Source organism: Amphibalanus amphitrite, unplaced genomic scaffold (assembly GCF_019059575.1).
Source record: "Amphibalanus amphitrite isolate SeventyFive unplaced genomic scaffold, NRLGWU_Aamphi_draft 000130F_arrow, whole genome shotgun sequence".
In the NCBI taxonomy this organism is placed as follows: domain Eukaryota; kingdom Metazoa; phylum Arthropoda; class Thecostraca; order Balanomorpha; family Balanidae; genus Amphibalanus; species Amphibalanus amphitrite.
The window spans coordinates 220384-363491 of NW_024881625.1; the positions used below are offsets into that span (position 1 = coordinate 220384).

Here is a 143108-nt window from a genome sequence, read left to right on the forward strand (position 1 = left end):
GGGGTCAAGTGAAGTTTATCAGGTCTGACAATGGGACGAATTTCACAGGCGCTGAGAGAGAGCTGAGAGAAGAAGTCCGTAAGCTGCGAGAGAAAAGCGTTCATGACTGCTTACTGAAGGAGGGGATCACGTGGAAGTTCACCCCTCCAGGTGCCTCATCGCAAGGAGGTATATGGGAGAGACAAGTTCGGAGCATCAGGAAAGTCCTGAATGCGCTCCTCAGGGAGCAGACGATGACTGACGAGTCGCTCCGCACGCTGCTATGCGAAGTGGAGGCTGTGCTCAACAGTAGACCTCTAACGACGGTATCAAGTGACCCAGCTGATCTGCAGCCTCTCACCCCCAACGACCTGCTACTACTGCGTGGTGGTCCGGTGCCAGACGGCATCTTCAGCGAGAGGGACAGCTGCTTTGGTCGAAGGTGGAAGCAGGTGCAATATCTCGCCGACCTGTTTTGGAAGCGTTGGGTAAAGGAATACCTGCCACTTCTTCAGCAGCGCCAGAAGTGGGTCAGAACACGGAAGAACCTCTCTGTTGGTGACGTTGTTTTGGTCGTTGACGTGAACAGCCCGCGATGTCGATGGCCTCTCGGACGCGTATTGGAGGTGTTTCCGGACGGCGAGGGTCTTGTGCGTTCCGCTATGGTGAAAACGGCAAGCAGCGTCTTGAAGAGGCCGATCTCGAAGTTAGTGTTTCTCATGTAGAATAAGTAATGTGACGCACATGGTGCGCACATGGGGGCGGGTGTAGGCGGCGCCGCTGCGGCGCGCGGTGGAACGGGGGTGCTTGCTCCCAGTCGTGCGCCGCTCCGCTCAAGCCGGCTCGCTCTTCCCTCTGCCCCGGTTGCCTCCCCGCTCTGCCTGCCTGGAGAGCCGGGACGGCCGGGACTACCTCCCCTCGGTTTGCGAGTAGCATCGCCCATGGTCCTAGAGGTGGACATTTTCGTATGGCTTTTACTCTGTTTGTACTTGATTTTGCTGTACTTTGCGTTTTTCCGTTGTATCATTTGTACTATGTTGATTGTCGTAAACGACCAATTTGAAATGTATCGCGTGATTATTTGCTAGTTTGAATATTCGATGGCTCATTGTTCGTTGGCGTATTGTTAGAAGGCAATTTCTGCAATACTTCTCAGTACTCGTTTGCTGTGTGACGTGCCACCCGGCTCTATGCCCGGCCATGATTCTGGATCATTCGCGCTGATGGCGGCAGAGGCGGTCGTGTCGTGTCTGTGTTTGCGCGAGCGATGGTAAGTGGCTGAGCAGTTGTATTTCACTATGATGCGTTAAAATGTGTGATCTGTTAGCTCGTATAGATATTCTGTTGTCAATTTCATATAAGACGTTTCAGCGCCAATATGATTAAAACCGAGACTATGATATTTTGCACTGAGGTAAACGACAATGGACCTGACTGGTGTCTGGATTCGTAGATATGGCGTCGGAGATGTGAGGCTGGCTTGGGAGGATGCCTCTGGATGTATGGACGTTAGCCGCGAAGCGACCCAGAAGGCACATTTGTCGGTAGGTCACGAAATGTCACGAATGTTAGGAAAGGTCACGAAATGTCACGAATGTTAAGAAAGGTCACGATTAATTTGATGTCAGTACGCAGGGATGCTGTGTTATCTGTGGTAGGGCCCCTCACGGCCTGTTATGGTGTATCATTTATTGGTACGTTTAAGCCCTCTTTGTTTGCCCACCCCTTTCGTTTATTTATTGTACGTTTGGTGACGCTTATTTATACGTCTTTTGATTTGTGTATTGTGTTTCGTTCCCAGCAACGACTGTTACTCTCGAGATCGTGTGGGCTATCCACTCAGCTCACTCGGTCCAATAAACGGTCCGTTAAGACATACTGGATTTCGACACGCTGGGTCTGGAGATGCGGCTACAGATTGTTTCAGTGACCCTGAAAGGCTACATGCTGTGCAGCTGCGGATCAATAAAAAACAGAGAGCAGCTGCGCAAACATATTTTCTACACCAAGACCGAACACGAGACGGCCCACACCTCCTACGCCGTCGCCCTCCGGGACCATTTCCCGGATGTCCTGGTGCTCCGTGAGGGGCCTAACAACGAGACGTAAGAATGCTTACATATACTCTGAGATCCAATAAACAAACGACGTGCACAGAAACCTAAAAAATGAAGTAGGTAAATCTGAAGCAGAGATGTCAGTATTAGGCACATGATGGCGTTACGAAACACATGTTTCTTTCGTAGCATGAATTTGTCTCCGCCCAGGGTTTGACCAGAGCTTTAACCCCCGCCGTGCTGGGGCGTTTTTACCTTCTCCCCCTCCTCTTTCAGAATATACGCGGATGTCACAAAAACGGCGACGCGATTCTCCACATTTTTGGCACATCTTATCATGCATCTTTTCTCCATAGGTAGGCGAAATTTTAAGTCCAGGTCATCAAAGTTCAGGTCACCAGGTCGAGTTAAGTAACCCAACCTAAAACCATTGCATTAAAATCATCTCAAGCAGCAAAAACACAAAAAGTGGTGTTCACTAGTTATTTGCAACGAGCACCTCTACAATGAGCACTGGAGGTCGCGTGGCGTCATTATGGGTCACCAACAAGCAACAACTCTTCTCGATAACTCTCGCAATAACTTGCCTACTCCATGTCGCTAAGACGCTCAGAGGCCGGGTTTGAAAGGAGGTAAGCGCAAAAACGCTCCTAGCACTCCATGAAAAACGCCGACCACCAGCACGGCGCGGGTTAAGATCACCAGTTTGTCCTGACCTCTCCAATAAGTATGTTTTGGGAACACATATTTCTTATTCTTATTTAATTGCGTCATTACAGAACAGATAAGTCCGGCGCCCGCCTGCGATTACAAGGCTCGCTCAGACACCTGGCGGAAAGCGAACGCCGCGCTGGGCGCACATGTAAAGCGCCGTCATCCGGGCCTACCGAGGGACTACCTGAATCGTAGAAAAAACACGAGCGTGGTAAGTGACGTGTCCTGCACGGCTAATCAGTTAAGCACGTAATGCAAACCTTTCCATTTTTCACACAGCGCGCGCTTGGTTATGTGTTGATTAGATGTCAATCGGATACCAACTTTTTGGTATACCGATACCAAACCGATACAAACTTGGTATTTGGTATTTCAATACTTATGTTTTTGGTATTTTGTTGGTATTATGAATCCTTGGTAATGTCTAAGAGGCTGTGAATTTGGTTAAAGGTTGGTATTTCCCTCATGATCCAAAGATGGTTCCGTTTCGGTATTTCCTCACGGTTTTGGTTGGTATTTGGTTTGGTATCGGTATTCCGATTTTTTTGTATTTGACATCACAATCCTACCTACTGCTACACCACTATTTTGGCGCAATGCTAGAAAGCTATTATGCTATTAAAAGGCAACCAAATTGAAATTGAAGTTATATAATTGCTTGTAAATGTAATGAGTAAATAATGTAATGAGTAAATGAGATAATAAAGAAGATGATTTAAATATTTTTTTAAAATATATAACCTTGGAAACTATATTCTGGTAGGTTAAGTAGAAAATGGTCCGTGCAACCTTGTTTTTAGGGTCTTGTTCTAGCTATTGTCGATGTCGTCGAACGATGCTGGTTGGATCTAATCGAATGGCCTTAGCATCAGAAATGGATACGGTCTCTATGGTCAGCACGGTTGAAAGAATATTACCGACCACACAGAAGCGAGAATGGGTGTTAAGAATCGAAGCAAAAAAATGTGAATTCCAAGAAAATGTTAATGGAGCTCTTCGATTTTTTGTTGGAAGAATGACGTGTCATTAATTACATGGACCACGATTTACGCACAATAGGAAAATCACGAAATGTTCATCATAGTCACTATCAGAACAAACTCCCTGATGACCACAACACCCTTTTAAATAAGGTAAGGGGATTTGAAGAAAGGCATGCAGTTTGCCAAAGAAACAGCAGCTGACCTAAGAAATTGAGTTAGTAATTGCCTCGGTCATCTGCTGAACTTCGAACATCGAACCCAAAACTAACGATCATCGAACGAATCATCCTCCCCATCATCAAGTAAATGGTGCTGGGTACAAGTGGTAGAAGTAACTTCTACCCAAGGCTCCACTCTAAGGCTTCTACCCGTGCCATCGAAAAATGCAGTGCCTTCATAAACATGGCGTTGGAGAAAATACAGGAAGCGGTTCGAAAAGCAGAGGCGTGCTTCAATTGCCTACAACAAACCGGTCGTCCCCGTTCGAGTCGAAATTTGTGGCAAAATGCACCATTCCCTTCTACATAAGACGAATACAGCACTTCCAGCTGCACTGCGGGCCACAGCAGCCAACAAGACACATGCGGCAGACCACCCCATTCTCTGAACGATAACCATGGCGATAACCATGGCGACATGCAACGACAAAGGTGTTACGACCTTATGGGATTCTGGATTAGTGAAACCTACAGATCAAGTCATAAATCGCAAAAACTAACAGTAAAAGAAAAATATGCACGAATGTGCAGCTGCAGCTAGGCAGTGCGTATACGAACCTGCCCCACAACGTTATTTGTAATATATTTCAAAATTTGTTGTTGAAAAAATGGCACTTCAACAAACAAGTTTGCAGCAGTTCCGTGAATAGAGTGAGCTTCTTGGTCACAATTTTGAATAGCTGAACCACATTTCCGAGTCAGGATCACGAAAATAGATGATAGGTATGAGCTAAGTTTGGAAAGCTCAGTCACAAATATTACCTACAAATTTGCGTTTTATAAAGCATGACAGCAAGTGCAGTGTTGTCTTCTACAGTGAACGAAGGGCAGCAATGATAAGACATATTTCCATAATTTATCTTGAGCTCGTGCAGTGTTCCCATAAACTGCTGTAAGCGAATGTGCCCTATCAGGTGGGTGACTGCACGTGATCGTCTGAGGCGTTGGGGGGGGGGGGGGGTAAAAATATTTCCTAGTATATACTAGAATTTAACTGTCATCTAGAAATAAAAACAACTAGAACTGAGAGGTTATAACTATATACCGAAAATTATCCCAGAATATGGCTGTGCTCAAGCGCGGCGCAGCAGGCGCTAGCGTTTCGATACATTGCGCTTAAAGGTAGTGTGCCAGCTTTCCTGGACCGTATGGAGTTAATGGCCCAGATAAGGAGAACCGGATTTTTAGAACTTATCCATACCTTCAAAACTCATGGAAACGTCTTAAATTCTTCAAATTTTGAGTACCCCAGTGCGAAATTCGCCCCGACGGGTTGTCGGTCGTACCCCAACCACATTTCACACCACTATGAACAATAAATGCACACACTGAAATCGCTATTACCGATATGCTCATCCAGTCAAGTTTCGATAAACCCGTTCATCATCAGCTCCTGCGGTTTCGAACACGCCTGTTAGGTGGTGCGGTAGACCGCGCCCAAAGCCAGGGCCCCGGTAACGTGAGGTAGCCGAGTCAGGGCAGCGTGCGCTGACCCAAGCCGGAGCCGCGCGTCCTCCCGGTGTCATGTGATAGCCCGGGGCTGCCCGCGGGGATGCGGTAGACCGCGCCCAAAGCTGCGGCCCCGGCTTGGGTCAGCGCACGCTGCCCCGACTCGGCTACCTCACGTTACCGGGGCGCGTATTCGCCAATTGTATTACACGAATCGGCCAACCAATAGCTTGCCTCCTGAGTGACGTCAGCGTGGCGTCATACTTTCGGTCCTCGCCCTGGTGGCGTCTATTGAAGCTAGGTTTTAACTTATTGACATTTAAGCTACATGGGGTACATTATCGCCGTGGCGAAGTGGTTAGAGTATCGGATTGGTGATTCAGAGGTAGGTGGTTCGAATCCACTCGGCGACTTCGATTTTCGTGTCATCTGTCATTGTGCGTTTTTTTATACATTTGTAACGGCGTGCACCTAAGAAATCAGACGTAGGCATTCTTCTAATGAATATGTTGCATAAGATAGATATTTGCAGTCCAACCGATTGGTTCGGTTTCGGTATTTTCCAATGGTCTTTGTTTGTATTTGGTTTGGTAGCGGTGTTCTGATTTTCTGTGATTGACATCACTAATGCATAGTGCATACTATGCGAACGTAGCCAATGGAAAGACAAATGGTGCTCGGCGATGGCCATTCATTGATCAATATTTCTCACTGCCAATGGGTGATAGCACGCAGCATTGACAGGGGCGGCGCTGACCTTTTGAAAGTAGGTGGGCACTTGGCAAGGTAAAGTACCTAAAAGTAGCGAAACCTAAGATGAAAAGTAAAAATCGCACGCTGGTAAGCAGGCTATTAGATAGCTTTTCGTGTAAGAATCACCATGCACAAAAAAGTTCGGCATAGCTGTTAGCGTAATCACGGGACGAGATAATCAGTTTCCAGCCGTCAGAGCGTCATCTATAGGAGCTATGCCCTAACTATAACTTTTACATTTCAGCCGCCAGGGGGATACCTAAGTCCTCTTACTTGGAATCTAGTTAAAGTCAAAAGATTTATATTAGACGTTTATGAAGATAACTTGGGACTGGTTGTTAAGTTGCATGCTCACGGCGGGCTGTCATCAATTTATCTCTATACATGTCTTATCTGATCGATGAAATAATACAGGAATCCGTTGTCATTCGAGTGTGTTTCATAATAGCTCTTCCGACTTTGACGAATATCCACAGTGCCGTAACAAAATTGGTAGTTCAGGTATAGACTGCAACTGCAGTTCTTTTGCAACTTATTCCTTAATCAGATGAACACTTGTCAGAGATTTATTGGGCGTACGATATTGGCGTGCGAACGTAGGAGCCAAAAAAGCGCGTCTACGACCGACTTCTTTTTAAGAGAAAAGAACCGCTGAAGCAAGAATCGATCCACCGACCTGTCGTCCATCACACTGAGACTCTAACCACTCGGCTACGGCGACACATACATGTCTGATAGCCATATACAATGCAAAAATAGTCTCAACTCAAATCTAGCCTCAATGCATGAATTGTCGCGGCGGATGGCTATGACGTCGCACTAGAGATGTCGCTAGTTGATGGGCCGATTCGTGTAATACAATTGGCGAATACGCTACCGGGGCCCTGGCTTTGGGCGCGGCTTCTGCTCATACTTTGTTGTACGGTGGTGGTGCGTCGGGCTGCGCGCTCTGACTTCGGCCAAGAAAAATGCGTCAGCTGATCATTGTCATTTCTGCCACTTGCGTGTGGTGAAATGGGGTCATCACTTATGAGACAGCTTTTTCATATCAATTAGTTATTTTACATAAAATCATATTTCAAACCATAAATAATGTTCGACAGCCAAATAAAAGAAACAATACCAATACAGGCTTACAGTTTAAGGCTTGACATTGTGTTGTCTACGATTAGACAGCTGATAACTCATTCCCGTACGTCGTATGGTCGTAACACTATAATGACCTTTGCTTATTGTCACATGTGCGCCGCATTCGCGATTGTTGCCGACGCCTGTGTTGCGTCGTCGCGTCACTCACACACACAGCGAAGACGGCACTGCGTTCGGAGCTGTATTGACGGTCCGCTCTGTAACACGTCCGGGGAGCGACTACCCCGTCCTCCCCGCCCGGCCGGCTGGCCCCGGCCCGCCGACCGGTCACCGCCGGAGGCGCCGAGCGGCACCGGTACGATACCTGAGAAGGGCGGCAGAGACTGTACACTACAGCCTGTTTGCAGGTGAGCCCACTACAGTTGTTATACATATCTAAAAACCGATAAACTTTTAGGCAAAAAAGACACTATTCCAGGCCCATTTTTGATTTTTTTTTGCGATATTAGGTAAAAACAGAAGCTTCTTATCCTAGGAAAAATAAAATGGGAAATCTTTCAAAGGTGGCACACTACCTTTAATATCTATTAACATGGCGGCCTGTGGTTTCGCGCGGGGTTCAGTGGTGTTCTCTTTTCATTTACGGACTTGAGAATTGTGCTGGCTAAGTATTTTATAACTATCGTATGCATATAAAATCCGCTCTTCATCATGCATGGAAAAGTCTATAGGGGCTTTCTGGGCAGTTGAGTGCAATTTTTTTTAACTGCTGAGCTTGAATTTGGGTGGTGGGCCAGCCTCATGCTTTCTCATTCTTTGACTGTTACTTAACATTGTGCTTAAAAAGAATAACAAAAAGACGTATATTGAGGCACAGAGCGGCATATTTTGGTATTAGTAAGCCTGGCGTCACACGAAGATGCCAGATGTCGACGGTTGAGAAATTCCCTAGATATCTAGAGATATTCCTCGGAACGCTGTGTACGCTAAAGTTACTGTCCGATTACCAAAGTTAAGGTCTCAAACGAATCTTCGATTCACGGACTACCTTCACTGAGGTTCATGACCTCCAAGGTCATGACCTTCCAGGTCAAAATAAAGGTCAAACGACGGAAACCGCTCTGCACGCCAAAGTTAGCGACCGATATCCAAAGTTAAGGACTCAAACGATTCCCCACGCCACGTCCTCCGGGTCCTCCTCCAGCTCCTCCGGGTCCTTCTTCTCCTTCTCACGGCCCACCCGGTAACCGGACAAAAAGTCAAAAGGAATAAAGTCAAAAGACAAATAGTCAAAAGACAAAAAGTCAGATGCAAAAAGTCAAACGGGATAAAAGTCAAAAAGATAAAAGTCAAAACGGATAAAAGTCAAAAGACAAAAAGTCAAAAGCAAAAAGTCAAAATGTGCAAAAGTCAAAAACGCAAAGTCAAATGACAAAAAGTTAAAAAGGTAAAAAGTCAAAAATGAAAGAGTCAAAAGGATAAAAGTCAAAACGGAAAAAAGTCAAAAGACAAAAAGTCAAAAGCAAAAAGTCAAAACGTGTAAAAGTCAAAAGACAAAAAGTCAAAAATGCAAAAAGTCAAAAGACAAAAAGTCAAAAATGCAAAAAGTCAAAAGGATAAAAGTCAAAACGGGAAAAAGTCAAAAGACAAAAAGTCAACGGAAAAAAGTCAAAAGAAAAGACAAAAAGTCAAAAAATGAAAAAGTATAAAATAGAAAAGTCGAAGTCAAAGTCTGAAATAAAAAGTCAAAAGGATAAAAGTCGAAGCATCGATCTTTTCATCTTTTGAAAAATATTATACAGCGCAACGTACCCTACCCACTGAAGTTGTAAGGAACATGTGAGTACAGTAGGTCTATTAAAAAAGTCCCCAGCACCAGTGGGCGCTGCATTCGCTGAGCCGAACCCCCGTCTGCCCGTCCCATATCGCGCCGGGCTCAGGTCAGGTAGGGTCAGCGGGACCGCTCGGTCCGGCCCGCGGGCGGTGGACGGGCGGCCGGTAACGCTTTCCGCCAGCCAGCCGTAGAATCCGGGACGACCACCGCTCAGCGCAGCGAAACCAGTGTTAAAGAATGGCAGTGGATGTTCATGGCCACAATGATTATGAGATAGTCATTGTTAGCCCGTGCCCCACAGGAATGCCTAGACTCGCACGCCCTGTTGGAGGGGAAACGGGGATTGAGCATCATTCTTATAACTCAGCTTTGGGCATTTAAGTGGTATTCGAAGTAGCGTCAAAAGTAGCAAAAAGCAGAAAAAATACTTCAGCCAATTTTAGATCGGGTCAGAGCAAAAGATCATGTCACCAGAGGTCATCGTTGGTAAAATTTTGCTTGGACAGGGTGCGTTGCGCGCACCGGTGCATTGGGTTTCCAATTTCCATGGAAACATCAACAGACTCGGAAGCTCGTAACGCTAGCGTGGAGCCGAATTCATATCAACCGCCGCAACAATGCATGGCAGCGCAGCGCAGCGTGCTGCAGAGCGGGGCCGTGAAACATCGCCCAGGGCTATCCATGTGTCAGGGCAATCCAACCCACGTGATGGGCTCGGCCCCAGCGGAGCATGAGGCCCAGAACTCCCGCCCAGGCCCCCTGTCTCCCCCTAATTCCTGTCATCCTTCCCACTCTGAAATCGACCGAAAGAGCCTAACCTAACACAACAAGCAGCTCGTTTACCGCTATGTCTGAATAATATTGTCAGATTTAATTAAGGTCAACGGCTTAGCACGTAAATAACAGCAACTGCCGTCTGCCGCCATCGGTATTATGAGAAAACCAATTGCTTTTCCACAAACACTAAAAGTTTTAAGCTAAACTTGCATGAAATTAATTTTACCAGCCTCGTGTTCCTCTTATCAAAACGCTTCGAATGAATCAAAAGTTGATCTTTAACCCGCGCGGGGCTGGGGGGGGGGGTAAATTTTACCCCCCCTCGCGAATTTTTGCGATATCTCAAAAACGGCGGCGCGCAGCGCCGCCAAACTTTCAGTACCTTTTCTTACATCAATTTGACACGTTCCCTGAAAATTTGAGCGAAATCCGTCGGAAAAATTTTTGAGAAATTGACGTTTTAGTGACGTCATGTTCGTCATTTTCGCCTCAAAAACGGCAAAAGTTCAAACGCCGCTAACATCTTCATTTTTAAAGGAATCAAGACGTAACAAAAAAAGGTTATACGTAATTTTACTTTGTCTATCAAATGGCTATCTCGGTTTTTTGAAAATTTTGGATTTTGGCCTAAATTTTTTCAAAAAACTGAATTTTTTGGGAAAATCATTATAAAATCCAAAATTTTGAGTCTATCGAAAAAACCGGAATATATGTCAGAGAAGTGGTCTATGTGCACCTACATACCAAATTTTAGAAGAATCGGTTCAAAAATGTGGGAGTTATTCAAAATTTTATGACGTCACGACACACAAAATTTTTGAAAAATGACTTTTTTGGAAGTTCTAGACCTCGTACGGAAACAAAAATAGCACCATTCGATTTGCCGTGAAAAACTGCATCAGATAGACACCTTTTTAGGCCTTAACAACTAACTTCAAAATTTGACCTCACTTGACCTGACCTTGACCTGACCTCGACCTGAAATTCATCCAGAGATGGTCCATATCACTTATTGAGTGTGCCTATTGAATTCTATGAGTAAAATGACCCATAAAACATGTGTCGCACATGCCCTTTTCTATATTTTGTTTTTTGGTGACCTGACCTGACCTGACCTGACCTTGACCTTGACCTCTGAATGATATTGTATGCAACGAATATTGTCTTGGTAGCCTTAGAACACGTTTTGGGCGATCAGTCTCAGTCCATGACTCCATTCTTCGGCAACTACGGTGCAAGGCCGATACTGTAGAAACTTGCAATTTGTACCCTTGACCTGACCTTGACCTTGACCTCAAACTTTAAATTAAGTACATGTTTTTAGTAGTTCGTGATGAGAGCTTTCGATTGGCGTTTGAATTTTCCAAATCGGACCATTAGTTCGGGAGATAACAGGGGGGGTAAAATTTACCCCCCCCCCCAGCCCCGCGCGTTCGGCTGGAGACCCCAGCCCCGCGCGGGTTAAAGGTCATTTGAAGAATTTGGCCTATGTTCAAAGACATGACCTGACTAGAAATGGTCATGATGCATAGCAGAATATTAGATCCGTATCGTGGAACTTTACAAACACTTTAGATGATTTCATAACTTAAGCATGTCTATCAAAATATTTATTACATGGCTCATCTGTAAGCTGGGTGTGCGATCATGCTTACGAGTATGTTGAACGCAACTGATAATGTTCTGTTGGCCACAATTTCTATATTTAGTTTATCCTCCCGGATTTCATATTTTTATTAATGACACCCTGAAGATGTCGAGAAAAAAACGCTTAGGAGATTTAACAGCCTGAGATACATTCAGTATAACTTATAAGGAAGGATCAAGTCTAGGGTTACTTTTACAGGAAAAGTCGAGAGGGGGAATTAAGTTCGGGGCAAGGGCGGATCCAGGGGCATCTGAAAGGGGGGCCCAATGCCATTAGGTTTTTGTTAGGATGGCACCTGCAGAACCTTACCTACCCCCAAATCCTACTCTCTCCCCGGATTCTGGCCACTTTATATTGTTAGGTTGCCGAAAAAATTAATAAGCTAAAAAATATACGTAAGTAACCTTGGCGGTAAGGGGCGGGGGAGGTCCCAACTTGACTGCGCCCTTGCAAATGTCAATCAGTAGTATCAACCTATTACCTTGGCCAAACATCAATTAGCGCCTTTCTAAATAGAGAGAGGTTAACACGTGACTATTTTTGCTAGGCCAAGACCGATTGAAGGACCCTGGTTCGAAGGAAGACCCCTGGTTCGCAGCGTGTTATGCGTGTTAATGTTAGAGGTCATGACCCCCGTCCCCCGCCAGTTTCTACGCCGACGCCTGTAGCGATATGTCAGTGATTGCGAAGAGACGGAAGAGACAAGACAAGAGACGGTCCCACCGACCATCCGATCGGTATCGGGTCAAATCTGTAGTTCCCGCTGCGCTGCACTGAACGTAAAATGGTTGGATGGAACCTCAAATTGAAAATTATCTTAGCGCCAGCAACGTTGATTGATGACTAGAGTCTGATCAACGATGATTATAGAATCTGAGTAGCGAATTGATTGAAAATGGGCTCAAAAATAAATTTGAAAGGGGGAAATTCCCCCTTCCCTCCCTAACCTTTCACGCACAATTTGAAAGGGGGAGCGGAATTTTCGAAGGGGGGAAATTCCCCTTTTTCCCCCTTTAAAAGTTACCCGGGGTCAAGGGTGCTTTCTGTCAGCAATGTCAAACTTGCAAAGTAAACGTTTCAAATACATATACTGTTGCCCATTGAAATCGTTGAAGGTTCTAAAGCGATCGGTTAGTCGATGTATTTAGATATGATGAGCACAAGAACTTTCCTTGAGGTAAGGTCACTTAACGTGACCTGGTGCTATGACCTTGAATGACTTGACTTGGGCGGGAAAAAATGGGTCATTTTAAATCTTAAAATGTTAGATTTTAACAATAATTGCAAGCACTATCCCGGCCAAATAGTGAGTGAGAAGGGAGCGATTCCCCAACCCCATGTTTAGCTCCTATAATTGAGCTAACTGCTAGAGCCTCGCGGAAAAAACGAGCGCTTGCTTCGTTACGTGACGCAGCGACTGTTACCCCATTTTAAAATATCAGTGACCTCTTAGGGCAGGTCAAGGGCTCCAAGGCATTGGATCGGTTTTTGGTGAATAACTTCGCCAAAAAATGGTCGCATTATCGTCATTTCGATACAATCGTGTTTTCTGTTCTCAGACGCGTCGATTTATATGCTTTTTTGCTTAGGTGAAGCAATTTAGGATGTTTAGGTCAATGTCATGTTAGGGCAACACAGGTCACGAAACTGTTGAAAGGAGGATATGTTGCATAACATTTGATTCGGCAAGTCTTGCAGAGTCCATTGATGGCTGTCCCGACTGGCTAGCTCATTTTGATCGGGAGTTATTGACGAAGCACTCCTATTGACGAGCACTCCGTCACGCAAGGTGAACAATGCAAAAGTGAAGCATCAAACCTTGCCAAGAATGTATGAAGTCACGATTTCATGTGCTTGAGGTATAGTTTTTAGGTCATTTCCGACGCCAAATTAACAGTTTCCATATTTTCCCATTATGCTTATATGACACTAAGTGCGTTACGGATTTGCATGATTTTATCGTGCATTTTATAACCGACAACCGTGCAGTCTGCAGAGGTTTACTTAAGACGTCATAGTTAAGTGACCTGACATGAAAACGTGGTTGATTTCAAATGATCCGGCTTGAATCAAATGTAAGGCATATGAAATGTCAGCCTTCTATCATCAGTGTGCTTTGAGCTACCGCAAAAAATACATGGTGGCGGCATCCATCCCCTCTCCTCGGCCGGCGAGGGTTAAACCTCGCTTCGAATTATTGCAGATAATGATGCGACCGAAAACAAAGCATTTATCTGTGTCTAGAACGGCCGCTGACTTGTTGGACAAGATCCCCAATCTTAATTTGCTACATGGGAATAAAATACTCGGCATATGATACATATATACCCCACGATTTGCCCTCGCGCTAAGTCAATTCTAATCATCACTGTCGCTTTTTTATCCGAGATGATGTCGCCGCTAAACGGGTTGTTTTGTTTGCTTGCTTGCGTTGAATGGTCATTACGGATTATTGAAGTATTATGATATAATAGGAATGGGGCAAGGGAGGATATGCACTGCAGTGCAGGTGTTTAATTTAGATCACAAAGGCATCATTTCCGGCATCGTGCAGAGTCACTATCTTCCCCTCCTCTGCACTGCGGCATCTCTGCGCCCCACACACGGCGTCCCCACTCCACGGCCGGCCGCCGCCAACTGACCCACTCGCCGGGCGCCGCGACCTGACCCGTGTCACTGCCGCGGCCTGCGCAATAGTCGGGGCTGGAAACCGGGGGTTCGGCCGGCCGGCCGCCTCTGGAACGGGGGACTTTTTTAGTAGACCTACTGTACATACGCGAGGGATTCTGACAGGTACCGGGGTCCGCAGCAGCGGGGCAGGGACGCTGGCTGCGGTGGTGGGGCCCACGCTCACATAATACGCGTTGAGCGCTTCCGGCGTGCACGCTGGCGCAGCAGCAGTGACACTCTTCCCCGCCCCGATCACCGGCCGCAGCACTGTCCACATCCTCGCCGGTCCTGCCTCACGCAGCTGGTCAGCATAGTATGCCGCCAGCCGCGTGGTCACGTCTGATGGCCGCTCGACACTGCCGGTTCACCACCGTATACTCGGCGCGCGGGCCGAGCAGTGCGCGCCGCCGCGCCAGCAGCGCTCGCGTGGCGTCCGTGGTGCGCGGAGCACCGGGTGGCGGCAGCCCCTCCCCCATGGGAGAGGGTGAAAAGCAGTGCCTCCTCTAAGCAGTTTTGACTGGGGGGGGCCCGATCACGGGCAGTGACTAAGGTAACCCCTACCAAAAACGTCTAAGACTAAAAAATGACTAAGGTACCCCTCAGTGACCAGTTTGGAGGATGACTGCGGGGGCTGCAGCTCCCGCAGTTAACATGTTAGAGGAGGCATGGGTGTCGTTTTGTATAGGCATGGTAGGGCCCGAGCCCTACCAATAATTTTGGAAATTTAACATTATGCCTATGCAGGGTTGTATACCAATCAAGTCGATTGAATTGATTGATTTGATTCAACGCGTATTTTGAGTTGATTGGATTGAGTCGATTGACTTTTCGAGATGACTGGTTGACTGACTCGTTTGACTTTAGCGACTGGTTGACTGATTTGATTCCCGAAAATTAGAGTGACTCGTATGATTGAGTCGATTGAATGGAAAGTTTAAATAAGTTTTAGTTGACGAAAAATAATGACACCAATTGATGACATCAAAGATCACAAAACTACACTGAAAACTGCTTGTCATCACAACTGCAATATGGGGTAGATGGCCAAATAAAGAACAGGGCCTAAACATGAACAGCCAACTTTGACTTTCAACTGCAATAACTGCTCCAATCCTGTGATAGAACCTGGCCATGGATGAGATAATACCTGGCGATGCACCTACCTACCTTTCTGCACTCAGCAGGAAACTTTTTTTTTTTTAATCCAGATGATAAAGTGCAAGGCCCTATATACTAATAAAGTGCGATTAATTAATAATTCACATCTCCACATCTCCTCAGAAACAACCCACTGAACTCTATAAATATCTGAAACCCCTACAAAAATAACTGAAACAAAAGCGTCGTTTTCGTCTCGCTAATTACGTTTACGTAAATTAATAGCTAATTTGCTGCATTGTTTAATTTGCAGCAGAACGTTTGTTGATCCTTTTCTCCTGAGAGCCTAAGCATAACATATTTAATATATTTCATTTTCCTTAAAATATTTTACCGAATATTGTTAAGTGGTTTTATTTCAAATGAAATAATAATTAAAACGAAATTGGTGTTGTACAACCGATTTATTTTATGATGATCTACCATACTACATGATAACCAATGACGTCATCTTACCAAAAAATCAAAAGACGTAGAATAAGGATTTATAAAAGCTTAGCATACTTATCGGCAAAACGTTTTCTTTGTTTTTTTTTTCGCAGTCGCACCGTGCCGTTTTCGCGTTTTAATTTTCCTTGTACCTACTTCCTTTGTCTTTAACTTATCCTGTGGTTCCAGAGTCCCTGTCCTTTCCATTTCCTTTTAAATATATTTTTAATGCTCATCCCTATCCCCCAGTCCTAACAGTTTCAAATTGTATTGCAATAAAATGTTTTGAATTCTTCACATATAACCTATCTACCTTCGTTGGTACTGTTGGTAGCCAGTGACACATCTAGGCAGGTAAGTAGGTACCTACCTGCTTTCCTGCTGTCTTCATAAAGCATACCTAATGAAGTTGTCAAATTTGTAGCACATTTTCAACACTTTCATATGGTGTCAGTGTGGCATGAAACCTAGCTAGGTTCATTATGTTCAGGGTTCAATTCAGAAGAGCTCCGCATAACTCACATAAGAGACAGACGGGGGCTTTACATGAGGTAGATGGCCTGATGACTTAGCTGGAATATGGCCAAAATTAAATTGACAACTTTTAGGTGAAAGGTGGTGATTTGGGTTAAGGGGCGTTTGTTGAAGTCAACTACTGGGTTATTTTGCACCTATTAAATGAAACTTCTGCTCCAATTCTACCCATTGAACCTCAATATCATGATCCACCTGTCCATCACTAGGTATCCTTCCTTATTACATAGAAACTTTGAATGGCATGGCAATTTATAATTTTAAATGACAATATTTTTATGTTTCTTCTGTAGGTAGGTAGGTAGGTAGGTAGGTAGGTAGGTACACCAGACTGCTATGGACACTTTTCCAAGTTGGTGGGGCAAAAAACCTAATGTATATCTTGGTTTGAGTCGTTTGATTGAGTTGATTGATTCCTTTCATTGTCGCGTTTGAGTCGATTGAATCAATTCCCGAAAACTGCTCTGACTTGATTGATTTGATTGGTTTCCCAAATTTGTCGTGATTGAATTGATTGCTATTGATTGAGTCATAGACCTCTGTACACCGGTGTACAGAGGTCTATGATTGAGTCGTATACAACCCTGTGCCTATGGCGTTGCGTGGAAAGAATCGCTTTGAATTGGCAAAAATTTACATTAGAGCCCTACCAATAATTTTCGGAAAGTGTCGCCCCTGAGAGGAGGCCCTGGTGAAAAGCCAAAACCTCAAAAAAAAATCATGTGATTAACGCTTAAATGACGTCAATGGACTTAAAGGTAGTGTGCCAGCTTTCTTGGACCATATGGAGTTAATGACCCGGATAAGGAGAACCGGATTTTTAGAACTTATCCATACCTTCAAAACTTATGGAAACGTCTTAAATTCTTCAAATTTTGAGTACCCCAGTGCGAAATTCGCCCCGACGGGTTGTCGGTCGTACCCCAACCACATTTCACACCACTATGAACAATAAATGCACACACTAAAATCGCTATTACCGATAGGCTCATCCAATCAAGTTTCGATAAACCCGTTCATCATCATCTCCTGCGGTTTCGAACACGCCTGTTAGGTGGCTTCTGATGCTCGTCGAGGTCGGAATTTCCAAATACGCGTGGTGCGTCGGGCCGCGCGCTCTGACTTCGGCCAAGAAAAATGCGTCAGCTGATCATTGTCATTTCTGCCACTTGCGTGTGGTGTAATGGGGTCATAACTTAAGAGACGGCTGTTTCATATCAATTATTTTACATAAAATCATATTTCAAACCACAAATTAATGTTCGACAGCCAAATTTAAGAAACAATACCAATACAGGCTTACAGTTTAAGGCTCGACATTGTGTTGTCTACGATTAGACAGCTGATAACTCATTCCCGTACGTCGTATGGTCGTAACACTATAATGACCTTTGCTTATTGTCACAAGTGCGCCGCATTCGCGATTGTTGCCCGACGCCTGTTTGCAGGTGAGCCCACTACAGTTGTTATACATATCTAAAAACCGATAAACTTTTAGGCGAAAAAGGCACTATTCCAGGCTCATTTTTGATTTTTTTTTTGCGATATTAGGTAAAAACAGAAGCTTCTTATCCTAGGAAAAATAAAACGGGAAATCTTTCAAAGGTGGCACACTACCTTTAAAGTAAAAAATATAAAAGACGAGATAATTTCAAAATTTTGAGTTGCAACTTTTGTCCCCTCAACTTTCAACCTACCCCATCAACTTTTCAAACGTTCCCGGGTCACAGTTTTATCTGAAAGTTTAAACGTGCCCGATAGACTGGACGCGGTCCCCTCCGTCCACTCACGCTCTCTGGTCTCTGTACGGTCATCGCTGACTGGTCCAGCATCCAACGCGCTGGGTTTATAGAAATTTGGTTAAAAGAAATGAACATATTTTAATGAACGAATCCATTAAGTAATAAAATTAAAATGATTCACAGGTTATTATTACATGTGGGAGCACTGGCGCTGGAACTTTCTCAATGTTGGAGGGACTCGAGGCAGTTTGAACTCATTTCTTTCCATGCAACGCCATAGGGTTAATTACGAGCGAGCGAGCGCAGCGAGCGAGCGAGTTCTTTCGTGTTTAAGGCAAAAATCTGAGTATGCGCGACCCGGCCCGACACGACCCGACCCGACACGACCCCATCACGCTCTTCAAACCCTTATAACTCAAGAACCGCATGCTGCATCGACAAGCGGTCTTCTTTGCTGAATACCACTTGGATGTAAAAGTTGTATGGCATGGACACCATGTTGTCTGAGTGTCGATCTTGGCACGTGGCGCGTGCTAAAACTTGGGGTACTTTGCACACACCCGAAAACTATTATCCTCAATAACCGCACAACGGCTGGACCGATTATTTGACTTTTTCCATTTGATTTTTATCATTTTGACTTTTTTGCCGTTTTTTCACCTTTTGTCTTTTTGACTTTTTGCATTTTTGACTTTTGGACGTTTTGACTTTTTGCCATTTGACTTTTTGACTTTTCGCGTTTTTTGACTTTTTGCCATTTGACTTTTTGCTTTTGACTTTTTGCGTTTTTTACTTTTCGCCATTTTGACTTTTTGCCATTTGACTTTTTTGCTTTTGACTTTTTTCGTTTTTGACTTTTCGCCATTTTGACTTTTTGCCATTTGACTTTTTGCTTTTGACTTTTTGCGTTTTTGACTTTTTGCCATTTTGACTTTTCGCCATTTGACTTTTTGCTTTTGACTTTTTGCGTTTTTGACTTTTCGCCATTTTGACTTTTTGCCATTTGACTTTGTCCTTTGACTTTTATCCGTTTTGACTTTTATCCATTTGACTTTTTTCCATTTGACTTTTATCCATTTCGACTTTTTGCATTTGACTTTTTGTCTTTTGACATTTTGTCTTTTGACTTTTTGTCCTGGAATCGGCCCACCCGCCGCAGGTACTCGAAGATGAGAGTCTCCGATCCGCCCAGCACACGCCCCAGGCTCGGCAGAGGTCCGCCCCACAGGCGGGACCTCATGCGGGCGTACGCTGGGCATTCGGTCAGCAAGTGTGCAACCGAGTCTTCCTCCTCGCAGTTCAGGCAGTCGGGGTTTGTGCAGTCGGGGTTTGTCGCAAGACCGATCTCGTGGAGAGTCTTCCTTGTGAGCACTGATCTTCCCACTCTCAGTTGAGACAGTGTCACCTGCTCCCATCTGGTCAGGTCCTCGTGTCCGGGCGTGGGTGGTAGGTGAGGATGAGCTTTGGCTCGGGCTGCGGTCCACTCGGCGGATCTGTGGCGTATCGCCGCTCGGGCGCCGGCCATGTCCAGCGGGACCGCTGCCTGGCTTAGCTCTGCCGCGGCCCGGTTGGCTAGCCTGTCGGCGTCCTCATTACCAAGGATGCCAGCATGCCCCGGTACCCACTGGAGGGTGACGTGCTTCCCGGAACACGTGAGGTCATGGAGAGAGGCCCAGATGCTCGCCGGTAGCTCCTCCTGTGACCTGTTGGGCTGCCTGCCCGCGCTGGAGCGTCTGTAGGCACGCCCTGGAGTCGGTGCAAAGGCGGATCTCCTTGATGGCGTCTAGGGAGTCGGCTGGCAGGCTCGCCAGGGACTTCAGTGCCTCCCGGACTGCCACCAGCTCCGCCCTGGTGCTGCTGCAGTGGGTGCCTGCAGCTGCCAGACACTCGATCCTGCGGTCGTTCTCCCGGTGCAGGATGATGGCCGCTCCTCCTCCTCCGTTGGACGTGCCTCCGGCCGCCGAGCCGTCACTCCATATGGAGCAGTCTGGCGCGGGCAGGGCGGCCAGGGCGCGCTCTGCCGCCTCTCTCCTCTTGTCAGGTGGGTCTGTCCGCCGCGTGGTGGTTGGTAAGTCCACGATGAAGGTCACTGACCCCTGCTGGGCCGACCACGGCGGCTCCGGTGACACCCTCAGGAAAGGCTCCGCTGGGCAGCCCGACACTCCCGCCTCCCTCAGAGTCCACTCACCACTGGCCCACTCTGCGTAGGCATGGCTTGTGGGGCAGCAGGGCGTCTTCATCCGGCAGGGCTGGCTCCGGTCGCCCCTCCTCGGCAGCTTGTGCGCAGGCCCGTTTCCAGGCCTCGTGCGCGCGGTACTTGAGGCGAGGTCGGGGGTCTCGTTCCAGCAGCTGCTTGGCTCGGTCTTCCGCTGGCAGGCGAGCGATGCGGCTGGCTTCGGTAGCTGCCAGTTCCTTGGCCCGTACTGTCAGGGCGGGGAGGTCCGCCTCCGCCAGCAGATCCTCCGGGTCCTCCTCCAGCTCCTTCTTCTTCTTCTACACGTCACGCCGTGGCCGCCGGGGCGGCCACGGCCGTGGCAGCGTCGACCGGGGGGTCGACACGGCCCACCCGCCGCAGGTACGGTGGGCCGTGGCAGCGTCGACCGGGGGGTCCTCCAGCTCCTCCTGGTCCTCCTCCAGGTCCTCCTCCAGCTCCTCCGGGTCCTCCTCCAGGTCCTCCGGGTTCTCCAGCTCCTCCTGGTCCTCCTCCAGCTCCTCCGGCTCCAACATTTCTCAGGAGCATCCGCCCACGGTTATACTTCCTCTTGCCTCGAAAAAGACTCTCGTCTATTTCGACGATGTCACCTGGGCCTCCCATAGGACCGGCCACGTCCAGTGCCGTCACGAACAGTTCGCGAACGTAATGCCGCCAGTCGATGATAGCGACTCTCGATATCGGCATCACTTGGCGAGAGTAGTGGGCCGTTTGGGTGACAGACATGCCGTTCGCCATCGCATTTACGTTCGGCCTGCCGGCCGCATCCAGGGAGGCGAACCAAGTGCCATGGTGAGCGGCTGGGTTCACTGCCCTAGCTCATGCCGTGCAATTGAGACAGTTGTTTTCAACATGTTACGCACCTGAACTGAGGCTTCTGCCCATTTCGAAAGTGCCGTATCGCGGTGGTGACCCTTCCGTCACACTGTGGCAGATTTGGGTTGAAGTTCAGCTCTCCACATATCCCCCAGAAGTCCTGAATGAGCCGCTGCGGTCGGGCCGGATCTCCAGGAACAGGTTGAGGAGCTGGAATGAGTCCTGCCCATCTGCAAAAGTTTATGGCATCATCCTCACTAGAGATATCCCGGATGAACTGGAACAGGTCGGGATCGGCCATACCCGCTACCCAGCGCGCAACTTGCACGCAACTAAGAAATGAGTCGGAGCGCGCCGGCTCTCTCTCTCTCTCTCTCTCTCTCTCTCTCTCTCTCTCTCTCTCTCTCTATCCCACCTTTAACATGGGGTTTGAGTTGAGATAGCCAAGTTTGCGGCGAGGTTCAGAAACCACTATCTATCTAGGTTGCAACCCCCGCGGCCTCTTGGTGTTGAAGGAATTCGTTCCCTTCATTTGAAAATGGGCCTTGTGCAAGGCCCTATCTTCAACATGGAGCGACCGTTAGTGTGACGTCACCTCGTTTATTCACTCTGATTTAAATGGGTTTGTTCGTTAAAAAATCGCTTAAAACTTGGTCTGAACTTTGTTGTGGTGCCTACAGAGTAAAAAGAATCAGCTTTATGACAGTAATGTGGCCTGGGGAAGGAGGTAATTTTGGACTGTGACGTCACATATTTGAAAGTTTGTGTTTGGAATATGGGAAGCCTAAGATGTTTAATGAAAAATAAATGCCAGAACCGTGTTCCTGGTCATCCAATCTATAAAGTCGGGCACAATTTAACTGGTTTTAACAACATTTTAGAAGGTGGGATAGTCCCTTTAAACCGACTCGGGCAACTTTTTAGCGGTAATACCGAGGGGCACGCATTAATGACGCATGCCCAATAAATGTGAATTATTATATCACATTGACGTTACGTTACCATATAGTTGTGGAGAAACAAAAAGTCTAGTTCAGACAGAATGGTGGTGGCCAATAGAAAACTTGTAGCAATTTCCGCTGATAGTTCGGCTCGATTTCCGGTGATATTTGTGCTCCCCGTACTTATTTGATATTAACGGATTTTTTATTTATGTGAGATAAGCACTTTTTTAGAAACGTGACAAACTTCCATTCATTATAGCTAAAAAGTGTGCTCCTGGTCTGGAAGAGCAGGGCGAAAAGCAAGAAGCAAGGTCATAAAAAATAAGTAGTTATTTTTATTTATAAAACGAGGGGGTGAGAGCAAAGAGGGCGAGGAATTTAACCCTCGCCCGCACATGGGGGGGGCCGAGGGTTGCCCCCCCCCCCAGGTAGTCTTTCTGCTCTGCACTCAACATTTTTAGAGCTAGAAGCCTGATTTGTGGTATAGTTGCTCCTCTATCCTTTCTTCATGTCCACTGAAAATTTCAAGTTTCTGTGGTTTTTGGTTTCGGAGATATGACCTTGTTTTTCAGGTCATGTGATGACCCAAATGACCAATTCTCAACATCTTGCGTTGGCTATTGGCATTGTGAGCTTTTGACACCTTGATTTCGGCCCTTTTTGCCAGTCTTACCTCCCACCTATCATGGAACATGTTGTTCGACGATGTACAGATGTCAAGGTCAAGGTCAACCTAGGTCATCTAAAATAATTGTGTTTTAGGCAAGCTGAATTTACTTTTCGTGAAGTTTTTTGACTGCATTTTTGGTAAAAGCTTCTCAGATCATGATTTCATGTAATATGGACACATAAACAATCGGTGCACACATCAGTATACACACAGACACACACAGACATACAAACGTCAAACACATATCATTGACCTTGACCTAACTTGACCTGAAATGACCTCAGCAGCAAAAATCTGGTCGGGTAGTGTGACAAAGAGGTTCTAGCTGGCTTGGCACCAGAAAAGGGCATCGTCATCGGTATATGATAAGCAGCGCACTTGATATCCAACGGTGACCCAAAACAGCAACATTTTTTAGTTTGACCTGACCTGGAAGGTCAATGACTGACCTGAGAAGGTAAAACTGGGTATCATTGGATTCGTCTCTCCCCAAAGAATCTTTTGGTTTATACCGCGAAGCTCTATCTCCAACAGGAACGAAATGGCGCGGGGGGTGGCAACTGGCAACCCCCCCCCCCCCATGTGCGTTCTAGGATGGGAAAATGGCATGCGCGGGCGAGGGTTAAGGACGATCCCAAACTATGTATCGGCACACCTTAAAACGCAGAAGCCTCTTTAATCGCATTCCAACAGAAGGGTCTTTCCCCGGCTGGTCGGCCATATAGTAATACACTGTTGCACCATGTCTGCGGCCTGCCTGGGTAGGGGCACGGCTATCTGCTAAGACCACCCGGGCCCGCTCCCCGCACACAGCCACTGTGATCAAAGAGCTTCAAACAAACCCAAAACTTCGCTTTGAATCCCGAGAAATAATCCCAATATACACACTGCCGTCTGCCGCACCAACTCCACGCGGACTGCGACCGCATGAATCGCTCACCTTCCCCGGCCTCCCTCCCCACTCGTTACGGAAACAGACGCATGGGTCATGTCATCCAGTGGCCCTCAAAACTCCCTGTGTGCACCGGCGGGCTTTGAGCAATTATCGGGCTGGTTATGCCTTCCGTGCGGCGGCTGACCCAAGTTCACCAGACAGCAGCTGACTACTGTGGACGTCAAACCGCGTGGGACGCGACTTTTTCGCAATAACTTTTGAATACGTTGCCTCTCAAGAACGAAACTTCGGCAATGGACATTTCAGACCCCGGCCTAATTTTTATTATTAAGGTTTTTTAATGTCAAATAAATATTTAGGGTACTTCCCGTTCACTCGTAATGCTAAGTGAAATATCAGCCCGGATGGCGGCTATCGTCAGGCTGCTGTTGTTGTTGTTGTTGTTGTTTCCCCGCGGGCCGGCCTACGGCCGGCCGTAGCCCGCAGGCTCTCGGTGGCGGAGGAAGCCGCGGGCCAGCGCCGCCACGGCCCCGCCGTCCCGCAGCCGAGTCGCATCGGGGTGTATGGTCCCGAACAGGCGTAGTCGCTTGCCCGCCAGGCAGGGGCAGTGCAGCAGCACGTGCTCCGGCGTGTCGGCCTCCTCTCGGCAGACCAGACACAGTGCCGCCGGGCACTTCAGGTCCTCGCACTGCTGGCAGGTCGGTGTTGGGCGACGGCCGATCCTGTGCAGGTAGCTCGTCGAGAGCCCCCAGTGGCCCGCTCGAAGCTGGTGCACATTCACCGCGTCTTCCCTCGTCTCGTTGAGGACAGGTGTCGGGAACCTGTCTCTCATAATCCGCCTGAAGAAGCTGTCGGGCCAGCGATCTCGCCAGGCCTTGGAGGCGGCGCGGCCGACTGCCTTAGTGAGGCTGCGGACGTCCACAGGCGCGGCTGCCTGTGGTAAGCTGGAGGCCTCCTTGGCCAGCTCGTCCGCCCGTTCGTTGCCTGGGAGGCCACAGTGGGCCGGGACCCACTGCAGCCATGTCGGTCTGTCCGGGGCCGCCAGGAGCAGGCGCCATATCTCGGCTCCCAGCGTCGTCCGCTGTTCTCCGGCGCCCGTCGCGAGCGTGGCGAGCGCAGCCTGGGAGTCGGTGCAGAGCACCAGCGGGGTCGCAGACGTTGCGTCCTCCAGCTGCTGCACCTCCTCCAGAGCGGCACGCATCGCCACCAGCTCGGCGCGGGTGCTACTGCAGACGGCGCCGGCCGGCGTCCGGGTCGTCCTCTCTTCTCCAGAGGGCAGGGTGATCAGGGCACCACTGCCCCCGGACGCGACACCGCCCTCTGCCGAGCCGTCGCTCCAGATCCAGGTCGCCTGGTCTGGCAGGGTCGCGAGGTGTTCTTCGGCCGCCGCCCGGCGGACCTCGTCGCGTGCCTCCCTGCTAATAGCCGCGCCGACGTCCAGCCGGATCGCCACCCCCGAACAGTCCGACCATGGAGGGAGGGTGATGTGAAGTCGCTCCTCCACGGGTGTCTCCTGAAGACCAAGCCGGGTGAGGGCCTCCCGTCCCACATCACGCCAGCCGGTGGTGGTCCGCAGTCGTCGGGGGGGCTGTCCTCGCTGCTACTTCACGGAGAGGGTCATCGGTCCTCTGCGACGCCGCAGTGGCGGTCAGCCTGACGGCCAACGCCTCCCTGCGCGCCCGGACCGGGACCATGCCGGCCTCCGCCATCAGCGGGTCTCTCGGCGTGCTGATCGGGCAGCCGGTCACGACGCGCGCTGTGGCACGCATCTCCCTCTCAAGCAGCTCCACGTGCGACTCCGACGCCGCCGGGAGCCATGCCGCCGCCGCGTACTCGAGTGCACCACGGACGTAACCGTTGGCGACGGTTCGCAGCTGCGGCTCTTGCAGGCCCCACGAGCGCGCCGTCAGCTTCCTCAGCTGGGCCACACGCGGCTTCACCTTGCGGCGGAGACGAGAGCAGTGCTCCCCGAAGTGGAGCAATCTGTCAAAGGTCACGCCGAGCAGATGGAGGTGTCGGGTGCCCTTGACTGCCGTGCCGTCCACCCTCAGCACGATGTCGCGGGCATCTTCGTGCCGTTGGGACAGTACCAGGACCTGCGTCTTGCTGCCCGCCAGCCGCATCTTCCACTTCCGCGCCCAGGCCGCCATCACGTCTGCAGCTCTCTGAGCGCGTACCTTCGCTTGCGCAATGGTCGCTCCGGAGCTGAGGGTGGCGGTGTCGTCGGCGTACATGTAGATCGATGTGCCGTCAACCTTCCGGAGCTCCTCCACCAAGTCCGCCGACCACAGGGTGAACAGGGTCGGGGCGAGCACGGAGCCCTGGGGGAGGCCCGCTCGGAAGGGACGGCTGCTGCTGCGGACGCCATTGACCTCCGCGCATGCACGTCGGTCTCGCAGGAAGTGGAAGATCCACGTTGCGTAACACCGTGGGAGTCGGTGCAGCATCTTCAGACGCAGCATCTGGTGGTCGATCACATCGTAGGCTCTGGAGAAGTCGTAGGCGGTGAGTACGAACCTGGCGGCTGTCTTGCCGTCGGATGGACGTCCCTTCGGGGCTGGCAGGTTCCATCCATCCTGGACTTCCTGGATGAGGCGTCCCAGGTTCTCCTCCGCCGATCGACCGCGCCTGAAGCCCACTTGCTCGGCCGGGATGACGTTGTCGCGGTCCAGCAGGTGCGTCACCCTCGCCGACACCATCCGCTCCATCAGCTTCGCGATGTGGCTGGTCAGCGAGATGGGCCGGTAGCTTGTGACGTCCTGTGGGTCTTTCCCGGCCTTGGGAATCGGTATGATGACCGCCCTTCTCCAGACGGACGGGACTTCAGCGGAGCGCCATGACAGGTTGAACAGGCGTAGCATCACCTCCTGGGCGAGTGGACCCAGGTGGCGCAGATGTTCGGTGCAGACACCGTCCATCCCCGGCGCTTTCTTGTTCTTCATTTTCCGCATCTGGTCCAGCATCTCTTGTCTAGAGAAGGGTCGGCAGGCGTCGCTCCGCTGTCCCTCGCAGATGCACGGGTCCGCGTGGGCTCTCTTCAGGTTGGCCTTCACGGCTCGGTCCCTCTTACGATGGCGGGTGTGGCGGCTGACGCTGGCGTAGGTGCGGACGAACGCCTCGGCCTTGGAGCGGTCCTCCGCGACCAGCTGGCCGCGGTCCCCGCTCACTGCCTGGCCAGGACAGGCGTCCATCACTGCACCCTCCATCTTCCTCAGCAGCTTCGTCACACGTCCGAGTGCCGCCGGTCGGTTGAGTTCTGTCGAGGCGAACTCGCGGAACGAGCGCTGCCTGGCCTCCACCTCAGCGTCCGCAGCTCTCCGCTTCTTCTCCTTCCAGAGAGCCTGGTTCTCCGGAGACGGGTCCACCTGGACGGCTGTCCTCGCTGCCCGGCGCTCTGCCACGGCTCGCACCAGCTCCTCGTCGAGAGCCCACGGCTGCGGGTCTGCGCGAGCGCCCCGCGGGATGTATTTCCCGCTCGCTCCGCTGATGGCACCGCTGAAGGCCGTGGCGAGCCGCTCCACAGAGTCCTCCCCGGACATGGCACCAGCCGCCACCTCACAGGCAGCGGCAAAGCCAGCCCAGTCGGCCTTGTGGAAGGCCCAGCGCTCCTTCCTGATTCGGCGAGGGCGAGAGCCGGAGATAGCAGCCGTGATGACCTGAGGCAGATGATCGCTGCCCAGGTCTGTTCCGGCTTGCCACGTGCAGCGCCGCGCCAGGTTGCTGTGTGCCAGCGCGACGTCCGGGGTGCTGTGCTGTGCCTCCTCTCCGTAGCCGCTCCTTGTCGATGCGCCGGTGTTGAGGACCTGCCAGTCCTTCTCGCTGACCCAGTCATAGACGCGTCGGCCGACCTCGTCTGGGTTATAACAATGAACATCCCAGGCGGGGTGGTGACCGTTAACGTCTCCCATGATGATGACGTTGTCCAGGGTCGGGAAGGCCTCCAGTGAGAAGAAGTCCACCCGCTCGTCAGTCGCGGACGTCCTGATGGGCGGGCGGTAGACGTTGTAGATGTCGAGGTGGTGTCTGAGTTGGGTGGTTGGTCTTGGTGCGCTCAAGATGACGCGTATGGCGCACCACTCGGTAGTGTCGTCCTGCGGCTGGAGAGGCGACTCCCGGATGGTCTGGAAGTTGAGGCCGTTCCTGACGAGGATAGCGACGTCTCCTCCTCGGAACGACCCCTGACCTCGCCTGCCACGGGCCCTCCGCGTTACCGCGGCCGTCTGGTATCCCGGCACTGCCAGCGCTCCGCCCGCCAACTGGGCCTCTTGAAGTGCCACCACGTCCACCTTCATGTCCGACAGCCAGCGGCTGAGCTCTCCGGTCTTGTTGAGGACTCCCTCCGCGTTCCAGCTGACCAGCAGCAGGCGGCTTCGGACTTGGCAGTTGTGGCGGTATCTCCGGTTCTTGGCGCGCCGGCTGTTGCCGCCCCGGGGCACCCTCGGGCCACGGTCTCGCAGACCCCCGCCGTCGGGCCTCACGACGGGGGTGTCTGGCCTCACTTATCTACGCGGGCCGGGCCACGCCGGTGCCACACGGCGCGCCCGAACCCGCGGAGATGTGTAGATGATGGTGGTCTGGTAGGATGACGACGGCACCAGAGGGCTGCCAGTCCCCCGGCGCCACCGGAACGGCTGCGAGACGGCGGGGCCGCAGGGCACCAGCACCACGGCACCCCGCACGTCGGGGGCAGTTCGGACTCCCTTTGGTTTGCTTGTGCAGCTTGCGGGCCGCACATGCCTGGGGTCGGCCATGGCTGGCCTTCCCCCCACCGTCCACCGCGGGGAGGCGGAGTCCTCTGGACGGCCGTCAGGCTGCTCGCGAAGCCCCGCCTACTAACTACGAATTCCCTGCCATCTACCGTTCAGACACGACTGCCATCTGTCGGTCGATCCTCACTCAGAACCGGTTCTGCATGCTGTGTGCGTCGGGTCTCAGATGGGCGGACATCTCGAAACCGATGTTGTTCAGCATGGCCTTTTACCAGGTTTTTTAATCCGAGAAAAAAGCCGAGATTGTTCAGTATGGCCCTTTACCAAATTAACTATACGAATTATTGACTTAGCAGCAGGGATGCAGAGCCTTGAACATTTGAGTCAGCTCCAGCTCCGGCTCCGGCTCCGAGTAAAATGGCAATACGGCTCCGGCTCCGGCTCCCACTCAGGGCAAAATATGACGGCTCCGGCGGATCCGGCTCCCCTCCGGCTATGCGTACCGGTGCATTACGGAAACATTTAAGTTAAACATTAAGGAAACATTAAGGGCTTGGCAGGATAACACGAAGTGTACTAACGTTCCTGGCGGTTTGATATCTACAAGAACCTACAATTAAAGTGTTAATTAAAAAAATAACTTGACTGTGTAAATATACTATATCATTATGTATCTCATTTACGTAATTACGTTGACAAACTTATTAAATAATCATTTAATTATTTTCTGTTATTCTTAAATCATCGTAATATTTGGCGTACGCGTATAGTCTTCCTATCTGGGTGACATTCTTAGCGAGTCGAAGAAAATATTTCATTGATAGAATTGATAGAATTTTCAGTTTATCGCGGCTTCATTCACGGTTAAATACCGACAAGAGGCGCATTGCAAATACATTCTTGTAGCCCTTAGGGCAAGCATGAATAACGTACGCCATGCGGCTGGGTGTACGTACCCCTAGTGAAAAAATCCTACAGGATTTGTACCAAAATCCTGTACGTCCCTACAGGGTCGTGCAGGGTTGCTGGAGTAGTCGTACAGGATTTCATGCAGGCAACTATGGCTGTACATGGAATCCTACAGGGTGCCCTGCACGACATCCAACAGGGGACCCTGTACTGAATCCTACAAGGAGCCCTGTACGGTATCTGATTGGGAGCCCTATAGGGAATCCTACAGGGCCCTGTAGGGAATCCTTCAGGGATCCCTGTATACAATGATACAGGGAGCCCTGTGCGCAGCCATACAGGGAGCCCTGTGCGCAGTCATACAGGGAGCCCTGTACGCAGTCATACAGGGAGCCCTGTACGCAGTCTATACAGGAAGCCATGTACGCACCCATGTGAAAAAGTCTTATAAGATTTTACCAGAATCTTCACTATTTTGCATGATCTTATAAGATTTTGAAGACAGTCTTGCAAGGCCTAACACAGCTTGTACAAGATTGGCCAACATCATACAGAGCTTATAAGAATCTGGCATAGGCAGATTCTCGCGAGAATGCTGATTCTGGTAAGATTGAAGAATCTTACAAGAATGTGCTGATCCCATGGAAGGCTACTCCCGCTAATCGTTTTTCGCATAAATCATAATTAAAGAGCTCGCTTAACTCTCAAGCAAATGCGATCATTTGCTCCACACGGACTACGTGGAGAACAGTTGTAAACGATGCACCTGTCAAGTAAAGTATGAGATTGAGGACTGAGGAGTACCTACCTACCTAGGGAGAAATGCCTCGCCCCGGTGCGTTGATATGTTGGACAATGGACATTTTTCTCAAACTGCAACCTACCGGGATTTATTCATCTCCTCAGGACGGTACTGCTCATTATTAGAACTGGCGGGGACATAAACATTCGAATGTTGTTGTCAACATTGTCCCGATATATAGGGAATTACGAATTGTGAATTGATCCCTATAAAAGAATCGATTCACTTCATAACTCCCTAATCCTTTCATAACATTATCATCTTAATTTGACGCGTCGCTGTACTGTATTATTCGGGGACTAAAGTGTGCATTTGTGCGCTGTGGTGATCTTTCAGAGACTGTACCGACTGGAATTTAGCGACCACTGTCCGTTTTAGAGACCGTACGGTCGGCGGCGGGCGTCCCGATCCTCGCCTGGGGCGGAGAGGGGAGCGCGCGTCCCCCTCCGCCGCATTCCGTCCGTCCCATTCACTGCCCGCTCGCGATGTGCGGAGAGCCGACGGGAGTGTCGAGTGTGTGCCGTGCGGTGTCATCTGCCGTCTCCTCTTCCGACCTGAAGGTAAGTTTCTGCCATGCTGTATTGATGTGTAACAATAAAAAATATTTTACTTTCGACGGCAGGGGTCCCTTCAATCAATATGTTATCATTGTAACATGTGAATATCCACCTTGTTACAGGAACGCAGGATGCGAGGATCGTCGGGCGACACCACCACTCGAGATTCGTAGATCGATGGACGGAGCGGCAGCCGCGACGCGACGACGTGTGTCGTAATGTGACGGGATGTGACCCGGAAATGGCTGTGTATTTATCCCAGAAATACATTTATTCCGAATATTGACTTTGTCGGTAACACGGGAACTCGTGGGTCTTTTTAGCATTCCTGGTCAACCGGCTCAAGATGCCCGAGTCGGAGATGCCCGAGTCGGAGGTGTGCTGAGCCGCTGTTTTCAACAGCGGCTCAGCACAATAACAAGATGCGGAATACTTATAGAATGGCGAGTGTGGTGCCCTGTACGAGATCCTTTACGATACCCTGTACGACACCGTGCACGGTACCCTGTACGACGCCGTGAACGGTATCCTGTACGAAACCGTGCACGGTACCCTGTACGAAACCATGCACGGTATCCTCTACGACACCGTGCACGGTACCCTGTACGGCACCGTGCACGGCACCCTGTACGACACCGTGCACGGCACCCTGTACGACACCGTGCACGGCACCGTGTACGGCACCCTGTACGACACCGTGTACGACACCGTGTACGGTACCCTGTACGACACCGTGCACGGTACCATGCACGACATCGTGCACGGTACCCTGTACGACACCCTGTAGGAACCCTGGTAACAATTTCGTCAAAAATCCTGTAGGGTCAACCATACAGGGCTACCCTGTAAGATTTTTTCACTAGGGCGTGTTGGCAGGAAGCACCGCGTACCAACCCCTACGGACCGCGACTGACCGGTCTCGGGTCAGGTAGCGCCTCAGGCAACGGCCAGCCGAGGCGGAGCTTAGCTCCAACGTCACACTATGGCTCCGCCCCTTGTGGAGTAGCCTCTGCTCACCGAGAGAGTTTCAGGAGCAAAATTTAACATTACGAGTGAACGGGAAGTGCCCTAAATATTGATCGGACATTGAAAAACCTCAGTAATAAAAATTAGGACGGGGTCTGAAACGTCCATTGCCGAAGTTTCGTTCTTGAGAGACAACGCATTCAAAAGTTATTGCGAAAAAGTCGCGTCCCACGCGGTTTGACGTCCACGTTCCGCATCACACTAATCGGTACACTATCTGACACACCAGGCCTGCCCCGCTTCGGTCCCGGGTATGAGCGCGGATTCTGCGCTCAAGCAATACATAGTACATAGTCCATTTCAACAATTTTGGAAACTGCCAACGGCTAACTCGGGAACCAATAGAGCTACAGCGCCGCGGAAAAGCGCATTCGATAGCCCTTTTACAGACCTTTCTAAGTAATGTTTTCCGATTTGACCTCAGGTCAACGTTTTAACCTCCAGAGGGCAAAAACTGTAAAAATAGCAGTTTTCACGAAAATGGTTTTTCGTCAATAACTTTTGACTCAAGAAAGCCACGACATTACTTTTGGTAGCAACGTGTTCCTGTCGTCGAGACGCGTCGAATGAACTTTTTTTTTAACCTTGAAAGATCATTTTGAAAGTTTGACCTCAGGTCAAGGTCGTGACCTGACCGGAAGGGGTCATGTTGCATATCAGTCGATCTGAATCCATCTGACCTGTTTTTATCGCTCTAGCACGTCTTTATCAAAAGTTGTAGCCAAAAAACTGCTGGTGACCGTTTATGACCTAAGATGACCTCAGGGGCACATAGAGGGGTCACAGGTGCCTTTTTCCGATTCAGTGTGTCATGTTTACCTATGAACCGATGCTTGAGAGGGTTTTGAACATCATTCGTCCAAAAGAGGCGCATTTCAATTTTCTCCCATTGACTAATAATGGAGAGGTCGCAAAATTGACCTGACCTTAGGTCACCGATATCAAAATTCCGAGAGATACATTTTGTACATACTGTTACTCTTATCAATCGCTGAAAGTTTCAAGGCGATCGTTCAGTCGGTGTAGCTGTGACGAGGATTGAAACTTTTTCTGAGGTTAGGTCACTTGACCTGACCTGCAGTAACCTAACCTTGAGAGCCCTGGGCCTGAAATTTTCACATGTGTAGAAAAGATGCATGAACAGCTGTGCCAAAAACGGCGGCGCAGATATCTTCAAAAACCGCAGGGTGGGGTGTTCAAACACCCGCCCCCCCCCCCCCCCCCCGGCCCGGCGCGGGTTAATCAACTCCCAGCGTGAAACATCAAACATCCCTTACCTACTGTGTGCAGGACACGAAAATAAATTCAGCGCTCCGTATCGTATCACCACGCCTCCCCTCACCCCACCACCCCACCCCCATGAACACCACCAGAGGCTTAGCGCCAACATTCTAACCCGTCCCATGGACAAGACTCGTAGTTGCGGCAGGTGTATCTTTCTCCCCCTACCCCTTCCACACATCAAGCAGCATCTGACTGTCCATCCGGCGCTCGGCGCATCCTTTCAACAACCGTGCGATGACACCGGGCGACGGGCGTCTCTGGCGCACGGGCGGGGTCAAAGTTCAGGTGTCGCGTACCCTGTCGGCCTGGTTTTGTTCTCCGCCGCCTTCGTTTAAAGCAGGTGCCTATGCACTTATGTTAGTACTTCCTTGATAGAAATTAATAGGTACATTGTTATGTTTTGTTTAACCCACAGAAAGCACGAATATGAAATCACGCTCATCGCTCGCGATTGCGAAAGGAATATTCGGCCATAAAGGAGAGAGTGGAGGGCCGGAGGCATGCGCCATGCACATTGCTCAAGTTCAGACAGTGAGACATGAACAGTAAACACCTTTAAAAGCGTTTGACTTAATGGCAATGCTCGAGAAGTTTCTGTCTGCTTCCAAATAACCGCCGAAATTGAATGAATATCGCCGAATTTGGTTGCTGCTGTTCTAAATATCGTGCGGCCGTCTCCAATTTCCAGCGGCATCGCCGAAATACAATGCGGACACGCCGAAACCGGGCGTCTTTTGCTGCTGCGCCGAAACTAAATGCTCTAATGCCGATCACCGCTATAAACGGCCGACATGCAATACTATACTGATACATAGCTTTGCGGTATGTCTACAAAGAATCCGCTAGGTCTAAAATGGACGCGTACGTACCGAAATAAACTGACAAAAGGTGTAGAGCGTAGTATATTGCGACATTTTCATGTCAATTGCCTGTTTTTTTTCATATTGCGCTATTTTTCATCGAAATACGTGCTCTTGATGGCTTTAGTTCTCTTGCGTGATCGATATGGGTGCTCTAGGTGCTAGCGCCCGGCAATATGACCGCGGCTGGCGCATAACGAAAACGTTGGATTACATAAGTCTACGTGAAACCACAAGTGCTTACTCCATCATTCGGCACTCCGAAATAAAACTTACATATTCCAACACAATAGTCTTGTATTGGCAATACCATAAGGATAGTATGTATTTCACGAATACATATGATAATCTTTCAGCGCCTTCTGTGCACAACAGGCCTACAAAATACATATATATTATTGCCTACACTTATTCATTATCACCTTGCGCTTTCAGACGCACTTAATGACATAGGTATATGTTTCGCACGCGAAGAAGGGGTTATTCAATAATCTGTGTGGCGCGTTTCGTTTAAAACTGACGCCATGGTACTTTCTGCCTGTGCTGAAGCAGTTCACAACTTTACTAGTGATACGAATTTCTAACAGGTCCTTGCTGTTGTCCACCACTGAACTTAGCATAACCTCTCGATACCTAATTCCCTCTTCCTTTCACTCTCGTCTGTTTCTCACGTTCGCCCACTCACGCACTCACACTCTTTCTCGCCCTCCTCCCCCACCCAGTTCCCCAGTTGAGACGCAGCTCTGCAGCCACAGACCACCATTCGTCCATGGTGACTCGCCGTCGGAGAGGGCCACCGGCGGTCTGCAGGGCGACGGTACGCCGCCCAGATCAGGTCAACTCGGCAGCTCCCCGGCCCAAGTCCGGTGCGCACACGGGATCGATCCGGGACCGCCTTCACCCGTCCATCGGCGCGCGGCCTAGTTCTTCAGAGGGTCGAGGTCGTCCAGAGAGAAGTCGTCGTTGCCAATGGACAGACCTCGGCTGAAGCCGTCCTAGAAAACATCAGTCACGTCAGTACTGCAGCATCGTCTCCCAAGTTTAGTGGCGAGCAACTTGATGGCAGATGCCACACTCTTGTTATCGAAATTATTGAATATATTATGAATTAAGCAGGAAAATTGTTGAAGTCATGAAAGACAGCAAGGCTAAGGTCATGGACATGGATACAGGATTGATGTCTTCGCAGTTTTAGGCGACATTGAGCTCAGGCGTGCCATCTAGCCGGAGAATTATCGTAAGTTAGGAGCAAGCCGAGTGAACGCCGTTGCTTCAAGCATTGTGACACACGTGAGTGTGGTGTAGTAGCAGGCTTGTTGTGCAATTAAAAAAAAAAAAACGTTGTCTTCATATGTCAGTAAAAGCGAAGAAATCCATAAATTTATATGCAGAGTCAATAATAAGATAAACGGTTCCCTATTATTTCCTCATTAAATCGCGAAACAGGGAGTTATTGGAGATTTCGCCAGTACGTGTCATTTTCGCTATTTCTCACATGTCTTTACTTGGCCTATAAATCAAACAAATTATCCGATGAACGAACAAAACGAACGTAAGTACCGTAGTTTCGTGCAACTTTGGCCCACTTTTTTGGTTAAGCCTCAATAATTCAGTCAGCTGTTTATGAACAATGTTAAGCAACAGGGCCTAGATAGAGGCGACCCTCGGCTTTTCAAAAATGACAACTTCGTGTGTACTGCAACACTGCATACATTTTTTTTAATGCAAGTGACCAATGTTGTATGCTAGTATGGCAACATTGGCCCAGCAAAAATATTCATTAAAAATTTATGGTTTACGCCTTTTTTTGCTCACTTTTGCAAAGCGTATGACAATATTAGCTACCTTAGCGAGATTAAAAAAAAAAACACCCAAAAGGCAGCGCGTATTTAAACCACACTAGGCCAAGTTTCCAACACTACCTTGACCTCTACACAAAAAAACATTCTGGTAGAATCCAAGCACAAAACCCTAAAAACGCGCTGACATCAGTACCTGCTACTCGGCACTCAGTGCTGTCAGTACCTACTACACCTTTTTGCACTCAAAATAGGCATCTTTTCATTCAATTTCGGCGAATTGCAATCAATTTTAGCGATCTCTCATTTGCTTCGAATAGAGAGATCGCTAAAATTGAATGCAATTCGCCGAAATTGAATGAAAAGATGCCTATTTTGAGTGCAAAAAGGTGTAGTATGTCAGTACTGCTTCTCAAATCGGGACCCGACAGGCATAAACCTCGAGACGGGGCGAAGCGCATTTCGTTTTTGCGATCAAAGGAAGGCGCTGTACGGATAACCCTCGCCCGTATTGGTGTTTTTCCAGCCGCAAACGTATAAGGGGGGGGGGGGGGTCTTGCCGTTTCGCCCCTGATCGAGCTAGAGCTTCGCGGAAAACGAGCGTGTTGCCCGTGACGAGAGGAATCCGATGATACCCAATTTTACGGTCCTAGGTCATTGGTTGACCTTCCAGGTCAAACAAAGGGTCTCCTGTTGAGGATCAATCAACTGCTGGAACAGAAGGGCAGGAACATCACGCATCTCCTTTGACCTTTTATCGTTTTCCTAACGACTCACCAATGTAAGTACTTATCAATGCAGTGCGAGCATCGATGTGACATTTGTGTACCAAGTTTGAGTTTTACCCGCCCAGCCGTTGTTGAGATATGGAAGCTGCACCCCGCACGTGCGCACGTGCAGTAGCACTCCCATGGTGTCACATGGAAATGCAGTGGCCACTGGGTGCCTAACTATTGACGAAGTTTTGCCGTAATGGGCCCAGCCATTGCGGAGTTATTTTATGTGGAACAATTTCGACACCCTTAAGTTGGCACATTAAGTAAGATGTAGAGAATGGGGCGAAATTCGGAGAAGAAGGAATAAGCCTACCAAATATGTATGACATTAGGGTGACCGGTTTTGCAAAAAGTTTCGAAAAGTTTTGCTCCCCAGGTCCAATCTAACGTATTTGGGGGTGCTGATCACGAATCCGGCGGAAAAAATATAAAATTCGATTTTTTTTTTGACCGCCCCGGCTCTTTGAATATTTCCGGTTTTCTCAATTTTTGCATGTTTTTGAATAATATGATGAATGTAATGAAAAAATTTTAACAATGTATCGCTAAATGCATGTACCAGTCGATTCGGCATACAGCGGCGTCGAAATCGGCACGCCGCCTGCTTCACCGGCCTCGCAGGAAAGCATAAGGCTCGGAAGGTTTGCGTTAGTTACCCGATTCTCTCCATAGATGGCGCTGGCGTAGCCGCCCGCCGGCCGGTCGTTGCCGTGCCGTTCACAGCCCCGGCGGTCACTTGCGACCGTCGTGGTCGTTATGCTACGTCTATCAAAGCACGACAGAAATGCTCACTTCATTTTTATGTTACTTCAGACACATTTTAGACCTAATGTTGAATTGGATAAATGACTATCGTGCATTGGCGAAATAGTGGAGTGCGCTCGGGAGCCATTTACAATAGCGAGGAACGTAGGTGGATTGATCTGAATAACACATGACACTGCGTTCACTGTTGATATTAAGTTTATTCACACTATGTAGTCGGGTGACATGAGAACAAAGTGACTAACATACCTTGTGTACGACACATGGATGAAGCTAATGCTACTTTTTCATTTTGTTTCGGTAGGCCCGTTTGTTCAGAGCGTAGCCGTCCTGTCGGTCTGCGCCTGTTACAGCTGTGACTGATTCGGTGGTCAGCTTTACAGCCCTTTCGGTGGATTGGGTATGGCAGGGGACCCCCGTTTTAAGGGGAGTCTGTAGAAAGTCGCGCAACTCATCCTCGCTCATGTGTCGTACACAAGGGGGCTCAATGTCTCGGCCCTCGTCAACCGCTCGCTGCACGTTAACCAGTTCCATATAGTTGTTCGCTTGAACGTTAATTTCCGGCAGCCGGAAGTGCCGAATGGGCTGCTGCTGTGGCGGTGGGGGTGGCAGCTTTGGCGGCGGTCGTGGCGGCGGTGCCGGCGGTGGTGGCGGTGGTGGTGGTGGTGGTGATGGCCGCCGCCGTTTCAGACGCCGCTGCTGCTGTTGTGGCGTCGGCGGCGGGGCGGCGCCGGTATTACATGTCGGTAGAGCAGCCCTCTGACGAGCTGTGCCTGCTGGCACGATACATAGTTTGTGTGTATGTGCCCGGTATAATTTGCATCAAACAGAAATCGGACGTGGTGTATGCACCCTCTCACGTGTGCCAGCAGCTGCGCCGCCAGCGGCTGAACTTCACTGGCGAGTCGCTGGCGTGCATGCAAAGTAGCGTCGAGAGGAATGCTTACATGGCTCATGAGGAAAATGTGCTGCTCGCCATGCTCGGCGATGAAAATCATGGCATTAGGGCAGATGCAGTCCGCATAATCCGGAGCATTCGTCAAAAAGGGCAGCGACAGGAGCAGCCGCCGTTCCCGCCCCCGCCACAGCAGAAGCAGCGGCGACAGAGGCGGCGGCCATCGCCACCACCACCACCGCCACCACCACCACCGCCACCGCCCCCGCCGCCGACGCCACAACAGCAGCAGCGGCGTCTGAAACGGCGGCGGCCACCACCAACACCGCCGGCACCGCCGCCACGACCGCCGCCAAAGCTGCCACCCCCACCGCCACAGCAGCAGCCCATTCGGCACTTCCGGCTGCCGGAAATTAACGTTCAAGCGAACAACTATATGGAACTGGTTAACGTGCAGCGAGCGGTTGACGAGGGCCGAGACATTGAGCCCCCTTGTGTACGGCACATGAGCGAGGATGAGTTGCGCGACTTTCTACAGACTCCCCTTAAAACGGGGGTCCCCTGCCATACCCAATCCACCGAAAGGGCTGTAAAGCTGACCACCGAATCAGTCACAGCTGTAACAGGCGCAGACCGACAGGACGGCTACGCTCTGAACAAACGGGCCTACCGAAACAAAATGAAAAAGTAGCATTAGCTTCATCCATGTGTCGCACACAAGGTATGTTAGTCACTTTGTTCTCATGTCACCCGACTACATAGTGTGAATAAACTTCATATCAACAGTGAACGCAGTGTCATGTGTTACTCAGATCAATCCACCTACGTTCCTCGCTATTGTAAATGGTTCCCGAGCGCACTTCACTATTTCGCCAATGCACGATAGTCATTTATCCAATTCAACATTAGGTCTAAAATGTGTCTGAAGTAACATAAAAATGAAGTGAGCATTTCTGTCGTGCTTTGATAGACGTAGCATAACGACCACGACGGTCGCAAGTGACCGCCGGGGCTGTGAACGGCACGGCAACGACCGGCCGGCGGGCGGCTACGCCAGCGCCATCTATGGAGAGAGTCGGGTAACTAACGCAAACCTTCCGAGCCTTATGCTTTCCTGCGAGGCCGGTGAAGCAGGCGGCGTGCCGATTTCGACGCCGCTGTATGCCGAATCGACTGGTACATGCATTTAGCGATACATTGTTAAATTTTTTTCATTACATTCATCATATTATTCAAAAACATGCAAAAATTGAGAAAACCGGAAATATTCAAAGAGCCGGGGCGGTCAAAAAAAATTCGAATTTTATATTTTTCCGCCGGATTCGTGATCAGCACCCTCAAATACGTTAGATTAGACCTGGGGAGCAAAACTTTTCGAAACTTTTTGCAAAACCGGTCACCCTAGTATGACATACTGTCAAATTGCTGTGCCATTGTGAGTAAATGACCATATAAATGGTCGTACAAGCCGATGGGACTGGGCGGTTCAATACACACCGTCTTACGTATTTTATTTTCGTCATTACCTAAAGGCTGCTTAACGTTTTTGGCTTTCAAGCATTTAAGACATTTTTTGTCGTCTCAGGCCCAGTAACATTACCTCCAACTCGTGGGAACCTGCACTTCAAGCCAAAAAACACACCACACCCACGTGTGTCATAATGCTGAGCGATGACGTTCACTCGGCTTGCTCTTATCTAACGATAATTTTCCCGCCAGGTGGCAGGCCTGATCCCAATGTCGCGGATCACAATGTAAATTTCCACGAGACACCAATCCAGTGTCATCTCATCCATGGCTAAGGTCATATACGACAAAGAAGATTCGGGCATTTTTCCATTAGGTGTAAGCGATTGGCAGCGCCACGTACCTTCATTTCGCTGAGCCGCCTGTCCAGCAGACCGATGGCGTTCTCAATCTCCCCCGGCGAGCCCTGGAAGCTGCCCATGCCGAACGGGTCGTCAGAGCTCTGGTCCTGGTCCTGCTGCTGCTGCTGCTGCTGCTGCGGTGGCGGTGGTGGTGGTGGTTGGCTGATCGGGGCGGAAGGCGCGAACGGCTCTGCTCCGAACAGGTCCTTGGATTCGGTCGGCTGCGAGGGCCGCGGCGGTGGCGCTGGTGACGGACGGAACAGGGTCACTGATACATCGAGAGGGATGAAAACAGGTGTACGGAATGAAACGAAGACGATACTGAATGAAACGAGGCCGAGATAGAATGACAAGTTAATGCGGTAAAAAGTGCGGTAATAATTACGTGCGGTAGAAAGAAAAACATCTCATTATAACAAACAGCCACTTTACTTTAGTAGCGATACGAAATTCTAACAGGTCATTGCTGTTGTCCACCACTGAACTTAAAGGGACTATCCCACCTTTAACATGGGGTTTGAGTTGAGATAGCCAAGTTTGCGGAGAGGTTCAGAAACCACTATCTATCTAGGTTGCAACCCCCGCGGCCTCTTGGTGTTGAAGAAATTCGTTCCCTTCATTTGAAAATGGGCCTTGTACAAGGCCCTATCTTCAACATGGAGCGACCGTTAGTGTGACGTCACCTCGTTTAGTCATTCTGATTTAAATGGGTTTGTTCGTTGAAAAATCGCTTAAAACTTGGTCTGAACTTTGTTGAGGTGCCTACAGAGTAAAAAGAATCAGCTTTATGACAGTAATGTGGCCTGGGGAAGGAGGTAATTTTGGGCTGTGACGTCACATATTTGAAAGTTTGTGTTTGGAATATGGGAAGCCCAAGATGTTTAATGAAAAATAAATGCCAGAACCGTGTTCCTGGTCATCCAATCTATAAAGTTGGGCACAATTTAAATGGTTTTAACAACATTTTAGAAGGTGGGATAGTCCCTTTAACATAATCCCTCGATGCCGATACTTTAGCATAACTTACCATAAGATTGCATACTTAACCCTCGCCCGTATGGTGTTTTGCTAGCCGCGAACGTATAAAGGGGGGGGGGCGTATAACGGTCCATTGGACCCCTCTTGCCGTTTCGCCCCTGATCGAGCTAGAGCTTCGCGGAGAAAAACGAGCGTATTGCCCGACACGAGAGGAAGCCGATGATGCCCAATTTTAAGGTCCTAGGTCATTGGTTGACCTTCCAGGTCAGATAAGTGACCCGAATGTCGGGCAAATCGAGCCATATAATCAAGTAAAGTAACCGTACTCCCATAATTTAGGAAAGCTCCTCGGAATTATCAGGCCTTTTTCTTCCGAATTTTGGATACCTATTAATATGAGCGTACTGTTACTTTATTTGATTATATGTTTAAGCATGTTTCTCAAAAATGTGCTAACAACAATTCAGAGTAAAATGGAGCCCTGTTAGAACGTCGTAAAGTGTGGCTGCTTCGGGGGTTTTCGGGGTGCTGATCACGAAAATCATGCCAGGTTTGATCACAGATGATGTCTTCATGCATTTAGGCCAGGTTGGGTCAGGTCAGGTCAAGTCAACCAATAGGGGTCCTGCCGGGTATTCGTAGTAAGTGTCAACCGCCTCTGACAGCTTCGTATCATATTACGAAGGCACTAAAACTACTTTGTCAATGTTCAAATAGTTGCTAAATTCGAATTCAGCTTCAAAAACTAGCTTAGAAACATGTAAAACTCGAAAAAGTGAACCAAGGTCATCAAAGGTGGCAATGACGTGACCTGGCCTTCAGTTGACCTTGACACCCACCCTCATGCATGGGATCAACATCATAACAAATGTTTGAACGCTTGAAACCACGAAAAGACTGCAAATACGCGGCTAATGCGAGCCGACATACACCGAATCCCGATTCCGGCCAAACATGGCCTCGAAACGTAGGTCACAGGTCAAAGGTCATTTGAGTCAGGGTCATGAAATTTTCAAGGTAGGTTGAAAATTAATTCACGCGAGAGCACTAAAAGTTTAAAGTTTCGTCGCGATCGGCCGCTTTTTACGCGAGTTATTCGCGAAAAACCGAGGAGGTCCGTTCGACCCCCCCCCCCCCCCATTTCCCTATACGGGCGAGGGTTAAGCAACTACGCCAACTATTCTTGTACCATGGTGGCACCGCTCAAATACTAACCGATGGCTGGCGGAGGCAGGGAGATGTCCGTGGCGGGTGTTGGCTCGACCAGATCTTCAAACAGCAGGCCCTCCAATTTGGTCCCAACCGCAGGAGTCGTTTCGTCCGAATCCCTGTAAGCACAATACAAGTAAAATATAACTACATTGGCCTTTCCTTCGAGCAAATGGGATAAGATACAATAGTGAAATACATATTTTTAGCCTTTAGGAATACTTAAATCATGTTGAGCTTTACCACGCTTGTAAAATCGGTGTCACAATACAAAAAGCAAACAAACAAACGAACAGTTGGTAATATACTACTCCAATGTTGTTTCTGTCTGGGGGGGGGGGGTGCGCCAGCCGCCACTACGACGTGCAATGAAATGGCCCACAGCTTATGCCATGTAGTGTAACAGGCAACGGGAGGGCGGGCTTCATCGCAAAGATGCCTCCTCCCTTAAGCAGATCACCGACATCACTTCCGTGAGATGAAGGGTGAGATGGCGGATACATGTCCCAGTCCGGCGGAGGATTGAGGGAACCGCAGTACAAAGGCGGAGCCAAGAGACGGGCGCAACAAGAGGACGCGCCGGGAGCAGCTAGCTACCAGACTGAGTTATCTTGCAGCGCTGCATATGAATGGCGACCAGTTGCGGCATCTGCCACACAGCCCCGCAAAACGTTCAACAGATGTTCGCCGAGAAGCTCCTGACCCCATGCGAGGCAGGGGATTGGCGGAAGAGGTGGACTCAGCGCAGCGAGCGTTGATTCTCACTAAGTCATGCGAAGAGCGCGAGCTTCGAGCAACAATGGGCAAAATTTGCAACAGTACCTGTATTGAGCTGTTGGCAATCCGCGAAGCTCTCCAGATCGTACTGCATCTGGAAGGGAACTCGGCAGGGAGCCCGGTGGCTGCTCTCAGGAGACACTAGCCATCCTGGCACTAGGCAGGTGGCGCCCAGGGTCAGACCATGGCGCGGCCGTGTGGCGATCGCCTTGGCGATTTTATAAGGAAGACGAAATGTAAGTACACCCGCAGTGGGTCTATGAAGCTGTGGCCTATCCGGCAACGAGAGAGCGGACGAATTACTTGACGAAGGCCTCCAGCTACTCTAAACAACACTTCGACCGAAGTCCGGTCGATCTTTACCGTCGGCTCTCCCCGTTTTCCCTTGTGATAGGTAGCCCGACAGCTAACTAGGCACGGAAGCCGGTGCCTAGGCCGCCGTCACGCAGTCTTCGGATACCATGCCACCTAACACACGCCCGCAACAGTGCAAAGGCCTGACCTGCCCAGCGGCCCGCTGCCTGGCGTTTCAAGAGGGCCTCTACGCACCAGTGACCAGAGAACATCCTGTTCGGGTGCCCAAACGTGGCAGACGCAACAATCCGCCACTTGGGCAACGTAAAGGCGAAAACTGTGAAGGTGCGGAACGACGGCCACCTTCAGTAACTAGGATTCGTGGAATACGGTCGGAAGCAATAGCCCATCCTGGGTGACGAGCAACAACCTAATCATCACACCACATCGATGATAGCAAACTTTCGGATTGAGAGCAGAAGTGGATCGCCGTCATCTTCTAGTCCCTCCACATCTGCACAGCTACACCTCAGTAAGTTAGAGAGGAAAGCGGCCGCTCACCTCGCCCTGCCGGAGCTGTCGGCGTTGCGCGGCGGTACGGCGGGCGGGGCCGGCGAGCCGCTGCCGCTGCTGTTGCCGCTGCTGCTGCCGTCGCTGCTGCCCGTGCTGCTGCTGCTGGTGGTGGTGCCGCCGCCGCCCGCGTCAGGACCGTGGTCGCCATTCCGTGCAGGGCTGGCCGGAGACGCGTCCAGCAGACTCAGAATCTGGGGGACGGAAGGAAGCATTTGTTGGCTGTTACGGGAGAAAGGTATGGAATACAGTTGGCCCAATAGACATCAAGTGTCACGCATCAGCGTAATATTACTTTTTCTAGATACAGACAGGCAGCCAGGATATAATGTATAGACTTAGGCACTAAGTTTACGCTAATTTCGCAGACACCCAAAATGAACAAGTCGCAGCGAAAGAAGCAATTTGGAACAAGAACGAAAATTAAGCATTTAGTTACGAACTACGGTTAGAAAAGAAAATGCTTAAAATTATTTTGCTTTCAAGAAGTGTGTAACAATCTACCAGCTATAGCTCAGGACAGGGCGCTCGACAAAAGCGTAGCAAATTAACTGTTTAACTTATGAATATACGTCTGCAGATGGGACACCGATTAAAGGGAGATAATGAGCTTTCTTTTTTCTTAAATAAAAATTACTCGACATCTATACTATTTCTACTGTAGTTTCTATAAAATATGAAAATTTCCTAGCACATTTTCGTATGTGAAAAAGGTTTTTATTTTTGCAAAAAAAGAAGCAGTACTTGCAGTACGTGTAACACCCACCGAAATGCGTTGTCCTTCTCTATAAAAAAGTCGCAGTATATGGCGCTTTTGTTTCAAACAGCGACGCTTGGGTTTTTGTTTATGTTATCGCCTTGTCGTTGCTTGGTTGTAAGCATTCTAATTTGAATTAGAGTTAATTCGGTTTAGAATTAATTAGATTCCAATTCGGGGGTACATAGTGCCTACCCTTCTTTGTTTCCAAGCATTATTTTGCGCCACAAATGAACGGCAAGCGCCAGAAACGCAGCCAAATCTTGCGATTGCGACTACGAAATTCATTATTTTGGCCTCAGAGCCTGAAGCGAAAAATACAAGCATATTTATTTCAAAAAGACTTCAGGTTTGTCGAACGGTGTTATGAGAATTTTGATAACAGTACTGCATAAGTTTTTCAGTGATGCCGCAAAAGTGTTGTATCTATCTTCTTTTATTGTGCAGTCGGCGGGACCGATTCAAAATTGAGTCGTTGCTACTAAAATAGCAGCATATGGCGACAGATGATGAACAGGAAAAATAGTTGCGTAAATTTAGACATAAACCACCCCCAAACCATGAATATCTTTTGAAGGCACTATAGACGACCATTAACTAACTAGATGTGATGAAGATCAAATGTAATGAATACGCTCATTTTACAAAATTACATGCAAGTACCAAAAAGTGATGTAAGTACTTATTCAACGGTCATTTTCAGCGCTCCCCGCTAACGTGACTTCAAGTTGAGATATTTGCGGCAAGGTACCGAATTGAGCAAAATGGTTTTAATTTACATTATAACTTATTGTGTTTTGTCAGAAAATGGTCCTAACTCAGATTTTGTGGAAAAAGGTCATAATCTCCCTTTAAAAGCAAAATGCATGGAACTGACCAGATTTTGGCGGCAGTAGTTGTGGACGGCGGCGGGCGGTGCCAGTTCGGCCACGTCGCGCAGCCGGCGGCGCAGCTCATCGGCCTCCGCCTTGGCCAGCGCCAGCCGCTTCTGCAGCATCATCATCTGCTTGCGGTTCTCCAGGTCACGGCCCGACGAGTCCAGGAACTGACGGTAAGCCAGGTCGAACGCCTGCCCGATGGTTAGCGTGATCTCTTCCGCCTGCCGGTAAAAAGATAGATTTGACACTAGCCCAAACCACTGGACATTTGTCTCTAAGCATTGGTTCAGTACGCTGACCAGCGTCATTACGGGGGTTCCGTGATACCTGAGCGAGCGTCATTTTAGCGAACGACATTTGAGCGTAATATTTTCACCGATTATTAATTTGAGCGTTTGACCCTTTGAGCGATAGTCAATTCGGCGAATTCAATAACAGCGATGATCACCTAACGCGAGGACCAGAATCAGCGAAGCCGGCTTGAGTGAATATATTGCGGTCAATGGGAGACTAATTGAGCGAATACAGTAACGGCGAAACCGAGCCCAACAAAAATGATTATTTGACACTTCCAGAGAATTCTTGCCCTTGGAATACAAACCTCTAAACATGAACCCATCTAATACGTATCATGCTTCAGTCTGCGCGCGGTAAACAATAAAAAATGAAAAAAAAAACGATAAACTTTGGTCCTCACACCGCAACTTCAATACATTGGGCCTACACCGCATCATTTTCACAACTTTCCATTCATAATTCATGGCCCCAGATTTAAATCAACCAGAGGTAAAAATAAAATTGGAAACAAAGGAAACAGCTAGCGTGTGGACAAAGATTGCACCACTAAATGAATCATTTCAAAAACTTTGAGAAATTTAGCGTTAAATTTGCGACTCAATGCAGGTATTGTATTAGCTTCGAACATGACATCCACCATACTGTTCCAGATAATGAGAAATTTCGGCGGCACTTCGTGTGTCATTTATACGTATGACTCGCAAACGTAAAGAAATGCACCGTGACGACTGACGGGAGAATAGTGTTTCGCTCAACCAACATGACAACCGCTCAAATAGAAGGCGGCGAAATGGATGTCGACGAAACATAGTTTCCGCTCACATTGATAATCGCTATATTTGATAATCACTTAAATTGATAATCGCTGAAATGCCAATCACTGAAAATGGTTGGCTCGAATGACACTTGCACAAGTCACTCGCACCGTCATTCAGGAGTTGATGCGTCACTGGCAAAGAATCACATTTCATGAGGTTAACCCGTGCCGGGCCGGGGGGTGTTTGAACACCCCCCTGCGGTTTTTCGCAGATATCTAAAAAACGGCGGCGCTTTTTGGCACACCTGTTTGTGCATCTTTTCCGCACATGTGAAAACTTCAGACCCTGACCCCATGCGAGGCAGGTCCCCTTAGGTCCTTAGGTCCTCAGGTCCCCTTAGGTCAGGTCACCAGGTCACGCCAAGTGACCTCACCCCACAAAAAAATATGAATGCTCGTCATAGCTACACCGACTGAACGGTTGCCTTGAAACTTTCAGCGATTGATAAGAGCAATATTATCTACAAAATGTATATCTTGGAATTTTGATATCGGTGATCTAAGGTCAGGTCAATTTTGCGGCCTCTCCATTATAAGTCAATGGGAAAAAAAACTAAAAAGCGTCTGTTTTGCACGAACGCTATTCTAGACACTCTCGAACATCGAGATGTAGGTTAAATTGACGCCCTGAACCGGAAATGGCAACTGTGACCCCTTGTTATGTCCCCGAGGTCATCTCAGGTCACGAACAGAATCTAACCGTTTTTCTCTAATAACTTCTGATAGAGGCATGCTAGAGCGCTGAAAACGCCTTAGATGTGTTCGGCTCGACGTTGCGGATCGACTGGTATGCAACATGACCTTTTCCGGCCAGGTAATGACCTTGACCTGAGGTCAAATTTTCAAGTTGACCTTTCAAGGTCAAATTATAGTTCATTCGACGCGTCTCGACGACAGGAACACGGTGCTGGCAAAAGTTATGTCATGGCTTCCCTGAGTCAAAAGTTATTGCCAAAAAAAAAAAACGCTTTCCGTAAAAACGGCTATTTTTGGAGTTTTTGCCCTCTGGAGGCTAAACCGTTGACCTGAGGTCAAATCTGAGGACATTATCCAGAAAGGTCTGTAAAAGGGCCATCGAATGCGCTTTTCCGTGGCGCTGTAGCTCTACCGGTTCCCGAGATAGCCGTCGGCAGTTTCCAAAATGTTGAAATAGTCAACATTGGTGACCTCTGGTGACCTCTGGTGACCTGACATTAGACCTGACCTAAAAAAGACCGAAGTATTTTCGTCATGATTTTTGACGCCTTTTCGAATGATCGCGTGTCGATAAGGGCCCCAGGAGCTGAGTTAGACAGGGGGTGCTCTTGAGACACCCCCCCCCCGGCCCGGCGCGGTTGGTGTCGAACACCGGTCCAGCGTGGGTTAACCCTCGCCCGTAAACGGCGATCTGCCACCTTCGCCCATGCAGGGGGGGGGGGTTGGTGCGACCCCCCCCCCTTGGCGTTTGAAAACGGAGCGTCGTAGAGCTTAGCGGAAAAGACCAACGGATTGCTCTCGCCGAGATCTCGCGATTGGTGGTATATTTTTTGGTCCTAGGTCAACATTTGACCTACTTTTGACCGGTCAAAGGTCACATTTTCGGAAAAATAGACTTTTTTCAACTTTCCGCGGCGATTGCGGCAAAACGGTGGGAGATATCGACTTGAAACTTTCACTATCGTGTTCCTTGATCAATTCTCTATCGTTTGGTATGTATTTCGTTTCCCTAGCTCTAAAAATGGCGCGTTGGGAGCGCCGGAAGTCGGCAAGGTCACAGTCGGCGGCAGAAATTCGAAAAATCAAAATTTAAATTTTTGAAATCTGATTGTATTTTTGGATTTGGGAGGTCCATTTACTCCCTATAGAAGCTAATATTGCTGCATATTCCCATTGAGGTGACAAGAATTAGCAAAATAGTGGTTCGGGCGCTTTTCAAAAATAGTACCGGACGCTGTTCCTCTTGTGACGTCATAGCTCCGTGACCTGACCTGACCCGGTCAAGTTTCTTATACCATATGATAGCCAATACTTGCCCCAACATGCATGGGAAGTTTCATCACGATCCATCAACCGATGTCCGTACCACCGGCAGGAAACCTCGGGCGTTGGCACTCAGTTTGTGAAAATCCGGCCGGAGGCTGTTCCCTTTGTGACGTCATAACTCCGTGACCTGACATGACCCGGTCAAATTTTTTTTTATCAAAAGATGCGCAAGGTTTGCCCCATAAGGTACCCAAAATTTGGCGGCGCTGCGCGCCGCCGTTTTTGCACTATTTCCGAAAAACCTCAGGGGGGGGGGGGTTGCACCAACCCCCCCCCTACATGGGCGAGGGTTAAAGAATGCGGAGCGATTGAATGAGTTAATTTAGAATTACATACAGTGATTTTGTGATCAGTTGCGCTTCACATTTCAGCTGTCTGACGCCGGAAACTGGCCGTACTAAATTGTACTCACGAGTTTGTCGCTGACGAACACGAAACATGAGTGCACTTCCTTGTCGGCCTCCTTTGCGATAAAGCTGAAGAACTTCTTTTCCCCCTTGTCGTCAGCACAGTAAGATATTCGGTGTAGCGGATACTGGTATAGAATTTCCTGTAAAATATATGCACGTAATTAGCATGCTTGCCAATCGCTTAAACGTCATTATAAAAAAAAAAAAAATCAGCATAGAACCGGACAGGTCATGCCCACGTGGCTTTTACACTTGGAAATTCTAGGGTTACTATCGTGTGCATGAATATGCGCAATTGTACTTTGTATAGCTGGAATGTGCTGTGCGCACTCCAGCATACACAAGTCAGGTTACGCATGATTCATACATGAACAAAAGAAAACCAATTAAACTCATTTTTCACGAAGTAGTTTTTATGTGCGAACAGGGCATATAAGCAATGATCATCGGGGATCCGCCAGCTGAAAGAAGGTAAATAGAAACAGATACGATGGATTTACAGGGGGCCGACATTTCCCCTAATTCGTCGACGGGTCAAGTCACCTTGGTTTTGGGGTCCTGTATCGCTACACCATTGATGGAGATGGTGAGCTCTCGCTTCGGGAGCTTGGAGCACTCCGACTTCTTGATCTCCTGGCCGAACTGTAGTTTCCGGATGCCTTCCTTGACAACCTCGATGCCTTTGGGCTGATCGACCTCAGTTCGGCCCAGAAACTGGCAAAAGACGGAGGGGTGGGGTATAATTAGCAGATATACCATGAAACAAACATCCACAGGGCAGTGGATATGGCAGTTTAACATTGCCATGGACCATGGTAATAAATGGACCAAACAAAAACAGCGGGAACAAAAACAGAGGCCGTTAACATCATCGTCAGAGGTCATGATGTAACGGAAGACAGTGCCACTCGTCATCTCTGCACCATACGGCTAAAGAATAGTGAAACCTAACAACGCTAGCTTGAATCTTTCATTAAACCCATTTATAATGTTGTCTAAAAAATGGCAAGCTTTATGATGGGCAGACTGGCAGAAGCTAGCCAAACCAGGAGCAGCACAATATACCGAACACAATTTGGCTAGACACCATCGGTGAAATCACAAGATAACCGGCAGCAGCGCAAACATTTGGCGCTGCCAGACCCTGTCCATAAACAGCAGATGGTACCGCTCTGCCATCGCACTGCGGTGTCACCATACGCTGGCACGGCCTGGCACGTCTCCTGCAGCCGAAACGTCGGACCTCTCCGGCACGGCCTGGCACGGTTCCGGCGGAAGGCGCACCGCGGCATCCGGCAGCTAGAGCGGCATCCAACCGCGGTCGGAAGGCCGCGCGTTGACGCCACCCTGGCTGATAGCACGCGGAGCGAGGATGCTCGGCCGGCCAAGGTCACGGCGGCTGCGTCTCTGTGGTGTCGGCACGCGCGCGGATGGCACGGCCGCGTGCCGGGGCAGGGCCGCACCAGTCACCGCCACCGCCCACAGGCCAAACAAACGGCCCGGACACGGCCGCAGCCGGCGTGACGTAACGCTGCGGCCTGCGAGCTGACGCGGCCGGCCGGTGAAAGCTGCGGCACCGTCACACGGCACTCACCCGGGGCCGACGCACGGCACTCACCCCGCGCTGAACACGGCCCTCACCCAGGGCCGACACGGCACTCACCCGGTGCCGACACACGGCACCCCCCCCCCCCTCCCCCCTCCATCGCGCTGCACTGACACACGGCACTCATCGGGCCGACAAACGGCATTCCCGGCGCGCGCCAAGTTTGAAAGGGTTGAAAACCCTTACGGTGCAATGTAAGCCAGTAGCGGCTGATAAAACAGGGAAGTCCAGTCTGCGTCAACGCAGGCTTAAATGTTTTTCCACCAGACATGTGCATGGATCTGACTGATGGATCCATGATCCCAGTGGATCTCGAAGCAAACGACAAGTTAAGATCTATCTCAGGATTTGGCGACAAACCAAGAACAGGGATATATGATCCGAGTGGATCCCACCACATCCAACCAGTGAAGGTGGTTTCATGCCCATAAGTGCAACAAGACTTTGAACTGTGATGCATGATCACATTATATTCCCAAAACAGAACTATTGCAAATTGCAACAGGCGTTTATTGAGGATATCTGTGTCATCAAGAATTGAGAAAGGATTTATCTCATCGGATATCTAGACAAAACAGGTTCGGATCTACGATTCCAATGCATCTCTCGACAAATGATGCCGGATCTATGATCCATCGGGTCCGAGATCAAGATCCGTGGGATCAGATCAGTCATTTTCTGGAATCCGTGTACATGTCTGGTTTCCACACATAACGCCAAGTGTGGACACGTCACACTCCACTTTGGACCGGGAGCCTAGTCCCTTCGCACGGAGCGAGGGATCCCGCGGATCTCGCAAAAGGCACACCACGCCACGCCAAGGTTTGCCCCTCCACATGTTTCACCGTGCTATCGCACATAATGATCTTCGATAGCGCACGGGGTCTGGGCCAACACTGATCCTTCACTGATTCTCTGATAGAGTGCAGACCGCTGGGTAAACGGTTGACATAAAGATAGTTATTTGTTTAGACAGGGCCTCCCTCCCTCATTCCAATCAAAATTGGGATGGAAAACAATAGCCGCGTTTAGACAAGACACCACACGTAGGTATAAAAGAAAATGAGTAACGAATATGTGTGTGGGGGATGTGGGTATACCTACCTAGAATACACGTATACATACACGTATCTTCACATAGGCATGTCAGACCTTATTCAGCGAGGCCGGTGACTTGCTACTTCTCTGTACTAGCGACTGAGGCCCCAACCGCTTGTAGGTGGCATGTTCAGGAGGGGAAGGGAGCAGCCTCACCTTCACTAGGTAGGCGATGTGTCCAGTCTTCATGGCGTCCGCTGGGTGAACCCATGGCGCCTTGGTGTTGCTACCTGTGAACAATGCCAGAAAAGCAAAGGTGTCGCGTTTAGGTCGTCTGGAGAGGTCACCGCACAAAGTCATGGTGTGAAGAATTGATATATACGGAGATGAAGTCCAAGTGGTAGGTTGTAGGTTGGTAGGATGTAGGTTGGTAGGTTGGTAGGTTGTAGGGATGTAGGTTGGTAGCCGGTAGGTTGTTTAGTAGGTAAGTAGGTAAGCCTGGTAAGGTTAGGTCAGCTTTTTATCTACTTGGACTTCATCTTCACATTTTCAGGAGAATTTATGCCGATCGAAGCCCGCCATTCGTTGAAGGGAGTGATAAAGTTGATGCTCACGTTTCTGAAACTTTCATTAAAGGGACTATCCCACCTTTAACATGGGGTTTGAGTTGAGATAGCCAAGTTTGCGGCGAGGTTCAGAAACCACTATCTATCTCGGTTGCAACCCCCGCGGCCTCTTGGTGTTGAAGAAATTCGTGCCCTTCATTTGAAAATGGGCCTTGTACAAGGCCCTATCTTCAACATGGAGCGACCGTTAGTGTGACGTCACCTCGTTTAGTCATTCTGATTTAAATGGGTTTGTTCGTTGAAAAATCGCTTAAAACTTGGTCTGAACTTTGTTGTGGTGCCTACAGAGGAAAAAGAATCAGCTTTACGACAGTAATGTGGCCTGGGGAAGGAGGTAATTTTGGGCTGTGACGTCACATATTTGAAAGTTTGTGTTTGGAATATGGGAAGCCTAAGATGTTTAATGAAAAATAAATGCCAGAACCGTGTTCCTGGTCATCCAATCTATAAAGTCGGGCACAATTTAACTGGTTTTAACAACATTTTAGAAGGTGGGATAGTCCCTTTAAAGGAAGGGTGCCACCTTCCGAAATTTTTGTTCTATGAATCTATTTTACTTATTTGAATTTTTAGACGTGGTTAGCGCGTCCACAATATACAAAAAACCGAAACATTGCATTTAATACATTGGCCAAAAAAAAAAGATCGTTGTTTATATCACCACTACAACTCAAGGTCGTTTGATGTGGCAGCTAGGACGGCTGGCATATCCTGTTGTCATGGCAACATATCATCCTGCCATTTGCATTGATGGCGCAACTGAGACAAAAAGATGAACAAATAAAAAGGAAGAAGATAACATGATTTGAACTAAGTTGTAGGTAACCAAGTAGGTAACTGGAGGACTCGCCCGATCGCCGACCAACTCTACGTGGCGCATCTTAACATACGCTCCCTGAATCCCAGCCTGTTGGCGCTGCGTCATGACCTGGACACCCACGGACCGGACTTTTTATCAATTAATGAGACTTGGTTGAGACCATCACAGGACAGCCGGTACATACCGATACCTGGCTACCAGCTGTTCCGGCGGGACCGGCCCGGCTGTGGCGGGCGGCCGGCTGGCGGCGTGGCGGTTGCTGTGCGAGACGGACTGCGCGCTACAGAGGTGGCTGTCTCCGAGCGGCCGGTGCCCGGCTCGAAACTAGAGTCTTTGTGGCTGCGGGTGAGTGCCGGTAACCAGCAGATCTACTTCTGCTCTGTATACCGGCCGCCCCGTCCGACCACCGATGACGTCACGGCCGACCTGGACGACCTGCAGGAGCAGCTGGAGACGGTCAGCACGCGACACGGTGGGCTGATTTTCATTGCCGGCGACGTTAATATTGACATGGCCTCCGACTCTACTGCCAAGCGGAGATACTGTCAGCTGATGGATGCCTTCGCCCTGCGGCAGCATATCACCGGACCCACCTTCCGCAGCTCTGGCTCCACCATCGACGTCATCTGCAGCAACGGCACGCTGCAGCGGCAGGGCACGCTGCACTGTGACTACAGCGATCACAACTGGGCCCGCGCTACATTCAGTCTGACCGGACTCCGACCTAAACCGACCGTGGTGACAGCTCGCAGCTGGCGCCGTACTAACGCCGAGGAGCTGAACCGGCGGCTACAGACCATTGACTGGAGCCCGGTATTCCACAGCACGGATCCCGCCCAGCAGTGGGAGTACTTCCTCGGCGTGACACGGCCCGTGCTGGACGAGTTGGCACCCCTGAAACGGACCAAAGTGCGCAACCCGACCGCCCCGCCCGTGACCGAGGCCACCAAACAGCTGATGGCGGAGCGGCGCGCGGCGCTGCGGGATGGTGACCGCGACCACTACCGGCAGCTGAACCGGCGCGTGCAGGCTGCCATACGGCGGGACACCAGGGACGCTGTGCAGCGGCACATTCAAGAGCGCGGACGGGCCTCCCTGTGGAGGGGAGTGCAGCCTGTCATAGCTTCTAAGAGCGCTGGGAAGCCACCCATCACAGCCGAGCAGGTGGACGCCGACGCACTGAATCGGTATTTTGTCAATATCGGTGTGAACACGGCACGCACGGTAGACGACTCCGGACCCGAGCTGCCGGTTCGCCTGCCCCGAGTGTCGACTGGCTCGTTTACGGTTGCACCCATCACGCCTGAGTACCTGTTCTCCATTGTCGGGCGGATGAACGGTTCGTCTGCCTGCGGCGCCGATGGCTTGTGCATTCGTTTTATTAAAATGTGCCTTTTCTCACTGTACCATGTCTTGACTCACATTGTGAACACTAGCCTGGCTTCACATACTGTACCTGACTCGTGGAAACTTACGCTGGTCCATCCTATTCCCAAGGCATCAAAATCCGACGACTTTAGCAGCTACCGGCCTATCTCCATTCTCACCACTATTGGTAAAATCACCGAGCGCGTCGTCTCTGAACAGCTTTATTCCTATTTCTCTTCTCATCACCTCTTTTCTCCAAACCAGCACGGCTTCAGAACCAACCACTCCACGGACACTGCTCTACTCACCCTGACCGATCATGTTTTCCGGAGCATGGACCAGCGTGAAGTCACCGTTCTCTGTCTGTTGGACTGCTCGCGCTGCTTCGACTGCATCCCACACAGCTCGCTTCTGCGTAAGCTCGAGCTCTACGGTGTAGATACCCGCTGGTTCCGGAGTTACCTTGCCAATCATTATCAGCGTGTGCAGCTTCACTCTACCGGACCGTCTCGTGCTCACACGCTCTCACAGCCGCTACTAAACCCTATCGGTACCTACCAGGGTTCATCGCTCGGGCCATTGTTGCACAATGTGTATGCTAATGACCTGCCGCTCTACACCGACAACTCCACCGGCATCATCGCCTACGCGGACGACGTCCAACTGTACGTTTCCGGACAGCCGAGAGACATCGTTCAGCTGAAACGGTCACTGGAAGGCAGTCTATCAGTTCTGTCGAACTGGTATGGCAAGAACGGCCTCAAGTTAAACGCTGCCAAAACTCAGCTGATCGTCCTCGGCACGCCGGAGATGACTCGTCGTCTGCCTCCCATTACCATCAACTTCTGCGGCTCCACCATCACCAGCTCTGACACTGTCAAGAACCTGGGAGTATGGTTTGACAGTGACATGTCGTTTGTGACGCATACCAGTGACGTGGTGCGGCGGTGCACCGGTACCTTGTGTGGCCTGAGTCACAGTAGACACAGTCTCCCAGCGACAGTCATGGTAACGTTGGTGCAGGGGCTCGTCTTGTCGATTATTAGGTACTGTCTGTCCGTTTACGGTGCCAGCAATGTAACCCAGCGCAAACGACTTCAAAAGCTGGTTAGGTTTGCTGCACGAGTCGTCTCAGGCCGTAGGAAGTATGATCGGGTGAGCGATGTTATCAACGAACTCGGCTGGCTTAACACCGAGAGCTTGTTCAGGTACCAATCCATCGTGCTGGTGAACAAAATGTTGGCCACGTCAGAGCCGCAGCAGTTCGCCACCTGTCTAGTCACCCGGCAGAGTGTACACGGGCGGGATACCAGGTACAATGACATGCTTGTGACCCCCACTGTCAGGTCAGAGTCCGGACGTCGCCGTTTTCTGTACTCTGCGGTGTCAGGGTACAACGAGCTGCCGGCGGACCTGCGCGCTCTTAGTCAGGCTCGATTCAAGCCGGCACTGAGGGAGCATTTGTTTGACCGCGAGCGAGCCACTTAGCTGTCCTAGTTAGCACTCGTGATGAGGGTGAATGTGTGAATGATTGCGGTGACTGTTGTCATATCCCATTCGATTTGTATATGCACAACGACTTGGACATAGAATAGCCGTGTTTCCACGGACATGTCTGTAATGTGAAATAAATAAATAAATAAATAAATAAACTGTTGGCCATATTTGCCAACAGTTAAAGAACATCAAATAAGTCGAGTAAAGGTTTTTCCTTTACAATGCTTAAGAGATCTATGGAACCCTTCACCCTTCATGCAACTTACTAGAAAAACTTCCCAATTAAAATTTTAAAACTTAAGTGTATACCATAAAGAAAAAATATACCCTTTCAAAATGATAAAACATGCTTCAAACAGGGCCTCCTCTAAGGATTTTTCACTGGGTGGGCAAAATTTTCGCCACTTCCCCGCCCAAGCTGGCGGATCCAGCCACTTGTTTTGGGGTTCAACCAATTTCAAAACCTGTTACCGGGGGGGGGGGGGGGGGTGCGGGGATGAGACGAAATAAGCTGTGCCATTATTGGAAATAAGATGATAGTTAACGTTTGTCGTATGTTTTATGGTTAGCGATGCTCGAGCGATTCGTTCCAGATTACATGTACAGCCCTCAGCAGACTGCGTGGTAGGTATTCTTTTTCCGACAAAGCTGATTATAATTCAAAAGTCATGTTATCAGTCGGTCGAAGCTCACTGCAAATAGATGCGCCATGCTCCACTCCTTCGATAGGGCCTATCAATAAACAAAGCATACCTACGCCTTGTGTGGCAACAAAATGTTTAAGTTCGTTTTGGGGGCAAATATAAACTTTTGGGTTTTGTTGCCAAACTGGATGGAAAATGCATACGATGATAATGCCAATCTAAGCTGCGGAGTCTTGCGCATCTTTCTGTTACGATTTCCGAGTGCCCGATAGCATAGTATTCGCGTTATTCTCGGTTTTGTCGAAAAAAAGGATACCTACCACGCAGTCTGCAGAGGGCTGTACTTGCAGCCCTCCGCAAAAACTGCGTGGTAGGTATTCTTATTTCGACAAAACCGATACCTACCTAATATCTCAAAGGTTATGATTATCAGTCGGTCGGAACACATTGCATATAGATGCGCCATGCTCCACCCCTTCGATTAATTCAGTCACTGAACAATGTGTACTCTTACCGTAGCAAAAAAGCAAAAGTTTGTTTTGGGGGGAAATATAAACTCTTGTGTGTTGTTGTCAAACTAGATGGAAAATGTATACCAAAATAAGCCCAATCTAAGGTGCGGAGTCTCGCGCGTCTTGCTGTTACGATTTCCGAATGACCGTTAGCGCATTCGCGTTATTCTCGGTTTTGTCGAAAAAAGATACCTACCACGCAGCTTGCAGAGGGTTGTACCTTTATTGTACGTGCCGTTTCACTTACGAGACAATTACTTGATAACTCCAATATCGGCAGGGGCGTGGCCAAGGGGAGGGGCCACGGGGGCAATGGCCCCCTCCCTTGAGCGCAGAAGGCGCCATGGGGGCCCCACAGGCCCCGGGATATTTTTTTCTAACACTGGATAAAACGTATTTTACTCGGAAGCAAATTTATATCAGTTCAAGTTTCATTTCTGTGGCCCTGGTTACCCGAGGTGCCCCTGATTACCCAATGGGCCCCTGCACTCATCCGAGGACCCCCGGTTTCCTGGGGCCTCTGGTGGCCCAGGGGGCCCCTGGTCGCTTGGGGGGAGCTAGTCGCCTGGGGGCCCCTGGTCACCTGGGGTTCTGGTCGCCTGGGCCCCTGCCCCCTGGTCGTCTGAAAGAACGTTTGTCACCTGCAGTGGCATAGCCAATGAGGGGGCCAAAGGGACCATGGCCCCTCCTGGAAGCCAGGGGTCCTTATTCCATAGGGGCCCTTGACTGACACAGTGGGCCCTTGGCGACGCAAAGGCCCTGAGGCAGATCCTTTGACACAGCTGAGTAGTTATTCTTTGGCCAAGAGAGACCCAATTTTAGAGCCTTGGGGCCCTATTGAAACCAGGGGGCCAGTTGGATGGGATGGGTCCAACATGGGTCCAACGGTGTGTAAACAGAATCAATGCGTTCCGACTGTTGGTCTGACCCTATATCGGTTTGAGGGAGCTCGGATCGGATCCACTGTCGATTTGAGGGGCCCTTATCGGTTTGAGGAGGCCCTCAAAGACCTGAACGGGCCCTTAGTTTGTCTGAGAGGGCCCTACGTCGGCCTGACTGGGCCTCTGCAAGTGCAAGGGGCCTTTTGTCGGTCTGAGTGGCCCTAGACGGCTTATATGACCCTCAGACGGCTTACGAGGCTCTCATGGGCTATAGGGGCCTGTGACGGTCTGAAGAACCCTCATCCGACCTACGGGTCCTCAGACCGCCATCAGAACCGGCTGGCGACTCTATGAAGCTATTCGTGGGCCTGTCTAACAGGGGCCCATATACTGCTTACCCCCTCAGTTCTAACATTGTTTGTTAATGAATATTTTTTCCATTTATTTGGGCCCCATCAAAAAAAAATATTGGATGCAACCCGATGGCTTTTTGGATTTTGAGGGGGTTATCTTGCGCCCTTGTGCGTTTAGCCCCCTCCTTGAGGAAATCCTGGCTACGCTCCTGAATATCGAGCAACCAGAAAACTTTTTTTGACCTTCAAACAGCATCCAGTTTGCTTAAGACCGGAAAGGTAGTACCGGACGTCCGGCCGGACCTTTATTTTTGCATTTGCTTCTGGGTGGGCAAATCGACGCCACTGGGTGGGCAATTGTGGCGACTGGGTGGGCATTTGCCCACCCAGTGGGTATGTTAGAGGAGGCCCTGGCTTCAAAAGTATAACTTTTATACATACCTTTGCTGATTTCATGTTTTATAAAATACCCTTAACACGACGAGGAAATAGTGCTGAAGATTTTTGCCTGCCCGAATGCTGGCAGCAAAACTCGCAAATGATAACTTCACGTGCGGATTCAATGCTGACCGTCTCGAGCATAGGTAAGTGAAGCCGGTTTTTAGGTTCATGTGAGGCTAATCTTGTAAAAACTGCGTTGTGTCCAAAAGGTGGCACCCTTCCTTTAAGGATGTATTTCAAACTCCGCGAGGAACTGAACGGAATTTGACCGCTCCGGTGAGCCAAGGTCGGGCAGATGGGGTCGTCTTTGCGGTGTCAGCGCCGGCACCCACCCTGCGAGTTGGAGCGCTGCAGCAGTTTGTTGTTCTGCGTCCACCGCAGGATGGCCGAGTTCCTCATGGCGGCGTCCGTGCGGGGCCCTATTGTTCCGGCGGCCTGGGCGGCGCGGCGCGTGCAGAGCTGCTGTGACCGGCACGCGGCGCCCGGTCCGAGGGCGGCCTCCTTCGCTGCTGCTGCTGCTGCTGCTGCTGCTGCTGCTGCTGCTGCTGCTGGAGGGCCGACAGTCTCGCACCGTCCGCCGCCGGCTCACATCGTCCGCCGACGGCCTCTGAAAGAACATGGAATAACTGTCAGACAGTAGTCCAGATATCGACAATCCTAGACAAAAGGTTACATGGTTGAACAACTAGAAGACACAGAAAAGAAAGACCAGAACTAACACTTCTTACACATAAGAAGTGATGCATATATGGGGGCTTCTGCCCGATACGATTTTGAAGTAACACTATCATGTAGCGACGACCGTCTTAACAGAAACAAAATAGTTAAATATTTTCTTGGGTTTCCCATCTCAGTCAGCATTATTGAGGAGCATGTAGACTGCAGAGGCGAAGAACTTGGGTTCCGAAGGAGCTCGAGCATCCTGTCAGTGCCATGACACCCCCTTGAAGTTGAAGGCGGTTGACCGCCCCCCCCCCCCGAGATTCCGAGAAGGAAACAAGATAGGGACAAGCGGTAAACGGCATGGGGTATGCACGGACAAGGTCTACAATTTTACAAAGGTCATTTTCAGGTCAGGTCAACGATGACGTCACAGGGGTCAAAAAAGTCAAAATGGCTGCGCTAGATATGAGAAGGGTTATCCTCGAATAACTTTCGAAGTAGCCAAGCTAAGAACAAACTAAGGGCACCATCGTGATCCTCTCATCAATCCGCATCGAATGATATATGTGCCGACCTCGAGAAGAAAAGGTCAAAGGTTGACCTCAGGTCACGTGACCTCAAGGTCATCATGTACATCATCGATGCGCCTTGACAAGCTGAACACGATGAGACCATCTGCGTGGCTGTAGCTCGTTCCTGTGAGGAGTTATTAGCAAAAAAAAAAAACATTGGTGACCCTTGATGACGTCACATGACCTTACAGTTGCCCAAGAGCAAAAAAAGGCCTCAAGGTAGTCAAGTTGATCGTATCTGAAGTCATTCATGGTATATTGGGCCATTCCGACGCGTTTAGTGGAAAAAAAAAACAGGGAATTGATCCCCCCCCATTGACTTATAATGGGGAGGTCAAGAAATGACCTGACCTTAGGTCACCGATATCAAAATTCCGAGATAAACACATTGTAGCTACTAAGGACTTCGTTACATCCTGCGACTTTCAAAGGCCTCCGTCATTTACCGTAGCTCTGACACGGTGACAAAGTTGCCAAAAAGTGATTTGAGCTTGGGTCATTTGAAGTGACTGGTGACCTGACCTTGAAAGGTAGGAGGTTCAAACTTGCACACCATGTGTAAAATTGATGAGGGAAAAGTCATGCCAAGTTTCGCGGGGCTACGCGCCGCAGTTTTGCGCTATTCACGAAAAACCTCGGGGGGGGGGGGCGGTCAACCCCAGTCGGTGCGCGGGTGAAGAAAACGTTGAAAATTTGTGTGAAATTTCTTAACATTGAAACGTATTTAGTTACAAAACTTCCCTGAAAAAAAAATCGCCACCAAGATATTGACGCAACGGAAATTTGGTGGAGCGCCGGGTTCCCGTCAGTGAGAGCTCAGTCTAGAAACACTACAGTGCGCGATATACGAGACTCCGAAACTGCTGTAGGTATTCATGTTCTGCGGCTGTGGAAGCATCTGCAACACGTTAAAGTTGGCGAGCGGGACAGACCGCGCCCGAACCCATAGCTTTGATTTCTGTAATCCCTGAGCGTTAAATTATTTCAAGATCTTTCGTCCGTGCAGATTGCAAATGCTATGAATGAATGAGTAACGCGGGGGTTCACTAATCACCCCATTCGTTCAAAAACATGGACAAAAAAATGTTTAAACAAAACTAAAAACCAATGGCATTTGTGACTTCAAGTTACCGCCTACATCGTGGCAACTGGCAACACTAGCGACGCGCTGTCGATAATGAGGTTTTTGTGTCATAGGTCGATAAGCTTTGTGGGTATGTTACACGCTTTGGAAGATTTCGTTGCTCAGGGCCATTTCCCCATCCATGTCTTGCGTTTGTAGTTGGCTGATAAATGGGCAACTTCGAAAGCTATTATTGTGCAGGTAGGTTCTATTTTCCTTATAGTGTACACTGTGCATTCTTAAAAATGGAAACACCACAGTGGCTCAAAGATATAAAAAGGTTATAACGAGATTTTCATGTCCATTGGCGTGTGTCAGCCTACCTTGAATTTTTATCAGTACATGACTGTGCGATTCGTCAGGCTTTCCGGACCGGTCAGGCTAGTTTGGTGACGTCACAGGCCCTGGGAGGTCACGTGACCGTCGCATGCTCGGCGGACTGTGTCGGCGGCGGTGGCTGGCGGTGGGCGGCGCGCGGCGGTGGGCGGCTGTTCAGGGCCGGCGGGCACGGCACGGCCACCCCGCTGCCGCCAGGACCCACATCGGTACTGGGGCGCCACACAGGGTCGACACGCGCTGCCACAGGCCGGCACACATGGCCCGCTGGACCTACCGGAGGTCATTCCAGCTACTGGATACTGGATATACCAATGTTTGCGTTACAGTAGGCACCTACGACGTAAACGTCAGCCGGCCCCGTGAGGGGGTTCGCGGAGGGCCGAAGAGGGGGGAGAGGGGGGCAGCTCCCGGCGCGTGCCCCGCCATTCGCCGGGTCCGGTCTCCGGTGTCGGGTGTCGCCGCGCCGCCGGATGTGCGTAGTCCGAGAGTGGCGCAGGGAGCCCCCCCCCCCCCCCAGTCCGCAGCCGGCACTGCCCGGTCGCCCGACAGTCCACAGTCCGCGCGAGGAGCTGAGGGGGACGGTCAGCCGCCGACTGCGCAATGCGCTCCCTACGGACGGAAACTGAAACGGCCCTGTACCGGCGCGGAGTGCGCAAGAGCATTTCCGTACATGTCTGAGGCGAATGGCGGTCACAGCAGCATCCTGCACGCCTTCACGCGCGCCTTGGTGCTGCGAAAACTGATATATGTATTGCTGATCATCTTTCCGTTTAGATCTATCCTTGTCAAAATATGAATGTTCCTGTGACAGTAATACCGCAATGCATTGGTCCACCCTGGTCAGATCAGAAGGAAAATGTTCAAGTGACAAAAAAAGAGACGGTGGTTAAAAAAAAACCAAAATGCTATTAAATAATACAGCGTCATGCGTCAAATACAGGTTTAGCTACTGTTGATACTTGATATAGACTTTTGCCAGATATTGGGGGGGGGGGGGAATTGCCGAAGAATGGCCGGCGTAGCACTCGATAGCTGTTGCCGTGCTCGCTGCACCCATCGGCGACGCATACCGACTGGGACGGAACAGCTGTCTGAATATCTAGTAGGGCTTTGCATCTAATACATGATCTGATGACCTCGCGATAATATTTCGGCGACTCGAATGGCACGACGCAATGCAGCCTTGAGTCTTGACTGTTCAATGCACATCGAATGAAAGACATTTTGTGGCGGTAGAAGAAAGTAAATTTCAAAACGTAACGCCACGCCGCCTCCCGCCCCATCTCTCCCCTTTCTTTTTCCCCCAGTATGCATGCGTAAAATGGATAACGTAGATTGCGCGGCTCGAAATATGAATGAGTTAAACTTAAAATGAACTTTCTTCAAAATTTCCATCCTTCGTTTGTGAGAGCTCTCTATATAAAACTAACGCATTTTCGTTTGCAATCGCATCGTTACATCATATTCAAGTCGGTTGAAACCGTTCATGATGATTCAGAATGATTCTGAACATGCTAATCGACTTGGTACGAGCGAATATGACGTAATAGTACGACTGTTGATGAACTTTGGGGAGGTTCTACTACCACTGATTAATAAGCATTTTTAACTAGCTTTACTACTTCAAACTGGGTAGTGGACAGTGGTGACTGGTGAACAAGCTTATCTGTATCCGTTTATTGTGGATATACCCGGCTCGTCGGCCCGGTGGGTATACCCGGTGGGTCGGCCACCCACCGCCGGCGGGGAGAGGACGGGAGGGAGAGGGGGAGGGGAGGGGCGGCGGTCGCACCGTTAGCCGCTCCCGCTACCGGCGAGCGTCACGGGCCAAGGAGCGGCTCGGTGCCGCCGTCAGGAACCGCCCGCCGCCGCCGCCGCCGCCGCCGCCGTCAGCGGCTCGGTCCGTTCGGTCTACCGCGACACCTCACCACAGTCCACGTACTACCGCCGCTCGCCAGGTGCTCCCAGCGGCGTCCCGGTCAGTGCTGAGAGACACGGAACCAGAGGAAATGTCCAATGTCCCAATGTCCCAATGCCCATACTGACAGAGTGTCCCAGAGTTTTCAGAACGCAACGAGCCAAGGGGCGAACCTTAAACCCCACTGGATCTGAGCTAGAATGACGAACATTCTGGATTACTGGGTTGGCAGCATTGAAACTTGAAATGACACAGCACAGCAACTTGAAATGATATGCCTATTGCCTACACATTGTTTTATTTTGAGTGGACGCCGCCAAATTATCAAAGAACTGAGTGATCCGCTCCACACAGCAGGTACCTAAATGTAAAAAAAAATATTGATATTAACAATTAGGTTGGTCTTTTATCTTATCAAATATGTTTTGTAGCTTCTTAACCGGGAGGTTGCTGGAGGGAGTAGGGGCGGTAAACGCCCCCAGCCGAAAACTCGAGGACCAATAGGAGTAGCGAAACGCGCGAGGCGGCAAACGAAAGACGACGAGACGCTTTAAATAAGTACTTGAAAGTTTAAATTTCATACGTCGTTTTTGGTCGGAAACTCCGAAATCATGACGTCACTCAAACCTAGATATCTAAAAACTCTGGCTTTTTTTAATTTCGTCACAACAAACTTCAATGAATTGTCTACATGTAACCAAATTTGGCACGGCTGCGGCGTGTCGATTTGTTTTAGCTATAGCGCGGCGAAAAAAAAAGTTTAAAGGAAACAGTCCACTTTCCTGAAATCAGTATTTTGCTATTGATTTATGATTTTTTATGCTCAAAATAATCATGAAATAAAATAAAACCTTTTTGTAAAAACAATTATTTTCTATATTTTAATATAGGACGAACTATATTCTATGTAAAATAATGTTTGACGCGGAAGCTTATTACGCATTGACCAATCATATTGCGTAGCTCAAACCTACGCATACTGCATTGGCTGTCAGCAGCACGCTGATTGGCTGACGATGACGTGGCTGCATTCCTGTGCAAGGCACGCATTCCTCTACAAGGCACTCTTTTCGGAACGAGAAATGGAATATCTTCGTCTAGGGTGATCGTTGAGCCGTAAAAGCTCCTGATTTGTGCTAGTCTCAGTTCAAGCTACGAAACTGCTATTCCAGCTCAAAACCCCATGTTAAAAGTGAACTATTTCCTTTAACGCTGACCCCCCTCAGCAACTCACGGGCTAAAGAATTAAGGAGCATCGTTCATCAAGAGCCCGATTGATGAATGCCAAATATTGCTTATCGATGTGCATACTGCAAATTATTGCTTATCCTCAGTCAGAAAAGCAGAATATTTGAAACTTTGGTCTAAGGTTTCATACAGATTAAGTGCAGCCTAACGCTCACATGAGTCGGCACAGTCAAACGTCCGCACAAACGCTGTGTCGGGTAAATGTTTCCCCGTCAGACGCAGGCCACCCTAGCCAGAGGGACCGGCGTCTCTGTTACCCCCACCTCCTCGTATCGCGGAGAAACTGTCGCTGGAAAGTAGGCACGACATCGTGAGAACGGTCTATCCTGGCTGCAATCTGCAGCGGTCGGCGGCTGCCTGGGAACGGCCGTGCCGGCGGAATGGAGAGCCGTTCGGCACGGCACCCTCTCTGGTGCCGCGGCCATGTCCTGTTCCGGACGGCGGCGGCGCGGGCATACCTATATACCTATCGGGTGACACAGGACGGCGGCCGTTTGCAGCGCCGACAGAGAGGCCAAGGTCACCACGAGGTCCCCAGGGACCGCACCGCTGACCTCCCCATAGGCAGCCCTTCGCACGGGCCGCGGCAAAAACGGCAATTATCGACCGTTTGCCCGGGTTATTACACTTGAGTGTGTGACCCTTTATATGGCAGCCCCCTCATTCTCCAGTAAGGCAAAGAACTATTCTCATCAGAGTCAACTTCGTGTTGTAACGATATTTTACACCTCGGCTCTCAACTCGGCCTGCTGGTGTCACTAGGTGTGAAAATGATCTTTATCAATCACGGCTGGGAAACATGGAAGCGAGCCCTTGTCTTTTGCCACGAGACGGAGCTGCCCTATATTTCAACAACACGACTCAGTCATTTTTTTGACACATGGTTTAGTTTCCGGCTAGTCGAAGCAAATACAAAATTAAGTATGCAAACTGCTTCAACGGCAACTTCAACGGCAACGGCAATGAATAGCCCCCCCCCCCCCATTGGGGCACGGGTCAACATTTAACGGTGATTGGTGTACAATGTACACACAACATACAAACAATACACTATTCCTTTAAAGGAAGACTGCCACCTTCAAAAAGTTTTCTCAGATCGGCCTATGATTTATTCCCTGGACAAAACAAAATTTTAGAATTCACCTGACAAAGTATCATCACGTGAATCGCGAAAAAAATTGTCGATTATCATACAATTATCAATCGGATAATGTCTAGCGACAATGTTTACACATCACTAGACTTCAAGGTCCTAAGATTATTACATTTTATTTGAAAAAGTAAGGTATTTTATGATTTACTAAGATATGATTTCATAAGAAATTGGCCATGTTTAATTTATTTTGCATTTAAGTTCGTAAAACATTTAAAAATCATGGCTCATTTGGAATGGGTCTGGCCCATGTTAAACCCCATTTCCCACACTTTTTTGGAAAAAATGAACTACTGAATATATAAGTTAAACTTTTATTTTGACACTCCAAAATTCTTCTCTGATCTCGAAACAATCAAAGTTTTGACATATATTTACCAAAAGATAAGAAAATTCATGTTTCAAAGTTATCGATAAACAGTGGAGATGTCGGTTTTCTTGGACTAAAAAAAATGGCATCAAACTGAACTTTGGTCTCCGATTTCTCGCAAACGGGTTCGAATTTCGGAAAACCGACTTCAGTCTGGGACATAGGTGGCTCAGCTCTAGTGAAAACCGTTTTGTGAAAAAAGGTGGCAGTCTACCTTTAACTGCATGAGCGGGCCCGCCAGATATTTGCGGACGACGTTAAGTTGTATCACCGGGTTAGGTCAATGTCTGATTGTGAGCAGCTCCAGTCTGACCTTGATAATCTCAGCAGATGGTCGGCAGACTGGAAGCTGCACCTCAACCCGTCAAAGTGCTTCGCTTTCACACTGAGCTTGAGGTCGTCACCCGTGATGCACTCGTACGTTATTGGTGGATCGGTTTTGCAGCGCGTTTCCGAAGTACGTGATTTAGGCGTAATGCTGGATTCAAAATTAACATTCTCGGCCCACATCAACCACATAGTTTCAAAAGCAAACAGAGCTCTCGGCGTTTTGATTAGGTCTTTTCAGACTGGCCTCCCGAATAAAAAATTCTGCATGAAAACCTTGCAGGCTACGTACTTTGCGAACATTCGGTCCATCTTGGAGTACGGGTGCGTCATTTGGGGCGGCACGGCAGTCACATGTGGAGAGGCTGGAGCGAGTACAGCACAAATTTCTTATGTGGATGGCGTCGAAATCAAACAACATTGTGTTTAGCTCGCTGTCCTATGAACACCTGCTGCAGGTCTTTGAGATGCCCACTTTGAAAGCCAGGCGCATGCAATACGATATCATGTTTTTACGAAATGTTTGTCGCGGTCAGGTGGATACGCCATACCTCCTCAGCTGTTTTTCACTTCATGTACCCAGACGCACCACACGCCGACTTTCGCTCTTTGAGACTTCGTATGCCCGTGTGAACGCTGTGAAGACGGGAATTTTTAACCGGCTTCCTGAGATGATGAACAGCTTCCTGCGCGATGTTCCTAAAGCCGATGTTTTTGACATGAGCCTTTGTATGTTCAAAGGTCATGTCAGGAAGTATGTGAGAGCGATGCCATTGACATAGTGTTTTATCCATCATACTTCATGCTGTATACTTTTATCACAGTGCGTCTTGTTCTTAGTCAGGGGCGGATCCAAGGGGGGGTCACATGGGTCATGGCCCCCCCCCCTTGAGGCCCGGGGGCCCAAAGACCTGCCAGGGGCACCACCGGCCTATCAGGGGAATCACAGTCCTGACAGGGGCACCACAGGACCGCCAGGGGCACCACAGGCCTAGCAGGGACACCACGGGCCTGGTGCCCCTGGGCCCTGACAGGACTGTAACGCCCCTGACAAGCCTGAAGTGTCCCCGGCAGGCACGTGGTGCCCCTGACAGGCCTGAGGCGCCCCTGCAAGGCCGGTGGTGCCCCTGGCAGGCCTGTGGTGTCCATGGCAGGCCTGTGGTGCCATTGCTAGGCCTCTGGTGCTCCTGACAGGCTTGTAATGCCCCTGGAAGGACTGTGGTGCCCCTGGACCCTGACAAGCCTGAGGTGCCCCTGACAGGCCAGTGGTGCCCTTGATAGGCCTGTGGTGCCCCTGGCAGGCCTCTGGTGCCCCTGACAGGCCTCTGGTGCCCCTGACAGGCTTGCGGTGCCCTTGGAAGGACTGTGGTGTCCCTGGGCCCTGACAAGCCTGAGGTGCCCCTGACAGGCCCGTGGTGCCCTTGTTAGGCCTGTGGTGCCCCTGGCAGGCCTCTGGTGCCCTTGCTAGGCCGCTGGTACCCCTGCGCCCGGAGAGGACGGGTGCCCCTGAAAAGTCTGAAGTGCCCCTCGGCAGGCCCGTGGTGCCCCTGACAGGCCCAAGGTGCCCCTGCGAGGTCGGTGGTGCCCCTGGCAGACCTCTGGTGCCTCTGGCAGGTCTGTGGTGCCCCTGGCAGGTCTGTGGCGCCCCTGGCAGACCTGTGTTGACTGGTGCCCCTGCTAGGTCGCTGGTGCCCCCCCCACAGACCTGTGGTGCCCCTGGGCCTTGACAAGCCTGAGATGCCTGGCTATGACAGGCTCGTGGTGCCCCTGATAGACCAGTGGTGCCCTTGCTAGGCCTGTAGTGCCCCTGGCAGGCCTCTGGTGCCCCTGCTACCCCTGCGCCCGGAGAGGACTATGGTGCCCCTGAAAAGCCTGAAGTGCCTCTCGACAGGCCCGTGGTGCCCCTGGGCCCTGACAGGCCCAAGCTACCCCTGCGAGGTCGGTGGTGCTCCTGGCAGGCCTCTGGTGCCCCTGGCAGGTCTGTGGTGCCCCTGGCAGGCCTGTGTTGACTGGTGCCCCTGCTAGGCCGCTGGTGCCCCTCACAGGCCTGCGGTGCCCCTGGAAGGACTGTGGTGCCCCTGCCCCTAGGGGTGCTCATGGGCCCAACAGGCCCGTTGTGCCCCTGACAGGCCTGTCGTGTATACTTGCTAGACCTGTGGTGCCCCTGCTTCCTGGCAGGCCTGTGGTGCCCCTGGCGGGCCTGTGGCGCCCCTACAAGGCCGTAGGTGCCCCTGACAGGTTTGTGGTGTCCCTGGAAGGACTTTGGTGCCCCTGACAAGCCTGAAGTGTCAAGGACAGACCCTTTAGACGCCAGGGTCAAGTTCGTCGGACTGACAACGATTTGCTTACCTGATAACGTTCCTGGTAAGTACTCACTACTCAGCGTCCACAACATATATACACATAGCACATTCATATATACTTGCTTACAATTGGTAAATGTGGTTGTGGCTAAGAGTTAAGATACTGACTAAAAATAAAAAATAAAAATAAAAAACTGAAAATGGGGCACCACCAAAATGAAGTGGACGAAATCCGTTGAGTTTTTAATTTATCGGATACGTAGTATTTTTTTTTAGTTTGTACACACATCTATCATCTATGACATGACATAAAAACACACACAAAAACACGCTGCACATTCACTCACTCAGATGCTACCATACTACCCACCCGGCTCTACGTACCCCGACACTGCGTCCCGTTTCATTTCAGCCAGCAGCGATGCGTAGGTGGCCAGCCGATTGGGGCGCGGCGACCCTGGCGACACTTCGGAGCAGCTGGGCGCGATGCTCAGGAGCTGGTCGGTCAGCTCCTGAGTAGTTGCCACTCTCTCATCGACTGACCGGGGAGCGGCGCGTGGCTTCAGGTACTGCGCCAGCTCGGGGTCGTCCAGTGGGTTGCGGCTAGGCAACGCGCAGTGCAGCTCACCGACGCCCAGCGGCTCCTCCCGCAGCCCGTTGCGCCGGTTTTGCACTGTCCGTCCCCTCCACGTGCCAGTCTCTTGTTCCCGCCGCTTCTGCTGCACCTCATGTTCAGCCGTTTGCAGGATGCTTGCCGCGTTTCCTCTGACAACAGCCAGAGCCAGCCGCTGCCAAAGCCAGGCTGTCTCTCGACGGTCTTCCGTTACGGAGGCGATCCTTGCACCGAGCTCCCGAACAAACACCTTTGTGGAAGGACCACAAGCTCCAGATGTCTCGAAGGCCAGAGGTTCAAAGTGGAAGCGCTGCGTGAGATCATCGTACTTCTTGCGCTTCTTGACTTCAGCTTCGCGTGCAGCTGTTCCGGCTGAGGTAGCGGCTGCCAGCACATGGCTATCGGCGTATGTGTTGACGCACGTGGCATCCCAAGCTAGGCACATACCGTTTTTGAAAGGAAATATGCTGATGCCGTCGGGGCGCTTGCCGTCTCCACGGTCAACTCCTGTTGGCTCCAGAAGAGAGGGAATCCTTGCCGACTGCAGTGCTCGCCTTACGATGTCGTTCAACGCGGTGTGTCTAGGGTGTCTCCCGGCGCTGAACTTGCAGGTAAGGGCATGGTATCCCTTACTGTCCGCTATTGAGCCACATCTGCAGCGGTGTGGACGGCAGACATCGGCTCCCAAGCGAAGGGCGATGGCGACTCGCAGGGTTTCTCGGTCTAGAAGTGTTCCCAGGTTGGCAGACGGTGCAGCATGGAGCCATGCACCGCTTTCTGGTGCTGCAGTGCTCAGCAGACGAGCACGATCATACTGATTTGCTTCTGAGAGCAGTTTTTCCTGCTGCTGTTTTGCCAGGACTGCATCCCATGCCTTTTGCTTCAGCTGTTCGTCTCTTTCGGGTACGTTTTCACCTCCAGCTGCCTCTTGCCAGTCGTTGACGGCCTTTTCACGCTCTTCTGTGACACATGCAGTCATAGAGTCTGGTAAACAGGAGTAGATGATTCCATGGCAGGCATGCAGTGAAGAGACGTAGCTTGGTAGAGCGACATCGACCAGGAGCCGGAGTCCGAGACCGCCATATCGAGTCGGGAGGACAGCCTGTTCCCAACTGGCTCCTGTGAGCTTGACGTTGCTGATGCTTGTCAGAGCCGACTGCATGACTGCGTCCAGCTGGCTGAGCAGACTGGCTTGCCGGTAGAGTGGAGAAGCTCGCAACAGATATTGAAGCTTCGGTAGCCAGATACAGTTGCGTAGCAGGAAGAGCGCGGTGTGGGCGTCCAAGTGATGTAAGCGCTCTACCATGTGCTTGAGCTCACCCTGTTTTTCTTCCATGACGGTATCGGCTGCTGCTTCAGTGATGGGAGCGCCAAGAATGGTCTGCTCCGAAGCGCCGAGGACAGCTGCACCTGGGATAAGCTCGTGAATTCTTCTCACTGCCTGCATTGCCTCTTCATCAGCGCTGCCATCTGGCAGAATTATCTCGCACTTGGGTATAGGTACACTGTAAACCAAATTGACAAGTCTTGTGTAATATAACCAATCATCTCTTGGTATGTTTACCAACTGATACTTTTTAAACAAGCCGTTGTCTGGTGCATTGCTTGTCAGGTGACAACTACGAGTCAATAGATACTATGCACACCAACTTCTCAGTATCCAGACCAACTCTACATTTGTTTCAACGTTTGTTTCTTAACCAGTTTTGGAAACTTGTTGCCGCATGGTTATTTAACCGGCGCCTAACTTGTACTAGTCAGCTGGTCAGCATACACATGGTCAGCTGCGCCTATGACGTCAGACTTGGCGGACCAATCAGCGGTCGCCGCCAGCCGTTAGCGGGCCCCGGCGCGGCGGTTTCGAACCAGCAGTTGTCGCGCGGCCGCCGTGCAGCCTGGAGCAGCGACGAGGGCTGTTCCAGCATTTCTGCAGTAAAAAGTGAAATCTGTGAACTGTGGCGTTCGTGCTGTGAGTGAGGCCCCCTCTGGCCTGCGGGACGCACTAATCGTGCCTATACCCGCGTTCGAGACGCCTCCCTTCCCCTGCGCGCGCAATGTAAGTGGGCCAGACCTGTGCATGCACATGTGAGCAGATGTTTTGCGGTCGGTGTTTTTTATGTATAAATACATTTATTTGCCTTTAATTCAACTCTTTGTGTTTTTAACTTAACTGATGGACATATATGAACTGTAAAAGCTAATCTGGTTGGCGATCATGATTTATTCGAATTATCTGCGTGATCGTGCAACTGCCATGATTGTTATGGTCAATGTTCACGAAATATTCGTCATACGGGCATGTTATACTTCTGGCTTGATGCGGTGCACAAAACCATGTTCTTCCACATACGCAGCAGTTCTTGCTTCAAAGACTTATATGCTGACGGTGCACGATAGGCATACCCACTGGGTTATACCTCATGCATTTACCACATCCATTCGAAAATATGCACTCGGAATTGTCTCCAGTCAATAGTATTAATTACGTGACCGTAATAAATAGTAATGATCCCAGAAACTTCCGAATGGATGTGGTGTATGCATTCATTGATTATATAACTCATCAGTATTTCGTTTCTTGTCAGCGCAAGCCTTTGAGCAATAACTGATGCCAGTCATGGTATTGTGCACCACTTCCAGGCAAAAAATAACCTGTCCGTATATAAAATATTTCCTGAATCAGTATCGTCGCAATTGAAAACGAACGCGAATCGTAAGTTCTTAAGGTTATCAACGCAAACAAAGCGATTGTTGACAAGCTCGAACAGAGCGTTAGTACACTTACTTGTTGACAATTTGTAAGCTAGCAATGCCCAGTCAAAGGCTAGTTCATCAACAAACCAGGGGTTGGTGAACCGACAAGGAAACGAATATGCCTATCCAGAAGTTGGTAGGTCCACAAGGCCCAGACTAGTACTCAACAAGGTGACGCCTATGCGAATTGGAACCAAACTTGTAGACAAACTGTTAGTTTGTTGGCCAACAAGCCTGGGGTTGGTGAATCGACAAGGTATCGACAAGGTGACGCCTATGCGGATTGGAACCAAACTTGTAGACAAACTGTTAGTTTGTTGGCCAACAAGCCTGGGGTTGGTGAATCGACAAGGTGACGCCTATGCGAATTGGAACCAAACTTGTAACAAGGAGCCAACTTGTAGATTTGGTTTACAGTGTAGGGGCACCACTTCGATTCATGACCCTCCCCTTGGAGTTTTCCTGGATCCGCCCCTGTTCTTAGTGTATACTTTTATTGATTAGTCATATTTATATTAGGTATATTTTTATAGCAGGTATATTTTCACCATATTTATTTTTACTATATGCTTTTATTGTGTAGGCATGTAGCATGCAAAGCTAGTAGACTCTTATCTATTCTTTCTTTCGATGTATTCGTATGTTTTTGACTTCGCCTCTCAATGGGTACTGCCTGTTGGCGATGTTGTGAAATAAACAAATAAACAAATATTAGGAGGTATTGCTTCTTCCTGCGCACTGAAAGCATACAGAGGAAAAACATAAATATATAGGGTGTTCCGTGTTCAGTGTTCAGTAAAAATTGACAATCTTCAGAACGCTGTATACTAGACGTGCAGTAAGCAATTACGCTACTGATTAGCATATTATCAAAAACGAATATTTCTTAATAGGGCACGTGCTCAATAATTTGAAATAACTTCAGTTCAACAGTCGCGATGGAGGGCGTTTCGGAAGAGGACCGCCGAAAGGTCATTGGCAGCTTTTACCAGAAGCATAGCATTGGTCTATGGGAAAGGCATACACATATACGTACTTCTTGAAACTCGGAATTTCGAAGACAACCTCTTACCGGGCCATGAGAAAGATGGATAAAGGCGAGTTTCTAGTCAGAAAAACTGGAAGTGGTCGCAAAGCAAAGAAGATGACCTCTAAAAAGGCCAAGGCCCTGAAGAGGTACTTTGGGGTCTTGGAGAGAATCTTTGGGGGCCTCGCAGCGCAAGGTTACTATGATTGGTTACTGTGATGCTACTATACATTGATGGTATAAGGTTACCATTCACTTCCACACAACGACCATCGACGTTGGTGTGAGGCTTGAGTCATGCTTTCATCGCCTCTATTCTAAGCTGGAAATTAACTTCTTTTCTTATGCACTGAAAACTAACGAGGTCTTACTTGGTATTCCACACGCAGACCTTGGCCTACATTTACATAGAGCGCAGTTTCCCATACAAGGAATGTTTCAAGTTAATAGCTCAGTGCACTCAAACTGGTCATAATGCAATGACTAAGGGCAGACCGCTGGCCTTCAACGCTACTACACATTCTTCCGGCCGCCTTCGAGATTATGTAGGAAGCGTACCAGCTGCCACAAATGTTGAATAGCGCTTCACTTTGGTAGCCAGGAGTAAAACATTCTCACGTCATCCTCAATCCTCAACATTATCACGTCAGTCTAGATTTGATTTCGGCAAAATACAAATCACAAACAAATGCCATGGTTGGACTGTTGAGGGAAAAGGAAGGTGATCTGCATTACAGTAGACTTATAGCAATCACGAACAACGTTATGTAAATGGCTGCCTGAACAGCTGCAATCAGTTCTATGCATACCTTTAGAGGCCTAGGGGCCTGGGGACTTCCGCAATCGGCACCACCCAGTCCCTGTTCAGCGTTCGGGGTTACCGACGCCAGCGGCTGTCTAGTTTCCATAGCAACCAGCACTGAATCAAACACAGACATAATTAGGAAAGGTGTTAGAGACCATGATAATCAATGAAGTTGACAAGTGAATAGGTTTGAAAGCTGTTGCCTGGTGGCGTAATGCAGCGAAGGAAGCCAACAGCGTCAGCTTATGAAACGCCGGTATCGACTCTGAGGCCCGGACAACGCATACGGCCGCACTGCGGACCGTGGAGACGTGTATAACTGACATATTTACTTAAGCATGCACATGATGGTACAATTGTAAATACGGATAGAGGGAACTGAAAGTCGATACGCTTGTTCCGCTTGGTCACTTCATTGTCAAATCTAGGGGTAAGACTTTATGATCACTCAGTTATAAGGAAAACAAACAAACAAATCAACATATATCATTCCAGAACCTGACAATAGTTAAGTGGCTACCTACACGCCATTCGTATGAGCTATGGAATCATTGCAGGAACTGGATAACTGACGCAGTAAGGAACTAGCGTTCAACTATCCACCTTTGAAAAGATAATCACACCCTCTGATGTGATCTCCCACATTCCATCTCCTCTGTGAAAAGGTATCACAACCCCTAAATCCCCACAATGCTCCGCTCTGACTTTGGACCGGCTGCCGTGTCCCGGCAGCCGGCAGGTGAGGAGGCGTGGCGCGGTGACGGCGCCAGGCGTGACGTCACTGGCCGCCGGCGGCGGACTGCAGGTGGACGGCGGCTGATGGTCGACTGCCTACCCGACACGCAGCACACAGCCAACAGGGCGGAACTGTGCCGTAGCCGGGCGCTACCGGAGCAGCGGCCGCATACGCACCGTCAGCAAACTTTGACAAGTCACTGGCTAGGGACGGTCTCTTCAGTTTACCAAAAAGTGACCGATGTGACCTCATGACCGATATACGCTAAGCTCCCCAACCAAATTTGGTTAATGGTTGACAACCGACTAGATCACAACCAAAACAAACGACGGCGGTACGGGCAGTACGTCTGATCGATGTCAGATAATCGTGCGAACGTCCTTGTCCTACCTTGAACCGTGTCAACACATACGGCTCCGCTCCAGCACTGATTCAGGCCGACCTACGTGCACGAGTGAATGCAACAGTGATGTCCGTCCATCCCGGGCTGGGAGCCTTGCCTCAGCTATCAGACGCCAGGCACGAAACGAGCAAAACACAGACTGGAGAGTATAAACAACAGGGCGAAAGCGGCACGGCTCGGCGCTGTTTCGACACCGCAGCCGGAGAGCTCGGGCGCTGGGGAAGCACTTTCAAGCTGCCGCTCACCTGCGGGACGGGCTCAGGGCGGAGCCAACAGAGCGGGCGGCCAGTACCTACTGTCAGCCGTGAGCCGGGGAAGGAGCGCTGGCTGCCCTGCCCTCACCGACACTCACCTGTTGAGCACGAGTCCCGTCTCGGGCCGATCTGACAGAGTGCCACGGCCCTCTTCCTCCCGCACCGCTGCGCACTGCTCACCGCCGGGCCGTGCTGACCGCGCAACTGGCGGTCCGCCGGCGGCGACCGCGAGCCGCGCGGTACGGGCCGCCTCCAGCCGGCAGCGGCGGTGCCAGGCGCGCTGGAACGGGGGCACCGCGAGGCCGCCTCCGCCGCCCCGGCTCCGTCCCTCTGACCGCCGCCGGAATGGCAGGGAGGAAAACCTGCGCGCTTCCGCAGGGAAAAGGCACCGCGCCGCGGCACAGGCTCACCTCTGTGACGGACAGCTGATGTGGGCACTGCACAATGGAGGCCGCCCAGTGCCGCGAGCGCTGACCTCCCTGGCACATCCCCATCGGCGCGTCCCTGCCAGTTCCCGAGAGGCCGGCAAACCTGTTGGCTTGCCGAGGATTTTCCGTCGCCATGGCTGTGAATCAGGGAAGGAGTTCGACCTGTATCGGGAATCCTACAATCCAACAGGACCAACAGGTGTAACGTGCATCCAGATAAACAAAGCGCCGCGTTCTTAGCTTGGTGCAAGTTTGGTTAGATAGTGTGAGCATTGTGCAGTGTGCATGTGGCCAGGAAATGGGCCTCTGCCGACCGTGGCCTGCCTTATAATCAGATGAGCTGTCCGTGTTTTGCGGCGATAGCACAAAGAGTGCGGTGTGCAGCAGGGTCGTCGCCAAGGTCAGGGGGCAATGACCTTCCCTGAGTGACCCAAAGATTACTTTTCTTAGTTTGAAGCAATGAGCTCAATGCTTATATCATGTTAAGTTACAAGATGATGTTCTAAGTTCTAACACCATCTCACAATTAAAAACGATTTTGAAAATGCAGCGCAACGTTAAGTTGTTGACCGGTAAAGAACCAGCGAGCGCCGAGCACGGACAGTCAATAAATAAATATGGACGGTCAATAAATAATGTAAAATCATATATAGTCTGGCAAACCTAAGAAAGAATGGATTTAAAGTGCTGCGGCTGTTGATGCATGTGCATTTATATTGTGAGGGCTTTGTTTATCTGGATGCACGTTACACCTGTTGGTCCTGTTGGATTGTAGGATTCCCGATACAGAACGCGCATTTATATCTCTTCTCTCACAAGTTTTCACATAAATTTATCCGAACAATGCATTTCAGATGACTGCAACACGTGCAAAGTGATGGAGGCGCTTTAACTCTGTTCTTTCTTAGGTTTGCCAGACTATAGTATTTGCATTTTAATTTAGCCAATCGTTGGCACCACGACATAAGCCCATCACACATTTAGTGAAATTTCGTCTGCTATCAAGTAGGATTTTTTAAGCCTGTCCGATCGTCTGAAGTGCACAAATCAATGCACAAATGACAAATGAATAGGACGAAGTCCTACAGCACGAGACGAGCTATAGGACTGAACAGAAAGTGAAAAAGTAAAATCAAGAGTAGGATGATATTTTCGGTAGGTCAGTTTTAAGATATTGAGACCCAGTCACGTGTGCATTTCACTAGAGCATTAAAATGCCTAGGTAGTAGGTATGCTTTAACCCTCGCGGGCCCCCGGGGGGGGGGCGTTTTTCGCCCCCCCCCCCGGCGAATATTTGAGATAGCTCCCGAACGCTTAGGGATAAGAAAGCGAAACTTTCAGTACCTTTTCTCCCATCAATTTGACATCTTCTGAAATTTGCATCCTGCCGTCCTCTAGAACGCTTACTTTGAGATCACTACACATGTGCCGGTTTTTGCCTTTGACCTTGACCTCTGACCTTGAAAATTGACTTGAGGTCAAAAATTTTAGGTGCTTTAGAATCGTCTCGTAAAGACCTTTCGTTTGGTATCGCTTTTGTTTCCATAGCCCCCTTATTTACGGAGTTAGACGGGGGGGGGGCGAAAAACGCCTCCCCCGGGCTGCGGTGGTTGGGATTACCCCCGGGCCCGGCCGGGTTAACCCGCGAGTTGCTGGGGGGGGGCGTTAAACGCCCCCACTTTTTTCGCCGGGCCATAGCATAAAAACGGCGCGCCGCAGGCGCGCCAAATTTTGGGTGCCTGTAGGGAATTGATTGAAGTTTATTGTGACAAAGTTTCAAAAAAATCGGTCGGAAATTTTTTGAGATATCGAGGTTTTAGTGACGTCATGATTTCTGAGTTTTCGACCAAAAACGGCATATGTTCAAAAAATCATATAAAATCACAGAATAGACATACAGACATGCCGTAAACGCCATTAGACTGCCAATACCATGATCAATCAAATGGCTATCTTCGATTATTGATTATCGTTCCGCATTTTCCATAATCTTGAACTGAATCGTGGCAATTTCTCGTGACTACTTCACGACCATGATACATGCATTTCTTAAATTGAACTTTTTGAGCCAAATACGTACACATATGATAAAATGAATGTCACCATCGTGTTCTACGCCCCAAATTACCTATAAAACATGTGTCACAGGCTGCGAATATCAGTTTTGATTTTCGGGGATATGTGCCTACCCGGTTGACCTGACCTTGACCCTGACCTATGCTTGACTGACCCCTACATGGAGCTGACACTCTTGTAGGCCTTATATGATGGATTGTGCACCGTTTGGACAGAGTTTATGACGATAGGCGCCCATTGCGAAGTCCTGAAGTCCATGCTACTGAAAGCTCGATTTCAGGTGTTTGACCTGACCTTGACCCGACCTGTGACCTCAACATTCAACTTTAAAGTACTCATCTGAAGCGTCTCGTCGCGCTCTTTCGTTTGCCGCCTCGTGCGTTTCGCTGCGCCTATTGGTTCTCGAGTTATCGGCCGGGGGTGCGTTTAACGCCCCCCCCCCCCCCCCCAGCAAACGGTGGGTGGCGAAATACCCCAGCAACTGCCGGGTTAAGAAATCCGGCTTTATAGTGTGTTCCGTTTCATATCAACCTTGCAAGCAAAGTGACCTCCTTAAAACAGTGCGTGATCTCAGTACGCATTATATTGTAAGACGAAAGGCCACCCCACACTGGACCTCGCATGCGGGTTGCGAGTTTGCGAGTTTTGAGTTTGCGGGCATAATACTAATTCATAGAGTGATTAGACCGTATCTTTATGGTAACTTCTTGAATGCAGTGAAGCCGGTACACCTTCAGAAAATTACACATAGTCGCAATACCACCGCAACGAACCAAAATTGGACTCCAACGAAAAACCCGCAAACCTCGCAGATCTCGCAGACCTCGCAGCGAGGAAAATCGAAAGTTGGCTCAAAATCAACTTTTGGAATGCGATGCAAGGCGGCTCGCAAGCTAAAAACATGCAGACTCGCTTTTTAGATGGTAGTGTGAGTCACTCAGCCTAGATTGTATTATTCGATTTTGAAGAAACCCGAAAACCCAAAAACTCGCAACCCGCATGCGAGGTCCAGTGTGGGGCGGCCTGATGAATTGTCCCCAGTGCCAGTCGCAAGGCCATATACCTGGTGGCCCAAAAACGTCCCAAAATTTGAAAGTATATATCTCGAGTTACAATGCAAACAGTAATCTGAAAATTTTATCACATTTGCGTCACTTCTGTGTGCATCGGTATACTAAATTTTAAAGCTGTACATTCATTTTCCCGCTAGCACTCTTCAAGTTGAATAAAGTAGCACGTTTTTGGTTATTTTGCCGATTTTGAACCATGATGAGGTTTGGTTTAGACGTATACTGTGATAAAAAAAAACTAAAAAATAGAGCACGTGAATAACACCAGCACGTGTGTTATTATTTCATTTTTTTGTCATACATATGTGCCCAAATATTCCGACTCAAGACACACTTTGGTTCCAACAGGACGGCGGAACTGTCCACACAAACACCGCAGCTCGAGGCTGGCTCAGAGACAAGTTCGGGGCGGCCGGGTCATAAGCCGGCTGACGGATCGGCCATGGCCGGCTCGCAGTCCAGATTTGTCCCCGCTGGACTACTGGTTTTGGTCGGTGGCCATTTCAGAAGAACGAAGATGTGCTCCATCTTCTCTGCAGCAGCTGATCGGCCCAGTGGAGGACCTGGCGGCCGCCATGCATCGAGAGGATGTAACGCATGCCGTCTCTAGCATCCATCGACGAGCCGCTATATGTGTGGAAAGAGCCTCTGTGGAGACCGTTTAGATGGAAGCCTGCATGTCAGGCATAGTTAACAAAATGTTTATCTATTGTGGTTATCGTGATATATTTAAATGATGAAAATATGTTTCTGTCTGTCTTTGGGCGGTTTAAAAAACAACAGTCTACCAGAAAAACCCTGTAAAGCGGAATAAGATTCACCAAGGGGATGATTACAAAGATTTGGTAATCCAGGTTCTGAACACCGGGCACCGACTGATGGCGAGGACGTGGGCCTGCGCCCAGGCCACTGGCCTCCCTCTTCTAAACGGTCCACCAGTCCCGAGACCCCTCGGCCCAACTCCAGCCCCCACCCCAGACGGATACGTCTCCGACGCGCTACGTCAAAGAGCGTGAAGAGCTATATCGCCTGTCGGTGGAGCGGGTGAGCCCCTTTAGACCAGACCAGAGTGGAGTCTAATGGAGATTCCATTTAAGAACGTCAACTCCAAGCGGCAATACACCCAACACTTGACGCGCCTCCTGCGAGCATCCTACAATCCCCTTGACAATGACACGCGCCTCCTGGGACCGGACAATCCCCTCGAGAGCCTAGACTTCCGAGTCCTGGTGGCGGGCACCTCCTCGCAGGAAGCGGTGCGCAGCACCCTCTCGTTTTTTTTTTTAGGGAAAAGTACCCGACCGGGTACATAATGTGCATGACCCTAAGTGGGTGATCAAAATGATCGGGGGCAGGATTATCGTAGTTCAGGATGACCTCGAGCTGCGCTGGCAGCAGTATCTCGAGGCCCTGGGCAAGCTCATCGATTATGAGCTGTCGATGGCGGCTGACTCTCGAAAAGAGGCCAAGCGTGCCCGTCGAGACCGCAAAGTCGAGGCGTACCAGAACGACCCAGGTACGGAGAGTCGCGCCAGGGTCCGGGAGCGGGGCCTGCACTGGCTCCGCGAGATGCAGGAGTTCTGGTTTCAGGCGTGCGAAGATGATCCCGAGTCGGTGGCGAGGCTCTCCGCCCAAGTCCTTTACATTCTATCGAACCTGTTTCAAGGACAACGAACACAGGTGTTCGCCGAGGTAACAGTGAGCGAGTTCCGCCAGGGCCAGAGCACCGAGCACGGACGCTTTGTGGAGCACCAAGGCGGAAGGACAAAAGACGAACACAGAAGCGCGGTGGCCTTCCTGAAGGCGGAGGCGGAACTCACGAAGTTCTACCTTTAAGTATGTCAGGAAACACCTCCCAGACGCGCAAAACCGGAAGTCTTTCCCGCCAATCGGTACCCCGCCCAACTGGGACAGTCGCGCCAGCTGCTGGCCATCATCGGCGTCAGTACGGAGGAGCTGAAGAGTGAAGACCATAATGGCCATAATGGGGGTGGGGAACCGACTGTGGCATAATACCCTCTCTGTGGAAAAGATGCAGTCAGGGCAGCTCACCTATCCTCAGTTCGAAACACTATGCTCCCTCCGCCGCCACTCGGCCCCGACAGCTCAGCGAGATTATAATATGGAGTCCCGCCGCGAGCGAGACCTCTAAGGGGTGAAACAGTTCCTCACCCTGGCAGGCGTGGATCCTGACCCTCCATCCAGCATGGAACCCTTTCTCTTGGCGGACGTCGGGCCTGAAGTACCAGTCCCCCCGACTCACCCAGTCCCCCAGAAGACGCCCCTCCACGGACTGAAACCTCCCCTCTCCCACCAAACCCCGCTCCTCCCGCTACAGACATGGCCCACCAAACCTCGCTCCTCCTGCTACAGACATGGCCCACCAAACCCCGCTCCTCCTCCCGCTACAGACATGGCCCACCAAACCTCGCTCCTCCTCCTGCTACAGACATGGCCCACCAAACTCCGCTCCTCCCGCTACAGACCTGGCCCACCGAGGGAGCATTGGCAGGAAATACACGCCCGGCTGGCCACAGCACCCGCTATGTCCTTCAGGGGCAGGGGGCGCGGCTCCAACCGCCCGTGGAGCCATAGTGAGCTCGCCTACGCTTACATGCTGCTGGAGCGGGGGTTCCGTCCACGACAAGGGCTGTGAACCAGCGGATGCAAAACAATACAATTGAATAGAGCGAGGTGAGTGGGCGACACGTAACTGCCCTCTGCCTAAAACTCAAAGACATCCAGAAGAAGAAGTAATCAGTGTAATGAGCCCCCGCCACTAAGACCCTCCACCTCCATCGCTCCTACAGGGACCAGGGTGTTTCATGATGAATGTCAATTTCAAACTTGGGAATCCATGAAGGAAAAATGTGTCTAGCACGTGCAAACTTTAAAGCATTGTTGGAAATTAATGGACATTTTATATAAATGGCATTCAATGCAAAAATTGTCGTCATTCCTGTTTGAGAAGGGGATATGTCGGGGTCACCTCGCCGTGCTCAAAGTATTAAAACGCCATTTTCGAAAGAACAGCAGGCGTGGATAGTGTTACAGTTTGGAAGCTTTAAGAACGTCTCCCAATTGAGAAGAAAGTTTCGGCTTCACTTTACAGTTAACCTGAAACATCTACCCAGTTTTAACGCCTTTAAAAGGATCACTCAAAGGTTTATTGAAAGCAAAGGTCAGTTACGGCCGAAAGTTCCGACAGGGAATCGTCCTCCGAAACAGGATGTTGTCCAAAAGATTAAAGACTTCCGTCAACGCCACCAAAAGAATCAGAGGGCTGTATCCATTCGCATAATTGCGAATACCCTGAACCTCTCAGTTTCCACGGTTTGGCGCATCGCCAGAAACAGGGGTGCGGAGCGCGTATATTCGAATGCAGTATGAGCAGAGCATGGGTCCCGAAAAATTCCTCAGAAACTAGAGAAATTCTCGGACACACACGACGGCTACCATATGAATGCGGGCATTTATCTGAGGCGCATCGCGCCATTTCAATTTCGTTGCATTTCGTTGCGTACGATTTGTTGGTGACATGACCGAGTCCGCAGGCGTGCTACGAGGTTACAATGTGTTTCGGAGTTACTCTAGTCGGCCAGCGCTGCTCCAGAGTCGACATGCGTTTTGGAACGGTCTGTATCCAGGCTACGCTGTTTTCTCTGGGCATTATATGACTGTGAGTATGTCATTGTTCCTAATGTTATTGTAATAATAATGAAAAAGACTGTATGGAGTATATTTCTAGTCGGAGAAACATTTTCAAACTGTTATGCGGTCTCGCGTCACAAAAACCGTGCATGAGCTGCTTCGCAAAGTTGCACCTCTAACTTGTACGCTAAAGTGCGAAGTTCTAAGTCGTTAAGTTTAACCCTATTAGTGGCAGGCTCCTGGCTACCCCTATTAGTGGCAGGGGGGGGGCTGTTTACGACCCCCCTTGATATCTCGAGATCTAACGGGCCGATTTTCAAAATTCAAACGGCATTCGATTTCGCTCAACGAGATCTACATTTCTAAAAAAATAAAATTAAAAAATGTCAATAGGGGGGTAGAAGGGGGTAAAAACGGGCAAATTGCAGATACATTTTAGACTGTTTATCACGGCCAGGTTTCTGAACCAATCTTAACGCAACTTTTGCCGATCGATAGAGAATGAACCAGGAATTCACATAGATTTTAAAATATGCATTTTCAAGAATAATAGGCGGATACAGATCATTGAGATTGGGGGTACACAAAAAGTATAGTAAATAAGGTTTTTGTTGGTACTGTTTCTAAAAAGGGTGGCAATGGTCTTGTTATGTTACAATTTTCTTATGAGAGAACGACTAAAATTATATTGGTCATGCATAGGCGGTGTCAGGGCACCTATGTTGGGAGGTAAAAAATAACCCCCCTTTTTGGACGCCTGGATCCGCCTATTATAGCAAAAACGTGTCAAAAGAGGATGCACAATAACTTTGTATATGTTATCACATGATACCTTTCATTCGCTGTTCGTAAAACTGGTGCAGCATCGTGATCTTTGCCCAAATGACTCGCTTCACGAATAGGACCCCCCAATTCCCAGTGCTCTGGAGCCGCCCCTGGTAAAGTTATGAACTTGAAATTTTCAGGGAATGTGCCCAATTTAGTTTTAGGAAGTCAGAAAATTTCAGCATCGTAGCTTCAGCGGTTTCGGAGATATTCCCGAAAAACCTGAGGGGTGGATAAAAACAACCCCCCCTGCCACTAATAGGGTTAAGTTACGTATCTACTCCACGCCTAAGAGTAAAAAATCCCTTGTACGGTCTCTTCCCACGAAGACCGTAAATGAGGTGTTTGGGAAAAGTTGCACCTCTATGTAATATGTGGGTTCGATATACTGTGTGACGTTCCAAGAACTACATATTTGGGAAAAGTTGCACCTCCGGAGAGACGGACGGACGGACGGAGAGACGGATGGACGGACGAAGAGACTGGTGACGGACGGACGGAGAGAGTGACTGATGGACGGACGGATGGAGAAACGGACGGACGGATGGACGGACTGAGAGACGGAAGGGCGGGCGAACGGACGGAGAGACGGACGAGAGAGAGAGAGAGAGAGAGAGAGAGAGAGAGAGAGAGAGAGAGAGAGAGAGAGAGAAAAAAAAAGGGTGGTGAGAGAAAGGAGGATCAGATGAAGGAAAAGACTTAGAGATATGGATATTACTTGTCAGAGACTCGGGGAGGACGGGAAGGAGACTGATACCTATAGAGAGGAAAGATGAGTGAGCAAGGGGTTTGGGAGATAGGTAAGGAGACAGGGGAAAATGAGATTTTATTGCTCCGGTCCCAATAACACTTCCAAAATAAAATATAATTGGTCGTAATTATCGAATAAGAATCGGAAATTGTCAATTGAACGTCTGATTTGCTTACATCGATCCGCCCTATACCCTGTTTGACATGTTTGCACCAAAGCCAACTTGCAGGCTATACATCGAGCCAGTGGTATATACTATACAATAAATACATCTCTCCCGGTGGTATACCTGCATAGAGCCGAGACCTCCGGCTGTATTTTCCCACGATCAGCCGGATTGCAAAGCCGTGTATTTTTCGTCCGTTGCAGGCGGCCGGCGCAATCTCCGTGAAAGAAGCGCTCCAGTGACAAAAGCACGAGCAGATCGCCTAAATGCCGGTGGCCGCGAGAATTTCTCTAGTTTCTGAAGAATTTTTCGGGACCCATGCTCTACTCATACTGCATCCGAATATACGCGTGCGGAGCCGTGGAAATTACAGACGGTTCCGGCTGAGGAGAAAAAAATGGGCTCCGGCTCCGGGTAAAATGTCATGGCGGCTCCGGCTCCAAGTGCATCCTCTATACAATCAAATACGCGTGGAAGAAAAAAGACGAAGGGGTTGGTTCACGTTGCTTCTGTACCTAATCTGTATTTGCATAACAAGGCTATTTTGAATACCGATTGTTGCTGTTCGGTTCGATATCACGGCTCGCGGTTCACTCAATCGACACGCCCGCTGTCGGCTGGGGTTATATTCAGTCGTGCCAGGGAGAGGATTGTCGGGTCCTCTCCCTGGCGACACTCGTTGAACAACTGCTTCGGCTAGACGCGGCCGTCGGCCCAGGACGGTGACAAGTGGCCTACACATGGCCGAAGGCCTCACATGGCTCGGGCCGCCGAGGGCCGGCCGGCCGGAAGCGACGAGGAGAACTCACAGCACAGCCGACATTTTAATAAAAACGGGAAACTCGTGACCAATTTGAACGGAACACCGTTCAAAAAATGAAATGAATCGATTTAGAAACGGCATTTATTTGCAAAGTAGGGCACTGATGTGCCTTTTTCCTTTGCTGTTGGACTCAGAAAATTACGGAGAACTCAACCATATACAATTTTTACCGATTCCTTTCAATTTATCAAACTCTGATTTACCCCACTCTCCCCAAATCACTGGCGGATCCAGAGTTTTGGGAGGGGCAAACCATAAAAATTTAGCGTTTCTTTCCATGCACCGTCTATAGGCGTAATGTTAAAATTTTGCCGTTTGGGAGGGGCAAATGCCCTATTTGCCCTCCCCTGGATCCGCCACTACCCCTAATTATTAAATGTGTTGTGCTCTATCAAACTCCGTTGCAATAGAATTCAGCCTCCAGCCTGAATATCGCCATTCGCCAATAGTGAATACGGAAAACAGTGTGGATGCAGGATGGTGATTGGTGATAACTTATATAATGCATTGTCGCTAATGCGATGTTGTGCCCTCCGATGCGCCGTGACTATTCGTTGATCCAGTTTCAATTATCATTATTCCGATGATAATCACGTGACTGGTTATTTGTATAATAACATATTCCTGCTCCTCTAGAAATATTATGTGAACTCAATTGACCTTTTCTCTGCTCAATCTGCGCAATGCACATTGCACACTGCACAGGCAACAGGGCTGCTTAGGGACGCCTGGAGTTCCGAGCCGCAGCAGAAGTGCACACCTGTCCAACAGATGGCAGCACGTCCGCTGACCTCCAGGCTCCGTCCGGGAAGAGAAAGTGGCCAGGCGGCGCGCCGACCAGCTGGAGGGAGATCTGCGTTAGTCAGACCGGAGCGCCTGTGGTGGTGGTAGTGGGATCAGGCGAGCTGATGTCGCCTCTGGATCGCATTTGGACCGCCGTTGTGGTGCTATGCACCCTATCGACAGGTAGGTGCTACCTGGGAAACGGGCCATAAAGCTGTCGTTGTTACCTGCGCTCGGCTCAATGTCGAAGGCAATTCGAAGGCTGTGAGTGGAACGGGGTTGATGTGACAAATCGGGCTTTGGAGAGATGTTAATTATATATGAGTCACAGTGACGGACGGGATTCGTCCCAGCATGCCATTTCAAGTACATACGTCAAATATACCGAACCTATGCGTATCGAGGCATCAATTAGCTCATGGCAAAGGTGAGTCTTTCTCCTTGTTCGAACTTCGAATGCGTGTTGTGTGAATAAAATACATTTGTCGGATATTCATGTTATGTGAAACACGATGCCATATTTTGCTAACTTTAAGCTTCTTTCTGCTTTTCATGCGGTGAGTTACAATTCCATCCCAGTCGTTCCGATTTCTACAGATATCATCGCTTACCTCGGAATGACGACTCGGTTGAGCTTTGATCGATAAGTCATGTAGTTGTGTCTCCCAGTGGCGGATCCAGGATTTTCACTGGGGAGGGGCTGCAGGTCATAATTGGGCGCCACGCCCCGGATGGGCGCCATAGTCGCATCGTATTGGCGCTGAAATATTGGCGCCCAGTGGCCCTGACAAGAGGCGCCCAGGATCAGTATGTACAGTGACACCACACGATTGGAAATATCGGTGCGGAGCGTACTGAAACGACGTTATTCGACTGATTTTTGCATCCTAAGTCCTAGTATGCGGCACTCCGATGAGTTGCGAATTGAAAATTGGCGCCACTGCGCCTTCGGCGCAGTGGCGCCAGTTTTCCTTGGGTGGGGGCTGCCAGCCCCCGCAGCCCCCCCCCTGGATCCGCCACTGGTGTCTCCACCACATATTTCATATTCCTTGTGTCACGCTTACTTCTAGTAGGTAAGCGATTTCACCCCCATATTCCAGAGCGGACCCTTTGCACAGCGGACCGGGAAGTGCCCACCGCCGCCGCCCCGGAGGGGGGGGGGGGGGGGGGGTCGGCGGTGCGTCTCGGACGGCCCCACCCGTTTCCCCGCTGACCTTGCCTCAGTCCGGTATCAGAGCGGTCCAGGCACCAGTGCTGAACTGGGAGAGATCTCATGATGGCGATATTACCTAGTCGATGAGACTGCACGCACAACGCATAGTACTCTACCGGCAGCACCCAAACGCATAACTGGGGTAATCGCACTGGGCAACTACAGGCAGTCTAGAATACAGGCAAAATATTGTAATGTCAGCCACGGGTAAAAATGAACCCCTGAAAACCATATGAATTCGGAATTCCATCGTCAGCATTGCCCTAAATCAGGACAAGCCGGGGTGCCCGGAGGGCTCACCATCGTACCCATAGAGAGGATGCAGTTCGGCGCAAATGACCGGCTCGGGTCGAGCGGGCGAGTCGCCGGCAGCGGGCGAGCGGGCGGCGAGTCGTCGGCAGCGGTCAGCGGCAGAGGTGGAGCCGCGCTGGTAGGACCGGTCCGCGCCGTCGCTGGAAAGTTTGCTGCAAACGCGTGTAGGTTTTCACAGCGCCTAAGACTTCTTTTCTACTTTTGCTTTCGAAACGTTCCATTCAATCCGTTCCGTAGGTTGAAAGTCAATGTAGGCCTTGTAATGTAAATGCGTACAATACAGCCTCGTTCTTTCCCCGATTCCAAAACAGTCATATGAGTGTTAAACCCTCGCCCGTGGGGGGGGGGGAAAGAGCAAAATGGCCCCCCTGTGTTTTTTTCTTAATAGCAAGGAAACGGCGGCGCGCAGAGCCGCCAAATTTCAATACCTTCCCGGACATCAATTTGACATCTTCACACAAAATTTCAAGTCTAAGGTCACCTTAGGTCAGGAGATCTTAAGGTCAAACTGAGGTCATGTTCGAGAAAAATGAGCAAAAAACTTGAAATCTTGAAATACTCACAAAAGCTACAGTTAAAAGCAATTTCAAAGCTCTTTATACGGTCGTGTAGAAAAAAAGACAACGCAACAAAACTGCTATCTCGGATTTTCAAAATTTTGTGATTTAGAACCCCATAAATTAAAAAATGTTTTTTTTATAAAATGGCAAAAAAAAAATTATTTCGAATTTCGGAAAAACGGAATACATATGATAGTCCCTGCGCTCTTCTATCGACATACCAAATTTGAGATCGATATCTCCTTTTTTGGCCAAGTTATAGCGAAAAAACTTCAAATTGATGATGTCATTTTTTAATTCAATTGTTAGCAATTCTAGACCACGTAGCGCAAAACGAAGACCACCATTAGACTCCCCGTGACCAGCTGCATCGAATTGATACCCATTTTATGCAAAAAATATCGAGTTTAAAATTTGACCTAAGTTGACCTGGCCTTGTCCTGATCTTTACCAGAACAGAACCTTAACTGGCCCCAAAGGTTGCCTGACCCACATAATCGCATTTGTGATGTAAAGTGGACCATAAAACATGCATCACATATTTTCATATTGTGACCCTTGCAGTGACCTGACCTCTGTGACCAAACCTGGCATCAGTGACCTCAACTAGCAAGATATGTGTTTGAAGAACAATTCCCCATCGATGATTTTCAATGACTTGCATTTACTCGATTTTACAACACATTTCTTGAAATGCCTGTAAACGGTGAACATTCTACATTTGACCTGACCTGTGACGTCATCTGTTTGACCTAGGTCGTCACAAGGTACTTCCCCATTGGTTGAATAGCACCGTTGAATGCTGCTTGTCGCTATGTTGCGTGGTTCTCGAGATCTTACGAGGGGGGGCCCAAATGTCCCCCCCCCCAACGGGGCGCTTTGCTCGGCATACCCCAACGGGGCGCGGGTTAAAAAAAGGAGGTGACAGCGCCTCTGAAGGAGCTTCCGATCAGCGAAGCAGAGATGCGCTGTCGTAATGCTTCCTCCGAACAGCCCCGGCTAGGTGCTGAATCACTGTCCCCGTGTGGCAGGCGGTGCCGCCGCCGCCGTGGACGGTGTGACCGTCGAGGCGCCGTTCTCGTGGCGCGGTCTGCGCGGCACCGTGCGGCTGTCGCAGGCCAGCCCGGCGCACAACGTCACCATCACGGTGGATGTGACGCTGATGGAGGACGAGGCGGCCGGCAGCTACCGGCTGCGGGTCAGCGAGTTCCCCGCCGACTACACCAGGGAGGACTACTGCGACGACAGCGTCACCGGCAAACCGTGAGTGCGCCGGGAAGGGACAAGTTGCAGGGGGTTCAACGTTCGAAATGGGTCCGAATATATGCACTTTGTGCCATGACGTTGAAACGTTGTAAGTATTTCGAGATGCCAAATGCATAGCTGAGGGCAAATCGATTCGGCATGTCTTGTAGCGTGTAGTTACGAATGCGTACACGTTACACTGATGCAATGCAAACGAGATCATGTTGAAAACGTTCCCAGGTTTAACAAGCTGGAGGGATTGGAAGAGATCCAGTTGCCCTCCGATGGACCCATCACCATGGAAACGAACGAAATCAGTCTATTAAGCACTGACACCATCCTGGGTCGCAGCATCAAGCTGGAAGGCCCCAGGGTCGTCTGCTCTACAATACAGGTGTTGAACCATCAATATGTGAAACAAACCGTTCGCCGCTATGACATTGTGGCCGCGACTTCAGCGACTCATGACCCGTGTCTTTTCTTTTGTACAGTCCTCAATACCTGTTCTGTTGCTGCGCCCTGCAGCCAATATTATCATCCATCACCATGGAAACAAACGAAATCGAAATCGTGACCCAGTCAGCGGCCGTCCTGCTGCAACTGTTTCCCAGCCAGCGACTGTTCCGCTGTGTCTGCTCGGCTGTGACCGCTCCCCGCTGTCCGGCAGGCGCCCGACCTGGAGTACGACGTGGCCGAGGCGCGCTTCCAGTCGCCAGTGGCGGGCGCGGTGTTCATCCGCCAGTACCGGGTGAACGGCACGCGCTACACCAGCTTGCACGCGGACCTGGCGCACTCGGGCAGCAGCGTGCCCACCTCGTCCCAGCACGGCTGGAGCGTCATGGTCACTGACGTGCTCACCACTGCCGCCGGTACGGTGACGGAGGCGACCGCGAACCGCCTGCGACCAGCTCTCTTGAAACATGCTCAGTACTCATGACTGACCATGTCTACGTCAACTCTAGTTACATCGACAGTTGCTCGTAGTCATGTGCGAAGCATACATGTATTGGGGAATATTTTTTAAATAACCAGCCTCGCCTACAGGAACCATGCAAGCGTTTTGTAAGTCTGTGCGCAGTTTCTTTACTGGTATGTGCTACGTTAACCTTTTTTGTTTAATGTGTTGCGCAGACGAGAGCAGAGGCACGTGCAACTTCCTACAGCTGGTGTACGACCCGCACAGCGCCGACCCGGCCCAGTGCACCGAGGACACCCCGGAGCTCTGCAAGGCCGGCGACCTGCTCAGTCGGCTCGGCAAGATCAAGGTAGCCAGTCGGCGATCTCGGTTCACGCGCCAGTTCTGGACCTCTGACCGGCTGGAGCTGCCGCCGTGGCGCGGCTACCGCAGCGCCTACCTGGTGCTCTACGAGAAGGATTACCCGGACTCGATCCTGGCCTGCGCCAAGATCCGGCCCGTGCAGCGGCGCACCGCCAGCGCGTTCCTCTCGTACGACGGTGTGCACGGCGTGGTGGAGCTGAGCCAGCGCTCGCGGTTCGAGCCGACCCGGCTGCGGCTGAACGTGAGCGGCCTGGCCGGCCAGGCCGACACGTTCGGCGTGCACTCGCTGCCGGTGCCGCCGCGCGCCGTGCGTCGGACGGCGCCCTGCGAGCGCGTCGGCGCCGTCTTCAACCCGACAGAGGTGGACGCCGAGCTGACGGAGCCGGCCGGCGGCGCCACCGGCGACCGCTACCCGCTGGGAGACCTCAGCGGCAAGCACGGCCGGCTCACCGGGCTGGACAGCTTCGAGGCCGAGGTGTCCGACTTCAGCCTGCCGCTGTGGGGGCCGCGCTCGGTGGTCGGCCGCTCGCTGGTGATCACAGCGGCCGGCGGCGGCGAGGGCGGCGCCGGGGGCGCGCCGTGGGTGTGCGCCAACCTGCAGGACAGCCGGCCGATGGTGACGGCCGCCGCCGTGTTCCGGTTCCCGCTGGCCGGCCGCGTGCTGTTCCTGCAGCCTGAGGACGCACCCGAGGAGGACACCACCGTCCTCCTGGAGGGCCTGCTCTACAACGACGGCTCCATGAACGGTACCGGCGCGCACCGCTGGAACGTCAACGAACTGGTACCAGGCGCCGACTTCAGGAACTGGAGCGGCCGATGCCTCAGCGCTGGGCCCCGCTTTAACCCCTACCAGGTGGGTCGGGTGCATTTGGGTTAGGCCCCCATCCAGCTCTTACCAGGTGCGTGTCGAACACACGCTGGAATCCGTGACCCTGCTCGAATCCCTTGAGGAGCGCAAAACAGCGAACCACAAAACTGTCCGTCGATATCTGCTAAACGCCTGTCGAAAAAAAAAAACTGGAAAAAATGCAAGCACACTCGTCTGACCAAGCGTCTGACGGTCAAACGGGCGGGATACGATTGAACTGCTCTTCTTTTAAAACGAAAGTCAAGCTTAACACTCAAACATTGGGACATAGGTGCACAATGCACATGGCATACTGAATTGGAAGATTGTACCCTTGGCCCCTCTGTATGCCCTTGCACCTTATGTCATCTTAGGTCATGAAAAGTATCCAACAGTTTTTGGCAATAAATTTAAATATGTAGAGACATGCTAGAGCGATGCAAGCACCTCAGATCACATATGCGTTCAGCTCGATGGTACAAATTGACTGATTGTAGCATGCAAGGCCATCTATAGCAGGTACAGTCACTCCCCCGCCGACGAATCCGAGACAGATCCTGAGTGACGTCACCCCTGATGCTCGCAAGTGGTACTCCATTCCTTTGCTAAAGTGACTATAGCTTCATTTGAAGATTATCAATAGCACTTTACACATACCGCTCAACCATTGATGTCAATGGAAAGCCCAACCCATTTTCTAGCGACAAAGAGCAATATGCTAAGAAATGGCCGGCTTTGAAGATATAGACGATTTAAAAACCCTCTGCAGTAGCAGGAAAGCAACGTAAAGAGCGCATTGAACTTATTTTTTACTATGAATAAATATTTCTTCAGTACGTTTTTAGATAAGGTTTCGATTTAATTCACAACTTTATTAAAATGTTTTTTATTATTATTTGTAACTTGATTGGAAATTAATATTTTAAAAATGGCAGCTGTTGGCAAATGGCAAGTAGCTTGGAAGCGATTGTGAGTGTGACGCATCCTGCGCCATTGTTGTCTTTAGGCCCCCTAAGGATGTCATCAAAAGCGGAGTGACATGGGCCTGGCAGCCAGTAGCGGCGGAACATCTTCAATTAGGGGGGGGGGGTACCGCCAACTTTTGGTCCCATTCTTTCCATGCGAAGCCCATAGGGCTAATGTTAAAATGCCAAAATCAAAGGAGAGCACGGTGCCCCGGTGCCCTCCCCGTTCCGCCGCCTATGCTGACAGCATAGGCTTTTCCATGACTTTAGCCTCAGGTCCAATTTTGAAACTGACATTTTCAGGTCAAGTTATAGTTCATTCGACATCTCTCAACGAGAAACGCAATGCTGGTAAAAGGGAGCATAACAAGCTTGGTGAGAAAAGACATTACAGGAAAACGTGTCCCTCAAAAACGGAGTTTTGGCCCTCTTAAGCCGCTGACCCTAGGTGACATCTGAGAACTTTGTCCACATAAACTTTGGAAAGAATTCGAATTCGCTTTACAGAAGCGCTGTAGCTCTATTTCGAGTTTATGCGGCGCCGATTAGTGAAATTATAAAAACCAGGAAACATTTCTTGATAGCTCTTTGTTTGTGGACCTCCAGTGCCCTCATGACCTGATGGAAAATGACCCTTATAGTTCTGATAGATATTCAGCGATCTTTATCGCTTTTTACGCGTGTTTACAGATTCTCATTGTTGGATAACCTGATTTGGCCAAATACGCCCCCTCTCCCACCCCCACCATGGCGAAGTTGACCGGGACCCTCACCCGGGCCCAGGTTAAATTTTACCATCCAGGTCCCGTGATGGGTATCAGCCTAGACTAGCCTGCCCCCACCGGCCCCCACAAGCGAAAATCTGTGGCGCCGCCCCTGTTTTGACCACGAGTTTACTTCCTACACTCAGAAGACTACAAGAGTTCAAGGGGAACTCATACGTGGGAGATTTTCAAAAACTACTCGTAATTTCGCAGGCAACCACAAGTTTTTCCGCGTCATGTTCTCGAAAGAAGCCAGATGTGTGTCCCATCTGAGATGTGACTCTTCCTCTACCGGCAGGTGAACAGCGAGTCGCGCCTGTACTCGCGCTCGTGCAGCGCCGAGGAAATGACCAACTGTGAGATGGGCGACATGGTCAGCAAGCACGGCACACTGAATCTAGCGGCGCTGCGGGACAAACTCAACGAGTGAGATTTGTGATAACGTTTCGCTGCGCTGATGCTTTTGTATTTGTAGCTTTCTTTCTACATGATAAACCGTTGTGGCGGGCGGTGACTGTTAATTTTCATGACCACCACTGAATCAATGACTGGCTGTAGGTATAGTTGTGTCTGGCTGTATGACTTTGAACTGTAACTGGCCACAGGTGACGGTGGTCGGTAACTGTGACTGTTCACAGGACGCGGCGCCTGTGGACCGATACCAACCTGCCGCTCTCTGGCCCAAACTCGATCATCGGCCACAGTCTGGTCATTCACGACGACAACGGACCCAAGGCGCGCGGAGACCGGCTGGCCTGCGTCGAGTGAGTACTATTAAAAGGAGGGACCCTCTAACCTCCTAAAAAGTCAATGAATCGGCATTAAAGTGATGTGCCGTGGTTCAGAAACTGCAAAAAGAGGAATTTCTACCAAATTTCACCGAAAATATTCAGTTTTTTTTTCGATATTATGCTCGTATTTTTTGCGTATACTGTTCCTATGACGTCATTTGGAAGCAACATTTGGTATCTTAACCCTCGCCCGCACATGGGAAGGGGGGGTGTCACCTTTCCAGGTACTTTTTTCTGCTCTGCACTCAACATTTTCAAAGCTAGAAGCCTGATTTTTCGTATAGCTGCTAACACTATCGTAACACTATCCTTTCTCAGCGTCCACAGAAAATTTCAAGTTTCTGTGGTTTCTGCTTTCGGAGATATGACCTTGTTGTTTAGGTCATGTCATGACCCAAATGACCAGTCCAATACTCAGCATCTTGCGTTGGCTATGGGTCTTGTCGGCTTTTGATACCTTGATTTCGGTATGTTTTTGCTAGTCTTACCCAGAGTCTTACCTCCCACCTATCATGAAACATGTTATTCTACGATGTGCAGATGTCAGGGTCAGGGTCAAGGTCAAGTTGGGTCATTTAAAAACACTGCATTTTAGGCTTGCTGAATTTACTTTTCGTGAATTTATTTTTTGACTGCATTTTTGGTACAGAGGTCTATGGGACACACAAACTAATCGGTGCACACATCAGTATACACTAGAGATGTCAATCGGATACCTACCAACTTTTTGGTATACCGATACCAAACCGATACCAACTTGGTATTTGGTATTTCAAGGCGAACACATTTGGTATTTTGTTGGTTTTATGAATCCTCTAATGTAAAAGAGGCTGATAATTTGGTAAAAAGTTGGTATTTCCCTCATATTACCAAGTCGGTTCGGTTTCGGTATTTTTCCGTGGGTATTATTGGTATTTGGTTTGGTATCGGTATCACGATTTTCCGTAATTGACATCACTAGTATACACACAGACACACAGACATACAAACACTTATCATTGACCTTGACCTATCTTGTATGTATGTATGTATGTATTGACAATTAAAACACTCTCCGATACAATACCGGCTATGTCACTTGTGTTTATAAAAGGGAGGGAACATGTTCAAATCGACGCATGAAACAATCACGTCTCAATCATACAAAATAACTAGCCAAAATCACATAAAACTGTCCATCGCATAGATAGATCATGATACCTGTAAACATGACGCTATGTGGCGTTTAAAAGCGGATACGGAGATCAGGTGACAGAGAGTTGTAGAGACGGACTACATGAAACAGGAAGCGGCGCTTGCCTGCGTTAGTTCTCACGCGCGGGAGGGCCAGGGCCAGGGTATATTGAGTGAAGGGTAGGACGAACTTTGGTAGGAATTTCTAGTATAACTACTAGAAAACCTACTATATGTGGTCGGGACTAGCAAAAAGTTAGCTCAAACTAGAATATGGTAGCGCTTATGGTTGGCAGTCGTGACGCGCACGTGACATTCATTTCTTAAATTTCTTAAATAACAGGTTTTAGGGGTCGATTAGTGGGCAGATACATTCAATTAGCTATTAATAATTGAATATGCAAACATTCAAGAATCTACATCCTTCAATTCTAGCCAAAATCACGCGGCGCTCCCAGGATTCGAACTCACGACCCGTGGATCCGTAGCCCGATACGCTACCAACTGCGCTACCGAGGACCGCGCGCCGGCGTTCGGAGAGGCGGATCGCGGGTGCTGGCGTGCAGAGAAATCTTTACCCTGTACGCCGTAGAAGATCGGCTGGGTTTCGTGAAAAATGGTAGAGGAATTGTCGAAAGAAAATTCATTGATCTATTATTTGAGACTAAGAACCATTGATTCCTTAAAGGAAAAGGGCCACCTTTAACATGGGGATTGAAACTGAGATAGCCATCTTACAGCCCGTGTCCGAAAACCGATCTGTCTACCTCCTTACGGCCGATTTCGGCCTCCATTCGTAGTTATCGGCAATTTTAAAAGAAAATACGCCAGGAATGCGTCCTTATCCCAGGAATGCGTTCTTATCCGACAATACAGCCACCCGCGGCGAGGCTTTGGTTTTTTACCAATCAGCTCCAACCAGCTCAGCTTTAACCAATCAGCTTATCTGACACAATCCGACGAGTCTGTCTTCTGAACGCTGATTGGCTTGAGTGTGACGTCATCGCTATGCCATCATACAGTAGGTGCCGTAGAGAGTATCAACATAGTACCAATATGTTAAATAGTTTTAAATACTTTTTCGCGAATTGTGCACTTCTGGCACCAGTTTTAAAAAGAAAATGAAAAATAATAATGTCAAAATGAAAAACAAGGATATCTTCATATTTCATGAAGGTGGCCCTTTTCCTTTAAAAGGTTGACCGAGATATCGCTCGCCGAAAACAGGCCATTTAACATGTAAACCCTATGGGCTGGTAGGAAATGTACGCCGTGGAACAGCAGTGCTACCCAAGATTTTTTTTTTATAACGTTTATTATACACACCAATGATCACACGAACACACAGGCACTCTCTAAATGATTTAAAGTTATGACAAACATACAAATAAAAAAAAAACAGCATATTTCCTATTCGCCGCCCGGCCCGCCCGGGCAGGTCGGGCGGTGCACCCGCCACTACCGCGCCGGCCCCGGGGAGAGCTGAGGGTTTTCTCCCCGGCCGGGGAGGGCTGCGTGATGCCTCCCCGGTGCCTCGGGCGGGCCGTCGCCCCCATCCCGCACCGCCCCCGCCTCACCAGCCAGTGACAGCAGCGCGATAGAGTGCCGAGTTATCCGCAATAGCCACGTTTCCTCTTTCATCTAATATTAAACCCCACTTTTCACAATATTCGGCAATTTTGTTTTTCTTTTTTGCTACAATTTTTTCCACTTTTGCTTCCCTATTTATAATTTCCGTGACGCACGCGATTTTCGGCGTTCGCAATCTATCACCATTGCCCAGTTTACAATTGACTATGTACTGTTTTGTTAATAGTAGAATCAAGTTCACAAGTGGTGGTGCCGCGGGATTCCCAAGAATAACTGACTGATAGGTGTTAAAATTTCTAGGTAAGCGACATTTACTTCTCAGTTGAGAAATTACTTTTTCCCATATTATTTTTACGTCGGTACATCCATAAAAGAAGTGCTCAAAATCATCAACTTCAAAACATTTTAGGCACCGTGGACTACCGACCACTCCTCTTGCACATAGATACTTTCTCGTTGGAATGTACCTGTTAATTATCCGAAAATGTAGAGATTGAAGCCGCGTAGATTTTGTGCATTTATACGGTATTTCGAAGACTTTTCGCCAGGACTCCGGACACACTCCATAGTGCTCCCATCTGCTTACGGCGGCTGGCTTAGATATTCTATATTCTATGCTTTTATAGAAATGATTGCATTTGCATGTTTCGAGTTCGCAGTACTGTTCTTTTACCATTACAGACAACTTTTTTGGATCTGTCTTATTCCTTCCTTCATCTCTTTGACGTAGAATCCTTTTCCATGATCCAGGTATAGCACATGTTACACTCTGAATTGTAAATAAGTTTGACTTAACATTAGGATGTACTCTTTTGATTTCATCAAATGACAATATATTTCCGCTAGAATCAACTATATCGTCTACTAGTTTGATTCCTGCATCATACATGTCTTTAACAAACACCGGCCTCCTATCTACCGTTATCTCGTCATTGTGCCATAAACACTGGGAACGAACTTCTGTCGCATATATGATCGGGTTTTGCTGGTGAATGTTTTGAAAGTCTGATAAAATATCCTTGTAAAAGTCCGGAATTTTCAACCGTTGCAAAAACACATTACATTTTCTGATTCTGAGCACATCTTGGATATCGAACTGACCTACTCTGGATTGCAAAAGAACACGCCATGCCGATTCCCTACATTTCACTATTCGAGTAATCCACGTTAGCCTTAACCCTATTCCTGGCGGGCTCCGCCGGGACAAGAAACTGGCGGGGGGGGGGGGCCGATTCGGCCCCCCCCCCCTGAGATCTCGAGAACGAAGCAAGATAGCGACAAGCGGTAAACGGCATCGGATACGCACGGCCAAGATCTACAATTTTTACTAAGGTTATTTTCAGGTCAGGTCAAAGATGACGTCACAGGGGTCGAAAAAGTCAAAATGGCGGCACTAGATATGGAGAGTTTTTCTCGAATAACTTTCGAATTAGTCAAGATAGGAACAAACTAAGGGCATTATCGTGATCCTCTCGTCAATCCGCATCGAATGATATATATGTTGACCTCGAAAGGTCAAGGTCAAAGGTTGACCTCAGGTCACGTGACCTCGAGGTCATCATGTATATCATTCGATGCGTCTTGACGAGCTGAACACAATGCGACCATCCACGCGTCTGTATCTTGTTCCTGTACGGAGTTATTGGCCAAAAACCTTTGGTGACCTTTGATGACGTCACATGACCTCACAGCTGCTCAACAGCAAAACAGACCTCAAGGTAGTGAAGGTTGATCGTATATGAAGTCATGTATGGTATATGGGGCCATTCCGACCCGTTTTGGTGGTAAAAACAGGGAGTTGATTTTTCCCCCATTGACTTATAATGGGGAGGTCGCGAAATTGACCTGACCTTAGGTCACCGATATCAAAATTCCGAGATATACAAATTGCACATACTGGTACCCTAACTAAACCCTGAAGAGAAGAAATTGATCGGTCAAAAACTCTAGCTCTGGCGTGATTGCAAACTTTTCTGAGGTAGCGTCACCAAACCGCCTCTGGTGACCTGACCTGAGGTCAGATCAACTCAAAATTTTCAGACATGTTGCGTAGAAGCCTTTTAGGAAAAGTCAGAAAATTTGAGCTTCCTAGCTCAACGCGTTTGGGAGATATAACCAAAAAACCTCAGGGGGGGGGGCTCCTGAGGCCCCCCCCCGCCAGGAATAGGGTTAAGGCCGTATAAAACCGAGCAACATTTATTGCACCCAGTCCGCCGTCTTTAATATCCTGACACAAGACGCTTTGTGATACTTTCGGAGGTCTACCGCGCCAAACGAACTTCATAATTAAACTTTGAATTTCTCTTAAGTCTACTTGTGCAATTGAACTGCATGTTGCCACATACACCATTTGCGACGCTAATAATGCTTTGGTGACAACTATTCTGCCTTTTATCGTCAGGTTACGCTGCGACCATGAATTGACTGTATTTCTTATCCTTTTTACTACCGGGGCGACATTATCCTCGTTGCATGGCTCTGTTGCGCTAAACCAGACGCCTAAAATTTTTACTTTTGTCTGCGCCTCGATTCCACAAATGGAGTCTCTCCTAATACGCGTCGGGCCCAACCACATAATATTGCACTTCTGTACGTTTATCTCCAGACCAGAAACGTTCTTAAAGTCAGACAGTACTTTCATCACTCTGTTAACCGAAGCTGGGTCTCTGAGGAACAGCGTGGTGTCATCGGCGTATTGAGATATTTTTATTTCGTTTCCGTTTATCTTGACGCCCACAATGTGTTCTGAGTCCCTGATTTTAATTGCGAGAGTTTCAACTACCATATTAAATAGCAGACCACTTAATGGCGAACCCTGGAACGTTCCGCGCGAACATGAAAACCAATCGGACGTTAATCCATTATTCTTTACCGTAAGCAATGCATTACTGTATAGTAATCGGACCCACGCTATAAAGTCTGGCCCGAAGTTAAACATTTTGAGGACATATACAATAAAGTCATTGTAAGGTATAAAACAACAGGACTACATGTCTCGATATCAACTCCGTGTATTTTCTCAAAAACCATGAACTCGTAAAATAAAGATGTCGCGTGACTTTAACGTCACACTATAACATCTCCAGATCCTCCAACCCCCCTTATGTTTCCATCTTCCCCTCTCCCACTCGTACACGTGTCGTTTTGTCACGTGGACCGCACGTGGGTACCAGCTCTGGCCCCAGTACCGTCTATACTCCTTGAGCCGGCTCACTGCAGCGCGAGGCGCTCGGAACGCCGGCGCGGTGGCACCGGTGGCTCCGGGTTGGTGCTGCTTGGGGATGGGACATCGCGTTCCTCTCCTGTTGTGCGTAGTGGTCTTAGGAACTTCCTGTTGCGGAGAACCAGTCGACCAGACCCATCCAGACGAATAGTGTACTGTCTGACCGCACGAAGAATCCGCGTTACCACTCCGGTCCGATCCCATCGCTTAGTCGCAGCATTTTGGATTCGTACACGCTGACCCACTGCCAGCTTGGTGAGGTCACGGCAAGTCCTGCTGGAGAGATTCTCTAGCCGGTCAGCCTTCTGAGCCATCATCCTCTCTCTGCGGTCCAAGTCCTCCCGCCAATGATCCTGCACGCGCAGCAGGGTCGCCGGGACCGGCACACCACCTCTCAGTTGCCGCCCCATCAGCAGCTGCGCGGGCGACTTATCGCCCTCTCGGAGCGGCGTGTTGTGGTACTGTAGTAGGGCGGATGCGATCTTCTCCATTTCTAGACTGCCATCATCGCCTGTGTTGTTTCGCATGATTGACTTAGCAGACTTTACCGCTGCCTCTGCTCTTCCGTTCGACTGTGGGTACTGGGCGGATGACTGGCGAACATCCACCTGCCACCGTCGGAAGAACCCAGTCATCTCCGCACTGACGAGACTGGTCCCTCCGTCGATCGATATTTGCTCTGGCACTCCGTACTGGGAGAAATGCCGCTGCAGTATCGGTATGATGATGTTGGATGCGAACGAGCGGAGATGATCCAGCTTGATCCACCCCGTTAGTCGGTCGGCGTACACCATGTAGCGATGACCGCGCACCTCGAATAGGTCAGCAACCACCTGCTGGAACGGGTATTCGGGCGGTGGTGTCATGATAAGTGACTCAGCTGGCTGCGAGGGTGCATGGTAATCACACTCTGTGCACCGAAGCCTCGCCCTGTCCACATCAGCTTCAAATCCTGGCCAGTACACTGCCTGTCTGGCCCGCCTCAGCATGTTTCCTGTGCCTTGATGTGCTGCGTGCAAATTTTGAGCGACCAGCGTTCTCAGGGTTTCTGGGATGACTAGTCTCAGGGCGCCACCTTCGTGTGAGTAGCATATCAAGTTATCCACCACGCTGAGACTGCTCCGCACCTTGAAGAATGCCTTCAATTCGCTCACCTCGTTTGAGCAGCTTCCTGGCCACGTGTCTCCTTCAATGCGCTGCTTCAGCAGCTGGTAGGTTCCATCATTTTGTGCATGCTGACGCACCATCTCCTGGTCGACAGTGATCATGTCACTGCACTCCTCCAGCGCTGTCATGGCCGCCACGGTCAGCTCGTCTTCCAATGCCAGGTCTGCTTCGGACGGCCCTATCCTTTCCACAGGATAGCGAGACAGCGTGTCTGCTATGGCGTTCAATCTACCCGGGCGGAACCGAATAGAGAACCTGAACAGGAGAGTCTTCTCCTTCAGCCGGAACAGCCGTGGGTTGGAGATATCCTTGAGCTGCCTGTCACAGAACAGCTTCACTAGCGGTCTGTGATCAGTGATAATCTCCAGATTTGGACAGCCTGACAGGAACAGTCTTGCCTTCCGCAGGGCCCAGACGATTGCGAGGGCCTCTCCTTCCACAGCGGCATATCGCTGCTCTGCTGGCGTCAGGAAACGGCTTCCGCACAGTGCCAGTTTCCATCCGTTCGGACAACAAAACGGCTTACCTACCGACCGCGCCATGTAAGGTATAAAACAACAGGACTACATGTCTCGATATCAACTCCGTGTATTTTCTCAAAAACCATGAACTCGTAAAATAAAGATGTCGCGTGACTTTAACGTCACACTATAACATCTCCAGATCCTCCAGTCATGTTCAACGGAGTCAAACGCGTTTCGATAATCTATTGCCAAAAGAATACCTTCCGTGTTGTCCATTTGACAGTATTCTATTACATCTGAAATCAGTCTAATGTTTTCACCTATAAATCTTCCTTTAATAAATCCTGTTTGACTGTGATGCACTAATTTATCGATCACATTGCTTAGCCTACTGGCAATCACTTTAGCTATTATTTTATATACTACGTCTAATAAACAGATCGGTCTTTTATTTTTAAGCTGCATCTGATTGCCCTTTTTCGGGATCAAGGTTAGAATTCCTCTCCTATGAGAGATAAATAATTCTCCCTCCTCTTTTGCGAGATTAAAGTACTCTACCATCATTTTACCCATGTCCTGCCAAAAGAATGCAAAGAACTCTGCCGTAAATCCCGATATCCCTGCCGCTTTATTCCTTGCCATTTTATCTAACGCGTCTTTGCATTCCTCCAAGGTTATCGGCCCCTCGCATGCCGTCATTTCATCTTCAGACAACCGGGGAACGTTTTCCTCATCTATAAAGTCATGCAAGACACGGTCTTTGTGAAGTTTTGATTTATACAATCTGCTAAAGTGTGTAACACAAGCATCTAATATTGGCTTATTTCCCCTAATAAGTTTTCCGTCGTCCGTAATGACAGTAGTAATGTTTGTGCTTGTTGCCTCTTGCATAAGCGTAAGAAATACTTATTCGATTTCTCTCCTTCTTCTATCCACCTAGCTTGCGAATGTAATATAGCCGATTTTCCTCTTTTTTCCTTTAACTCATCTAGCATCATTTTCAGATTTTCATATTCTGCCCGCTGCTCATCAGTGGGCATAATTGCAACGATTGATTCTAATTCATTTGCTCGGTTGTAAAGTTCACTTTCCTGTTTCCGATTCTCTCTGGCTAACTTCTTGCTATGCCTGATGGTACGGACTCTAATGTTGCTTAACAGCATTTCTATTTTTAATCCTATGCTTGTAACCTCGATATATGCTCCACGATTACGTTTTGCCTTTTCAATTTCTACTCGGATATCGTTCACGTGATCCAAGTCATCCAGAAGTGCATTATTATAACGCCAAATCCCAGGGCCACGACGCTCATTATTAATCTGAATATCAAGAAACACAAAGCTATGGTCACTCAATATGCCAGTATCTATCCTCGCTTCTGTCACGTTATTTGCTATAAGGTTTCGGCTCGTGAAAACGTAGTCAATACGTGACTGCTGTACTGGGTTAGTCCTACGCCAAGTGTACCTACGCACTGTCGGATGATGGTACCGCCATACATCTTCTAGCTCGAATTCACTGAGGATATCTTGTAATTTTCTGCTGGCTCTCGTACCATGGTATGTGTCGCTGTCAGTATCCAATCCGCTCATTCTAATATTAAAATCCCCTGCAAGACAGATATCATGCGTTTCATAGCAAAGCAATAACTCTCGCACTTGATCTAAAAAATTACATTTTTCGCGCTGGTTATCAACCGATGGACCATATACCCCAATGATATAGCTCGGCTCTTGGTCCGTGGCACTGTTAAGTTTTGCGCAGATAATCCGGCCTTCACAATCAAACGTCTTACTGGGAGAGCCTGCAAAATTTACTGGAAATAGCATCGCCACTCCACCCTGACCTGATTCCACACTATGAGAGAAAAAAATAGAACCTGACCATTCGCTCTTCCAAATAAATTCGTCATTCTGAGTTGAGTGGGTTTCTTGTAACACTATTATGCTATTTTGATAGTTGATTCTAACGTGCCTGAAAATTGAACGGCGCTTAATACGATTTCGAAGACCGCGTGCGTTAAAAGTTACAATAGATAGTCGCTGCATTTTGTTAACTTCTTCTGTCATTCTCAAGGTGACTGTAAACTGTGGGCGCGAACTGCCTCGGCACTCCGCCGCGGAACCCCATCCCCACCGGAACCTCTGGGACCCACTGTGACGTGGGTATCATGTGACGTTCCCCTCCATCCCACTCAGATCCCCTCCCCCCATCACCAGAACCTCTCATCAACTGCCCGCTATCACCTGCTCCACGCAACAGAGCCCCGGGCGACGCAGCCACCTGGTCAGAGGTGAGAACACAACCCGGACGGTGACCTATCACCGGCCAGACACGCGCTCTAATCTCAGCTTTAATCTCACTCAATCTCATAACAGGCGCAAGCTCCAAAACGTCCGGCAACCCAGCCGGCCACCGACCACGCCCGGCAGCCCGGCCGGTCGCCCCAGACCGGGGCGGCCGCCGCCGGTACGGACGGGCAGATCACCCGTCTCAGCTGCCCTCCTCCACCACGTGTGACGTCACACTCACCGGGCAGCCACACGCTACGGCTACACGGCGACCCGACCCAGCACCGTCCGCAGCCGCAACACCCGACTATCCCCCAATGTAACGGTCAGACTTCTACATAAACGGACGGATACGTTCCAACCCTGTCTTAAGGCGCAGAATACCAAAATGAAAAGAAAAACAACTCGCTGAGCGCCGATTTGCAAAAAACTGCCTACTGAACTTCAACTGGCAATAGGATCGGAATACATAATCGAAAGCACCATTTCTTCGGTAATTACTACTCACATCACCATATTCACTGGCGTTATCAGTCGCTAACATTTACAGTTTTTTTTTCTGTCTACTTTCACTGAAAAAGTGACGTTTCATCAGAACGTACCGTGCGGAGAGTCTCGCTCACTCCGTTAAAGTCCACACTCACGTGACCAGGGACAGACGAGACGCCGCCCGCCCCGCCGAACCCGACCGCTAGGCCGGGGCCGAGCTAGAGCCGGCCGCCCCGCCCGCCGACGGCAGACCCGGCGGAGCCGTCGCACCCGAATCCGCCACAGATGCGGTCTCTCTCGGCTCCGCAGCAGTACCACGAGACCCAGCGGCCCCGGAGTCCCCGGGAGGTCCCGGAAGAGCATCCGCGGCCGCCCGGCGCGGAGGAGGCCGCCCGTCGAAGGAGTCCGAATCAGGGGGCCGCCGCGCGGCAGGCGACGTCCGGGGCAGCGCCCCTCGCCCGGAGACGTGCTGCTGCACCGGGAAACGCCTGCCGCCCAGAATCCTGCGCAGGTCCGCCTCGTCCCGGACCCGGAGATTGGCGCCGCCCCTCTCCGTGCGGCACCAGACGACTCCCCGCCGGCTGAAGACGGAGGCGATCAGCCCGCCGCTCTCCGGCCGCTTCGCTCGTAGGAGCTCGTCGTAAAGAAGTCGGTTTCTGGGCGTCAGCGACTCGGAGATGTAGAGCGGCGCCAGCTGACGCCCGTCACGGCCGGTGTTACCTTCACGGAATCGCACCATGTCGAAGCGTGACTCGTACACCGCGTCTCTCACCTGCCGCTTCGTGAACTTGCAGAACACTTTAGTCATTTTGGAGCTTGTGCGCCGCCTGCAGGTCGGCAGTCGTCACGGAGAGGCCCGGCACTCTCTGATTGAGCACAGTCACGACCAGCTGCTCAACACTTGCACTTCGCGGGTGTGCCTTAAATGCATCACACGCGAGAATGAGTGACGACAGCCGACCGTTCATATCAAGCTCCTCCAGTCTGGAATCCAGCTCCTCGTTCGCTCTCACCTGCTGGTCCAGCTGTTTCGAGAGCTGTTGGATCTTACAGTCTTTCTCCATGCACTCTCCTTCCAGCATATTCAGCCTCCTTTCCACGCTTTCCAACTTCGCCTCTAGCGCCCTGATGACGTTGGCGTTGCTCTGGTCGATCAGCTGTTTGATCTCTGCCAGAGCGGCCGCGCTCAGCTGCACCGGCTCCGAGGCCGGCCCGGCGCCGGCTCTACCCGCCGCAGGCGCCGGCGGGTCGCCCGGCGACCCCGACCCCCGCCCGGCCGCCTGGCGTTTGGCGCGTTTCCCATCAGCACTGCGGACCATATCGTGTAAGAAAAGCTGTCTTTTCCGACCAACAAACGTTCCGCTGGCACTCTCGGACCCAGATGCTTGGCAGTCCGTGAATGTCGGGTCGTCGCCACTATCCGAGTCCATCGCGAAATTGCCACTGTCACTTGAGCGGAAAGTCTGCACAGAGGCACTCACTTTAGCTGTGATTTCCAGTCACCTCATGTGTCACGTTACGCGAATGCCACAGCAACCTCTGTCGCGTCCATACTGGGCCACAACGTCCACTCGCACAGCCCACTGCGCCGCCCGTGCGCTCCGCGCGCCCAGGCCCATGTCGTCCCCTATCTCCCTGTGTGTCCAAGTGCACAGATGACGTCACACGAAGGGGCGGAGTCGGGGGCGGAGCCTAGCGCAACGGCCGCCATATTTGAATTTGTTTTATAAGAATGTAATCTATATTTTGGCTTTCAGTCAATTTTTATCGATAGTTTTATGAACGGTTAGCTGTAATAGAAGTGATTTTTAAAGAAAAAACACATATTCTGCTTGCAATTTCGATTTGAGTCCGACCCGCGCCTAGATTCGAGCGCGCGACCTTTGGATCACGGTGCAAGCATCCTAACCACTACACTACCGCGGCGGCGCAGCGGCCGGCGGAAGGGAGGCTGCGGAGGCATGGGAGCTTTTTTACGCATTTTCGGAAAAACTAATGGGTTTAGTGAAAAACTGCTGTTAGATAATTCAAAGAAAAATGTCTCGTCTTTCCGATGATGCACTTAGTTGTGTGCTAGCTCCAACAGAGTTTGTTCTACAGCGCTTCAAAAATCGCCCATTTACATGGGACTCAAACGGGGCTTCAAGACTTGCCCCCAGATGACGTCACTATCAGGTAGAATCGCCGGACGACCCTACCTGGTATATAGGGCCTTGCGCGCGCCCCGCTCACTCAGCCATGCCGCCGCACGGAGCCCGCGGCTGAGCGTCCGGCCCGGTCAAGGCCACACGCCCGACTTGTGCTACCCAAGATTACTTTACTACTCAGGTTGGTTCACTAGGGAAATAAAGGCGCCGTAGCTACGTCACGGATTTGGTAGCAATCTGGTAGCAATTTTTGCAGACATCAATGGCGCACGTGTTGTTTGATCGTCGCCAATACTATTTTACTGCACTATTTTGTTATTTCACTGCAATGTATTGTACATTACATTTAAAAATTAAAATGAAGAAATATTCGTAACCCAGCAAGTCAGTTTTCCTTGAGGCAGCACTCTGTCAGCATTGAGGCTTCAGAATGTGTTATTTGATAGACTTTCCCACATTTTCTACTCTTGTGGAAAACTTTCTTAGTCATCAAAAATGTATGCACATATGAATAATTAGAACTTCATTTTCAAAGTTTTATAGAAATAAGATTTCACATTACATTATCATAAGGCTACCTGTCCATTTCGTCCAACCAATTAAACCCCGCGTTCGATGTCTCTCGGACGACGAAGATTCTACGTCGTCCGGCCAATCGCATTCAAGGTCAGCGGGGGCACGGCTGCGGTTATGGAACGTGATTGGCCGGACGGCGTAGAATCTTTGCCGTCCGAGAGACATCGAACGCGGGGAAATATTCATCCAGCATAAGGCAGGTACCTCTGAGAAGGTACCTACTGATATCTCTTATCTACACCAATATTTCAGGAAAATGACAAAGACTGAGAAGCTATTAAAGGGACTATCCCACCTTCTAAAATGTTGTTAAAACCAGTTAAATTGTGCCCGACTTAATAGATTGGATGACCAGGAACACGGTTCTGGCATTTATTTTTCAATAAATATCTTAGGCTTCCCATATTCCAAACACAAACTTTCAAATATGTGACGTCACAGCCCAATATTACCTCCTTCCCCAGGCCACATTACTGTCATAAAGCTGATTCTTTTTACTCTGTAGGCACCACAACAAAGTTCAGACCAAGTTTTAAGCGATTTTTCAACGAACAAACCCATTTAAATCAGAATGACTAAACGAGGTGACGTCACACTAACGGTCGCTCCATGTTGAAGATAGGGCCTTGTACAAGGCCCATTTTCAAATGAAGGGAACGAATTTCTTCAACACCAAGAGGCCGCGGGGGTTGCAACCTAGATAGATAGTGGTTTCTGAACCTCGCCGCAAACTTGGCTATCTCAACTCAAACCCCATGTTAAAGGTGGGATAGTCCCTTTAAAACTTCAGTGTATGAAAGGGATGTTATGGCTTATGCACATTGAAAAACATCAGATAATGCTTCTGAACCATCTCATTCACCAGCACAGTGGCACACATCAATCCGGCTCCTGGCTTCTGTCAAGGAAACATTCCAAAATAATGCATTATTTTATTTCATTGACCACCTTGCAAAAGACAAACAACAAACACATCACCACCAAAAACAAAAATAGTCAACAGGTAGACCTACCAGCTGATCTAGCCGTGCTGTGTCATGTGCCTTTGAAAAACTTGAGCAGTCAGGGTTGAATAAACACCCCAAACTTAGCCATTCATGCATGAACAAGTGCAAATTCTGGTCGAACATTTTAATAAAAATGAAACTAACAGCATTGTAGGTTACAATTATAAAAAAGACAATTACAAAAAACAGCAGAGCTTACTCTATAAGGCATAACCATTAATTTTATAACTGACATCCAAATTCGCATCTCCGAAGTTTAACCCACCTACCAGCCACCTGCACATTTCTGCGCACATGTGCTGCGCAGTGTGCACAGTCACTACACATTACACAATTATGAGAATTAAAATAGTTTTAAACAATCAAGCAAGTCAGGACTGGTATGCAGATTCACAAGTTCTCTCAACATCTTCAATTACCAACAATCAAGAGCACCTTGTGATCTCAGTAACTCCGCAGATCCATCTTCTGTTTTCCATTTTCAGTTTTCAATTGAAATATAAGTTCCATCTGGGAGACACATGTTGCATCATGTTTAAACAATTATTATGCTTGAACTTTTGATTTTTCATGTGAACTTCACTTGAACAGTTGATTCAATTTTTAAAGTTGATATAATTTGTATAATGCTACGATCACTGCGCACCAAATCACAGATAACTTGAAAATAACCAAGCAAAAGCCACATTCGTCAGCAAACTATGAGAGCTAGGGGAGAGCGGGGCCAGTTGAACCACTTTTTATATATTGACATGCACAGCGAGATCTAGTTGTCATATCGAAAAATGCACAATGCCATGAAAAAATATGCTCTTTTGGCTTTATTTTAAGATATGTAAAATTGTGTTTCAAACATATTTTGCTGCCAAACGCATGCTTATAAAACAGCTCTACGCCCGTTTCAAATGACCCCGATGCGAGGGTCAATTGAACCAGCCCATGGGGTCAATTGCACCTATCCTTAACAATGGGATGTTTTCCTCTTTAAGGCCACTTTCTTAAGGAGATATTTTGTCCGGTTTACTTTTCCAAATGCTACATTCAATAGGTCGTTGGAAAGCTAAAAGTGCAAAGTTCCTCATAATAGGTGACATATTTTACATAGACTATGGTAAAATGGACGGATGAGAAAAATGAGAAATATCTCAGGCTATAGTGTGCTTTCAAGCAAAAGGCTGGAGAAAAAGGGGTCAAAATTGAACTCTATTAAACTACTATTTCAGTTAAAAAGCTCATTTCAAAGGTGGACTATTTTCTTTAATGTTTACAGCCCCTGAACAATAACCATTGCAAAGGTCACCGGGGTCCATTGAAACGGCCTGTGGCCCTGTTTCAACTGACCCTCAGAGAAACGTTTCAATTGACCCCATCCGCTCCCGCCATCTCGCACGCGCCGTAAAGCACATGTCAAACGAGCTGGAGGGACGGCATCATGCTGAATGAAGGGCCAAATAAGGTGTTATTCCGGAGCCAGGAGTTCTTCTTTCAGCAAACAAAGGTATATGAGATATCACAAAATATTCATAAGAACGATTTCTCCCAAACGCCCCTCAAAAACACAAAAGCAAGTGTCAAATCAAAATTACCGTCCGTTTGCCGCCCAAACGCCGTTGACAAAGGAAGTGGTCGAGCGCGGATGCGCAGTGGTTTCGGCAACGCCATATGCTGCATACTGTTGAAAATAAAGCCATGTTTCATCTGACCCCGTGTTTCAACTGGCCCCGCTCTCCCCTACCTGATCCATGCTGCGTTGAAATAATTGAAAATCGCCAAAATCAGTCAAAATATGACAATTAAATTAATATAAACTTCACAAAACTCTGATTTGTGAGGCAATGCGCAACAGAAATGCGAGGGAATATGGTAGTAATATGGTAGCAATTATGAAGGATTTCCCCTGTCGCTGATGAAAAAACACTTGAAACAAATTTTTCAACGCAGAGGAAATCCTTCATTATGAGTTGTAGGGACCATTTGATTGGCCCATTTTAGATAAATATAGGCCGAAAGTTTCGGTTTAAACCCCATTTATCGTAATCAGAGACGAATCCATTGGCTTAGTGGTACGTCTTTTGAACACAAGTAGGTCTTAGATTTCTCCTTAGCCGCCTGAAACACACCATGCTTTGCATGCATTTCTATGGGTGAAGGAAAATTCATGCGCCGTGATGACGTCACGGTAAAGGAATTCTGAAGCTCGTGAACGGGGGTGAGTGCTACCAACTACTTCGGCGGGGGCCGGGCCAGGGCAGCGTCCTGTCGGGTGAATCTAGAGCGGAGCTCATGGTTTGCTGAAAGTTGGGAAGCGATATCCTACCTTGACCTGAAATAACCACAGCCAGTAAAAACCTAGTCGGATAGTGTGACAAAGAGCTGTTCTACATAGCTGGCTTGGCACCACAAACGGCAGCGCCATCGGTATATGATGGGCACCGCACGTGCTATTCCAACGGGGGCCCCAAACAGCAACATTTCTAGTTTCACCTGACCTGGAAGGTTGATGATTGACCTAATGAGGTAAAATTGGGTACCATTGGATTTCTCTTCTCAAAGAATCTGTTGGTCTTTGACGCGAAGCTCTATCTTCAGCAGGAACGAAATGGCGCGGGGGGGGGGGGGGTCAACCCCATGTGCGTTCTATTCAAGGGCGGCGCCACCGTGGGGGCAGTGGGGGCAGACTGCCCCCACTGGCATGAGGCCGTGGGGGCAAGACTATGTTTTTGCCCCCACAAAATTTGGCTGATATTGAAAAGGGAACAGAAGACCGGTGCAACATTCATGATAGGCGGTTATAATAGTACGTCTGTTTTTGACGATCCCCGTATCAAGTGCATCAGCAGAGCGTTCGTTCTCGGACCGCCTGTCGCATATCTCCTACTTGAGGTTGAGGTTGAGAGTCAGTTTGTCAAAAGTCGGCCGGAGAAGAGAATAGAGATCACCCTCTTTTGGGAACCCTTAGCCTGAGACTGAGCTCAGGGAGGTAAAGCAAAATGTGATAGGTGTGTATATGCATTATAGTTATACATATGTCATTTGTATATGTCATATGCATATGTATAGGTATGTCATTTGGCGCATCTCGACGAGACGAATGCGAAGGTACGGCTCTCGCGAGATTACATAAGCGGTAGGTTATTGCACTTTTGCATTTCCGGTTATATCTCAGAAACTAATCGATCTACGATGAAGCCATTTTACACGATCATGGCCGGCTTGTTACCCAACAAGTCGATCGCATTTTCAACACTTAAAAGCCTAAGACGACGAAGATATAGCATAAAGAGCACTAAATTTTTATGTGCAAACCCTACCGCTAAAACCCGCGAGACCTGTACCACTGCCGTAGCTCTAGGACCATTTTTGTTAAAGTTCTTTGCGAAAAAAACTTAAAAGTTTTATGTTGACCTCACGTACACGTCTGTGACGCCGACGTTTGCCGTGCAGGGATCTAGCAAAATCGACCTTGTGACGTTGTCAAGGAGGCTAGGTCCAATTTCTTTTTTGCTTTCAAAAGATGTCAAATCAATGGGGGATAAGGTACAGCAAGTTTCGTCTTTCTATCCCTAAGCGTTCGTGAGGTATCGCAAACATTCGCCAGGGGAGGCGAAAAACGCCCCCCCCCCTTCCGGGCCCGCGAGGGTTAACCCTCGCCCCGTTGGGGGGGGGGGGCATTTTGGCCCCCCCTGTGGTTTTTCCTGAATAGCAAGAAAACGGCGGCGCGCAGCGCCGCCAAATTTTCAATACCTTCCCGGACATCAATTTGACACCTTCACACCAAATTTCAAGTCTAAGGTCACCTTAGGTCAGGAGTTATTGAGGTCAAACTGAGGTCATGTTCGAGCAAAAATGAGCAAAAAACATGCAATTTTGAAACGCTCACCAAATCTACAGTTATCAAGCAATTTCAAAGTTCTTTATATGGTCTAGTAGACAAAAAGCGGCGCTACAAAACTGCTATCTCGGATTTTCAAAATTTTTGGTTTTTGACCAAAAAAAATCAAAAAACTGATTTTATTAGAAAAACTAAAAAAAATCCAAAATTTTTCCGAATTTCGAAAAAACCGGAATATATGTGATAGTCCCGGCGCTCTTCTATATACATACCAAATTTCAGATCGATATCTCGTTTTTCGGCCAAGTTATAGCGAAAAAACTGTTCAAAAATGATGACGTCAAATTTTTGAACTCAATTTTTAGCGATTCTAGACCACGTACGGCAAAACGAAGACCACCATTGAACTCCCCGTGACGAGCTGCATCGATTCGATACCCATTTTATGCAAAAATATTAACTTTGAAATTTGACCTAATTTGACCTGCCCTTGACCTGCCCTTGACCTGACCTTGACCAAAATGTGACCTTAGCTGGCCCCAAAGGCTGCCTGACCCACATAATCGCATTTGTCATGTAAAATGGACCATAAAACATGTATCACACGACACTTTCATATTGTGACCCCCCCGTGACCTGACCTCTGTGACCTGACCTGGTGTCAGTGACCTCAAATAGCAAAATATGTGTTTGAAGAACATTTCCCCATCGATGATTTTCAATGAAATGCATTTTACTCGATTTTACAACGCATTTCTTGAAATGCCTGTAAACGGTGAAAATTGGACCTTTGACCTGACCTGTGACGTCATCGGTTTGACCTAGGTCAATAAAATTGGGTCACAAGGTAGTTCCCCGTTGGGGCTATCCAACGCCGTTTACCGCTTGTCGCTATGTTGCGTGGTTCTCGAGATCTTAGGGGGGGGGCCAAAATGCCCCCCCCCCCAACCGGGCGCGTTGCTCGGCAGAGCCCAACGGGGCGCGGGTTAATGGTTAAAGGGACTATCCCACCTTCAAAAAAGTACCATTTAGGATTCGGAAATGTTACTCATGATATTGTGACGAATTCTGCAAGTTTTTACGCGTTTTCATTGTATACTTTTTGAGATATTGCGACTTTTATATTTCATCGTGACGTCATTTAGATCGGATCTGTGACGCAATGAATGATTTACTTCATGTCAATGTGGGGGAAATTTGGCAGCAAATATAGGTATTTGCTCTCAAATATGACGCGGCTCATACAATAACTAGTGTCTCTGATTAGCTTATTCGTAAATCAAGTGAAACTTCACATGCGTGACAGGCGCTCAAAATGCAAATGACGTCATCAAATGGCCGTTAATAATTAAGAGATAGGGCCTTAGCTAAGGCCCACTTTTCAAATGAAGGGAACGAATTTCTTTAACACCAAGAAACTGAGGATATTGCGACCAGGATATATAGTGGTTTCTGAACCTGGCCGCCAACTTGGCTATCTCAACTCAGAACTAATGCAAAGGTGGGACAGTCCCTTTAAGCTCAATATGTATGCATGAAACCTGAAACCATAATAATTTTGAATGGCAACAACTAGGGGCAAGGTGCTCATGGATTTTGCAGATCGGGGTATCAGACAACAGTCGGGTCACCTCAAGCTTGCCCCCACTGGCGAAAATTCGTGGCGCCGCCACTGTCTATGATGGGAAAATGGCATGTGCGGGCGAGCGCTAACCCGCGCCGTGCTGATGGCCTGAACTTTCCGCCGAGTTCACCCCCCCCCCCCCCTAGTCTAAATCGGCTTCTGGGCCACGTAGCGACACGCGGTAAGCGGCAATCGAAAGAACGTCAATAATAAGGAAGAAATCACTTCGGTCATTTTTAAGGTCAGGTCAAACGTCGGGTCACCAGAGGTCATCAAAAGTCACATTTTGGCCATTTCAATAATTTTGGAAACTGCCAACGGCTAACTCGGGAACCAATTAGTGGTGTTAATCGGTTACCAAAATTTCGGTATACCAATAGGGTCCGGTACACCGTTAGAGATCAAGTGTCTAAATTACACTATAATTCACCCTGAATCCAAAAATACACATCTGAAACTTCCCAAAATTTAATTTGATGATATATAAGCCAAACAATTTTATGCCCTCAGGGTGTAAATGCTCGTGACGTCACTAGGTAGACATCAGATTGGCGCACTTCATACGATTGCGGCGCCATTTTTACATTGCGTGCTTGCGTTGGTTGCCGTTAGCTTGATAGCTCAGCTCAAGGCTCAGCTGTACGTTCGTGTTTTTTACTTTAAGATTCAGACCATATGTAACATTTTATTTAATAGTTTAATTTAAATTATTTTTTTCCGCGTAAACTTTGCATATTTTTTAGTAGTTTCATTGTGTTGCTTACTAAAAAGTACATTGAAATGAATAGGTGGCGCCAGGAAATATAGCCTCAGGCGGCATGCCGTTTTAGACGCTTCCGGCAACCGTGGCGCAAGCCGTTCTGTTCTTTGTGCGGATTGATGAGGTTGGGTGGTTTTAGGTGATTTTATTCTGTGTTTACAAGATATGGAGCCTGGGTTTGTCAAAGCAGATTCCAGGAATCTTCCTGATATTAACCACTTCATGGTTGTTGAGTTTTTTGCCAAATCTGATTTCTATGTGTCTGCTGAGATACGGGCCGTGAAAAACAAAAGGTAAGACAATGCATCGTATACGAAAGAGCTATTCAGCCGAAAACTTAAATTATCTGGCATGACTTATACATGTCACAATTTTGAAAGGTGTTTTTTTTGTAGCATTCCCCTAGTTAGGTAGGAACTTACCTGACAGGCAGGAGCAGCTCCGCAAATAGTCAACACAATCACTTTTTGCATAGTACAATGATACTTCTAAATTTGACATCTCATAAGCTATACATAACATCTAGCAACAAATTCTATCCAAGTTAACCTGACAGGATTAAGGATATGATGTGTGCTCATTGTGTCTGGTGACAAAGTTTGCAATGTGTTGATGTTTTTTTCTGTCTTTTCAGTGCGGCAAGGGCCAGTTATGGAGAGGATGCCGTAGGATACGTATGCATCAAAACCATTGGACAAGAGACGACAGTGGTTGGAAAGGTCACACCTGAGCACAAGGTGAATAACCCCCCATATCGTGTCTCTGCTGTTATCGACAACTGTAACCGTGTCATTGTGAGTGCTCAGTGTGAAGGATGCAAGGCCCAGAAAGGTGGATGCAAGCACACCATTGCATTCATCTTCTGGCTGCTAAGAAGAAGTGAGGAGGATGCTGTGACCGATGTCAAGTGCTACTGGCAGAAACCAGCTCTGTCAAACGTGAGGAACCTGCCTCCATTCAGAGTGTCTGATGAAGAACAGAAACTGAAAACTCGAGAGCCTCAGGTGCAAAGTGATGCATTCAGACAAGAAGCTGCCAACATGCTGATCCAGAGAGGGCTGCCAGTAAAAGCACAGGCTTTGAAGCTGATGGGGCTGGCAAGCAGCAGCATGGACATCATGTACCTCGACCATCTGGTGGATGTGTACCTGGACACCACAGACAAGGAGAACACATCATATGCTTCCTTTCTGGCTCTCTGCAAGGACAGCATCAGTGAAGCCGACTGCAATGCCAGTGAGGTAGGGTCACGAGAGCAAAAAGACTCTCCCATGTGGCATCACCTGCGCTTTGGCAGGGTGACTGCATCCCGACTGTATGAGGTGGCACAGTGCCATACAGCAGATGGTTCCCTGGTGGAGTCCATCTTATGTGCAGCCAAGTTCAAGGGCACAGCCGCAACAAAGAGGGGCAATGCCCTTGAGGCAAGAGTTCTTGCGGGTGTAGCAACCCACCTTGGTGAAAAGTGTTCAGGTGCTGGACTGTTCCTGAAAAAGGAGTGGGCTATCTTTGGTGCCAGTCCTGATGCAGTGATTCGGGACAGTGATGGTGGGGTCAGGGCGGTAGTTGAGGTGAAGTGTCCTGCATCACAGTCCACAGTCGGCAACTACATCAAGTCAGGAGCCATAGCTCCCAAAGTCCGGGCGCAGCTGCAGCTCCAGATGCTGCTGGCTGACTGCTGTGTGGGATACTTGGCAGTGGCATCCCCTGACTTTGAGAGCACTGGCAGCATTTATGTGTGCCGGGATACACTGTGTGAAAGTTTCTTGCTGCCTCTGATGAAGAAGGCAGAAAGGTTTTGGTACACTGCGGTGTACCCGCAGCTTGCGGCTGGCAGGCAGCTGGTTCCCCAGTGATGGGTTGGGGTCTAGGGATGAGGAGGTACCTTTGCTATGACTGTTGATATCTGAAACATGCTGGGTATTGGTCTAGCATTGGTGTGTAACTATGCAATGTATGATGAAAATTAGTACTCTTTCGTAGTTATGCTGTGGTCAGAAATTGGTGTAACAAAGCGAATGGTGTGTCTGTGTTTCATGTATGCTGCCATTGATTGCTCGATTGTGCTGTACATTATGAAACGAATTGCCACGTTTCCCATGAATCTCAAGTATCAAATCTACCTTACGATTTGTGTTGTGAGTGTCTGAGCTGTTGTAGGCTGTTCCTTTTTGGCATCTGCTTGAAGCTGATGCAAGATGAATGCATACAATAAAAAGGTATTGTACATTCAGCTATCTTGGATGTTTCATACTGTACAAGTATTGGGTATGGGGGCAGCTGTGCAGTGGGTTTGGACGGTCGCGACATCACAGTGTGAAATATCTACCAGAGATGTTTTGTCAGCTAACATGAACTCATCAACTAGGACTCATTCCGTAACGCAAAGAAAAGTTTAAAACTCGCTGGCATGTATTGCATACATCTCCTCAGTCCTCACTCACACCCAGTCACACTTTTGTCAGGTCATGCTGCAGGTTTACAAATCCACAAACAGTTTTCAGCACCCTGTTCAAGCAAGGTACCACAACACACTCCACAACCGCATGGGGCTTCACCATGGCAAACTCACGAATCCTGCGGATTGCTCTTTCCACATGCACTCTGAGACTGGCAACCTGTTTTGAAAACAATACGCGGTGAGCCTCAGGAATGTCAGCACTGCCCACAGAATCTGGTCTAATGAGGTAGCACGCTTTCGCTCGCAACAGTGGTTCAATGCTTTTGAAGCCACGATCAGCCATTACCACCATTCCCGGTTCTAAACAGTCCATAAACCCAGAATCCTGCAAGATTTGAATGTCAGATGTTCGGCCTCCATATCCCCCAGACACAAAATTAAACATTCCACTAGGGACGATGGAGACAAGATACTTCACAGTATTGCAGCTCTTGTATGATGAATACGTCTTTGACTGCTTCAATGCTACTGACGGCTTTTCAATCTCTATTTCTAAACAGTCTATGATGCAGGTTACACGGCTGAAACGAGCTTTGAATGCCAGTGGAATATTTCTGTATATGTCCCTACTTTTTGGCCAAAATACAAATGCCTGCATATGGCCCGAAATTTGGGGGAGGACTCCGCGCCACAAACGACAAGCATATGACCTGGAAATTCCAAAATCATCGGCTATGAGCTGAAACGGTCTGTCCTGCTTGAGTTTTACCATGACAAGGCAACATGCATCAAATACAGTCAGCCTGGACTGCCCTCCACAAACACCCTTTACTTTTGTGGCAACAAACTCAAGCATGAGAAATCCCTCTTCATTTAAGCCCATGTAACTCTTAGGGTCCTTCCTACACAGACCACGCATCCTTTCTAAGTTTGCAATGTTAATGCTACCAACATCATCAAATGTATCCTCATCAGAGTCATCATCTGGTTGATATGAGTCATCACTATCATGATTACCATGCTCCATCCCATCATCACTATCCCTGCTGCCATACATGGAGTGATCAGTCTGTGTATGAACAGAGAACAGAGGCCTCTCAATGCTCTGTGTACTTGCATCACAGTTTTCAACTTCCACCTGCGTGCCCACATCTTCTGAAGTTGAAGATTGAGATGCTGCATCTGCTGCTAGAATGTCTTGTTCTTGGGCTCGTGCAGACTCACCAGTTTCAGTATCAGTCTGTGAATGGAAAGGCACAGAGTTAACTCATTGACTGAGGTTTAAGGCTAACCAAATGGATATTGAGACCAGTGCTTAGAAGCTGCTAGTATTTGTACATGCCATGGCACATACTTTAAAATGTTGATGTGAGATGCAAAATGACAAAGGGATACAAAGTACATACCTCCTTGTCAGTGCAGTCCTCCAAAGCTGCAGTCAAAGTTCTTTGTTGATCACGCTTGGCAGCAGCTGCACGAACCCGCTCCTGATGTCTGCCTTGGCATTCAAACTTGTGAGGTAGGATTCCCTTCTTGAGCAGCAAGCGTCCACCAACCATATTGAAACGTTGCCAGTTGGTTGTGTCATTTTCCAGCTGAAAAGCAACATTAGTTTTTTTTCTTAATGCACAATATAACAGCCATATACATTTGCCCAAACACAATTCGTGCTGATGTTTTCTGCTTTCAGCAGGATGCAGTGATGTTAGAGTAACATTGAGTTCATGAAAGGTAAAGTTAACAATGGATGACGATTGGTGACAGTGCAAGTCAATGAAATGTCATTGCACTTTTCTTTCACCCTTGATAAGAGACGGCATCAACACAGCCTGCGTGCCATTAATTAACAGATTAACCACCAGTTAACATTCATGCCAAGACACCGAGACGGTATGAGAATTCACACTGATGCACAAACATCTCAATGCCAGTGCATTGTTCCATATGACAATGATAGGTAGGTAGGTACTAGGTACTCACATCAAAATGGTCCTCACAGCAGAACCATGGTGCTGTTGAAGTAATTGCATTGGCATCTTCACGCCTAGCCATTTTCGCCCATTGCCTTCTGGCAGGAATCTGGCGTGGAACTGGCAAAAATATTTTACCTGCCATTCTAGTGCTCGTATTCTCGCATTTAGGCACAAAACACCACTTGCGCCCCGAAGCAGCACTCATTTCTTGGCTCCACAGGGCACAGACTGTATCAAATGGATGAAACTGTGATGCATAAACGGCCTGAAATATCCAAGCACTCTTCCCGATTAAAAAAGGGTAAATGTGATACCGTAATTCGCAAACACACTTATCAATACCAATCACCAACCAATGCCATCTCCAAATACAATCATCGACAGCCTTGGCCGCCACAGCGCAAATCCGGCGCGTATACCGAGTGACGTCATGGAACAGCTGCCAATCAGCATCATAAATTTTGATGACGTTTTTTACAGAAAAATGTCAATTTTTTCACCAAAACAAGACTGTTATCCTTCAACAACCCAATAAATCGACTTCCTAAATCAGGACTTACTTATACATATGAAAATCTTAACCACTTTTTGGGGAGTACCACACCCTATACCGAACCGATACCGATTCGGTATTCGGTATTTTATACCAAAAGCATTTGGTATTTTGTCGGTATCATGAAAGTCAACTACTGTCATAAAAAATTAAAACATTTTTGATAAACCTTCTGAACTCAAATTTGATATTGCTAAATGACATTGGATGAAGAAAAAGGACAATCATGACACATTTCTCCCAAATGCATGATGTCATAACAAATGGGCAAACACATTAACTGCAACATCAAACACATCAGTCTACCAATGTTAAATGGCAACTTATCAGTGCCAGCAAATTCCAATACCTACTGTTATGTTCAAAGATTCCGTTCCGCACGACGTATATATTTTAACTAAACGGACTCAGAGTAGAAAAACAAGAGCATCGCGGCGACGTCCTTCCGTCGCCGCGTCCCGTCTCTGAATGGCCTTCACACTAGAGTTGCAAAATTTCCCTACCGCACTACCGGCATGCCGGTAATTTTTCACTACCGCAGGTTTTTTCGTGGTATTTGGCATATCCTGCCGGTAGCATGCCGGTATTTTTGATTTTGCACCAAAAAAAAATTATCAGCATATGATTCAAACTTTGGACACAAAGAGGCTATTGAATTGTAATAACAGCAATCTTAGCCACTGCAAAATACACTTTGTGGTAGAAGTTCCATTGCTAAGGGTAATTGTACACATGAACCTCAGCATTTCACAGGTTTGGCTCTAATACGAATTGTCAAGAATCTACTGTGGTCTATCAAAGGAAGAATACTCATTCATGTTGCAAAAGCACAACCAATTAGTAAGTCTAATGGTAGGTAATAGGTATAATACAATAAAATAAATTAATGTTAATGGCAACATTCCTAGGCAAAAGGCAGAATCAAAGCAACACAAAACACATTGTTTGGAAACTGGCCTTGAGTCCTGAGATGTGGTCTGAGATACTCTACAAAGAATTTGACACTGAAAATCCAGCTGAAAAGGCAGGTGTTAGGAAGCCCTGAGCCTAACTTCGGTCCCAAAATGAAATGAAAATGAATTAAACTGGCATTTTGTCTTATCTTTACAAGAAAACACAACATGCAGACCAAATGAATACAAAGTGGCGCAATATGATCAGCTGATCAAGCAACCAAGGATTGACTTTTAAGATCCTCTGTCCCCTAAAAAAAGGATGTAAGCTGATGACGTAATATTTATTCATATGCCCTTTTGGTTGAATTACTCAAGAGAAGTGGATTTTCTTGTTGTGAATAACACTCACAGTGTTGATTTTATTGGATTTTAATATCGTGTTGGATGATTTTTATCAAAAAAATCATTCACGAGGCAGTAGTTTGCAGTCCTAAAACTTTTTTTGCAGTGTTTTAATCAGCTGGTTAAAAACTGTGTTATGGCGCATCTGTTTCGATCCTTTATAACCTTGTGTTTGTTTCCGCGTTTGAGATGGGAGAGGATGTTATATCGTTTTTATACATATTATTTGGTGACTTCTCAGGACAAGTGAGTTATTAACACATATTTTTACATGATTCGTATCTTACTCACGAGCCAACAAGCCATGGCGGATAGGAAAAAGCAGATGTTGATCTCGCTTCCTCAGTTAGGAACGTGGCCAAATCTGTAGTTTTTTGATATTGTGATTTCTACGCTTCGTTCGAGCTCGCAAAGGCGAAAAGCAGGAAGCGCCGCGCTCAACCCACGGCTCAGTGGCTGACTGCTCTCGGCGGCGCTGCGAGCGCGAATGACCCGGGCTCGGGTCATGCGGACCTGACGAGCGGGCGGTATGACGCAATCACATGGGCGGCGCTCGCCCTCACCGCGGAGAAAAAACATTATCAGTTGACTTATAATGTTACATTTATGACTAGCTATAGTTCATTTTAGCCTTTTAGGATAATGTGGAAAATAAGAACGCTTGTGGTAAATGTGATTGCTGCTCACTGTGCAGTCTTCAGGAACACATTTCAGTAATTCAAGTTCTTTTTGACCTTGCTTTTTTGATGAATGTGTGTAGGCTTTTTGTAGGCAATACCTCTTTGATTACAGGTGATATTTTAACAGCTGTAAACTGGAATAGAGTTTCAAAATTGTGGTATTTGTGGGGCCAACTCAGCCAAAATCAGGCTGCTGGAGTTTTGGTTGGACAATGGGTGGCTGCTGGGTGGGGCGGTAACTGAAATTGCCAAAATGTGGCATCTCATGTAGGGGTAAGCCAGAATCAAGAATGCAGGTTTTTTAGTATGCCGGTAATTTGGCGGTGTTTTTGCTTGGGGCGTGGTAGCATGCCGGTATCCCAGAAAATTTTTGTGGGGCGGGGCGGTGCCGGTAGCAGCCCATAGGGAAAACTTTGCAACTCTACTTCACACTCCCCAGCAATTGGCCACCGGCCGCTGACGAGTGACGTCATCTGACGTCACTCGTCGGCCAGCGCCGCAGAGCGTCGGCGGACAGTGGCCCTCAACGTGGTTCTCAAACCGCGACACCACACCTCCCCCCAAGACAGGAGCACAGTACGCAATTGACGAGCGACTGTCTAACAAAACATAAGACAAGATTCTGTGCACAATTAGAACAAACATTTGTCACGGTTCACTCAACGCAACCAGGAGACACACAACGCACAGTGAAATTCGACAAAGTGACTATGCTGCAACCGTGATTAAATCACTTTCCTCGCCCGTCTACACGGTACAAGCTTATGTATATGATGCACGGCTGGGGTCGACCTGCAAGCGATCGGGCGGGCGGCGCGCGCGCTGTCGGCTTCCGTCATAGACGGCCGTCACGGGGTCGGCCGGGAACCTGACTGACCGTGGGGTGACCCGTGGGGTTGAATGGGGTGTGTCAGTGACCGGGTCGGGGTCAGGCGGGGACGTGCCCTCCGGCGCCACAGGAGGGGGCGGACGGGTGGGAGCCGGCGGAAACGGGCGCACAAATCGTCGGTTTCGCCACAGGATGCGACCGCTCGGCAGCTTGATCAGCAGGTCACGGCGCCGTCCGAGACCGACCACGGTGCCGAGCTGCTCCCAGCGGCGAGACACCGGGCTCTGCACCGTGACGGAGGAGCCGAGCGCCGGCGGAGTTATCGGCTTTGCGTGGCGGTCGTATGAGGCTCTCGATGCGTCAGCGGCCACCTCAGCGCGAGCGTCGCAGTCGTCTGCCGCGCGCTGCCACTCGGGAGCGAACGCTCTGTGATGGGCGACGACGGCGGACCGGAGCGGGCGGCCGTACAGCACTTGGGCGGGCGAGCGGCCGTCCGAGCGCGGAGTGTTCCGAATTTCGAGGAGTCCGCGCGCGAAGTCGTCTGAGTCCAGGTTTGCAGCCGCCTCAGACTTCTGGATGAGGCGCTTCACAAGCTTCACGGCCGCCTCCGCGTGGCCGTTAGATTGAGGGTAGTGCGGCGTTGAGGGGCGGTGAATCACTCCCCACCTGTCCAGGAAGTCTCGTGTCACACGGGCGGTGTACTGGGGGCCGTTATCACTTCTCAGAACACACGGTACACCAGTGGATGCAAAAATCTGGCGGAGATGACGGATCAGGGTGCGGGCAGTGGGATCGCCAGGGCACGAGGCTACGATTGGCCAGCCTGAGAGACGGTCTACGTACACTAGGTAGTTATGACCAGCGTGCGAAAAGAAATCAGTCGAGACAGATTCAAATGGTCGAGAGGGCGCGGGGTCGGAGCTCAGCGGTTCGCGCTGACGGCTGGGCAGGTAGGTGCGACAGGGCGCCCACGACTGGACGACATTGGTCACGTCTCTGTCGATCCCCGGCCAGTACACCGCCTGACGAGCGCGCCGCTGGGTTCGGATGATGCCCTGGTGACTGTCGTGCAGACGGGATAGCACCTCCCGTCGCAGGCGGCTGGGGATGACCAGTCGGGGCCCGCACACCAGTAGGCCGTCCTCGAGCGCCAGTCGGTCCCGGACGGGCCAGTAGGGCCTCAGGTGGGGGGCCAGATCTGCCCTCTCGTTCGGGAAGCCGTCCTGAACCACCGCACACAGCGCCTGGTACTCCGTGTCGGTGCGGGCGGCGTCTCGGAGCCGCGTTAGCATGGCATCTTCCACCGGGGAGACGCGAGTGCCGTCCGGCTCGGTCTCGGCCAGTGACCGGACCAGCATGCATCGGATCTGGGGTCCGATCTCCGCGCTGTCTTCGTCTTCTGCGGCCGGCGCGTCCACCGGGGCACGTGACAGGGCGTCCGGGATGACCATCTGCCGGCCGGGCCGCCACGAGGTGGTGAACTGGTAGTCCAGTAGCTTCATTCGGAGCCGCTGGAGCCTCGGGTTCTCAATCTCCGGGAGTGACTTGTGATTGAGGATCGCTACCAGCGGCCGGTGATCAGTGACTACCTCGAACGGGCGGCCGGCGAGGAATGGGCGGCACTTCTTGACCGCCCACGTGACGGCCGACATCTCCAGCTCGATGACGGCGTATCTTGTCTCGCAGGACGTGAGGAAGCGCGAGCCGCACTGGACGAGCTTCCAGTTCGTGCCGTGCAGCTGCATGAGGGCATAGCCCAGTCCGTTAAGCCGTGACGCGTCAGTCTGCAGAGCCGTCTGCTTGCCGGGGTCGTAGAACGCCAGGACAGGCGGGGCCACCAGCTTCTGTTTGACGCTGCTGAAGGCCTGGTCGTGCTGTGCAGTCCAGAGCCAGGTGCGGCTCGGGCGCAGCAGGTCACGGAGCGGCTCAGCGGCTCCGGCGATGTCCGGCGAAAAATGGCCGAGCTGATTGGCGAGACCTAGGAAAGATCGTAGGTCAGTGATGTTTGATGGCGTGGGAAACTCTGCTATCGCCCTCGTCTTCCGGTCGTCCACCGTGTAGCCGGACTCGCTGAGGCGGTACCCGCAGTACTCCACGCTGCTGGCGGCGTATCTCATCTTCAGCGGGTGCAGCGTGATCCCGTGCTTGTCACAGCGCTCCAGGATGTTGATCACGTGATGCAGATGGTCCGTGTAGTCCGCATCAGAGGCGATGATGTCGTCCACGACCTTAGCGGTACGGGTGATGCCGGCCAGGGCGACGTCTCCCCGCCGGTTGTACTCGGCGCCGCTCGAACAGAGGCCCATCGGAGCCCTCAGAAACTTATATCGCCCGAACGGGGTGATAAAACAGGTGAGATCTTGGTCGGTCTCAGCGAGTGGGATCTGAAAATAGCCCGACCTGGCATCGAGAGTGGTGAAGAAACGCGAGCCCGGCTCGATAGACGACACAGCGTCATGAGGTGATGTGGATGGGTGAGCGGGCGGGCGGACATAGCGATTCAGCCGCGTCAGGTCGACACAGAGACGGACACCGGCGTCGGAGCCGTCAGGGTTGGGTTTTTTCGACACCGGCACAATCGGATGGCACCACTCAGTAGGGTAGTCAACAGCGGCGATCACACCCTGAGACACCAACTCGTCCAGCTGATGTTTGATATCGTCACGCCACGCATAGGGAATGTTCCTAGCAGCAGTCAGTGCGACAGGTCGTGCATCTGGGATCAGTTCGATGTGCATTGGGCCGCCTGTCATTGGCCGCAGCGGAGGGTCAGAGTTAAACACACGGGGAAAGGTTCGCAGCAGTGCGGCACGGTGCTCACCGATCTGCTCCTCTGTGGGATCGCCCCACGCCGGGTCCCATGTAGGCAGTGAGGGGCGGTCGTCCATCCCTGCGCTGTTGTTGTTGTTGTTGTTTCTCCCTCTGCTCCTCACGGGAGCATAGCCAGGCGGCTCTGGAAGCGTCTGGCGGCGGCCGCCAGGGCCGCCACCACTGAGGTCTCCCGGACCTCCTCCAGCCTGGGATGGATGTGACCCAGGGTTGAATGTCTCAGTCGCATCAGCGCCGGACATCTCAGCAGCACGTGTGCCGGCGTGTCAGGCTCCTCATTGCACAGGGGGCAGCGGGCCGCCACACAGCCCTCGTCGCGGCAGCCCTCACATCCCACAGAGGGAACGGCCCCGATCCTGTGCAGGTAGGCCCTGGAGCCCGACCAGTGCCCGGCTCGCAGCTGGTGAACGTCCACCGCGCGCTCCCGGTCCAGCCCCGCCACCGGTGGGGGGAATCGGCCCCCCATCAGCGACCGGAACCAGCCGGGGGGCCAGGCCCGGACCGTGTCGTCGCGGGCGGCCCTAGCCACCGCTCGGGTGATTGTCCTGATGTCTGCAGGCACGCTGTCTTGTGGTAGTTCCGCGGCCTCTCGGGCCACTCTGTCGGCTCGCTCATTACCCTCCACACCACAGTGCGAGGGGACCCACTGGACGTGGATCTTCCGGCCATTATCCGAGAGGGCGAACATGGCTCTCCAAGCCGCTACCCCCAGCGGGGAGGTCTGGGCGGCCGGGCCGTTGCGCAGGGTCGCCACTGCTGAGAGGCTATCCGTGCAGACCACGATAGGCAGGTCCTGGTCTCTGTCTCTTTGGGTTAGGGTCTCCAGGCCGGTCACCAGCGCCACCATCTCTGCGCGGTAACTGGAACATAGCTGTCCGGCCGGGACCCGCAACTCCTCGGTCTCTTCATCCGGCCAGACCAGCACGGCCCCAGCTCCGCCCCTCGAGACTCCGCCCGCCGCGGACCCGTCCGTCCACAGCCAGACGGCGCACTGCGGCAGGGACGCGAGGTGCAGGGCGGCCGCGCGCTCTCTTTCCGCCGCCGCGGCGCCGGCCCGGAGGGGGCCCACGTCCATCCGGAAGGTGACGCCTGATGTCTGCCGCCACGGCGGTATCCGAGGGGGGAGCACCGGCTCCACCGGCAGCGCGACTCCGGCCTTCTCCCAGGCCAGGCGGCCCCGCTCTCTCCACCCCCGAACTGAGGCCAGGCGCGCCGGTGCCGAGGCCTCGGCGGTCGCGCGCAGGGGGTCCCCCGGCGGCAGGGCCAGCGCCCTTCCCAGCAGCCTGGCGGCCAACGTCCATCCCCTCTCCTCCATCGGGGCTAGTCGAGCCTCCGCCATCAGCGCGTGGGTCGGTGTTGATCGTGGGCACCCGGTGATGATGCGGGCCGCCCCCCGCAGTTCCCGCTCCAGGAGCTCCACGTGCGAGGGGGCGGCCGCCGGCAGCCACGCGGCGGCGGCGTGCTCGAGCGCCCCGCGGACGTAGCCGTTGGCCACCGTCCTCAGGGCATCCTCGTCCAGGCCCCAGCTGCGTCCGCCGAGGCGGCGCAGGTGAGCCAGCCGGGGGCGAACTCGTTTCCGGAGACGACGACAGTGGGCACCGAACTGGAGGCGGCGGTCGAGCTCTATGCCGAGGAGGACTAGGGTGTCTTTCGCCTGCACCGTCTTTCCTGCCACCTTGATGGTGCCTCGGACGGCGTCTCGGGCGTTCTGGGAGAGCACCAGTAGTTGGGTTTTCTCCCCGGCGACCAGCATCTTGTTGTGGTGAGCCCACGCGACGAGGGCGTCTGCCGCTGTCTGCGCTCGACCTCTCGCCACCTCAATGGTGTTGCCCGAGCATAGAACTGCCGTGTCGTCGGCGTATATGTAGGGGGAGGTGCCCGGCGCTCGGAGGGCCTCGGCCAGGTCTGCCGCCCACAACAGGAACAAGTAGGGCGACAGAACACTGCCCTGGGGCAGCCCGGCGCGGAACATCCTCGACTTGGAGAGGGCTCCTTGAACTTCGACCCTCGCTCTTCTGTCGCGTAACCATCCCCATACCCACCGGACAAGGCAGAGGGGGAGGCCGCTCTCGAGGAGTTTCAGGCGCAGTAACTTGTGGTCTACGACGTCATACGCTCTACTGAAGTCGAAGGCTGTCAGGAGGAATTTCTGTGCTGACTCTCCGTCCTGGCGTTTTGACCGTTTGTCTCTCTTTGGCTTCTGCCATCCGTCTTGCACGTCTTGCACAAGTCTCCCGATACTGTCCTCCGCCGATCTTCCTGCTCTGAACCCCACTTGTTCGGGGGGGATGAGTCGGCGCTCTTCGGCCAGAAACTCCAGCCGGGGGAGTAGCATCCGCTCGGCGAGTTTCCCTACACAACTGGTGAGGGCAATTGGCCGGTAACTTGACAGGAGCCTCTTATCCTTCGATGCTTTCGGTATCGGTACCACGGTTGCCGAGCGCCACTCTTGGGGGACCGCTCCTGTCTTCCATGACTGGTTGATGAGGTGGAGCAGTGCGCTCCGGGCCACCGGACCAAGGTGCCGCAGCATTTCAGGTGTGATGCCATCGGGGCCGGGGGACTTGCGCAGTTGTCTTCTGGATGGCTTGAGCGAGTTCCTCTTCAGTGAAGGCCGAGCAGCACCCGGTGCGGTCGTTCTGACACTCGGAGCATGTGTGTCGGTCTATCCGGTTCAGCCGCTCCCGCGCCGCTCGGTCTATCTTGGGACTCCTCACTTGCCTCGAGACAGTGGCATATTGATGTGCAAAGGCGTTCGCCTTTGCCTCGGCGGAGACGAGAAGTCGGTCACCGGCCTTCATCGCTTCGCCGTCCCGGTGTTCGTCATCTCCTCCTCCCTCCCACTTCTTGAGCATTCGGGAGACTCGACCGACGCTGGACGGGCGGTTCAGTTCAGTGGTGACGAATTCTCGGAAGGACTCTCGAGAGACTCGTGCCTCCACCTCTGCTGCACGCTTCTTGGCATTGATCCAGCGCGTCTTGGATGAGGGATCTTCGGCTGTCACAGCCCGTCTCGCCGCTTGTCGCTCCTCTGCCGCTCTCAGCACATCCGGATGCAGGGCCCATGGCTTTGCGTCTCGGCGAGCACCTCGGGGGATGTGTCTCTTCCCGGCTTCCTGGAGTGCGGCCGTGAAGCGAGAGGACAGCTGTTGGACCGTGGCCTCCGGGAGGGGCGGCTCAGCGAGGGCCGCCTCACAGCTCCCGCGGAACTGCAGCCAGTCGGCCTTGTGGTGGGCCCACCGGGTCTTGCGCCTGCGTTGTGGGGGTTCCGACACTCCTCGGAGCTCGACCACCATGGGTAGGTGGTCGCTCCCGAGGTCCGGGCCCCGGCTCCAGCTTGCTCTGGTCGCCAGCTCCTGACTGCAGGCTGCGAGGTCGGGCGCCGTCTGCCCGCCCGTACGGTAGCTGATGAGGGTCGGGTCACCACTGTTGAGTGTTGTCCACTCGACGTCCTCCATCCAGCTGGCCAGGCGGGCGCCGACTGCGTCCTCTTCCTCGCAGTTGTTGTCCCAGTCTGGGTGGTGGGCGTTCACGTCGCCAACCAGCAGTGTCTGGCGGGTGGCCGGGAGGCGGCACGGCTCGAACCGGTCTTCACGTTCGTCGTTCGTCGACCTTATAGGCGGTCGGTAGATGTTGATGATGTCGATCGGGGTCTGGCCGAGGATCCTGACCCCACAGACTTCCGTTGAGTCGTCTCCATCGGCCAGAAGAGGTCCATCCATGACGGAGAAGGGCAGGCCGGCGCGCACATACATGCACACGTCGCCACCCCTCACCGCCGCGCCAGAAGTCCGGCCTCGCGCTCGGCGCACGACCACCGGGGGCTGAAATCCCGCGAGCCTGGGGGCCGCCGTCTTGGGCAGCTGAGCCTCCTGCACCGCTATCACATCCGCTCGCACCGTCGGGAGCCAGCGCTGGAGTTCCGCTTGTTTAGGGCGGAGCCCCTCCGCATTCCATGAAACGACAATCATGTGGCTTCTCCGGCACCTGTTGCGGCGGTATCTTCTGTTTTTCAGGCGGCGGTGACGACGGCTTCCATGCCCGCGGGCCTCCCCACGATCGGCGCCCCCCATCCCGACGGCGCTATCGGGAGGGGGCATGGCCAGTTGATTAATCATTCAGCGGGCCGGGGCCGCGGCGCTCTTCGCACGGCGGCTCCCAGGCCCGGAGACTGAGTTGTAGATCCGAAGAGTTGGAGGAGGTCCGGGAGAGCAGCCGGCAGCGACGGGAGGCCGCCCCCAGCCGCCCCCCAGAGAGGGCACGATGACTCCCGTTTGGTTTCCCGGCGTCGGAGTCGGCCGTCGCCGGGCAGGCCCGAAGGCCCACACCCCCCACCACTGGACGGCGGGAGTCTCCAGGGGGCCATCCCTGCGCTCGCCGGCTTCGCAGGCTCCGGCCGCTCCGGACGGCCGCCCGGACACGGCGGCGGCGGGGAACCGCGCGCGGTCGGCGCATCGCCGGGCCGCGCGGTCTTGCCACTAGATGTCAGGCGAGACGCCACGGGCTGGCCGCTAGATGTCGGGCCAGTCGCCGCACCGGCGGGCGGCGGTGGCGGCGGCGGCGGCGGCGGCGGCGGCACGGAGGGGGGCGCGCCGCTATCATCCAGATTCACTGCACAGATCTGCTGCGGATAATCCGGGGGTAGGATACCCAGATGAACCGCGTCGAACCACGCGAGCAGTGCAGCGTTCAGTCCGTGCAGAGCGAATACAGTCGTTGAGGTCGATCTGTCACCGAGTGACAAGTCGCATGCAAACTGGCCATTGCACTGCAGCTCCTGTCCGTTGGCGGCGTAAAACCGCTCCGACGCTGCCGAGAGGCTCCTCGGGTCCACGCCGAGCTGTTCAGCTTGGGTCGGTCCGATGCAGGAGACCTCTGCGCCTGTATCAGGAGTCCACAGCATCGCTCGGAGTCCGCCGCTGTGCCGTGTCTGTAGACGGACTCTCGGTGACCGGCGGTCAGACGTGCTCCGCACGCGCACGTCGGCTATGACGGCCTGGACCGACCGACGGCGGCCTGCCGACGGTGACGGCCCGCGGCCGGCCGCTCGAGGAGTCCTCCGGCCACTGGCGCTCGGGCACATGCGGGCGAAATGGCCGGTGACGTCACACTCGAAACAGGCGGCCTGTCTGGCCGGGCACCTCTCACCAGAGGAGTGCCGGCGGCGGCCACAGCGACCACACGTCCGGTCGCCGGGCTCCGGGCTGTGATGCCGATCGCCTCGTCCGGCGCGCCTGTCGTGGTCCCTGGGCCGGCCGGTGCCGGTGCCGCGGCTCCGTGGAGCCGGTGAGCGACTGCCTCCGCTGCCGTCGTTGGACCAGCGCCGCCGGCCGGCGTCCGAAGCCGGTGCTGGGCTGGGGCGGCGCAGGCTGCGGCCGCGCCGGTAGGCCGACATCGCCTGCACCGTGGCCGGACGGAGCACCGCAGCGTTTCGTTTGGCACTCTCGTTTGCCCGGCAGATTTTGATTGCCTTCTCCAACGTCAGTTCAGGCTCAGACAGCATGGCCTGGAGAGACTCCTGGTCACTGATCCCATTCACCAGGCGATCACGAAACTGTTCGTCACGACAGTGCACACAAAAGTCGCAAAACTGAGCGAGTTCCTTTAGCGCTACTAGGTAATCATCGAAAGTCTCACCGGGCTCCTGCTGGCGCATGAAAAACTCACGTCTGTCCAGCACCACACTGCGCTGCCCGCGGAGATGTTTTCTGAACGCCGCGACGAGATTCTCACATGTGTTGGGCGTTGCAATGTCCAGCCCGTGCTGGAGAGTTCGCGTCCAATAGTCATCGAGTAGGGCGAGGAGAGCCGCCGTCTGCTCCTCGATGGGAAGGCTGTCCCACCTGGCACGCCTGGCGTGTGCCCGGACACGGGTCTCCCACGTCCCAAACTCCTGCAGGCTGATCCCCTCGTGCAGCCGCGGGCCCGGTCCCACAGACTCAACGGGCGGCCGGCGGCCGTCAGCTGGCGGGCCGGCGATCGGTCCCGAGCCCACGCCGGCGGCGGTCATTGACCCCGCCCGGGCGTCCGCGCTGGACCGCATGGCGCCGTCCAGAAGGACTGTCAGCCTTTCTTCTCGGCGCGCAGACTCCTCCTCTCGCCGGTTAGCTGCAATCAGGGCCTCCTCTAAGGATTTTTCACTGGGTGGGCAAAATTTTCGCCACTTCCCCGCCCAAGGGCGGATCCAGCCACTTGTTTTGGGGTTCAACCAATTTCAAAACCTGTTACCGGGGGGGGGGGGGGTGCGGGGATGAGACGAAATAAGCTGTGCCATTATTGGAAATAAAATGATAGTTAACGTTTGTCCCATGTTTTATGGTTAGCGATGCTCGAGCGATTCGTTCCAGATTACATGTACAGCCCTCAGCAGACTGCGTGGTAGGTATTCTTTTTCCGACAAAACTGATTATAATTCAAAAGTCATGTTATCAGTCGGTCGAAGCTCACTGCAAATAGATGCGCCATGCTCCACTCCTTCGATAGGGCCTATCAATAAACAAAGCATACCTACGCCTTGTGTGGCAACAAAATGTTTAAGTTCGTCTTGGGGGCAAATATAAACTTTTGGGTTTTGTTGCCAAACTGGATGGAAAATGCATTCGATGATAATGCCAATCTAAGCTGCGGAGTCTCGCACATATTTCTGTTACGATTTCCGAGTGCCCGATAGCATAGTATTCGCGTTATTCTCGGTTTTGTCGAAAAAAAGGATACCTACCACGCAGTCTGCAGAGGGCTGTACTTGCAGCCCTCCGCAAAAACTGCGTGGTAGGTATTCTTATTTCGACAAAACCGATACCTAATATCTCAAAGGTTATGATAATCAGTCGGTCGGAACACATTGCATATAGATGCGCCATGCTCCACCCCTTCGATTAATTCAGTCACTGAACAATGTGTACTCTTACCGTAGCAAAAAAGCAAAAGTTTGTTTTGGGGGGAAAATATAAACTTTTGTGTGTTGTTGTCAAACTAGATGGAAAATGTATACCAAAATAAGCCCAATCTAAGGTGCGGAGTCTCGCGCGTCTTGCTGTTACGATTTCCGAATGACCGTTAGCGTATTCGCGTTATTCTCGGTTTTGTCGAAAAAAGATACCTACCACGCAGCTTGCAGAGGGTTGTACCTTTATTGTACGTGCCTTTTCACTTACGAGACAATTACTTGATAACTCCAATATCGGCAGGGGCGTGGCCAAGGGGAGGGGCCACGGGGGCAATGGCCCCCTCCCTTGAGCGCCGAAGGTGCCATGGGGGCCCCACAGGCCCCGGGATATTTTTTTCTAACACTGGATAAAACGTATTTTACTCGGAAGCAAATTTATATCAATTCAAGTTTCATTTCTGTGGCCCTGGTTACCCGAGGTGCCCCTGATTACCCAATGGGCCCCTGCACTCATCCGAGGACCCCCGGTTTCCTGGGGCCTCTGGTCGCCCAGGGGGCCCCTGGTCGCTTGGGGGGAGCTAGTCGCCTGGGGGCCCCTGGTCACCTGGGGTTCTGGTCGCCTGGGCCCCTGCCCTCTGGTCGTCTGAAAGAACGTTTGTCACCTGCAGTGGCATAGCCAAGGAGGGGGGGGGGGGACCATGGGGACCATGGCCCCTCCTGGAAGCCAGGGGTCCTTATTCCATAGAGGCCCCTGACTGACACAGTGGGCCCTTGGCGACGCAAAGGCCCTGCGGCAGATCCTTTGACACAGCTGAGTAGTTATTCTTTGGCCAAGAGAGACCCAATTTTAGAGCCTTGGGGCCCTATTGAAACCAGGGGGCCAGTTGGATGGGATGGGTCCAACTTGGGTCCAACGGTGTGTAAACAGAATCAATGCGTTCCGACTGTTGGTCTGACCCTATATCGGTTTGAGGGAGCTCGGATCGGATCCACTGTCGATCTGAGGGGCCCTTATCGGTTTGAGGAGGCCCTCAAATGACCTGAACGGGCCCTTAGTTTGTCTGAGAGGGCCCTACGTCGGCCTGACTGGGCCTCTGCAAGTGCAAGGGGCCTTTTGTCGGTCTGAGTGGCCCTAGACGACTTATATGACCCTCAGACGGCTTACGAGGCTCTCATGGGCTATAGGGGCCTGTGACGGTCTGAAGAACCCTCATCCGACCTACGGGTCCTCAGACCGCCATCAGAACCGGCTGGCGACTCTATGAAGCTATTCGTGGGCCTGTCTAACAGGGGCCCATATAGGGTAAGGTGCCTAATTAGCGACCCTTTCCGATTTGCGACCTACCTCCCTACAGAAAAACTGGCAGGAGAAAACGGGGTAAAAATTTCGTCAAAAGGTCAGCCATACTTTGGTTATCAAATTAAATTATTTTCCGGTCGTCGATGTTTCTGGTGGGGCGTTTCAGGTGAGTTTAAATAAAAATGACGAGTTCCTTATCCAAAACGTGTGTGTTTGGGCCCTCTCTGATGAAAAGCGATGCACATTAGGATGATGCACCTTTTTTATTCTGAATCAACGTTCATTCTTCAATTGATTGCCGTTTTCTCATAGTGAATCACTCAACTGTGCACAGCATGGCGGGTAAAAATGTGTCGCAACTCATATTTCCTATTTGCGCCTGACATGGTCGCAAATAGCTCAAGAAGAAGAGAAAGAAAGGGGAAAAGAGAGAAATGAAAATGAGGTGTTGCTGAAGCTTGCAATGTGTGGCAGGGGATGCCAAATGTCGTCACCGACTGCAGGGGTGCCGAATTCAGCGCGGACCTCGAATATCATACGAGATAGCCCGTAAAATTTGGGTTTCATGGTGTGTCGTTTCGGGAACTAGCGACCCGCGGCCGGGCGCCGCGGAGACGTGCCCGCCATAGGGTTTTGGGGCTATTTTTTCACGTTTCGGTCTGAATCGTGAAAAGTACTGGTCGTAGCAAATATGTTCCCTGGTTTCTGAATTTTCAGCCCACGTGGAATGCGATAGGACAAAAGTCATTTTCGTACAGACAAAACTGTGCCCGCGTTTTTTGGTCAAAGTAAAAATGTTCAGCAGCTTTTAACACGTGGGCCGCCGCAAAACAGGAGACACTGGAGGACTTACGATTCAATATCTCCTAAGCCATCAAAGATAGCAAATATGTTCCCTGGATCTATGTAGATAATACTTTAGAGAACACTTCAGGCCAAAAATTGTTTCGCGACAACTTACACCCAGCCCGCGTTTTTGGCTTAAATGCAATGCAACACGGCAGCCGACCTTGAGGGCTCAGTTAGCGAGTTCATTTTTTAGCGAGCACTTCGAGCATTTCAGCGTTCGATGAAATGACATATTTTTTCAACGCAGTCGTTTCTTCATTTGCATCTAAACGCGACCTATATGATAATGTGACTGTATCGTCACACTAGAAGGTGTAATTCATGGTAATTTATAGGGCTAATTCTCGGCGCACAGCAGCAGACGGACACCGACTGACCCACCATCTAAAGGCAGTTTGGCGAAGCAGTATCGTGAATCACAGCCGCGAGATGTCCCTAGCGTAGAACACCGTCTGTTTGCCCAGTTTAAATACGTGATGTTTGCCCTCTGTCAACCCCTCAGTCATGGGGCTGGGCTCGCGGATGAATGGGCGACCGCCCGCCGCGCGGGGAGGGGGCTGCTCCCCTGACCCGGACCGCCACGGCATGGGGACGGTCCCGCACTTGCGTGCCTCACGTCGCCGCCTCACACCGGTCTGAATTACGATGGTTTTGAGCAGGGCTGCGGAGTCGATGAATTTTCGGCGACTCCGACTCCGACTCCGACTCCGGCTTTCAAAAACCAGCTCCGACTCCGACTCCGACTCCGACTCCGGGCAGAATTGTCGACTCCGACTGACTCCAACTCCCGACTCCGACTCCGCAGGCCTAGCAGGGCTGCGGAGTCGACAGATTTTCGGTGACTCCGACTCCGACTCCGGCTCGGGTTTCTAAAATCGACTCCGACTCCGACTCCGACTCCGGTCACAACTGTCGACTCCGATCGACTCCGACTCCGACTCCGACTCCGACTCCGCAGCCCTGGTTTTGAGGAACCGCCCATTGTGGTGGTGGGTGATCCAACGCAGACCATGCCAGAACCCCACTGAGGGGGTGTCACCCATGTCAGCTGGCTCAGACCCACGATATCGCCATACCAAAAGCGACGTTCCAAAGAGCAATATGCCTTTAGTGGGTATTATTGATGTTTAATTCGAGAATGTATGCATGCATGTAAACACATACCTACATGATGTGTTAAAGTACCTACTCCAACTGTACAACTTTGGCCTCTCAGCTCGAGGAATAAACTTTTTTACTTTAAAGACAGATTTTTAGTGACTTCACACTCGCACTTACATATAGCGGGGTCGAACGGACCCCTCCCGGTTTTTCGCGAATAATTCGCGCAGAAAGCGGCCGATCGCGACGAAACTTTCAGTACCCTCGATTTAATCAATTTTACACATACTCTTAAAATTTAATGACCCTGACCCCAATGACCTTTGACCTGTGGTCTGATTCTCGAGACCATGTTCGGCCGGAATTGCGAATTGGCGTATGTCGGCTGAGGCTCACATTATCCGCGCAATTTCCAATCTTTTTTTTTGGTGTGGGTTTCAAGGTCCCGTGAAGGTCAGGTCAAAGTCTTTGACCTTTGATGACCTTGCTTTACTATTTCAAGTTTTACATGTTTCTAGGGTAGTTTCTGGAGCTGATTTCGAATTCCCATTTGGAGATTTATGAAATAGTTTTGGTGCCCTCGTATGCTACGAAGCTGTCAATAGTGGTCAACACCTGCTATGGATGGCCGGCAGGTCACCTAATGGTTGACCTGACCTGACCTGACCCGACCTGGCCTAAATACATTAACCCGGCAGTTGCTGGGGTATTTCGCCACCCACCGTTTGCTGGGGGGGGGGGGGGGGGCGTTAAACGCCCCCAGCCAATAACTCGAGAACCAATAGGCGCAGCGAAACGCACGAGGAGGCGGCAAACGAAAGAACGCGACAAGACGCTTCAGATGAGTACTTTAAAGTTGAATTTTGAGGTCACAGGTCGGGTCAAGGTCAGGTCAAACACCTAAAATCGGGCTTTCATGTAGCATGGACTTCAGTACTTCGCAATGGGCGCCTCTCGTCAGTAACTCTGTCAAACGGTGCACAATCCATCATATAAAGCCTACAAGAGTGTCGGCTTCATGTAGGAGTCAGTCAAGCATAGGTCAGGGTCAAGGTCAGGTCAACCGGGTAGGCACATACCTATCCCCGAAAATCAAAACTGATATTCGCAGCCCGTGACACATGTTTTATGGGTAATTTTGGGCGTAGAACACGAATGTGACATTCATTTTATCATATCTGTACGTGTTTGGCTCAAAAAGTTCAATTTAAGAAATGCATGTATCATGGTCGTGAAGAAGTCACGAGAAATTGCCAAGATTTAGTTCAAGATTTTGGAAAATGCGGAACGATAATCAATAATCGAAGATAGCCATTTGATTGTTCATGGTATTGGCAGTCTAATCGCGTTTACGGCATGTCTGTATGTCTATTTTGTGATTTTATATGATTTTTTGAACATATGCCGTTTTTGGTCGAAAACTCAGAAATCATGACGTCACTAAAACCTCGATATCTCAAAAATCTTCCGACCGATTTTTTTTTTGAAACTTTGTCACAATAAACTTCAATCAATTCCCTACAGGTACCCAAAATTTGGCGCGCCTGCGGCGCGTCGTTTTTATGCTATAGCCCGGCGAAAAAAGTGGGGGCGTTTAACGCCCCCCAGCAACTCGCGGGTTAACCCTCGCCAGGCGAGGGCCTTTTCCATAACACGGACGGCGAGGGGGGTTGGTACAACCCCCCCTCTCGCGATTGGCTCCTATAGCACTTAGAAACGCCAAATTTACAGGGTAGGTGGGTCCATAGAAGATCTCGCCCCTGTGAAAGTTTGGTGACTCTAAGTCAATATTTAGGGGGTTTTGGGGGCATGAGTGCAAAAATTTTGCTCAAACATGTTAAAAGTTTTTCGCTTATAACTTTTTACCTAGTAAATATAAATAAAAAATAAAAGCTCCAGTGAACTCAGGACGTCCGTGCGCATCGAATGATATACTTTGTTACCAATTTTAGTGAACTCTGGAATTCAGTTGCCGCTAAGCTAGTCCAATTTCCCCTGACCTTGTACCGGTTCTTGTGACCTGGTGACCTGACCTGAAAAGACTGGGACTTCAAATTTTCAGGAAAGGTGCGAAAATGTTGGCCCAGAGGGTATGCCAAATTTGGCGGCGCTATGCGAAGCCGTTTTTACGTTATTTGCGAAAACCCTTAGGCAGGGATGCATCAACACCCCCCCCCTCGTCGGGCGAGGGTTAAGACATCAAAGGTATGTGATCAAAGCTAACATGAACTACGTGTTCAGCACCCCCACCCCCTTTTTCAACCTCACTTTACGAACTTCCAGCAAGTCCCGATTTTCCTGATTTTTGGGTCATTGACCTGACCTGGAAGGTCAACCAGTGATTAAATAAGACCATAAAATTGGGTATCATCGGCTTACTTTCGTTGCGGGCAACGCGCTTGTTTTTTTTTTCTGCGAAGCTCTAGCTCCATCAGAGGCCAAACGGCAATGAGAATCCAACGGACCCCCCCCCCCCCCCCATATACGTTAGACGCCTGCAAACACGACGGGCGAGGGTTAAAACGAAGGAGAAATATACGAGTGAATGGACCGCGCAAGCGAAGCGAACTCTTTTTAACCCTCGCCGGCACAGGACATTTTGCGTCCTTCGACGGCACAAGGGGGGTACGGCCCCCCTTCGCGTTTGCCCCGTTTGCCCACGAGAGGAAGCCGGTGATATCCAATTATAAGGTCCTAGGTCATCGGGCGACCTTCCAGGTCAAGTCAATTACCCGAAAATCGGGAAAATCGGGACCTGTTAGAAAGTCGTAATGTGTGGCTGCTATGGAGTTTTCCGGGGTGCTGATCACGAATATCGTGTTAGTTTTGATCAGAGATGATGTTTCTAAGCATTTAAACCACGGGGACGGGTATTCGTAATACGTGTCAACCGCCTCTGACAGCTTTGTAACATGTTACGGAGGCACCAACACTACTTCGTAAATGTTCAAATGGTTGCTAAATTCGAATTCAGCTCCAAAAACTAGTCTAGAAACATGTAAAACTCGAAAAAGTGGACCGAGGTCACCAAAGGTCAATGGCCTGACCTGACCTTCAGGTGACCTTGACATCCATCCAAATGCATGGGAGCAACATCAAATCACATGTTTGAACGTTCGAAACCACAAAAAGCTTGCAAACGCGCGGCTAATGCGAGCCGGCATACGCCGAATCGCGATTCCGGCCAAACATGGTCTCGGAAAGTAGGTCACAGGTCAAAGGTCATTTGGGTCAAGGTCATGAAATTTTCAGGGTAGGTGTAAAATTGATCAATGCGAGGGACTGAAAGTTTCGTCGCGATCGGCCGCTTTTTACGCGAGTTATTCGCGAAAAATTCCTTAGTGGATAGTTGCATACCCCCCCCCCCTGTGGCGGCGTCCGGCGAGGGTTACCCTCGCCGTCCGAGGGGGGGGGGCGGGTGCCGCCCCCCCCCATAGGTTTTTTTCGCGATAGCTCCAAACACGCTGGCGATAGAGAGCTGAAGCTTGGCATACCTGACCTTTGATTCAAGCCAGACCTTTTGAAACCAACCGCATTTTTGGGTCAGGTCAGGTCACTGACCTATGACGTCATAAGTGAGCCTCTGCATGGTCTTCAGATGTCGCAACTTCGCAACGCCCTCACTGCCCACAACTTGTATATCTCGGATTTTTCCTAAAGGTCATATGAGGTCAGGTCATTTTCGTGACCTCACTATTATAAGTCAATGGGGAAAATGAAAACTGCTATTCTGGCGCCGGGAACGATCTCCAAGTATCTCAAGCACACAGAATCGTGATTTGATGCACTCCTTGCAAGGTTATATGCGTCACTTTTGCAATGTTGACCTAGTGTGACGTCATTTATGACGTCATCAAGGTCAGATTAGTTTTTCGTCAAAAACTCTTGATCAAATTGAGCTAGCGAGTCGGGAAGGCCACCAATGGACTCTGGAAGACCTGCCGAATCGAATGATATGCGACATGACCTCTTTCGACCAACTTCGTGACCTGGGGGTGCTGACCTGACCTTGACCTGAGGTCAACACCCCAAGTTGACCTTACCCGGACAAAAAGTATATCATTCGACGCGCCTGAGCGAAAGGAACACGATTCTGCCAAAATCGCGGCTCTGCGGCCGTTTTTTGCGAAGTTATTCACCAAAAACTGAACCGTACCTTGGGGCACTTGACCTGACCTCAGAGGTCACCGGTTGACCTAGGACCTTAAAATCGGGTACCAATCTCTGCGTCTCGTAACGGCGCACACGCTCGTTTTTTCTGCGACACGCTAGCTCCGCCAGGGGCGAAACGGCGAGGGGGGTCGTACCCGCCCCCCCCCCCCCGGCCGGCGCGTATGTACAAAGTATGTAGAAAGCCAATAGGTCCGGCGAGGGTTAAAGGTAGTGTGCCAGCTTTCTTGGACCGTATGGAGTTAATGGCCCAGATAAAGAGAACCGGATTTTTAGAACTTATCCATACCTTCAAAACTCATGGAAACGTCTTAAATTCTTCAAATTTTGAGTACCCCAGTGCGAAATTCGCCCCGACGGGTTGTCGGTCGTACCCCAACCACATTTCACACCACTATGAACAATAAATGCACACACTGAAATCGCTATTACCGATATGCTCATCCAATCAAGTTTCGATAAACCCGTTCATCATCATCTCCTGCGGTTTCGAACACGCCTGTTAGGTGGCTTCTGATGCTCGTCGAGGTCGGAATTTCCAAATACGCGTGGTGCGTCGGGCCGCGCGCTCTGACTTCGGCCAAGAAAAATGCGTCAGCTGATCATTGTCATTTCTGCCACTTGCGTGTGGTGAAATGGGGTCATAACTTATAAGACGGCTTTTTCATATCAATTATTTTACATAAAATCATATTTCAAACCATAAATAATGTTCGACAGCCAAATAAAAGAAACAATACCAATACGGGCTTACAGTTTAAGGCTCGACATTGTGTTGTCTACGATTAGACAGCTGATAACTCATTCCCGTACGTCGTATGGTCGTAACACTATAATGACCTTTGCTTATTGTCACAAGTGCGCCGCATTCGCGATTGTTGCCCGACGCCTGTTTGCAGGTGAGCCCACTACAGTTGTTATACATATCTAAAAACCGAAAAACTTTTAGGCGAAAAAGGCACTATTCCAGGCCCATTTTTGATTTTTTTTTTGTGATATTAGGTAAAAACAGAAGCTTCTTATCCTAGGAAAAATAAAATGGGAAATCTTTCAAAGGTGGCACACTACCTTTAAGCAGTCGAAACAAACACTTTTGGACAACTGACACGTGAATGAAACGTGGAAAGGCAGTAAAAACAGCTGCAATGCGTTCAGTTTTACAATAGGCAATCGATTTTGGGATGCCACATGAGTTTTACCGGTCAGGTCATGAGCTCGACCTTAAAAAATGTTCATTTTTGGATGATGTCGAGGTCAAATTACACACCATTCTACACTATTGGACGAGAGAGACGTGATGCTAGCCGAGCTGATTGTTTTTAATGCCTATGTACCCACAACAATGACAACCATGCACCGCTGGGCTACGCTTCGCTTGCGTTCCAGGACCGTAGTGACGTCACAGGAAGGGACGCGGGCGGACCGCTGATGGCCCGCCCGCTGTCAAAGGGCGGGCTGGGTTTGACGGGCGCACAATAGCGGCCGCGCGCGTGTTCCTGAAAGCGATAGCGAAGGCACGGACGCCGGAAGGGTTGGACGCTTTGACCCTCTCCCAGACCTCCCGCTGTTACTGCCAAGGTTACTGCTACTGAGAAGGAAAAAAGTGACGGTGGTATTCACACAGGCTTTTCACTAATTTCTGACGTTTCGCACGTGTCGTCAACCATTCTCGTCCCCTTGAGATACTTGCACGAACACTAAGGTAACCGGCCTGTTAGCTTGAAACGCCGCCAAAAACATACTGCTCCATGGTATAATCTCTTCCATGCGTGTGACCGGTCTGGAGCCTTTTCGCATTAGATCGATGCGTGTTTTTATCGATATAGGATCTCCATCGATCTTAGAATTTGCGATCTGAATGATGGGGTGGAGCAAGATTAGAATGGGTCTGAGCCAAGACAGTAGAATCGGAGTTGAGCCCAGAGTCACCAAAACTTACTAACTCCGACTCCGGAGTAGAATCGACATCGCTAACTGAATGGCTCAAAGTTATACCCGAAGCGGAAGCTTGTCTGCCGAAAAATAGCCGTTTTAACGACGGGCTTTCTGGCGAGTGGACTTATATGGCAGTGTTCGCCATGGGCCGGGCCAGCCAATCGGTCATGGGCTGGGCTGGGTCACGGGTCATCGAAACATATGTATGTTGACCCAGGGGCGGATCCAAGGGGGGGTCACATGGGTCATGCCCCCCCCCCTTGAGGCCCGGGGGCCCAAAGAGCTGCCAGGGGCACCACCGGCCTGTCAGGGGTATCACAGTCCTGACAGGGGCACCACAGGACCGCCAGGGGCACCACAGGCCTAGCAGGGACACCACGGGCCTGGTGCCCCTGACAGGCCTGAGGCGCCCCTGCAAGGCCGGTGGTGCCTTGCTAGGCCTGTGGTGCCCCTGGCAGGCCTCTGGTGCCCCTGACAGGCTTGCGGTGCCCTTGGAAGGACTGTGGTGTCCCTGGGCCCTGACAAGCCTGAGGTGCCCCTGAGAGGCCCGTGGTGCCCTTGTTAGGCCTGTGGTGCCCCTGGCAGGCCTCTGGTGCCCCTGCTAGGCCGCTGGTACCCCTGCGCCCGGAGAGGACTGGTGCCCCTGAAAAGTCTGAAGTGCCCCTCGGCAGGCCCGTGGTGCCCCTGACAGGCCCAAGGTGCCCCTGCGCGGCCGGTGGTGCCCCTGGCAGACCTCTGGTGCCCCTGGCAGGTCTGTGGTGCCCCTGGCAGGCCTGTGTTGACTGGTGTCCCTGCTAGGCCGCTGGTGCCCCTCACAGGCCTGCGGTGCCCCTGGAAGGACTGTGGTGCCCCTGCCCCTAGGGGTGCTCATGGGCCCATCAGGCCCGTTGTGCCCCTGACCGGCCTGTCGTGTATACTTGCTAGACCTGTGGTGCCCCTGCTTCCTGGCGGGCCTGTGGCGCCCCTACAAGGCCGTAGGTGCCCCTGACAGGTTTGTGGTGTCCCTGGAAGGACTTTGGTGCCCCTGACAAGCCTGAAGTGTCAAGGACAGACCCTTTAGACGCCAGGGTCAAGTTCGTCGGACTGACAACGATTCGCTTACCTGATAACGTTCCTGGTAAGTAGGTACTCACTACTCAGCGTCCACAACATATATACACATAGCACATTCATATATACCTACTTGCTTACAATTGGTAAATGTGGTTGTGGCTAAGAGTTAAGATATACTAACTAGAAATAAAAAATAAAAAAAAAACTGAAAATGGGGGCACCACCAAAATGAAGTGGACGAAATCCGTTGAGTTTTTAATTTTGGGTATAGGTAGGGGCACCACTTCGATTCATGACCCTCCCCTTGGAGTTTTCCTGGATCCGCCCCTGTGTTGACCTCGAAAGGTCGAAAGGTCAAAAGTTGACTTTAGGTCACGTGACCTAAGGTCAACTTCTGACCTTTCGACCTTTCGAGGTCAACATAGATATGTATCGATGCGGTTTTTTTTTTATAAATTTAGTCCGAACCTTTTGATGGGAAGGATTCACAAGGACAGAGCCACCGCTAAGCGAAGCTTGTTGCGATGACCCTGCCCTCTACCCTCCGATCGCGCAATTCCGATTCTATGGCAGAATTTAGAGTCCAAAGTTTAACGTGCGCACAAAGCCGCGCACGGCCGGTCCCCTCACTGACTTCGCCTGGCTACGGCCTGCCACCAACCGCAACCATACCTGTCAGGAGGCCCATAAATGTCGAGCGCCCGTCGCGCTTCGAACCCGGACTGTCATAACCGGGAACGCGTGCTCTCACCACGCGGAGTCCAACGCTCTAACCAACTGAGCTACGGGACCGGCTCATAGGATTGACGAGAGGATCACGATGGTGCTATTAGTTTGTTCCTAGCTGGGATACCTTGAAAGTTATTCGAGAAAAACTTCATATTTATATGTAGTGCCGCTATTTTGACTTCATTTTTGCTCCTGTGACGTCATCTTTGACCTGACCTGAAAATGGCCTGCGTAAAAATTATAGACCTTATCCGTGTGTACCCTGTACCGTTTACCGCTTGTCGCTATCTTGCTTTGTTCTCGAGATCTCGGTGATGCTCCCGCTCGTAATAATGGACAGGTCATAAAAATGAACTGACCTGAGGTCAACGCAGGGCGATAACCACTTTTTTATTACCGCAGATAA

At 50.2% G+C, this 143108-nt stretch overlaps 6 protein-coding genes and 1 long non-coding RNA gene across 10 annotated transcripts in view; 4 read left to right on the forward strand and 3 right to left on the reverse strand.

Moving 5' to 3' along the window:
* The window catches only part of LOC122381925, a 6346-nt gene extending 4493 nt beyond the window's left edge, over positions 1-1853 (forward strand). Inside the window, exons 1-3 of one of the 2 annotated variants that reach the window (XM_043366714.1) lie at positions 1-1249; positions 1433-1523; positions 1781-1853. The exon at positions 1-1249 is cut by the window's left edge and continues 4493 nt beyond it. In XM_043366714.1, coding sequence (XP_043222649.1) covers positions 1-704 — 704 coding nt within the window. In that variant the 3' untranslated portion in view covers positions 705-1249; positions 1433-1523; positions 1781-1853. Of the gene's footprint in view, positions 1524-1780 lie in introns of both variants that reach the window. The other variant, XM_043366713.1, reaches the window with a different exon arrangement.
* A 28292-nt stretch (positions 1854-30145) lies between these two features.
* Positions 30146-30828, forward strand: LOC122381927. Its single transcript, XR_006256606.1, has 2 exons — positions 30146-30551; positions 30671-30828. It is a non-coding gene; the product is annotated as an uncharacterized LOC122381927 (long non-coding RNA).
* A 3169-nt stretch (positions 30829-33997) lies between these two features.
* Positions 33998-75592, reverse strand: LOC122381928 (PTB domain-containing engulfment adapter protein 1-like). Its single transcript, XM_043366715.1, has 10 exons — positions 75323-75592; positions 58949-59223; positions 51691-51764; positions 49374-49544; positions 48833-48970; positions 45284-45505; positions 43641-43843; positions 42015-42127; positions 39824-40065; positions 33998-34713 (listed from the first exon to the last, which is right to left on the reverse strand). Exons 2-10 carry the CDS (start codon positions 59013-59015, stop codon positions 34639-34641), a joined length of 1305 nt encoding a protein of 434 aa, XP_043222650.1. The 5' UTR covers positions 59016-59223; positions 75323-75592; the 3' UTR covers positions 33998-34638.
* A 10254-nt stretch (positions 75593-85846) lies between these two features.
* Positions 85847-93750, forward strand: LOC122381912. Its single transcript, XM_043366698.1, has 7 exons — positions 85847-85980; positions 88914-89145; positions 89368-89521; positions 89795-89996; positions 90259-91259; positions 93281-93408; positions 93621-93750. The coding sequence occupies exons 1-7, from the start codon at positions 85923-85925 to the stop codon at positions 93748-93750; spliced, it is 1905 nt and encodes a 634-aa protein (XP_043222633.1). The 5' UTR covers positions 85847-85922.
* A 20476-nt stretch (positions 93751-114226) lies between these two features.
* LOC122381929 lies at positions 114227-116208 on the forward strand. 2 transcript variants are annotated; one of them, XM_043366716.1, is made up of 2 exons: positions 114227-114409; positions 114751-116208. In XM_043366716.1, exons 1-2 carry the CDS (start codon positions 114282-114284, stop codon positions 115970-115972), a joined length of 1350 nt encoding a protein of 449 aa, XP_043222651.1. In that variant the 5' UTR covers positions 114227-114281; the 3' UTR covers positions 115973-116208. The 2 variants fall into 2 exon arrangements, with proteins under 2 accessions (XP_043222651.1, XP_043222652.1); XM_043366717.1 differs by having other exon boundaries at positions 114766-116208.
* A 286-nt stretch (positions 116209-116494) lies between these two features.
* LOC122381930 lies at positions 116495-118856 on the reverse strand. 2 transcript variants are annotated; one of them, XM_043366718.1, is made up of 3 exons: positions 118498-118856; positions 117924-118112; positions 116495-117757 (listed from the first exon to the last, which is right to left on the reverse strand). In XM_043366718.1, exons 1-3 carry the CDS (start codon positions 118693-118695, stop codon positions 116567-116569), a joined length of 1578 nt encoding a protein of 525 aa, XP_043222653.1. In that variant the 5' UTR covers positions 118696-118856; the 3' UTR covers positions 116495-116566. The 2 variants fall into 2 exon arrangements, with proteins under 2 accessions (XP_043222653.1, XP_043222654.1); XM_043366719.1 differs by lacking the exon at positions 117924-118112.
* A 5923-nt stretch (positions 118857-124779) lies between these two features.
* Positions 124780-126651, reverse strand: LOC122381913. The gene has a single exon (XM_043366699.1). It carries the CDS (start codon positions 126649-126651, stop codon positions 124780-124782), a length of 1872 nt encoding a protein of 623 aa, XP_043222634.1.
* Between the last annotated feature and the right edge of the window lie 16457 nt (positions 126652-143108).

Excerpts from the sequence above, each read along its gene's own strand:
- LOC122381928 (XM_043366715.1), bottom strand. The coding sequence starts at position 59,015 with ATGAGGAACTCGGCCATCCTGCGGTGGACGCAGAACAACAAACTGCTG. Across the intron at positions 51,765-58,948 it reads GCAGCGCTCCAACTCGCAGG|GTAGCAACACCAAGGCGCCA; the intron begins GTGGGTGCCGGC and ends CATTGTTCACAG. Across the intron at positions 43,844-45,283 it reads ACTACTGCCGCCAAAATCTG|ATTCTGAGTCTGCTGGACGC; the intron begins GTCAGTTCCATG and ends TCCGTCCCCCAG.
- LOC122381930 (XM_043366718.1), bottom strand. The coding sequence starts at position 118,695 with ATGAGTGCTGCTTCGGGGCGCAAGTGGTGTTTTGTGCCTAAATGCGAG. Across the intron at positions 118,113-118,497 it reads GCTGTGAGGACCATTTTGAT|CTGGAAAATGACACAACCAA; the intron begins GTGAGTACCTAG and ends GTTGCTTTTCAG. Across the intron at positions 117,758-117,923 it reads AGGACTGCACTGACAAGGAG|ACTGATACTGAAACTGGTGA; the intron begins GTATGTACTTTG and ends TTCCATTCACAG.
- LOC122381913 (XM_043366699.1), bottom strand. The coding sequence starts at position 126,651 with ATGTTCCGCGCCGGGCTGCCCCAGGGCAGTGTTCTGTCGCCCTACTTG.
- LOC122381912 (XM_043366698.1), top strand. The coding sequence starts at position 85,923 with ATGTCGCCTCTGGATCGCATTTGGACCGCCGTTGTGGTGCTATGCACC. Across the intron at positions 89,146-89,367 it reads GACAGCGTCACCGGCAAACC|GTTTAACAAGCTGGAGGGAT; the intron begins GTGAGTGCGCCG and ends AAACGTTCCCAG. Across the intron at positions 93,409-93,620 it reads CTGCGGGACAAACTCAACGA|GACGCGGCGCCTGTGGACCG; the intron begins GTGAGATTTGTG and ends GACTGTTCACAG.
- LOC122381929 (XM_043366716.1), top strand. The coding sequence starts at position 114,282 with ATGGAGCCTGGGTTTGTCAAAGCAGATTCCAGGAATCTTCCTGATATT. Across the intron at positions 114,410-114,750 it reads CGGGCCGTGAAAAACAAAAG|TGCGGCAAGGGCCAGTTATG; the intron begins GTAAGACAATGC and ends CTGTCTTTTCAG.